Source organism: Dicentrarchus labrax, unplaced genomic scaffold (assembly GCF_905237075.1).
Source record: "Dicentrarchus labrax unplaced genomic scaffold, dlabrax2021, whole genome shotgun sequence".
NCBI classification, from domain to species: domain Eukaryota; kingdom Metazoa; phylum Chordata; class Actinopteri; family Moronidae; genus Dicentrarchus; species Dicentrarchus labrax.
In genome coordinates, this window is record NW_026136712.1 from 7,139,485 (window position 1) to 7,283,663 (window position 144,179).

Here is a 144,179-nt window from a genome sequence, read left to right on the forward strand (position 1 = left end):
AAACGAGAGCCGATTGAGGAGAAAAAACTGAAGCACAAGGCAGTTTGTCTACCATACAAAAGTGGCTACGTATTTATGCCATTGCTTCATGGCAGTGAAAGGAACTAACCAGCCTAGGATAAGTGACAGAAGAAGAGAGTAAGTCCACTAATAGCTGTTAATCTTTTAATGTTAGAAGTTATAATGTAATGATGGTTATTCACTTTAACTGTTGGATATCATTGTTCTGAGTTTTCTCTTTTGTTTTTTCTATAGACCAGAACAATGTGGACCAGAGCGGTGTGGAGAGAGGAGACCATGAACATGGAGGAAGTGATACCATCATGTTGGGTTAAGAATGGTGGTGTACTGTGGCCTACACAAGGAGCTGCGAGAGCGCTGAATGCCTGCAAAGAACTAGAAGAGTCATGGACGAAATTCCTGTTAATAAAAATGAAGATTCAGTCAGGTATGTGTTTTGTAAGGCAAAGACTTATGTCATATATGAACGTAAGGCAAATTTCAAATCGTCAACACATACATATGGACATTTCTTAATTTTTCTCTTTTACATGAACTTTTAAGTATCTTTATCTGTCTCCTATGTATGTTTGGTAATTTCTAGCCTGCTATAATGTCAGTTTTGCTTGTGTGTGTGTTATGGGGAGACTGTTTTATTGTTTGGTTTTATCTCAAACAAGAACAATGACAAATAACCATAAAATTAAAAGTAACTAAATGTCAGAAGCACAACACAAATAAACAGTCTCATCCAGAGGAAACAGGAAGAAGCGAAAAGCTTATTTAGTCCTGCCCCTTCCTCACAAAATCATATCATATGCAATAAAAAGAACAATATTGTCATTCAATAGCCTCAGTTTATTGTTGACTGTTGGCATGCAAGATGATATCTGCTTATATAAAAAATGAAACAAGTATTTTATAATAGCCAAACCTGCATTTTTACCCAGTTGCTGTAGTATATTAAGACTTACTCATTTGTATGCATTTTACCAGATGACAAGAATGAATGCGATAAATATGATTTTACTACAAGTGCTGACTTGAGTGGCTCAGAAGAGGAGTTACCGACGAAGAGGAGGCCAAACATTTTTTTTTTATCCCAACTACCAAATGGGTATGTAGTGCACTTTTATTACTTTGATAATTTGTAAGACTTTTTTTCAATGTTGTAGAATATTACATTTGTAATTGTCTATCAAAGATTTATTGACTTTTTCCTTCTTTTTAGATGAACCATCTGTCAATGAAGACAGTCAAAAAGAATCTTCTCAAGGTCTTATGATGAAGAGTACAGGTATGTAATAAATTAAATTTTTTGGTTTTCACATTTATTTTCATACCTCTGTCATAACACTGAAGTTGGAATAGGGATTTCTAACCTTTTTTGTCAATTCAAACTAAGACAGTCAACACAGGTATGCCTAATTGTTTGAAAGATGACTACTGTCTTACAGAATGCTTATTACTAATTTTAGGTAAAAAGGCCAAGAAGATTTGAAAATGTATTCCTTGTAAAGGTATGTGTTCATTTACAGGAACCAATGCACTGAAGGCAATGTCTACATGGCCCCAAGGCCTACATCATTGTAACATTGTATTTTTAGAGTAAACCAACAAAAGGATCTCCTTGTGCACAGCCAGTGTGATCGTCAGGTGCAGGTTGTTAGCAGGAACATTTAAAGTAAAACAGTGAAATAGACCACGCATGCTGAAAAACTTTACAGAATCTTTGTGAGCAAGCAACACGTTTCGCTTGTAGCTCCCTCTGATTGTTGCTCACTCAGAACAAAGATTCATTAAAGTTTTTCAGTGTGTGGTGGTCAAATTTACCTGTTTTGCTTTCATTGTATTTTTTAGAGTTTGTAATAACATAATAGTCTTTGTTGGAGCCACAATGGGTGCTTTTTGTTTTTGAACACTGGTTCATTTTGGGGTATGCCACACCAAAAGGGGGCAGTGACACCTTGGTGGTGCGTCATGTCACACAATCATGTCATATGAAGACACGGGTGGGCTCAGTATGTTTGAATCATAGGAGAGATGTAATGGTTCTTACTGCAAACTCACAACTAAGTCACACTTTTCGGTAAATATTGCACAACTACTAACACAATAAAAAGAAGCCACATCCTGCAAATACAAGTAATGAGAATCAAGCCAAGAAAAGAATAACAAAAGTTAAGAACACATCATTGTAGCATTTCAATCACCACCGTGGCTATGTCAGTATCGGGCCAATTAGTCACTACAGTTTTGAAAGTACTTTTTTTTTATGACTGTTGACTATTTATTACAGATGACTTTGTTCTTCCAACTCCTCCCAAAATGACAGATGCACAGTTTGGTAGGTGGTTGTGTAAAACCAGTTTTGTCTTTGATTGGGTATCAAAGATCCAGATGTAAGAAAATGTTTGTTGTACTGACCTCAGCAAATGTCACATGTTCATAATATTACTATAAAATAAATTGCAACACAAAATGATCTTTCCCACTACTTAGAATTACACTGCATTTGTAATACCTGCTGTAGCAATTTCCCTTCTTTATTTAATTTTTTAAACCAGATCATTCAGCCCTGGCCAAGAGAGTCTGTCCAGATCCCTTTCTCAGAGACAGCTTGGGGGTTCCTCAGGGTCTTCCACTCATGGACAAAGGTATTTAGGTTAAATATGATCAAAAGTACAATATTGTCAGTATAAATGAAGCACGGTAAAGCTGCAGTCTGAACTACACATCTTCCAGATGTAAGAAAATGTTTGTTGTACTGACCTCAGCAAATGTCACATGTTCATAATATTACTTTTTTTCCAGTAAAGATAGAAATTGCAACACAAAATGATCTTTCCCACTACTTAGAATTACACTGCATTTGCAATACCTGCTGTAGCAATTTCCCTTCTTTATTTTATTTTTTTAAACCAGATCATTCAGCCCTGGCCAAGAGAGTCTATCCAGATCCCTTTCTCAGAGACAGCTTGGGGGTTCCTCAGGGTCTTCCACTCATGGACAGAGGTATTTAGGTTAAATATGATCAAAAGTACAATATTGTCAGTATAAATGAAGCACGGTAAAGCTGCAGTCTGAACTACACATCTTCCAGATGTATAAAATGTTTGTTGTACTGACCTCAACAAATGTCACCTGAGATATATAGGAGCAGTAAGAGGTAAGGGTGTTGTTAGGAACATATTCTGGCATATGGGAAAAAATTCTGGAGCTCTTTAAGATACTTCCCAGCTGGCAGTTTAACGCCGAGTCACTGTTGAATCAAGAAAAAAAAACAGCAGATCAGTATTCGCAAACGCTAACCTTTTGTTAGGCTTGTTTGGCTGACCTTTTGTGGCATTGCCAATGTTTCAAGTATATAAATTAGTATTTATCAGCGTGCAAGGTCATTGATCATCATGTGCTTGTGCGACCAACAAAAGGCAGTTGGTAGTACCAGTGCTGCCGGTAGAGAAGTTAGTCTAGAGCCCAGAATGGAATATTATATATAATAGAGCATGCTCTGTAGAGTCCTCCAACTAAAATGATTTTGCTTATGAATTATTATTCTGCTTGCTATATTCAATTATTTAAAACATTGTTACTAAACTACTATGTTAAAGCAAACTCACCACAGATTATCTTGTATGTTGGGTGGGAAATTAAATCTTTCTAGTAACATCTCCCAGCAACCAGTTTAAAAATGAATAACAACTCCAGTCCAGACTGACAGAGGGAAAAGCACGTTGCACGCATGTAATATTATTCCCATTGAAATGCATTTGTTTGATACGACTGAGTATTAGGGCCATACTAAGAGAAAAAAATATTTTTTGTTTGTGGAATTTACGAGAATAAAGTCATAATATTGGGTCTACGAGAATAAAGTCGTAACATTACGAGAATAAAGTCGTAATTTTATGAGAACTTTTTTCTTAATCTGGCCCTAATACTCCATCGTAGTTTGGAACTTGTGCTGGGCAGCACGAAAAAGTGGAAAGTTCATGTCCTCATGCGCAAATCAGTATATTAAATTTCGTGACTCCTGACATGAACTGCCATGAGACTGTGTTGGCCACATCCACTTGTATCCGTCTGTGTGCGCTCAGAGCTCTGTGATATTAATTCATATTTATACAGAGACATGACAAAAAAGGAGAGAAGGAAGAGAGGATGTTGGAAAATATGTGTCTGTTACTTGATCTGACTGAGAATCCAGACAATCATCTTAACCAGCAACCTGGTCTGGTGAACTTGCAACATCACTCCAAACAGAGGTAAACTCTACAGCTAGCAAATATTGACGTACATGTGTCCTGAGTCGGACACTTCAGCCCTATTCGCACGGGACCTGGGGACCTCATGTGATTTAGTAATTACCCCACCACGTCTGTGTTTCGTGTGGCGCATTCGCACGGGATAAGGGAAGTCTGTGTTTTAACTTGAATTTACTGACATTATCCCCCAGATATGATGTCAAGGTAACCTATGCGTAACAGTCTGTTACTGATCTGATGTTACCTTTGCTGGTACCGTCGGGCCCGCGGAGCGCCGTGCACTCCTCTATGCTGCCGAACGGCTCGAACATCTTTCTCACATCAGTGTCCGTCTGCTGTTTTCCCAGCATGCCCACAAACATCAAAATGCTGTCAAAACTTTCATTTATAATGACCAACGCAGCCTCCATAATAGTGGAGGAAACAGAGACGCTCTGCATTTTCACCTGTCAGCCTGTTCCTCTTTTTGTCATATATCTGGCTGACCTCGCTGAATACTCTCTCACTGGGAACAGAGGAGGGGGGTGGACTGAGAAATTTTCTGGCGAGTGGTGCCAGAAGGTGCAAGCGGAATGCATTTTGTTTCCACCATTCAAGTGGTTGGCCCGTCTGTCAATCAACCGGTCCCGTAGGTATTGATCCAGCTGCTGAGTGAACTGTTGCTTCTCCTCATCATCAGTCTCCTCAGAGGTTGGTCCGTGTGCCCCCAGTAGGTTGGCATACATCTGTTCAAGCATGTCAGATGGACTAGCGTCTTCCTCCTCTTCTTTCTCCACCCTTATCCGTTTTGGATCTGGGCTTTGATCTTCTGAGGAAGCCCTTTTCTGTTTCTCAGCCTCAGACAGAGTGGCATGCTCTTCCTTTATCCAGTCTTTTGCATTGTTCAGTGCCTCTGGTGACAAGGCATGACGCCCGTAACAAGGATCTAGCAGTGTTGCAAGGACCAAGCATTTGGTCTGGTCTGCTTTTTCAAACCTTGCCTTTAAACTGTCTAGCATAGTGTCGCGGAGTGTTTTGATGCCCCTTGCTTTTGCACCCTCGACTTCAAGTATTATTTTTAGGACGGTGATGCTGGGAATTATGCATGATATTGATGAGTCTGATCTGCTCATTTCCAGTGTTACCTGTTCAAGCGGACTCAGTGTGTCAATCAAATTGCCCACAAGAGTCCACTGATCTGCTGTTAAGATTGGTATCTTTCCATGTTCCCCTGCATATACAGTAAGTGCCCGCTTCTGCTCCAGCATGCTTTCCAACATGTGAAGAGTGGAGTTCCAGCGTGTTGGCACCGACTGGATTATTGTGTGCTGGGGGAGGTCAAGATCATTTTGAATGTCCTTCAAACGCTGTTTGGCCAGTATCGAATGGTTAAAATGGGTAGCAGAAGACTTTAATTTTGCAACAATGTCCATCACTGCTTGCTGGCTGTTGATCCCATCATTCACCACAAGCTGAAGTGTGTGAGCACTGCAGCTGAGATCTGGTACCTCAGTGAGCCTCATCCCTTTAACCATATTGGCGCCACTGGTGCGAAGCACAAGCACGACTCTCTCTGTGTCGATGTCCCAATGCCTCAGCAGACTGAGGAACACCTCGCTGATGTATTCACCTGTGTGAGAGCCATACATGGCTTTGACATTGAGGTCAGCTTGTTTCCTTTCCCAGTCACTGTTAATGAAATGACAGGTCAGGCTCATTAGGGATTCTGTGTCCCCAGACCAACAATCTGTTGTGAATGACAAATAGGGGCCTGCATTTTCTAACGTGACCATCTCCTTGATTTTGTTTGCTACATTTGTGTGACCACCATCAAAGAGGTCAGTGTGATAGTACTTTTCTGTTTTGAGGGAGTATCTTGGTTCCAGCAATGCCACCAACCTTTTAAAACCAACACCAGAGACAACTGTAAATGGCTGATTGTCTGTGGCAATCATCTCAATTATGGCAAGATCAGCTTTTTTGGACCTGGTGTCAGAATTACTCCATTTCCTTTGGGCATTGAACATCTGCACAAGATTAGGCTGTGTTGAACTTGCACAACGTTCATTGTGTGTTCTTGACACTGACTGACACAGACACACACACACACACTCACAGGCTATAAAACCTATAAGATATAGTACACAAACTTCAATTGAAGAATAATAAAAAAAAGGTTTAAAAAAGATAAGGTATGCAAATTAAATTGATGAAAGGTTATTCACATTATGTTCTAATAGTGAGTGGGAAAATCTGATGATTTGAGATTGTAAATAATAATTAATGGGGCTATCGATCTATTATAGGTCAGGAACAATCAGAAGATTCTCCAGTTGAGGCAGCTGTAAGTGCAGATGAAGTGCTGAGGGATGTGCCAATGTCCAGTGAGGTGGTAGTAACTGGGGAGGAAGCCAGAGAGGAGCTAGAAGCTGGGGATGGTGTTGAGCAGCAATGAGGGAGAAAGAGGAAAAGGGAACCTGACAGTTGGCAAAGGAATCAGCGGAAATGCTTAAGAAATGCTGGCCTGAGCTACATAGACAGAAACGATAAGTCAGTGCCAGCCAGGGCACTAAAATCCAAGGATTGCAGGACATGCAGATATAAGTGCAATGCAAAAGTTGGAGAACCGGAGAGGCAGGATATTTTTAAACATTTCTGGGAAATGGGGGACAAAAATAGGCAGAAGGACTTTATCATCCATCACATAGCACCACAAGAAAAGAAAAGAGGAAAAAAGCAGGGTTCCCGCAAGCAGAATACCTTAATTTACAGCCTAACTGTATCTGATGCAAAAGTTAGAGTCTGTAAAGATTTTTTCTTGAAGACACTTGACATCTCAGAAAAGATGAACAGATCTTCACTTTCAAACACTACAGGAGATGGCATGTATGAAAGTCCTAAAGGTAAAAAAAACCACCCAAAAACAAGATTTCAGACGCTGACAAAAATAAAGTTAAGGAGCACATCAAGTCCTTTCAGACAATGGAAAGTCACTAGTGTCGCAAAGACACTACTAAGGCCTATCTTGAGGGGATGCCTAATCTAAGAAAAATGTATGAGCTTTACACACAGAAGTGCATTGAGTGGAAAACAACACCAGTGAAAGAAAGCATGTACAGGAACATCTTCACCAGTGAATTCAACATAGCATTTTACACCCCAAGAAGGATGCCTACAGACAATGTGAAGCATTCCAAAATCTCCCAGAGCATGAGAAGACCCACCAGATTGAAGAATATTTGGCTCATCAGTCAAGAAAAGAACAGGCAAGGGAGCATAAAAATAAAGACAAGGAGGCAGCCCAAACTACACAGTCACTAAAAGCCATTACATTTGACCTTGAACAGGGGCTCACCTCACCCTGGTGCAATGTGAGTAGTTTATATTACTCCCACAAACTCAGCATGTACAACTTCACTTTGTATGAACTGGACACGAAGGATGCACGCTGCTTCATGTGGCATGAGGGAGAGGGGGGAAGAGGGTCATCTGAGATCAGATACTCAATATTAAATGACTCTGATTGGATTGGGGGCTAAAAAACTTTGATCGGGGCATCTTTAGTGTTCGTAGATAATTTCTTGCTGTTCCTGTTCATTTAATTGTTGATTATTAGCATTAAAAATACATTGGAATGATTCTTCATCTTTGAGAAATAAAGTTATGTTACTGCTGCTGGAAACCACGGCATGTCAGTCCAAACAATGCTACAGAAGTGCGTAATAGACTTTTTGTTTCTGATAAGCTGATGTAATATTGTATTTTCAGATAACTGAAATCATGTTGTAAGACAATACATTTATCAATTAAAAAAGTTTTTCCCATACAAAGTCTGGATCATTGTGGACAGCTACTTCTGGTGCAGGGCTGGTCTTAGTTGGAAGAACCTTTTCCCCTTCTTCTACCAGTCCATACAAGGAAGAGCAGAACCAGGTGTCCTCCTCATCTACTGTGGTGGGAATGATCTGTTTTCTTATTAAATAGATGTTGCCATAACACTGTTCAACCAGGTCTGCTCTTCCTCGTTCCTCATACACTGCCCATTTCCCTCTGTCCCTTTACCACCCCAGTCCTACCAACCCATTGTCTTTGTCACTCTCTGCCCCCATGTCAGACATAGCTGAACAAAGTTAGTAGTTCATATTTTTCAGTTACTGCAATTAACGCCAGACTGCTGTTCCAAGAGAATGGTTTATTTTGAGAGAGGTTGTTGCTGGTGCAAATTATTTTTCAGATAGCCTTTTTTTGTCCATTTCATATTGACCTTAGTTTACCAAGAAACTGTTAACATTAATAGACTTCAGAACTGCTTCTTCCTCCAAGCTGTGAGCCTGCTACAAAAAAACTCTCATACAAGGACTCCTAATGAATAATGGCTCATGGACTTGCCTCCATTACTTGTGGCCTGCTTTTTCAAATATTTATTACAGCCAACCTACAGACTGTTGCACTATGATCACTGTAATTGTAAATGCAGATTTGATTCTGTGGAGGTGGGTGTGGTTTACACTCAGCTACAGGAGACAGAGAGGTGTGGGGACAGCTTGTGAGACCAGCGCCAGGTGAGCTGATTGTCTCAGCTGGTACTCATGGAGTAATCTCACTCTCCTCTCTTAATGCAGTAGTGTGCTGGGCCTGAGTTGGCTGCCACACACAAACCAGAAATGATGTCTGGAGTGAACTGTCACAGACTTTGGAAGAGGGCTTTAGAAAGCTCAGAATTGCTGTAAAGCTGAGTATTTTGTATTGATGGTGTGTGCGGCTGAGGAGGCAATATATTTATGTTGATCACCTGACCTGTAGTGCTGGACTGTGTGCTGGGTGAACCCACAGTTGTAAAGAGACTTGCTACAGATTCTTTTACCCTGGCCTCGGCCTAAATGTTAAGTATTATTAATTTTATATTGTGTTCTCGTATGTCAACTGTAACATATACTAAAGAGGATGTTGCACTGGAGATTCCTCTTCACTATGCAAACTTGTCTTGTGACAGTTAAGTTCACCTTTATCTTGGTCCACAGCACACACTACATCAGGGTTGCTCAAGTTTTTTTCACTTGGAGGGCCATAACTCAAATGGTGGGACATGAGCCAAAAGCAAACATGTATTGTTACAATTAAAAATGATACTAGATCCTAATATCCCTTACATGACTGATTTTCTGAGTGTCAGTCTGACCACTGTGCTCAGATCATAAAAAAATAATTATGGACCCAAGATATTTAAAGAACATTTTTAGATCACAAATAAGCATAAACACCAATTTCAAACATATATATCTTATTGTTTTTATATTTTTCGTTATAAACACCTGGAAGGCCGAATTTAGATTAGATTAGATTATTCATCCCACAACGGGGAAATTCACCTGTCACAGCAGACAGAAGCAAAAGATCTATAATATACACTACATCTGGGAGGTCAGTGATGGGGTCTTGAGGCAAAAGCACTTCTACAGGCTCCACATCCATCCTTTATGCAATGTTGACATTTGCTGGTGTTGAATCCAGGATTTCTGTGTTGTCACAAAACAGCAGATGACTTCTTTTCCATTTTCTATTTCCTCTTTAAGCAAGTGCCTGGCTTTCTCAAAGCAAGCCTTTGACTGCTCGACCATTATGTCACAGCACTCTGCGGCTACTGGCGCATTATCATAGCGCCGCATCCTGTGCGGTGTTGCAGCGGCTGCAGCTGTGTCCGCATCTGGATGTGGCTGATTGTCATCTGCGGTCAGGGTTATCCTGATGTCTGTTTCATTCCTTCACTGTGAAGTTATACTGCGGTCCACTCTGTGTGTTAATAATGACGTGTATGGCTGCAGTGGTGGTCAAACACTTAGAAATCTTATGTGTATTATTTTCATACCTTCTAGGCTTCAGAAAACATCATAAACACATATTTGGGAAATGTCCTGGGCTTAAAAGCTTAGTAGTAGTTATTTGCATTAAAAACAACCAAATAGAAAGACCAATTACCGTTGGCTGCAGGCAGGGTACATCTTTATTGTTGACCACATATTGTTACAGCTTTATTAGGATAATTAGTGTTACACTGGGTTTCATGTGTTAATTTACACATAGTTATAAGCTGTCATTAGTTGAAGACTAATGTAATTATACAATACAGTTGTACTGTTATTCAGAGATAGGTTAGAGGTTAGGTTTTGCATGCCAAATAATGTTAGTAATATCTTCCTGTTACCTGGAGTAATTAGTCTGTATTCATTTGAATTGTTATTTTGAATTGCACTAGCATTTAAAGTAATCAAACTAATGATCAATGCTGATACTGTATGCTAATAGATAAAGTCAAAGTCAGCTTTAATGTCAATTACTTCACATGCACCAGACATACAAAGGAATCGAGAGAACGTTTCTCACTCTCCCACGGTGAAACAGATAAAGTGCACAGGCGCAACAGATAAGACAAGACATTTCCTAATACTAAAAGTAAACAAACATAAAGGAGTTATGATAGTACAGTACATGCCTAGAGTTCCTTATGAATTGTTTTAAGCATACCAGATGCGCAGCAAATGATAAAACACAAGTCCAAGTCAACGAGACTTGAGTCAGACTTGCAAGAAATGACTTGTGAGGATCTCTGCTGACTACTCACCAAGACAATAAGTGCTTACAGGTAGGAGTGCTAGTCGTTGATGTCCACTGGTGGTTGGGAGCATTAATAACTAGTAGAGTTGAGCGGTATCCAAATTTTTATACCGTCAAACCTCCTCCCTATTTTACCGTGGTATACGGCATTACCGCGACTAATTAAAAATGATGACGTAAGGCTCAGACGGCTTCACCAAACTGTTGGTTTGTGCCTACACCGTTCAGAAACTGAATACAAAACACTAATACTGAAACAATAACAACATAACATGCACAATATTAACAACTTTTAGTAGCAACAAATTGCAGCTTATAAAAAAGTGCAAATACAACAGTCAACATAAACATCCAGAACAGTTTTCACGCACACAAATCAATTAAATTAAATCACAGCCTGAACAACTTTTAATAACAACAAAGAGCAGCTTATAAAAAAGTGCAAATAGACCCACAATGGTCAATCAGAGTTGAATTAACATAAACATCCATATTATAACAATTATTGCAAGTCAATAGGCCTAAATTAAAACACAGTCTCGTCTTCTTTCCAATATTGTTTTTAACGAAAACCAAATAAAAATACCTGAATCAATTAAATTAAAAAAATACACACACACACACTCACACACACACGAATAGGAACTGTGTGGCAAGTGGCAACAAATCTAGTAAAGATTTTTCGCCAGAAAAACCAGCATGTTTACTTTGTCCGGCTTTAACAGGGCACGTTGTGGACTGAAAACTTTACCTGCAGTGCTGAAAACCCACTCCGATGGTGAGCTTGTGGCACAGACGCACAGGTACTTTTGGGCCATTCGTGACATCTGGGGAAAACTACTGGCAGCACATTTCCACAAGAGAAGTGGGTCCTCGTCTCCTTGAATAACGGGCTCCAAACAGTAGGCTGTTATTTCAGCTCCGGCTCGGTCCTCTACGGTGCCAACGAGACCTGCCACTGCATCGGCTTGTTTTTGCAGGACACTTCCCAGACTCTTCTTTTTTTCGTGGGGGTTTCGGATTGCGCCTCTCCCTCTTCCACTCTGATGGCCACTGGACCTGCTGGTGCTTGCACCTCTAAGCTCACGATCTCAGCCTGTAATTCAGCCTTGGTCTCAGCCAATGCGTTGTCATCAGTCTCATATCCTCCATGGTAATGAGGGTCAAGGAAAGTGCATTTTCGCATTAATTTGTGCACTGAATCGGATTCAGCATTGTCAGTGGTTATGGCTGAAAGTTTTTTCTCGTCAAGTTGCCAGTCCTGAAGTGTAGCTCAGAGCGCAGCAGCAAGATTGTCCACCACTCTCAGGAAAATACGTTGTTTGGAGGCATTTGGATTCAAGTTTCCACTCAGGTTTAATGGTGTGGACAGTCAGGGACATATATGGTGTCATGTTAACTCACAACCACATGTCAGTTGTTAAGGAATAACTTTCTGCCTCTGACAGCAGCACTTGAACCTTGTATCTAACTTTATTATATGTGGGACGGCTCTTTGTGAGAAATGTTTCGGTCCAGGCAGCTCATACTGGGCATCTAGGACCTTTACCATGTCCTTAAAGGACTTTTTTTCCACCGTGTGGAAAGAGACCATTTCCTTCGCCAAGTATTTTGTCACTGCATCAGTACAGGTTTTCCAAAGGACACTGTCCCTTTTGTACTTTGTTGTTTTCCCGAAGGCCCCCATTATCGTGGGCTGCGTATAACAGGCGGTGGACCTAGTTGTTGTTGGTCCTGCATCGGTATCAGCGGGAGGTGTTAAAACTGCTGAGTGAACTCGTGGCCAAATGCATCCTCGCAGCAGTGAGTGGGTGGTTGTTTCGGAGATGCATCCTTAGGTTAGAGGTGTTTCCATCTCTTTTTTATTGCACAATTTACAAATTGCCTCGTCAGCATTTACCGCCTCTCCCTTCTCATTAGGTCGGAACCCGAAATACTGCCAAACTGCAGAAGTCGTGTTCTTCTTTGAGACCAGGTCACTCGGTGCACGACTTGCCATCTCCCCCCCCCCCCCCCCTCTTTCTCCTCCACACTGTCACGTGATGACAACCACACATAAGCATTTTTAGGCATTAAATAAATTATATTCAATATTTAATCCTTGTCTCCTATGTAAGTGCATTGCATTTTTTTTAATGACAGTATTGAAACTGATACTGTTGCTATTTTTAAGACCCTGTGGTATACCGTATTACCACCCAACCCTAATAACTAGACAGTTATACACTGTGCCACAGAAGCACTGAAATAATATACTAATTACTCTCTCATCCAGTAATTGTTGAAAAGATTATGGATTTTCAGTAACTTGCCCAACACTGGTCCACACAGGAATTTTTTTTTCCAGGATGGCAAAGTCATGACCCACCCTACTCTGTCTGTGATTGGCTTTTGGTCATATATGCCTCTTGCTGTTACACAAAACTGGTCAGACTCACGAGGCATCAGCAGCTTTTTGCGTACTTTAGAATGACAAATCGTACCAGTGTACGGATACAAAAACAGCTGCCTGTTGCTGCTTTAGGTGAGGTTGTTGAAAGCCCTGAGAGGGTGATAATTCTCTGTGGGTTTGTCTCTAGGAGTGACACATTTCATGTTACACAGTCATCTGATGCATCATTAATACCAAGTTATTGATTGGTTCAGCTTTACATGCTGAACCTGAGACCAACACTGAGGATATAGAAATACAAATTATTGTTGGTATTACTTAATAAAAGTAATGAGTCAGTTTTCTAAAATTAAATTTCATAGTTACAATGTTTATTGTTAATTATTTTTATCCTTGAACCAGATTGGTGGCAATTTAGAATGTCCAATTAACCTAAGCTGCATGTCTTTGGAGTGTGGGAGGAAACCAGAACACCTGGAGGAAACCCACACAGACACGGAGAGAACATACAAACTCCACACAGACAGAGGGCCAAGGTTCAAAGCCAGGACCTTCTGCTGTAAGGCTACAGTGCTAACCACTGAGCCACCGTGCTGCCCGATGTGTGTCGAACTGTGAGGGTTTTTATAGCACCACTCCTGAGAGGCTCAGAAATTATGCTAAAAAAACCTTCACAGAGCTTCACTTTTAGCTATCCTCATCCTCGTCAGCACCGGTCCAGCTGGAGCAGAAGGTCTTCTTCATCCAAGAGAAGATGCGTCGGAAGGCGTTCTTCTTCGTCATAGTCATCGTCAACTTCATCTCGGTGCTGATGTCGTCTGAAGATCAAAGGACATTTAATGTTATATATCAACCATCCTTCAAATGAGCAACAATTCAGACACAAGAGGAGGTGACAGATTCTTACCCAAAGTGGAGGAGTGCTTAGATGTCCAATCCGTTGTATCCATTCCAGGATCTGTCACTGAAGACTCTGACGTCTTGCTCAGCGCAGCCTGCAAAGTAAATACATATACACATTTAGAATATTGTTCCTGTTAACATTGTGACATCTTAAAAGAATCATATGAACTTCACAAAGAGGGAAACACACTCTCAAATCTGCTTACCACCACAGTAAGCAAAGTATGCAAGTCAGTCATGATAAAATCAAAAATCGTCACTAACTGGCCCACTGTTGTCTGACACAAACCAATTTAAAAAAGGACATCTTACCACACACACACACACACACACACACACACACACACAACTTACCGAGAACTATGGAGAACATCGACAATGAATGGATGAGTGAAGACTTCACTGGGTGGCAATTTAGAATGTCCAATTAACCTGAGTTGCATGTCTTTGGTGTGTGGGAGGAAACCAGAGCACCTGGAGGAAACCCACACAGACACGGGGAGAACATACAAACTCCACACAAACAGATGGCCAAGGTTCAAAGCTAGGACTTTCTGCTGTGAGGCTTCAGTGCTAACCACTGAGCCACCGTGCTGCCTGATTAGTGTTGATCTGTGAGGGTTTTTATAGCACAACTCCTGAGAGGCTCAGAAATCATGTTAAAAAATCCTTTACAGAGCTGAATTTTTAACCATCCTCATCCTTGTCGATCCTTGGAGCAGATAAATGGATTGGTGAGGACTTCACTAGGAGTGATCCTCTCATTTGTCGACAACACTGGTCAAGCAGGAGCCAAAAGTCTTCTTCGTCCAAGAGAAGATGCGTTGGAAGGCGCTCTTCTTCTTCGGCAGTGTCGTCTTCATCTCGATGCCAATGTCGTCTGAAAATGTAAAGGACATTAAATGTTATATGTCAACGGATCTTCAAATAAACAACAATTCAGACACAAGAGGAGGTGACAGATTTTTACCCAATGTGGAGGAGTCCTCAGATGTCCAATCCGTTGTATCCATTCCAGGGTCTGTCACTGAAGACTTTTGACGTGTTGCTCAGTGCAGCCTGCAAACTAAATACACACACATTTAGAATATTGTTCCTGTTAAAATTGTGACGTCTTAAAAGAATCGTATGAACTTCACACAGAGGGAAACACACTCTCAAATCTGCTTACCACCACAGTAAGCAAAGTATGCAAGTCAGTCATGATAAAATCATAAAATGTCACTAACTGGCCCACTGTTGTCTGACAACATGCACAAACCGATTAAAAAAAGGACATCTTACCACACACACACACACACACACACATACAACTTACCGAGAACTGTCGAAAACGTCGACAATGAATGGATGAGTGAAGACTTCACTGGGTGGCAATTTAGAATGTCCAATTAACCTGAGCTGCATGTCTTTGGAGTGTGGGAGGAAACCAGAGCACCTGGAGGAAACCCACACAGACACGGGGAGAACATACAAACTCCACACAGACAGAGGGCCAAGGTTCAAAGCCAGGACTTTCTGCTGTGAGGCTACAGTGCTAACCACTGAGCCACCGTGCTGCCTAATTAGTGTCAATCTGTGAGGGTTTTTATAGCACAAGTCCTGAGAGGCTCAGAAATCATGCTAAAAAAACCTTCACAGATCTTAATTTTTAACCATCCTCATCCTTGTCGATCCTTAGAGCAGATAAATGGATGGGTGAGGACTTCACTGGGAGTGATCCTCTCATTTGTCGACAACACTGGTCAAGCAGGAGCCGAAAGTCTTCTTCATCCAAGAGAAGATGCGTCGGAAGGCGTTCTTCTTCTTCGGCGGTGGCGTCTTCATCTCAACGCCAGTGTCGTCTGAAAATGTAAAGGATATAAAATGTTATATATCAATGGATCTACAAATAAACCGATCTACAAATAAACAACAATTCAGACACGAGAGGAGGTGACAAATTCTTACCCAATGTGGAGGAGTCCTCAGATGTCTTATCCGTTGTATCCATTCCAGGGTCTGTCACTGAAGACAGCTCAGTCTGCAAACTAAATACACACACACATTTAGAATATTGTTCCTGTTAACATCTTGACATCCTAAAAGAATCATGTAAACTTCACACAGAGGTAAACACACTCAAATCTGCCCCCATTTCAGCCAAACAACCATTTTCTCTCCTGTTGGAGAAATTAGGGGCATTACCAGAGGAGGTCATCTCACCTATCTAGACTCTTCTCATCCTCAAGCTCCAGTGTGTTCTCGGCTGTGGCAGGCTGAACCATGATCACACATGTTGGTGGGACTGCGGAAGATAGACTGAGGAGGTCTGGTTGGATGTCCGCAGTGTCATCATCCTTTGGAGTAGTGGCAGGAGGCTCACAGTCAGAGTCCTCACTTACAGAAAGTAAGGTTAAATGCCCTGATGTCTTTTTGACAAGAGCCTGCAAACTAAACACACACACACACAAAGAGTCAGGTTAATATTACTGTTTTTGTCATGACTTCTTAAATAAATAGTTCCCTTCTACCTTAGGGATGGGTTTTATGACCAGAAGCAACAAACTCACCTGGGACCACTCTCCACATCGCTGTCCATCTGCAGGTTGTTCCCTGGTGCTGCAGGACAAACCTTCCTCAGCCTGGATGGTGGCTGTGTGAATGTTGAACTGATTCTTTCAATTTCGGTTTTGTCGGTCTTCTTCGGTGAGATGTCCTTTTTGAACCAGGCCTTGTACTCTGGAAAGCATTTAGCAGTTGCAGGTGCAGGTTCATTGCTACCAAAAGACAAATTCTCGCTGTTAGATTGATGTCCAAGAAACAAGATTTAGCACCACAATTAAGCAAAGTATGCAAGTCTGTTAAAATTATACATTGTTACTGTGCCCACTGTTCTATGACAGCGTGCACAAAGCAGTAACAAACACATACATACACACATCTTACCACACGTACACACACACAACTTACCGAGAACTGTGGAGCCCATCGACAATGAATGGATGACTGCGGACTTCGCTGGGAGTTATCCTCTCATTCGCATCCACTTTCAACATGGCCTTCAGGAGATTGAACCACTGATCTAGCTCAGCATTGTCAGATCTCATCTTCTTACTCACTAATTGCTAGTTTAGGAAACAATGGTCAAATCCACCATCAGTCAAGTCATCCTTATGATTCATGAAAAGAAAATCGTTCATAGTGACAATGACGCGTAACACTTACTGGTTTCAGCTCATCTAGAGCTCGGAAGCTGTGGCCCATGTAGTGAGTAGTAGGTGGCTTTCCCCAAAACTCCAGAGGTGTCTAAATAAAAGAAGGTTTAATGTATTTTTGTGTATGTTTCTCTCAATAAATCTACCTGATTAACTGTTAAATGTTGGGAAATGTAAACATGTTATCTAATTAGAGGAGAGTCTGGGAAAGCTGAAAAAACTTCAGGAAAATTAAGTTACAGAAGGTTTATTGTGGTACCTTGAGCCTCCAGCTGTCGAACTTAGTCCTTTTGAAATAGAGCCCTGTGTTTTGGCCATTAATTAGAAGATGGTTCGCCGGCGGACCCAGAACTTCAATCATGCACTGCAGCTGTAGATAAAGCACAACATGAAATCAAGATATACAACGCATTGCTTTTTTGTCAAGATGCCAATAACTCCCGTAATAGCTAATGTACAAAGTTCTTTACACCACTAAACATCATATTGTTTCCTTCTGTGATCCTCAAGATAAATTAGGAACCTTTTCATCTGTCTGAACAAAGGACTTTTTTCCTCATTCATTTTAAAATGAAAATAAGCACCACTTTTCATTGGTAACCTAGCAAGGCAAGTGGACAGCATACAGAGATTCCGACTATTGTAGATGACTTACTGTTTCATATTTATTTTGTTCGCTGAAAATTAGAAATCCGGTCATCATGAGGAACATCACACAGCCCAGTGACCACATATCAATGGCCTCATTAAATGGTAGGCCCAAAATAATTTCTGGAGACCTGAATGTGAAAAATAAAGGATAACATGAGGAACAATGTTGTACTTTAAAGTTTTCTTGTTTACCATTTTGTAAAAAACGAGCCCCAAGTATCGACCGGAAGCACACACCTACTACTTTTTTATGATAAAACTGGTAAACTCTCCAGTATAATAATAATCAGTGTTTCTGTAGACCTTACTTGAAAAATAGTGTTTGCAGAGACATTCCCTGCCTGGCTTTGGACCTGGGAATGGCCAAGCCGAAGTCTATGAGCTTGACTCTGAAGGGTCGTGTCGCTTTTGCCAGCATGATGTTGTCCGGCTTTATATCAGTATGAATCACACCGATGCTCTTCAGGGCGTCGAATGCTATGGCCACCTGCAAGTACAAAGTTAGTCATACAATTCAGTCAATGTACCACGGTTTAAAACTGACAGTGTTGCTTTTTATCTGATGGTACTGTATTCATACCTGTTGGATGATGGTTCTGATGTCACTCATAAGCATAGGGGTATACCAGGTTTTTATAAGGTAGTCATCCAAACTGAGATCCAACATCTCAAACACCAGCGCCCTTCCACATGTCATGTGGAACCAACCGTGGAACTTGACAATATTACGTTTGTCGAAGTCCAAGCTCATGAACTTGTTCAGCATGGAAAGCTGGAGACACACAGAGAGTTTGACATGATTAGTTGTTGTGAAAGTCAGGGGAAACAAAATTGAAGTTGGACTTTTGGGCAATATTGAAAGGTCGACCATCATATTGTGGATTGTATTGAACAAATAATCACAATATCTTCACATCACAAACATTTGTCAATAGGTTTACTTATTAATGTATTATTTAGCACTAACTGAAGGAAATTGCCTGTTTGCATTCGTAATTGCTAAATATAACAAAAAAAATAACTAAATACTAACGTTAGGTACTTACTGTACCTCTGACTATACAATCTCTCTTACAGCTATGAACATCAAAATCAAAAAAGCATCCAACCTCCTCTGTGTCTTCGTAGTATTTGGGGATCTTTATTGCCACGGTTTGTGTTGTGTCCTTTTTCAGACATTTCACCACGGTTCCAAAGCCACCCTCTCCCATAACTTTCAGGAACTTAAACTGGCTAGGGAGATTGAAGGGGTCCTTTTTGCCAGCTAAGAATGAGTCTAATTTATTGGAAGCCATTTCTTTTCTCAGAAATCTGAAACTAAATGAAAGAAAAGAACAGTGTTTCAGATACTCCACAACAGATTCATAGATTACACAGAACCCCTCACATGTTCTGTGTAATCTTTACATAGATCATGTATTTAACACAAGTGTGTTGTTAAAAGAAACTGAGTGCATATCCTCTAGGTATGTTCAGTATCAAGTTATGTAGCAACTATAAGCTGAACTTTGGTTCACTTCACATAAACGTGTACATAAAGTGCATTGTCTCTCTGAGCTCTGACTGCAGTAAAATATAGAAGAAATAGTAGGTGGTTCCTGTAAATAACTAATCAGAACTTAATATTGTTAATTTCTTATTCTTTCCAACTTTGGTCAGAACTGGAGCTCATAAATGCTGCTACATCAAAGACAAAGAGTGACTTACCAGTATCACAATGGTTGAGGAACAGTCCACGTCTTAGGATCGTTTGGTCAGTATAGTTTGATAACTCAAGGGTTGTCTGTATCAAAACTGCTCACAGTAACAGATTCCACTCCGGAGTCCTTTTTGCTAGATATCAGTTCTATACCTCTTTAATGTGTCAGAAGGAACTGCTCAGTTAAATTCAGTTCTGAAGAGAACATTCTCTCACCAATATCAGTTTAAATGTAAACACAATACACTGAAGCATGTACTCTGACATACATTCAGCAATAACCAGTGTTCAGTTTGAAAAGGATTGTGATCTAATGCACAGATTAGTTGAGTGTTCATCGTGAGTCAGTGTGACACATAGAGACACTGTATGTTGTACAATATAAAGAAGGAGCCCAGTTTGGTGTGAAATGCTGTCAGATTTAACACATTAATTTAGATAAATTTTAAAAATAATGAGGAAATGAATTTAATTATCTGTTATGGACACATTTAAGATAATTGTATTAACATTTTAGAATAAAAGAAGACAATTACTAATGTGCTCAAATTCAAATAACTTCATTTTGGGGCTTTTCCAAGCAAATATTGATATATTGTTTGCTTTTAAATCTCCATATATTACATAAAATCTCTATGCCACCTCATGAATATTCCCCTAGATCCGTTCCTGTATCTATTAATATGTATCTTTAGATTCACCATCAGTCTGTGAGGCCCGACATTACGCTCTGATAGGGGCAACATATGAGGAAGTGAATAATAAGTTGAATGAGTGTGTTTGTGTATCTTAGTGCATTATGGGGTAAACCCCCCAACACTGCTCTAGAAAGGGGTGTTTGTGGTTTTTGCACGGCCCTTCTCCTTTGCGCTTGAAAAAGGTGAAGCGAGGGAGTTTCAGTCTGTAACACCACCGCTAAATCCTACACACTGGACTTTTACAACTCCACATATAGTGCTGCATGTCGTTGGATATGTAGCACACAGGAATCATTAGCTCAGGATCACATGTTAAAAGCCACAGGTGAACAGCATGTACTCTGCATCCAGACTACATGTATTATTTAAAAAAAAATGAATTAGTCATAATGCACAACACTTATGTGAAAAGACCTGCAGAGATTTTTGAATTTTTTGAATTCTTTCCTCTTCTCCAAGGTCTTCGTTCTATTGGCTTGTTTGGTACTATATGCTCTGTGACTATTATACACCCCCAGTGAATCTCTTTTATGATGCTAATAGTGGTGACTCTGAGTCATGGCGTTGTGTTTTGATGTTGGTGGTGGATTAACAGCTGACAGTTTGCTAGAGGCTCCAATGAAAAGACACAAACCGCTCTAATTCATTGATGATTTGTTTATTGCTTACAAGCACTTCAGGATTAAAATATTCAGTATAAAAGAAAATCATAATCAGAGGAAATGTATAATACTTATTAATGATTTTTGTGGCCAAGCTCAATAAGTCTACCCTTGACCAGAATCAGAAACATCTGTTTCAAATGGCATAACAGACACTACTGATACAGGTGAATCAGTGCACATAGATAATCACTGTGGATAGTCTCAGCTATACATTAATATTTACAGGTCTTCATTAAATAGCCACACACTCACCTTGGAGATACAAACCTGATCTGACTTGTTGGCCCTGGGATGGCCTTTATAGCTGCACCGTTACTATGGATACAGTGTTGTGTTGAGTGAAGTATAAACCAAAAATATATGTACACCTTACAACTATCAAATGAAGGTTAAATTACTGACTAAATTCTGTCCTATATTACAAGATTTTGATTACACATTACACATATTAACAATTTAAAGCTCTTTAAATTGTGTATTTAACATGCAAGAGGCATCATTACACTCACAGTCGCCTATTAACAGACTAGCTAGCTAAAGTTAATTTTGAGTAGCAAAATGTAAACAAAAATACTCCCTTTCACTAAACCATAAAAGTTGTGAAATAATGCCTTTGATGCGTGCTCAAACACCACGATCAAGTTCAGCACGTTTTTTGGCACTGATATGGGGTACAACCTGTTCACTGTCTGAATGATTTTTTGGGGGATTATTTTTTATCTCATGCACACACAATGGTAACTTTTGGAGCATAAGATATGTATTTTGTGAGAATAAGATAACTTGTGCAAACTAGGCTTAACTTTGAAGTAAGAAACACAAACACACACAAATACTCAACAACAGTGCTCCTAAGAGGGCCTTACTCCTTCACATCAAGCTGGAGAGAACAGTATAAAGATCAAGCAAGCTTTCAAATAGGCGTGGAAGCTTGTATATACCAGAGTCATGGTGCCAGTGAAGTGTACACAGACAGCAGCCCAGTGGTTATTGCTAAACAAAAACAGGAAAGATACTGGTTGAGCGTAGCTCCGGTGGTTTTTTTAGGTCTGTCACTTGTCTTGCTTTGTGGCTTGAAACCTCCACGGTCCCTCCTCTTCTCACCTTCTTGTCTCGTCCTCATTGTCCAACATCCCACTCATAACAGAACAAAACGAGGATGCTATTGAGCCACACCCAGCTTTCACCCAACCTCAGTCTCAGACCAAACACTGGCACTGAAGGCTTTTTATTGCTGTCTTATTTTGGCTTTTTGGTGTGTTTGTGTATGTCTGTCACTCCTCCCTCACTGTGCTTCATCTTGGTTACTTAGTGTGTGAGTGTGTAGGTGTGTGTGTGTGTGTGTGTGTGTGTGTGTGTTTGTGTGTGTGTGTGTGTGTGTGTCCTCTTTCTCTGTTTAATTTCAGCTTGTGTGACCCCTATCTCTGATTCTGTCAGCCTCATTTTGGCTCCATTTTAGTTTACTCCATGTGTGTATGTGTGCACGGTAAATCTATCTTTGCATTTGCTGCTTCATTTTAACTGCTTGTTGGCTTGTGTGTATATGTACATGTATGTTATGTGAACACACACTGTTCCACCCCCTCTGCGTCTCTCCCTTTTTGCTCTGTAATAAGAGCAGCTGTGGTTGACGTGAGGCCAGCTCTGATTCAATTGCAGTGCAGGACTTAAGGCTATTATCCTCTGTACACTGGAGGAGGAGGGAAGCCCGGCTGCTGGAGCACAGCTGCTAACAGCAATGACAGGTCTGATGCTGCTTTCCAGAGAAGACTAAGGGTAGGAAATTTCTAAATCCGACAGGAAACGAAACAGCCCTGGAAAATAGAATGAAGTTGAGCCTAAACCAACAAATATTCTTGTTGGTAACTTTCTCCCCCTGGGAAAAAAAGATTTTTATACAGCTTTTAAATTAAGTCTTAAAAGTTTTTCATCTCTGCTTATTGCGAAGTTAAAATTCCAACATGTTCCAACCAAAATATAACTAAATGCAGACATTTATATATTCCAGTATTTGCATATTGTTAATTTCCTCACCAAAAAACTGTGAGGAAAAATACGTGACAGCATACACTTATTACAGAGTTAGCTCTGAAAGCCCTATGACTAACTGTATTGAAGGTTTTCGGCAATGTATAAAAACAAAATGATAATGTAAAAGATGGACTAATGGACAGATGAACAAATTAATACGAAGTCTCATTAAATAACCACATTGTAGTGAGAAACAACTGAACTGTTAATTAATTGAATGGCTTTTTATAATTATTATTTAAAAAGAAGAACAGTCAGATGAAAAGCAATCCAAAGGACATTGAGCAAGGCTAGTTAGCTTTTAGCAGGACTGTGTTACTTATTTTCTCCATTAAGATTAGATTTATCGACTGGTTTACAGAGTCAATAAAACAAATTCAATTATTAAGATGATGGAGCATTTAAAATAGATTTTTCAATTGAAGGAAGCAGGTTGGAAAGAGTCAGTAAATTAGCTTTTAAGTAAACTAGCTTTGACAGCACCCTGACTAGCCTCAACTAGCTCAAGTACAGCTAGCTAGCCTCTTGCTCCTTCATAAATGTACATATGTCTTTAGCATAATAAATATGGCAAAACATTGGCTATATATCAATTTTGACTAAATATACAGTTACTGTTCTGACTTTGAAGGGTGATATGAACTAAATGAATCTACAGTCCCACTGAAAATGAGTAAGGTACCAGAACAGTAGGGACAAACCATGCAGCCAAAAATGCCAACATTTAAAAAAAAGGTCAGCTAATGCTAACATAATCAAAGGCTGTGGATGTAGCATTAACGCTAGCTGATATTGTAGCTGCTCGTAGCACACAGTGAACAGTGTTTTTGCAGTGGAGAGCACGTAGCTGCAGTAATGCTACAACCGTGAGTGGGTGGCTCTGTTCAAGCAGCCAAAGTTGGGAATGACAGCTGGATTTACTGAGCGCCTCGAGTCTGTTACCACAGAAAGTGACATGGGGCACTGTGTGTTTGCACTATTACAGACTGTTGTAAACAAGCAAACACGTCCTTTTCCGCTAGTGCACAACAAACATGGCGACAGCTGTAGCCTGGGAATTCTCAGAGGACATAAAAATGAAAAATCCACAACAAATATGAGGCAAATATTTGACTAAAACTAGCAAAAAGGAAATGACTCAAATGTGAGTAAAATAAATACACATTTTTGTTAAAAGACTAAAAATGCAACTACATCAAAATCAGGTGCCAAAATGAACCACTGGTGACATTTTTCCTCTTCGCCACACTCCTACACACTATTTGTGTCAGTTACAGGCCATTGTAGCTCGACATGACATTGTCTCATAGAAGGGGAACCGTGTTTTTTCTCCCCTGGTTTTTCTGAGTTGTGCCACTGGAATGCCTGGAGGATGTAATTACGACCTACTGTACGAGCTGGGAATTTCCCACGTCTGACTTTGAATTGAAGGCAGCATCGTTCTTAGACAGCTAAGAGTGGCAGAGACAAAAATGTCCAAGGAAGGCAATTAAGAGGAAAAGAAAAGGGAGTAGAGACAGATTTATAGTAGAATTAGAAGGGAACTGTGGCGAGAGAGGTGGAAGGAAGGAAAAGAAAAGATTTTAAAAAGGAGATCAAATAGCAAGAGAGACAGGGAGGGGGGGGATCAGAGGAAGGATGGGGGGAAAATGAGTGATTAAGGGAAGGAGGTGGAGACAAGCTGAGGACCTCTACAGCTTAATTAGATGCAGAAGGAGGAGACACCTGCCAAATGAACACCCCCTCCCCTTCTCCTTCCCTCCCCTCTACAAAACATGCAGATCTTTATGAAAAAGCGCTCATTGCAGAAATTAACAACACTTAAAACCAGGCATCTGTTAGCCGGTGAGGTCCGCGCTCTGCCGGTGGGAGACCCACCCCAAAAAACCTCCTCCTCCATCTACCCCAGGCGGATGTACCGCTATGAATAATGTAACAGGGAGGGGTGGAGGCCATTGGGTGTGTGCGCAAGGCAGAAAAAAAAGAGGGTAGTTCCTCCTCCTCCTTCTTCACCACCCCCTTCTCTTTCCATTCTCCTCCCCTCCACTGTTCACCCAACCCCCTAGCTGCCGGCCGCACTGCAGAAGGTCAGAGGGAGAAGAAGAGGAGAGAGGCAGAGACACAGAGAGGCAGAGGGAGAGACAGGGGTGGGGTGCGTGGATGTACATGAACATGCCGAGAGGAGAGTGTGTGGACCAGCGATGACAGCCATGCTGAGCCCAAAGATCAGACAGACCAGGAGAGGTAGGACACGGTTTGTTTGCTCTGCCTCCACATCTACAGTGCCTGCCAGCTGCATTAGCTGCTTATTCATCCATAAGTCTGTAGTGACAGATCATGTCATATCAGAGATATATCTGTCAAATTAGAGGATGTATATGTGTTTGATGCTGTGGCTTTATCTGGACATTGACTTGCACTTTTACAAACATATTGTATTTTAAAAAGTGCTTTTTCTCCTCTAATTCTGATTTTAAATGAGAATATGTCTGCCTAAACACTTTTTCTCTACTCCCATCCACTAGCGCAGTCACATATTTCTGAATGAAGCGGCAGGTCTGCCCACGCAGGAAAGCTCTTGCGTATATTAGCATTCTACTACAGCTGGCCGATGCTGCCAGTGTGAATTCTATTAAGAGGAGCGAGCAGCATCTCTAGTTTCATCACTGCAACGCTCAGCACTATCAGGCTGCTGTCAGCTGCTGCTGCCGCTGTATGTGTGTGTGTGTTGTGTGTGTGTGTGTGTGTGTGTGTGTGTGTGTGTGTGTGTGTGTGTGTTCTCACACTTGTACATGTACAGTATGTGTGTGTGTTTCTGTGTGGATGGATGTTTTAATATGTCCATGTGTGCCAGTGTGTGTGTGTCCTTCCTTCCTTCATGGGCACTAATCTCCATGACTGCAATTATACAGCTGGATCTGATTAAGATGAAATGAATAGTTCCCAAGAATGGGAGAGTGATGTGTAAATCCTCCGCTGGAGCGGCATGAAATTGGCAGCAAAGTGGATTAAATCTGTGTTTGCATATATTAAGAAGGCAGAACAGATTCAACTGGCTTGATGAGTAAGTGTGAGTACATTTTGTTAATCAGCACTTAATTGATTACAACATCACATTTAGGCACGTCAAATAATTTTAACGAACACGATGGTTCGTATTATGGTCAAATGTTGTGTTCATTAAGTGAGAAAGGAGGTTTTATGTGCATTAAGAGAAGGTCCAAATCAACTGTCTCGCTTCAAGTTGTTGGGATACCACTCACCCTCGCTGCGTTTCTCTTAAGACGGTGAAAATTGAAGAGATTAAAGCGACTCTATGATTCTGCATGAGAAGCATTCTCCACATACCGTCTGTAAATTGGCGCTTCACTGCTGACAGCGTCACATTTGTTGCATGAAGTCCATGAATAAACGGGTATGTGACAGATGTGGTTGTGTAGTACAGACTCGGCTGAGGTCAAAGGGGGTTAAGAAAAGGACACAACAGCAACCACTGAGCGTACGACATTTAAGATGACTGAAAAGTTTCTGACCGTCAAACTAGAATGTCAGAGAGGACACTGAAAATATGAATCAATAGTATAATGACTTTTTTTTTATTGATCATTCATGGCTGCGACATTCATGCTGGTAGAAGGTCAGCTGACAAACTAACTAGCTTAGATATGCTATATATTAGATTTGACTTGTTTGAATTTAGAAGGTCAAGGACAATCTAACTAGCTGCTAACCTTCCAAATTCAAAAAAGATATTTATGTTCTATAGGAACAATTTAAATGGCTACATTGTATTGTTTTTTCAGTTAGTTCATTGAACTGCCCCTAAAAGAATAGTTTGACATTTTGGGAAATGGGTTAGGTTTATTTTTTTTTACCCTTTGGACAGAACTAGACTAGCTGCTTCCCCCTGCCTCTTGTCTTTGTGCTAATCTGCTGGCTAGAGTCTCAGATTAAGCAAATAAACGAATATTCCCAAAAATTTTGAAATGACATTATTTACCGAACTGATTATTTGAATCTGCCCCTGAGGTTTAATTAAATCAGTGCGATTATGCCTTCCTTCTAGAGCAGCTCTTAATTGGAAATGCTTGTGTAAGTAAAAACCCAATTTGCTACCCATGTTGGATGCCAGTAGACAGATTTATCTAACTTGGAATCTGTTCATGAACAATATCTGCTGCATATAAGAAAGATCTGGCTGCTGTGCTTCAGTATCTGCTACAACCAAGAACATATTAAAGCTGAAATAGGGTTCTGGGTGCATTTTTCTTTGGCTGGCACCAGAAATCTGGTAGCAGCTTATAATTGCCCACATATCAGCTGCTTCATTCTCTTGCTGTGTCTTTTTGATCTGCGTTACCATGGTTTTATGATCAAAGTCCTGCAATGTAGCAACACTCTGACATCCTGCCTTTCCGAGGCGAATGAATGAACACCCTCACAGCTAGACACCGTGAGCAAGAGCATGGTGCACAGATAACAAATTCACACACTGACACACTGAGGTAATGAGGATGTGGAGATGATAACGTGCACAGAAATGCACAGATACGTGCACACCCGCTGCTGCAGATCAGTTCTGCTCCACTGCAGTGTTCACATATGGGCTGTATATTATTGGCCACACCTCCAGCCTGTCAAGGAAGGCTGCCACACACACACACACACACATAATGGTTAACACATTAATCAACAGTGATAGGCTAACTGGAAGTCACGCACTGATGCACCTGTAACTCTCTTTGCCATTTTCCACGAGCCATAAATCACTGCACAACAACCAGATTAATGAAATTGAATTCCTCCAACATCCCTGTGCACATGCTTGAGCGTACATGTGTGTCTATGTGATTTAGTCATCTGTGTGGTATTGTCTAGCTATTGTGGAGTGCCCGCCTTGCCACGCTAATGGATAGGCTCCTCTGTGATGTGCATAAGAGCCATACTTCCATTTCCTGTTGATGATAAATATACGACTCCAAGCTGCATTAAGTGACATCATGCTGCCTGGAGTGTGTGTGTGTGTGTTCGGGCATGTGTGTCTGTGTGTGTATGAGAATGTAACATCAAGTCTGCTATAGTGTACAGTAGCACTTGTGTTTTGATTTCTGTCTGCAGACCATTTGTTCACATTCTAACATTACTCGCATACTTAGACAATTGGGTAAATTGGCTGAATCTACAGCATCTCCGAGCCAACATTACAAAACATCACTGTTTACATCCAGTGTGAACATTCAGTGCCAATGCAGGAAGTATGCTCTTTATGTAGCAAGGATGACAGTAAGCTTAGGGTGGTGGAGGAACACCAGTAGCTCTGGTAGCAGCTAGCGCTAGTCAGTCACAATGGCTCTCAAAGCTTATTTCTATTTATTCTCTACCCTCGACATTTCACAACACATGTTCACAAGATTGTACAACAACTTGTCCCGGACAAACTGGCTAAATGACAATTAAGCTAGCTTGTCCGGGAAACCTTTAGCTCATTCTCTTATGGGACAATAATCATGCCGATAATCCCCCCCCCCCAAACAAAACTGCCATTTTAAATACTCTGACCGGGCTTTAAATCTGTCAGGATTTTTGCGTATTTCTCAATTCAAGTCTGTTTTCCATTTTGCAGTAAATTGTAGCTGACGTTTTATACTGTAGTCTGATCAGCATACACACCTCCCCGTGTTCATGATATCATGTATGAGCTCATGACTGAATGAGTCGCCAGTCCATCTGGTATTCCTGGATATTCTGCTCCATACGCAGAATTATTCATCCATGATCCTGAAATGACATGACACACGCACCAATTTACATAAATTATCATTGGGGTATGTCATGATAAAAAAAAAATGTGGGCACAGACAACATCTGCACACAGTCATGATGTTGAGCCCCTATTATTTGACTCAGCCCCTCCCTAACTACTATCTACTGTAAATGAATGAGCCACAATTACGCTCTCTGTTTCAGTGAATTGCAGTGATTATGCATAGAGTGCATTTTTACGGAAAAACAGCCTCTTTTTCAGCATTGTAGTTGATATTTGTAGAAGTGACCACAGAGCGGCTCCACCCAACCAAAGGAAGGTCTGAATCACTGAGCAGAAGGTCCAAATTGGCACAGTGGGTAGTCGTGCTTGGCACATACACACAAACACACTCAAAAATCAGTTGTTGTGACTCAGGCGTGAATCATCAGCCAATGTATGTTCCACTCAGTCTGCGATCCAGACAGCTGATGTGTTGAACAGTGGTGCTCTTTTATGCAAACACTGGCAGAGTGGGGAAGGATGGAAAGACAAGAAGGACGTTATGTGAGGAAAAACAGAGGGGTGAAGGAGGACAGGGAAGGTGAGTGCCACTTTTAGCTGGTAATATAAGACAGCTAGGGTTCATTTCACACTGTTGTTGATCATGCATGAGATACTTTGCATTCATGATGTTTACACTACCAAGAAGCCATTGGAACAAGTAAGAATACATCAGACTGGGGGGGTTTAACCCGAGCAGTCATGATACCTTAATAAATAAGGTTGATCAGCTGTCATGCTCCATCAGTCTTCCTCCATCTAAGTGGATCAATGAACCAACACAGTGGCTAGATAATGCTTATCCAGACATCTATACATATTTAAATGAGCAGGTAGCATTAGGTACTGCTGCTGTGTTACTCTTAGTAACTGTCAAGCTAATTTTAACTACGCATCTGTAACTGTCGCAAGTATCATTTAGCCATTTACCACACACAGAGTGAAAATACGTAATCTGTGAATATTTGGAAGTGCTACTGTTTCCCCCAAAAGGGGCGTGGCCTTGGGGATATATTGTTTGGGAGTCAAAAAACTCTAAATGTTAAAAAGACATGGCAGCAGCACATGTTTTCTTGTGAAAAACATTAGTGAGCCTGATACAGTTTATTATTATAGAGTATCAATATGTACGATTGGAGTGTGATTGTTAATAAAACGCATAGCTCATATGGTCAGTATAGGTTGGTTGGAGGCAAGGGAGCTTCAGGGGTAAAAGAAAAAACACCATGAGGGATTTGCTGTCCTTGAAAATGTAACATGTAGAGCTTTGATGGTGTTTTTATTTGAACATCCTGTAGTAGCCTAACAGGCAGAAATAACACCACTGCGTTGTAAACATTACCCAATTGCAGAAAGCAATTAAGACTGATGTGCAATGCTTAGAAATGTACATTGTTCTCAAAAACAATGGAAACAATTATATTTTGAAAATAGCTAATTAAAATGTGTCTCAAATCCAAGAACTCATTTATCAGACAAAAACTGCTTAAATTAGGTGCCAGTGGTTAGAAAAACCAGCGGTGCTAAACGTAAGGAGGGAGAGACGAATTAGAGCGAGTCAGAGTAAAAGAAATGGAGGGAGACGGAGCAGGGGGGTGAAAATAGAGAGCAGGAAAACACTGGAATTAACACAAGATGGATAATGAGAACAGCCAAGGTAGAGCACACAGGGAGAAAGAGAGCAGGAGAGGGGAATGAAGTAAAAAGGGAAGAATGTCTGGCTATTAAAACCATATTGTTCCATCAGACGTTTTGAGCTTATAAAGGGGTATATTGCTATTTGGTTGCTTGACGGATCTGTAGTATATCACCCACTTAATTTCCACCATGTTAAAACCAAAAACCGAAATATCTTAAAGGACTAAATACATTTAGTCAACAAGCAATGAAAGTCTGGATTAAACCACTTTGTTCAATATATATAAATTAGATATTAGAAATATGAAATGGAAAAAAAAAAATCTCCTAGAATCACAGTGACTGCACATTAATGCAAAATAGAACATATATTGGTATTATTAAGTCACATTATAACTTCTTTATAAATTTATAATTGTATAGATTCCTCAGTAAACATGTTAGAGACTACTGGATCTGTGGAGACTTAATGACACTTTAAAGGACCAGTGTGTAGGATTTAGTGGCATTTAGTTTCAGATTGCACCTCACTGAACACCGCTGGCGTCTGTATTTGACAACCTGGAAATAAGAACAGGCTTTAAGGTGTGCAGGAGGAACCACGGTGGCTGCGAAAGGGCCAGCTACTATTTGGTTTGACCTTTGTGGGCTACTGTAGAAATATGTCAGTTCAAAATGTTGGACTCCGTAAAAGAGGACCTGCAGTGTCTGTAGATAAAAATGTCTCATTCTAAGGTAACAAAAACACAACGATTCCTATATTCAGTTAATTTACACTAATGAAAACATATCTATGAATATTATATTCCATTTCTGCCAATAGAGCCTCCTAAACTTTACACACTGGACCCTTTAAAGCTGCACAAAAATCCTCACCCAACTTTGCACTTCCTGTCAGCTCTACAGAGCATTTAAGCCTTGTTTTTATAACCCGCAACTTTACTGTGACCAATGAATAAAATACAGGTGTGAAAAGGCACTTTTTGAGTATGTGTTATTTTTCTTTTTATCCTGAAATGCCCATGATATTTGTTGTCAAAAGGCAATCCACAGTAAAATAAATGTTTCACATATGAAAATCTGACGCGAGAAAATGCTTTAAATTAACATGTAGGTGATGAATATTAAAACTTTTGAAAACATGGTGAAAAATTGTTCTCTTTTTCTAGAAATAATCAGTCTGTCCATCATTCAACACATTTCTGACTATCAACAGGCTGCCATGAAAGGCTGTGACATGACATTAAACCAACCTCCTTTAAGCCATATGTATGCTGGAGAGAGAGATGAGACAATAAAAAAGAATAAACATTGATTTTCTTCCCCATCCCCATTCATCCATCCCCTTCTTCCCTCTGCGCCATCTGAACATTGATCATCTGTGTGCGTGTGTGGCGCAAAACACACACCAGCAGGGAGGATGTCTGCACAATTGATTTCTATAAATTATACATGAGCATTGCCTGGTTTGCCTAGAATATAGACTTATCTTAGCTCTGTGGAATTTCCTCATATGTGTAAAAGACTTAAATCTTAAGCCGGTTTTCTAAGTGTGTAATTTATTCTCAGCTGAGGACACTTGCTTAAAATGGACACGTTTTACATTAATGCATCCTGCTTCACTCTAGAATCACAGGTAATAATTGAAAAAAATAGAAAACACCACACTGAAACTAACAGGTTACTTGACAGTGGTCTTTTTACACAAGACATGTTTACATGTCAGCTGATGTAACTTTTTTATTTTAAAAGATTATAAAAATTTGACTCCTTAATCATTTTTTTCTATAGCTGCTGTCATACAAGGACAATCTGAACGGCACAGTGGGGACAAACCGGATGTCACATAACGCTATAAAGCTGCCTTCCCCTCTCTTTTAAACCTGTCCTTGACTGAGCTCAGGTTACACACGTTTGTTGAGAATGATTCAGTCAGCCAACCAGTCGCTCAGCCAGCCAGTCAGTCCCATGTGGTCCTATTATCTCGGCTAAAAAGCCTCTGCTATTCTACTGGGCTGCGGCAACACACAATATGTCTCTTCCAAAGACCTCTGAAATGGAAGGGGGGATCCCTGTCACCTGAGGCTATCTATCTATCTATGTAGGTGTGTGTGTGTGTGTGTGTGTGTGTGTGCGTGCGTGTGCGTGCGTGCGTGCGTGTGTGTGTGTGTGTGTGTTCCCCCTTCGCAGTCTCTATTCTATCTATTTTCTGTTATTATTTGTGCCTGCTGCCTCTCTGCAGTCCCACTTCCCCTTCATCTATAGGGGTTGCAGCCTGGGGCAGAAGGTTGTGCGTGTTCATGACTGAAGAGCTTGCCAGAGCGTGTGTGTGCATGCAGCATACAGAATGAGGGGATAACACAAGCTTCTATTAGGGAGAAAATGAGAAGGAATATAGCAAATCAAGCAGAACCAGCAGTTCAATCCCCTTTAACCCACCCAGCCCCTCACTTTCTGCCTGCTTGTGTTAACACACCTAACACTGCATAAAACTGTTTTATGTGTGTGTGTGTTTGCAGCCAGGTCCAAGAGCATGGTGATGGGTGAGGTGTCGCGGGGGTCATGCCGGCCGGCTTCCCCCAGCCTCCAGGAGGGGGCTCTGAAGGCCGGCTGGCTGAAGAAGCAGCGCAGCATCATGAAGAACTGGCAGCTCCGCTGGTTTGTGCTGCGCTCAGACCAGCTCTTCTTCTACAAAGACGAGGAGGAAACCAAACCACAGGTAACACCTGAGCCATGTTTGCACACAGTCGAATACACAGACAGGACAGTGAAGCTCAGTCACTGTTCTTCGGCTTGTGTGATAACGTTAATTAATGAGAGAATTTGACTTAAGGCTGTTCTAGGTAATTAAAACTAAACTAGGTGTGAAAAAACATTTAAGTCAACTGAAATAAAAATAAAAGTGTCACAATTTAATTAAAATAATGCGTCTATTTAATATAAATAATGAAAACTAACTGAATTGAAATATTTTGTACTGTGACTGTGAGTCGATTGCCTTTATAAAGGGTTGTGTTTGTATTGTAAAACCTATTCTGAACGTCTTAAATCTTGCCCCTGACAAATAGCCCCCATATTATTATATAAATATATACAATAAATAAAAACTAAGGAAAAATACAAAACTATAAAAGCTCTGTGTCCGACCAACTGTGAAATATTTACACACTGAGTGTGCCTGTTTTTCTCTGTCAGTGGTCTGTGGGACAACCTGAAGTAAAGCATGGTGGTACATAAGACACTTCTGGCATAACCTACCCGAATCTCCAAACGAACTGTCGGTGTTTGAGTTGCATTGTAGGTGATGTAGGCTTTGACAAGGAAATAGAATGCATGTAATTTAAAAGGCAATATCTCCATCATGAATGTTATAAATGTGACTCTTTTAAGAAAACATTTTAAGGTCAGCAGCAGAGACTGTAACAATTTCAATTTGCCCTCAACTGCTTGTGCAATATACATGTCTGACTTAGTATATAGATAATATGTTTTACAAAAAATGTCTCATAAATAACAGGTTAAAGTATCTTTACTAAATTCCTGCTTTTTATTATTCAGAAACAGTGTTGCACACTTTAAATGCCACTGCATTCTTAATGTCAGTTTTGCTAAGATTGAAAAGACTTGGTGAGAAATGTCAGCAGGATTCCAGTTATAGGCTTTTTTCACAGCAGACTTTTTGACTTCAGAGCAGGAAAAGCGTTACTAATAACATTAATGGTGGCTCTGTTGTATTCAAGTGTCCCAATGAGCCGTGACAGCGTGACAGTGAGTATTATTCACAGTGAGAGGGAATAAAACCTGAAGCTGGAGCAGCAAAATGGGATTCAGCCATTATCAACTTATTCACACCTTTGCGTTTCCAACTGTGACATGTCCAATCTGCATTAAAAACACCTATTAAGATTAAGAGAGTTCAGCTACTGCTAAAGGGCACAGACAGCACATGTAGCAAACTGGAGCAGGTAAAGTGACAGCAATCGCACAGTTTTAGCAGACTAAACATTGTTAGAGAGGGACAATATGGATTTATTTTCCAAATACATTGACCAATAATTACCTGCTTCACATGGCTGATACCAATAAAATAACTGATCATTTCACTTCTTTTAATTTTAAAATTAATTTCATAACCTGTAGTTCATACACACCTGGGGGTAAGAAAGGCTAGCGTGTAGTGAACAAAGACGGATGATTTAATATTTCACAGCTCTGAGCTAACTAAATCGAACTGACATCACTATTGTTAACACAAAACAACAGTTGTCCCTTCTAGTTTTTCTAGTAAAGTACATAAAAAAAACATTCTTTGGCTTTCATAGAGCATAAAGCTTTTCAGACATTTGCATAAGAATTCAAAATAAATTCCTATTATTATGAGCTGATAATTTATGGACCTGTAATTTAATTATTGGAATCATTTATAATAATATACATTTAATAATATATAATATAATAATATAAGATTGTAATTAACACTATGCCAGTTAATGGTGTAGTCCAAATTCTATATCCTCCATCTCCATTAGCTGAACACATCAGGGGCCTTCATTCATTCTCTCAGTATGAAGAGCATCAGAGCTAAATTAGCTGTGGTGTGCACTGCAACATGATCCTGGAGTAAACAGACTAACTACAAATAACACCACTGATGTTCTTAAAGTAAACGCTACCAACAGTACTACTGTGTGTGCTTTATTCGTGACAACCGATGGAAATACAGCGTGGTAATGATGACTCACTGCACTCACAGGACATTTCAGTGCATTAGTACAAACACAGTGCAGAGCGGGACGCCTGGTTTCCTCCTCCATTAGCGCACCGTCATAAAAATATTTACAGAATAAAGCCCTAATCGATCCCATCGCTTCTTTGATGAGCGGCAAGGTGCTGACTCACATTTTCCCTTTATGATCCTTACTGAAGAGACAGGCAGTACGGTAGCTGCCCTGGACTGACCTCACACACACACACACACACACACACACACACACACACACACAGTCACACAGTCACATAAACAATGCTGGGATGGACAGTCAACAGCTGACAGGCTTACATAGTCGTAACATGAGGCGATGATGTAATCCAAACAACAAAAGACAGCAGGGGCAGGTCTGTGACACACACACACACACACACACACACACACACACACACACACACACACACGGCCTTTAGAGCGTAATAATCATCTCTTTACATTCCTGGCTGAAATCTGGACACTTTTATTGATTTCTTCTGTCTTCTCTCTGCGTGACTGCTGTTCATTTAATGTAGGCAGCAGCCGTCTGCCATCGCTGTCTTTCAGTCCCTGTCAGCGCACACACACACACACACACACACACACACACACACACACACTATATACACACACAGAATGACGTGTTCTCCTCCTTGCAGTCTCCACAACTGACTGCAAGCTTTGACTGACTGTCTTTAATCAGAGCTAGCCAATAACCATCCAGCCTGTATTGATTAGCAACTCCCAGTGGATTCAAGTCACACACATGGTTGAATGCACACACACACACAGATCCTCCCCCGCAGAGAACAGGATGTGTGAGAAAGTGTCACTCCGCTTTTTTTTTTTCTCCCTCTCATCTTCTAATCGATAGGAAATTTGAGGCCGGGAGTGGTTTTTGGGTGGGTGGGAGGGGGGAGTGGGTGTGTAGGCAAATTGCTGCAACAGAACAAGACCATCCCCCCCTACTCAGATATAAAGATGTGATAATTGGTTGAAGGGAAGGCAACACTGACACAGGATCTATACAGGGATTCTTTTCTTTTCATCATGTGAGGATAAATCCACTACAACACAAATGGACTTCAGTTATCGGACAATAGATTTCTGATGCATGGGGGAGGTGGAGGGGGAGGAGGGGATCATTAGTGAGTCTTCAGCTGCAGTTAATTGTGCACAAACCAACCACAGAATGTCATTTTTTTAAAGTGGCGAGACATGATATGCTTGTTCCAGATTAGATGTAGAGACCACCTGTCCCTCAAGCAGTGTGGGCAGGGCTTTGATGTCTTCAGTTATCCCTCTAATGGTCGAGCTTTAGTTCGTTGGTGAACTCTTCTTGTTCAGCAATGGTGGCTAACGCTGTTCATGTGAACTACTCAGTGCAAAGGAAGCTAGAGACATAAAAGACATCACTTCCTGTATACCACAGGACCAGAATTTTATTTTGGAAAGGACCTGGGCGACATGTGGAACCTACATGTGTCTGATTATAAGAATTTAAAGGAAAATAATTGTTTTGTGTGTTTTGAACGGTCTCTGTTAAAGTCTGTTTTTACTATTGTAAATAGATAACAACAAGTTAACACTGAAATGACACCACAAAAGAAACAGGTAATCTTAAAGCAGAACAACACTGACACTATCATCTGATAAACTTAAAACAAACAGTTGCATATTTACACCTCCAGCAGATACTCAGATAGCATTCCTTTGGAGTTGAGTTTGTGGATGTATTCCTTTATATTCACTCTCTTTAAGCTCTGTTTTGGTGTTCATCGGCTCCTGGGAAGTTTGCCATGTTGAACGTTTCTCGCACATTTTGCATGGTTTCTCCTTCACGCTTGGAAAGTGAGAGAGAATCAACAAATATGTGACCTGCAGCTACACACTGGCCCTTTAATACTCCATTTAAACTGTTGGTATCTGAACGTGAAACCCAAATGGAAATTTTTAGTCTTTTCTATTTAATGTGACGCATTAAAAGTATTAGGGTGGGAGTTAGCTTTCTCATAGGATGGTGCTTCTGAGCGTGGAGCCTGATGTGGTCAGCTTTTGTCAGTGGTTTACTGCTGCAGCTTTGACTGGGATCCAGCATCAGCACAGCTTTATATGTGAGGAACAGCTGGCGAAAGAATTGGTCAGAGCTTTATGGCACGAGTTAAACAAGAGGAGTCTGAGGTGTTTATGTGCCTCAATTTAAGGCCGAGGCACATGGTACCAATCAATTGCAGTATGTGATATTTGTGGCACCGGTGGAGGACGTTGCCAAAGTGAGAAGGGAGTCTTCAGGGGGCAGGGCTGGTGTTCTGGTCCAGGATGATGATTGGCATTTATGTGCAAACCAGGTTAAAACTGGGCGTGTCCACATCTGTTGAAGGCTCATGTATGCAAGCCCAGTTTCATACTGATTACAGCAGAATGTGAGCTCCACTTCAAAGTCACTCTGTCACCAAGCTGAGACCTAGAAAAGGGCAAACTGTGCTGTCTATCCTACATTTTCAGCTTACACTACTTGACCCTGTGATTTGTGTTCTTGGGTGACATGGTGCCTTTTCTTATTCATTCATGCCCTGCCAGCTACTCGCGTTATTCCGAGCACATAGCACCCTTGGGAGCGCCCCCCCTCCCCCCCCGCCCCCGGTTCCTGCCCTGCCCCTGCGCTCCAACCATCCAAAGCTCCCACCTCTTCCATTTGTTGCCATGGTGACTAATGTTGGCGACAGCCCGGCCCTCTGGTTGAAGTGTTTTGGCAGACTCCTCTCCCCGTTTGATGGAGGATGCCAGTCTGCAGATTAACGTGGGCCGACCCACAGATGCTGGCATCTCTTCACAGCTCACTTGGCCTCAGTTCTCTGGGTTAAATGGGTATTGATCTGGATAATGTATTCTGATAATCTGTGTGGTTCCCTGTTCAATCACAGGAGTAGCTGCTTAAAATTCTAGAGGGGTTAAGAGTGGAGCGATAGGGAACGAGGAAAGGCCAGAAGGCATGTAGCAAGGATGCTATGTCGTTTTTTTTAATATATTTTTATTTTGGTACTGCTGTGTTATTACTTTCTTTGTTTATTAGAGATTATCAGTGTTTTGTCCTGTTTTTGTGCTATTGGAGACATTGTTTGTTGTTGTCATTTGTACTGGTAAAATAAAGCTAATAAAATGTTTACGAAAAGTAAAAAAACAGATTGTTCAAATAAAAAGTAATAACGTAAAAAGAATAGAAAGAAAAGACTGAGGACAAACAGGATGCTGTGATGAAAGGACGGAAGCTAAAACAGAGTAAGGAGTGGAGATATGTAAGGACTATGGCGTCTATTCCAGCCCAGTATTTGAATGCCTCTCTCTGTCTTTCAGGGCTGTATACCTCTGCAGGGATGCCAGGTCAACGAGCTCACAGCCAATCCAGACGAGCCAGGAAGACACCTTTTTGAAATTGTGCCAGGTGAGATCTCCACCAGCTCCTCCCCTACCTCTTCCTCCTCCTCCTCTGCCTTTACCTCTCACCCCTGGTTCACCTCACATCTCTCCCAAAACACCCACAAATCCCATGAATGAGTTAAGATCACTGTGCATCCACATGTGCCCTGTAAATGACTTTTATGCTCCTGCAGTTGCTGTGGTATGCGCTGCATTTGTCCTGCTCCTCCTCTTTTAACGGAGCTTGTATTCCTACTGTGTACACGTTTGCTTAGATTATGAATATTCCAAACACAATGTAACTGTGATAACGTGTGGATAAAATAGTTAAATTAAATGTATCCTGGTATGGTTTGAGATCAGCGGTCATCATTTTTTGTTAGTAGAAGTTAAAACATATATAAAATACAAGCATCATATTGGTTTGGTAAATGGTTGTGTGGTTTCAGGTCAATCACAATCATAATCTAATCTGATAGAGAGACATATTGTGACACTATATTTGGTCCAAAAACAGGAGAAGTGCATCAATGGGGGAGCTACCATGAGGCATACCAGAAAAACACTGTACACATAGCAATATTTACTCATTGAAAGCACATGAAAGCTGAGATAAAAATGACAAACATTATAAGAGATACATTATGTATGTATGTTGTGTGATTTGTGATCTTCATTCTGTGGCTGCTATTCTGTATCCAGACAGCAGAGAGCACTATTAGCCAAGCATTAGTAGCCGAAGTGCTCAATCTCACATTGTATGACCTTAGAGCTGCTGACATGACAGGTATTACATTTCTAGCTCCATAAAAAAAAAAAAAAAAGTACCATAAAATAAATAGGAAAAAAAACGGCCTCTCCATCATCTCAAGCTGCTCTGTGCCTGCAGATCTCGGTGAGCCATACAGAGGGTTCGCCTGCGGCTGAAAGTCTGCTCTGATTGACCTCACATAGCCTTTCAATTTTTTACTCAATCCATACATCACTTACTTAAAACGTGTCAAGAAGTGTGTTTTCATGTGTGTAGATGTGGTTTTTTCAAGTATTAGCGCCACAGAACGACAGGTTTGACCTCAAAATGAAGTCCTACAATCAAAACTGCAAGACAGCAGCTGAGCTCGGCAGTATTACAGTCCATCCCTCTGGCTCCCTATATCACTCTGTCATTCTGGGGAGTGTTTGCTCGGAGGTCCCTCCTAGTGTTTAGAATGGCTGACAGGCTTGTGAGTCTATGTGTGTTTTGTTTATGGCCAGTCAACATAGCAGAGGGGTGAGAAACCCCAGTGAGTTTCTACGGACGGGACTGCAGGCCGGCTCCCTGAGAGACAAGACTGGAGGGGAGGGAAAGGGGGATAAAACTGCAGACAGTGGGGGAAAGTGGTCAGGTGGATGAGGCAAAGATACAGGTAGAGACAGAGGAAGGTCAGCAGAAATGCCTGACATAGATAAATATAGTTTAATGTGAGTCTGAGGAGGATCCTGATGAAGACTTTGGATTGAGATCAACAGTAGGAGTCTGATTGTACCAAATCAATCTGTTGGAGTCATGTTCTTCCCCTTTTCCATCCCAGTGCTGACTATATCTTGTGTTTATTAGATTTGTTGGCTCCTTGGGGAGAAACACAGGAGTTGCTCGGCTCTTTGTCCACTCTGTAATCGGCTTAGAGTGATGAAGCCTTCATTCACTCCTGCTGTATGAAATGAATAGACGTCACATTGTGTTAAAAGCAATGCTTCACGGCCCGACAGTGCTTTCTCCCATTTTTAAAACAGTCATTATGGCGTCCAGTCATGTCTGCAGGTTTTTCCTCAAGACAGCAGTCGTTACTGAACAGGAGAGAGAGCAGCTTTTTGGTTAAAAAAAAAAAATCACCTGATGAAGCATGAAAACTCTCAGCCTGCTCTGGCAAAACACTAATCAGCAATGAGCTCAGTAAGCACTGATGCTCTTTTACACAGTCTCTTATGCGTATTCACTCCTTAAAGGAAAGCAAAGTAAAGACTATAGTGAGTGTTTACTGTTATTTGCTGAAAGAAGTGCTGCTCAAAGACATCTCAGCCATCAATAGCCACATTTTGAAGTGTTGCATCACAAAAGGTTGATTGAAATGGCAAAAATCTGAAAACGAAAAAACAAAAAACAATTTTGCAAAAAAGATTGTTGCCTGCTTAAGGTGGACTTAATGCGCCTAATGGCAGATGGAAAGACTTTTTCCAAATAGGTTCTTATGTAGCGAACATTTAATTTGGCCGATCAGCTGATCATGCCCTCTCATGCATCCTGCTGTATACATATGTCTGAATTTTCTATAGAATTATACATTACTTTTCTTTGTTTTGATATCGGCATTATTTATCGGCCATTGAAAAACACATATCTGTCGACCACTACTCCACACAGATCTGATATAACGTTCCTCCCATTAATATGTGAAACAAACAAAAATGTCATTTTATCCTGTTTTCTGTTTTTCAGTTTGAGCACTTTTTTTAATTGCGTCATCTTGTTGCACCTTCATCTTTAGCGCCACCTACCCCTTATCTCGATGATCGACCAACTATACTAATACACTAAACACTAATAATAATAATAATAATATGACGATAGTAGATTGAAACAAGCATTCATTTTCATTTTTTGGAAATTAAAATTTGCACTATATTTGGATGGAAACAGGACTACTGATAAGAGAAGAGAGAGTTTCTTAAAGGTTCTTTGATGAGAGCTTGTAGGACTCACGTTAAGGACTTAACAGGATCTTACAGGGTTGACAATGTGATCCCAATTTTGACCGTCATATCAGGTCAAATCTTCATTTCTTGCCAGATGGTCTAATGAACAAATTTCTCCACTAGAAAGGCTTATCGTTATCTGTTTATATGACTGCAACAGGGGATCATGAACAGAAGTACCTTTACCTTTGCTACCATACAAATAGTAGAAAAACCACACATCTATGAGGCAATACTGATAACATACTAGGACTCCCAGACTGATAAACCCTCAATTTGAGGTCAGACCAGCCCAGAAATGAAGCCGCTGGGTTTCTCTCACTTTCAGCACTCCTTTGTCTACTGTAATAGTAGCCTTGCCCTTCAAAGGAGCCCAGGGACCTTGGCTGTTAATCTGGGTCATGTCATTGACTGATGGACTTTGTTTTTCCTAGACAGTGTGTGTGTGTGTGTGTGTGTGTGTGTGTGTGTGTGTGTGTGCGTGTGTGTGCGTATGCGTGTCCAGCCACAGGGTAAATCCATTGGTCATGTTTATCGTGGAGATATGGAGTATCCAGCCCGGTTACAAAAGGTAGATACAAGACAGATAGCAGCTGCGAGATGCTGAACCCCTGATACACACACACACACACACAGGTAATATTTAATACCATGAGTGTGCTGTGTACTTCTTTATCCACGGCTTTACACACAGGCCATGTCTATGTTACAGAAGCAGATTGACGACACTTTCTCATACATTTCCTCATGGGGAAGAAGGCATCCTATCTCAGTGTCACAGCCAGTATAAGAATCTCCATGTGTACATCTGTCCTGCATCAACACATGCATCATACAGCTGTCCCGGCGGTCAGCTCTTTCTTGAATGTTGCTCAGTGGAGGCACAAAACTCAATCCGCTACTGCTTGTAATTTCCTCTTGGCATTTGAGTGAAATAACAGCAGTAGTCTAGCATGCAAGCAATTAAAAATTGGACTCCCACCATTTTTTTTATCTGTATGTGCTCCAGACAGAGCGAGCAGTGCACCCAAACAAAGCTGATTCAACAGTCATGTGCCTGAGTCTGAATTGGGCTCATCTCAAAGCCTGTAGGCATGAAGGAAATGGGCAAATAACTGGATATTTTTAAATATTCTTTGTATTTAACGGGTGACTCAAGGCTGTAAGCCCTCTGTTGTGGTAGTGTGAAGCAATTAAGCCATCTGGAAAACTGCACACACACACACACACACACACACATACTTGTGCCCGTGCAAACGTGACAGCTTCTGCTAATTCTTTATTGTGAACTAACCGTTTAGGCAGCTCCACACACTTGCGTCCCATCGATGCATGCACACACACACACACAGGAGTTTTTGGTGTCTAAGAAATGCCATTTTACCAAGAAGTGACAAACCAGTCAGTCCACACAGTTACCTTTAACCTTTGACCTCTGTAAAATTACCACAACTATATATGTTATGGTAATCCTAATAGGCTCAGATTTTTAGCCTGCTTTTCCAGGGCCTTCAAAAAGCATAGTTCAAGATCTATAGAGACAACTAGGGAAGGTTTAGAGGAAAATGTCACATTGTTACACATTTTCTTGTTGGGTATCTTGAATTTCAGATGTTTTTAAAGGACATGGTTCAAGATTTTGAAAAAGCACTTGCTGTCTTGCCTAGAATTAGCTACATGGGAAGATTGATACCACTCTTGTCTGTACCCTTAGCTTAGCCTAGCATAAAGACAGGAAACAGGAACAGCCTGCAGCAGCTTATATTTCAGTTTGGGTATAAATGAAACAAACAAGATGTACTGTAAAATGTTAATGTTCTTTGGACAGGGCCAGGCTAGCTGTTTCGAACTGCTTCCAGTCTTTGTGCTAAACTAAGCTAATAGCATGCTGGCTAGCTCTAGCTTCATATTGACTGCGCAGACATTAGAGTGGCGTCAACCGTCTCATCTAACTCTCAGCAGGAAAGCAATTATACTATACAAAAGGATCAATTACTTTGACAAATATTCTTGATGTAACCTCAGTTTGGTTAACCAGCGACTTTCACCTAAAGGCCTTTCTGGATCACACAGTGTGGTGTGGGTGGGTGTGAAATTGTTACTTTGAGCTGAGGATTATGTGTCTGTGGTAAGAGTTGTCTTGTCTTGAAGCTGCTCTACTTTCTGCTCTGTGACTGTGTGTGAGGAAAGATCAGATTAGATTAGACTAAATGACTTGTTAAGATATTTTTGCAGTGTATACACAAACACGGACACCCTTCCTATGGGCTTTAACCACCCATAGGTACCAACTTTACACTCTAAATATGGGTAAGTGGGATAATAAACATACAGTACTGTAAATACAGCAAATTCCAAGGCTGTTATGTTCACTGTATAATGTATACACTGAGGATGCTAGAGAACACACAACCAAAAATCACATCTGTACATCTTGGGATTTACAGCATGAAGAATAATGCAGATAACTAAATAAGAGATGTATAATCACTGTCTTTGTTGCTAAGTGATCATCAGTCTTCCCTCAGATTACCTGTCAATCAAACAGACCGTAGTGGCTTTTCTTGAACCTTTGATTGATACAAGTTTTATAGGAGGAAGATGCAGTATTTCTTTGTCTTTTCAAGGATGGTAGCCAGAAAATAATATATGTTGTATTATTAAATTTGTAGGAATAACTAGGTCTATAGTATTATTATTCAGCAAGAAGCAGGTTCATATTTAAAAAGTTATTATGCCTGTGTTTGTTAATCAGTTTAGATGAAGCTATGGAGCCTGGACCCTGTAAGCTCTTTACTCTCTACCTGTACTCTGTTAGATACAGAGCCAGACTCACTCTTCTCACTCTACTGTATTTAGAGCTGCAAATTGAACATTTTTCGCAAACTGAATAACCTTTGGGTTATCACAGTCACGGATAGAAAGTGGCCAAACAGATTTTGCACAGATATTACATTCACAGTGCGATCCTGGAACAAGTCTGATTTAAGGCAGAATCCAAAGTCTGTACGGCCTGTATCTCACAGAGATTGATCGGCATTGTCTGCTTTCCCTCTGTGTGTGTATACAAGTTTGTTTGGCAAAGACTGGAGGACAGCCCATCTCCCTGCTCCTGCACACACACACACTCAGAGTTAGAGAGAGCGAGGGAAGGACAGAGAGAGAGAGAGCCTTGTTACACTCCTCCTCAGGGATTTGCTTCTCCCCAGGGGAGCTGAGGGAACGGACCTGCTGCCCACGCTGCTGAATGAAAGAAACAGGAAGAAAAGAGAGAATGAATGGACAGAATAAATGAGTGAAGGGCAAGCAGTGGGACTCGTTTGACGGGTTTTGTTTCCGCTGGCATCGAGCATGCCTCACTGGCAGGTTCTGGCCGTCAGTTCTACCTGCGTACTGATCTGCTTCCAAGTGGACTCAGTGGTGACCGAGAAGCCGCTTCATGCTGCAGCTTTAGGCCAGAGCCAGTCCCAGCTCCAGCCTGCGCCGCTCACTCAGACATGGGGCCGGTCTGCTGTAAGCCGGACAGACTGAAGAAACAACATCTCCAAGGTAACGGGAAACAGATGCTGGAGATTTTTAACTAGTGTAGTGGGGCACTTGAGTGGCTTTGAGACAGATGGAGGCTCAGATTTACAGTATGCTTAGAACATCTTATTTATGGCTTCTTCTTTTTTCTTCATAGTATGAAAGATACTCCTGTTCCTGGCTGATAGTGCTAATGCTTTTTTGTAAGATACGTCAGATATTGTGATTACACGTTTAAAGAAAATCTACACATTTTCTATGAATCAACCAGACACAGAGAGACAGCACAGTCACTTTATGTCAGTAACCTACCTACTTCTGCTAAATGTTTGATTGTGAAAGTGGATGAATTGTTCAGTATATGGGTAAATAATTCCTATCTAACAACTTAGTTACATTAAGATTTATTCTTTTTTTTCAAGATGTATCACAACTTAGAAACTTCTTCTTTCGCTTTGATCTTAGTATTTAATTAGCCAGGTAGGAGGTGTCCTTATATGCAAATGTATATTATCCAGTGATTACAAAATAGTTTTAGAAGTATAACAATATTAATATTATTGTTATTAATTATTGTAGGTGCATGACTGACGGGTCAGCTGCAAACAGTTACTGACACAGAATGAGTACAGTGGGGGCTTGTTGTGTCCACAGCAGTGCATGCTGGATAAGGTGTTAGATCTGAGGAGTAAGGCCAGGTGATAATATGCCCTTAGTTGTCGTTTAGAGTGCCTGCACTCACAGGGAAGTTGGATGACCCATGGATCATGGGTGACTCTAGTATGGCCAGTACTGTATTGTCATGGTGTATCATCATTTTTATGATTTCATACTCCTTCTTATTGTTTCTTGCACAGCTTTTGGCACTATAATCACATTACCATCACCACCATCCCATTTAGACAATGCTGTAATTACACTTTGTTCTGAAAAACTTAATAGTGAGTTGTGAGCTGGAGTATCCAACTCTCTCTCTCTCTCTCTCTCTCTCTCTCTCTCTCTCTCTCTCATACATAATACTGATAATAAGCAGCACAGAGGTCGTATAAAGTTAATCCCCAACCCAGTTCATAGTGCCCAATCATCAGTCACATTATTAATAGAGGACCTGGCCTGAGGGACAACACACACCAAACAGTGTATGAACTGTATGACCCTTGCTAGGCCAGGAGAGTTGTAAGAGACACTGTATATTTCCTGGCTGTGCCACCAACATGAATACTAATGCACTTTCATAAAGATGCTAAATGCTAAAGTGTAAGAAAAAAAGAATCTGTCTCATACAACTTCAGCAAGTTCTTAAAGATTGTTTAGACCAACTTTAAAGCAATTGCTCTCTATGCCAAACTATTCCTTTCTGCAAGCTAGCTTAATGCCCAATTTGTTAATGTAAGTTTCCATTTATTATTTTTGAAAAGGTTTTTTCCCTCAGCTAACACATTGCTACCTAGGGGTTCGGCTAATTACGCAGTATCACAGTAACACCTGATACTTTAAGATTTCAGCTTGTTTTCTGTTTTTCAGGAGGGCTGAATTCTCTCTGTGTGTGTTAGCTTGGCGCTGGGGCTGGAGGCGTTGAGTGGCGGCTATCTTTTACCAAATATGAGGAATGAACACACCTCTGTGTAATGAGAAATGAGCCTCGCATCACTCCAAAGTTTGTTAATTCACTGTGCATGTTGTGTGTTTTTAGCTGGCTAGCTATCGTTAGCCATTGCTAAACGTACATTCAGGAAACATCTGATTTTGTTAACGCAGAAGGTACATGAGTGCAGTTAGCGCGTTCACTTCTTTAATGGGCTAATGAATTATTAATAATATTTCAAGAAGCCCAATGCAGGTAATAAGCAAGCATGATATCAAAACTTCCCGGCTGTTGAATGCTAATAATTGTTTCATCATAGTTAAAATAGCAAGGCTGAAATCACATCAGGAAAAAGTGGAGGCAACAATGGCTGACCTTGTTCATATTCAGAGGCGCATTAGATCACACTGTCTCTCATTCTGAGTACGGGTATATCTCTCTCCACAGTCGGAGAAACTCGCACCGGGACATCCAAAAGGATATCAGCGCTATAGAAAATGACTGGTTCTCTTATCTCCCTTTCAACAGCGTCTGCGAGCGGTCTGACATTTGAGAACTTAAGTTAAAGCTTCAGTTCTTAAATGTCAGACACTCAAAAGGCATACACTTTACGCGCACACGCTGTAAACATTCAACTGTCTTACAGACTCAAATGTCAACCTCTGCCTGATGATCGCCAAATGGAAATCAAATCGCTCTCTTAGACTTTGAGAGGAAAACTCAGTTTAACGTGTGTCTCTGTAAACCATGCAGTCAGTGTTATCCTAATTGGCTCCAAAAGGGATCTTTGTACTCTTCATCTATTCAGGCTCGGATGTTCCAATACTCTCGGTGTCTGTCGGCTATGTTGGGATTGATTTAAAGTGGTTGTGTGTGTGTTTGTGAGTGTGTGCGTCTTATCAGGGCATGATTCATTGAAGAGGAAGTATTGGATGCGGCAAGGCTCCTTAATGTCTACGTCTCCTCTCTATATTTTTAATCACAATTTTAATTGGCCTCATTTTCCCAGGGCAAATTGAAGCACTCGCTTATTATTATTATATTGCTCATTATTATTCATACGCACACTGTATATTTGCATTAATGAGGGCAAAATATGAAATAATGCTAAGTCCTCAGCTCACTATTTTCAAGACGCTGGAGCACGTCTGAAGACTGACCACAGTGTGTTGTTCATCATGACAGTGTGAGTTTGCAGAGCTGGGTGACAATGGCACTTTGCTTTATGGCACCACTGTTTATATTTGGATTCCCTTCTCACAGCTAAATGACTGTGACAACAATGACTGTGACTGTGGCAACAACACCATCCATCACTAATGGCTCAGACAAACGGGAAACAGATGACACATTCCCCGGATTATTTAAATGTGGAGCAGAAGAAAACAGTACATGCACAAAGATAATAACGTATCATTGCAGTCTGTGGTGTTAATGTGGTTTTTATACACCAGCTGATCATGTTTCACACTCTTCTGCAAAATATGTCCAGCATATCTCGACCTAACATCACTCATTATGCTTCATAATTCTAGTGTCGCTGAAATATTTTGCTTCATATGTCGACACGCAGCTGTGAGCAATTCACACCTCACTATTTTTTTTATTAAGTTAAAGAAATGTAGAACATGAGGCTTTTTCTACTTCTGCACTCACTAAAAGCTGCTGTGGCTCACAGTGCCAGCCAGTTAAATGCCTTAAATGAAATGTGAACTGGTTCCATTATTACAGGACAGAAGTACAAGTACAGAGAAGGAATAACAGGACAATTGTGACATCTAGTGGTGAGAAACCTTTATAGCACATTGGTTTTAACCTGGCGCCGACCCCAGACATAACTAACTGTGTGGGTAATTGATTTTTTTCTTAAAATTATTTATAATACATTCATAAAAAAGGAATTCAGCATTAATTTATCAACATTGTTGGAGGACTTGTACACCTGTTTGATATTTGATATATCCTGGGGGAAAAAACCCAAAACTTACAGATGGTTTTTTTGATGTTTTTATGATAGAGACAGCTGAAAACAGACAGGAAAGGGGGGCAGAGAGAGGGGATGACACACAGCAAAGGGCTGTAGGTCAGATTCGAACCCTGGCCCACTGCAGCAAGGACTCAGCCTCGGTACATGGGACGCCAGCTCTACCCACTGAGCTAACTGGGCGCCCAAAACTTACAGATGTTTATCATTATGTTGCACACTTAACAGATGCCATAAACAATAATAGCTGTCTTACCCTGAAATGTACACACAAAAGCATCCATGCCCGCTAAAATCACAGGCTCATAATTTTGGGATACTGTCTTTGTTATCTTAGTTCTGGGTTCATGTTTAATATGTCTCAAGCTGAAAATCAAGCTCTCACAAACTGAGAGACTATAGTGTGTTTTTATAGTGTGTTTTACTCTTTTCTACTGTCTTTTTGTGAAAAATACCTGCTGACTCAAGGCCTGTGTGCATCAGCCTGCACAGTCCAGTTTAATATTTTCATGCTGGCTCAAACACAAATTAGCTGCCACTGTGGAAACCTAGAATATGCAAATACTCCACCCTTCCAATGAGGTGAAAGCCTAAAGGAAACATAATCAATATAGCAACCTGACGCTGAAGCTTGTATAGTCTAGTAAAAAACTAAAGAATTGGGGGAATGGTTTCAAGAGATGGTTGGGACAAGATCTATGGAAAAAAAAGTACAATATATGTCTATTAATCAAGATGCCACTGGATTCTATGATGCCAATGTTCTCAATATTGTCAATTTCTGCTGTACTCACCCCTACTTTTTGTCTCCTTCTCCCCCCTACAGGTGGAACAGGAGAGAAGGACCGGGCACCGATCAGCCATGAATCCTTTCTGCTCATGGCAAACTCCCAGACAGACATGGATGACTGGGTCAAGGCCATACGGCGGGTCATCTGGGCGCCGTTTGGAGGAGGTAACGGCAGACTTTCAAACAGAAACACAGGAAACATTGTCACTTTTAAAAACACAGACAGATTTTCCCCCTTGACCACGTTTGACCTTATAGGAATGTGCGACGATTAAAATTCCAGTTCTTTCTAATGCAATGCTTTGGGCCGTACCAAGTAACAACATAGAAGTTCTGTCCATCACTATGGTTGAAAACACAGCAAGCAGCAGTTCTAACAATGTTTTATTCAGATTTCTCTGCCAATAATCATTATAAGGACTGAGGCCATTCATCCCAAACACTAGTCCAAACCAGGAAGTCCTCATTTCCTTTCTACCCTGTAGGCTCCAGAGATCTCGCAACAGTTCTCGAAACTAAATATTGCTGCTGACATTGGAAAAGACCACACTCCAGCTCTATATCATACTGTGTGAGTTACAAACTTGAGCCCAGTCATGAAAAGTATCACTGCTGTGTCTCATTTCTTTAGCCTGCAGTTAATTCTCACCCTGGTGTCTCTATTCCTGGTGCACACCTACTCTACCTGACTGGGGAAATGTGATCAGATTGGCATTCAAAAATAGGAGGACATGGTGCTTCTATAAGGTTTCTTACTGTGCTGTGTAATAAACTACAAGGATCAGCATAAAGGTACTGGATGCCATTTAGTCTCTTTTACTCCTAAGAGATCTGTTTTTCCTGTCCATGCAGCAGTGAGCCTGTGGTTAATTCTCACCCTGTCTGCTCTGGTCTGCCCGTCTAACTAGTGTACTTGACAGGAGGCCAGAAATATAAGCAGGCCTGTCTGGGTGTGAACTGGGACATAAGGAGCAGCTGAACAGCCTGGTGTTGGGTTACAAAGGACTGTTATATTAATAGGGGGATAAATGTACAGCAATGATACAGTGTATGACAACACTGCTCTCACTTTAAACTCATTTTTAATCAGCCAGGTATGAGCTCTGCTGTCAGAGGGGGAACGAGGGTACCAATTACTAGAGCTACTAACTAACGATTATTGGTAGTTCATCGTTAGTTTTAATCAATAAATGGTCCAAATTGCTTATTATATCTGACAATTACATAAAAGGCAGTAAATTCAACTGATTTTTGTGTGATCAACTAATCGATTTAGTAGAGAAACAGAATTCCAAGATGACAGCTGATCCCTCAATAGACAGGGATGAAATGCCAAGTCCACGTGTGTAATACTTACTTAATATGTTTTGTATTAAAGCTGAATCAAATGACCGTTATACTGCTGAACCCAATAATTGTCATCCAACTGTAGTGGTACTTGGATTTTAACTCCTTTTTAACTAACTGTTTTGGTATCATTACCATTACATTCACAGAGCTAAGTACCCAGCTGTCTTTCAAAAACATAGAAGGTTGCTTGACGATGCTTACTGCTGTTCGGAAGGCATTTCCTAAATTCTCAAAGACTCTTCTGACTATTTCGAAGAAAAAATATTCTGTCCTCTGCAAGATTAAAAAAAGATTTTTAACCCGTTTCCCAAGTTGCAACTATTTCCTGATCCAAACAAAGATGGCATGTTTGTATGACATGGACCAAAGTTGAAATTGTTATATTTTTCTATACTTTCATATTTTATCAAACACATATTTCATACAGACATGGAAAAAAAAAAAGGTTACCAATGACAAAATTTGGTTAATATTTTAACTGTAAATACTGGACAGTGTCATGACACTATATTCTTATTTTAAAACAGGGTTTGCTTAAAATCTAAAAAATAAAAAAAACAATGAACGAAGAAATAAACAACAATAACGAAAAAACTAAAGTGAGCTTATCTGTATATCTCTCTGCTAATTTGGAGGGGGGGTGGGGGACACGGCCGTGTGGTGCTCATAAAGTCTAGCTACACCCCTGTTCACAGACTCATACAGGTTAACGGTACAGTGTTATCCGCTCGCTGTACCTCATGCTGCCTGTGTCATGTGTCCCGCCTCCCTCTCAGATTCACAGGGTGACGGGGGTGGGTTTGTCGGGGGGCTGTCTCTCGGTTCTCGGTCCAGAATAGATCTGTCGCCAACTTACAGACCCGTCGTTAACCGCAGCACCGCGGTCACAGCACACTGACCCCCGTCAGCTGCCGTTTGTCTGAACCTCCGGCAGTTTCTCCAACGTTATACTGAGTGTGTGAATACACGATTAATCTACAGCGGAGTCAAATGCCTGAACCGGAATGGACGAACCTGGTGAAATGTGGGTTTGGGATGTATGAGAAACGCTCCTGTTCAGAGATTTACTACGATTACTGCTGCAGCCTATCAGCAGGTAACAGTCAACAGTCATTCATTAACCAATTAACCTCCGTAAACCGTTACATCATTTTTCCATACTAAAACTACTGTTTTACACCAGCAGGCAGTTCTGATTCAGTCACAGGTTTTCATGGTGTGATAATCTCCTCACCCCCTGAGGTTAGAGACATACATAATGTAACTGCAAAGATGTTTGTGGACTAAGTTACATCTAACAACAATAATAATAATATAATAAACTTTATTTCTGTAGCGCCTCTCAACCAACCAGAGTTACAAGGTGCTTTACAAAATACAATACCATACAATACAATCTGTGCAAAGATAAAACACAAAAATGGTGATGTTGTTGATGTTGTGACTGGGGGAAAATGGCACAGTACAGTAGGCTGTGTCACACTCAAGATTCAAGTTAACTAAAAGTTAAATAAACTATTAAAATGTTACCTCTAATGGCGACACTTCTTGCCATTATTGTTTGCTGGTAAAGTAAAGCCATCATTTTATATTTAGTGAAATTGGCTCAAATGTGCTATATACATTATATATACATGTTATACATATACAAAATGTCTAAAATATCATTTTAAGATACCTCTATTTGTTCCAGCAGCCCAGTATAACCCAGTGTATGTATGAATGAATTATCTGATAGACTAATAAGAGTGCAGGCAAGTAAGTATGTCTCCTCCATCTGTCCCCAGGGATATTTGGTCAGCGTTTAGAGGACACAGTGCAGTATGAGAAGAAGTTTGGACCCCGGCTGGCCCCACTGCTGGTGGAGCAGTGTGTTGACTTCATCAGAGAGAGGGGTTTGGACGAGGAGGGTCTTTTTCGGATGCCAGGACAGGCCAACCTTGTCAAAGAGCTGCAAGAGTCCTTCGACTGCGGCGACAAGCCTCTGTTTGACAGGTAGATGGAGGGGGGCGTTAGTAGAGTACGTCAGCTTTTCGAGAATTAAATGATAGAACATCCAGTTGACACCATTTTTCCTCTACTCCCTTGCAGTAATACAGACGTCCACACGGTGGCATCCTTGCTAAAGCTGTACCTGCGAGAGCTGCCTGAACCAGTCATTCCCTTCTCCAAATATGAAGACTTTCTAAACTGTGCACAGCTTTTGGCCAAAGATGAAGAGGAGGTATGTGCAGTATACCCTTTGTGTGTGTTCATATGCATGTGTGTGTGTGTCTAACAGTTGTTCAATCTGTCCTTTACCAGGGGGTCCAGGAGCTTGGAAGACAAGTTAGCACTCTACCTCTACCTAACTACAATCTCCTCAAGTACATATGCAAGTAAGTCCACTGCCATTTGTTTCCTCGTGGTATTTTATGTCATAATGTCATCAGTTTTTGTTTTTGTGTTTTTCCACTTTAGTTTTCCACTTTGTTATCTCTCCTCAGATTCCTTGATGAGGTCCAGTCCCACTGTAGTGAGAACAAGATGAGTGTCCAGAACCTCGCCACAGTATTTGGACCAAACATCCTTCGACCCAAGATGGAGGACCCAGTCACTATCATGGAAGGTATGGACGATGTGACGTAATGATTCATGGTAAAAGTCACTGCAAATTCCACACCGCAATGTTATTTCAACATCACATTATGCCTTGTAGTATTAGCAGTATACACATTAAACTTACTGAAAAGGATAAAAACGGAAATATTTCTACTGTACATTATTGATATCCTGCCTGACTGTGATCCATAGGCACCTCTCTGGTCCAGCACCTGATGACAATCCTCATTAGGGAACACATCCGTTTGTACTCAGGGAGGGACCAGGAGGGACCTATCGTACCCCAAACAGAGCTCCCTGTCCAGGGGCATCAGCTCCAGCATCGCAGCCTGGGAGCCTGGATCTCAGAGGAAGACCTCCAGAGCTGCCCAGTCTCCAACCCCGACCAAGAACTGCACAGCAGTGCCTCATCTCTGGATGCCAAACTGTGTGCAGCTGTCACTCCCACCCAGACCCCAAACCTGAACCCTGGACCAAAACTGGGGTCTCCATCAGGGAAAGGAGAGACGTTGGTCAGCCCGAGTAAACAGGCCAAGACCATACCTTCGTGGAAATACTCTTTCAAAAGCTCCTCGGCGCCTCGTTCCCAGACGCAAGCCAAGCAAAGCAGCAGCGGTAGTTCTGTGGCTGATGTCACTAGTGTATCTTCCTCCGGTGGGGGAGGAGGTGGAGGCGGAAGTGGAGGTGGAGGTAACTGGCTCATGAATGGTCTGTCCTCCTTGAGGGGACACCGGCGTACGTCATCAGGCGAGCGGTCTGCCCGTGATCGCGACTCCACCGGCTCCTCGCAGAGACTGTCCACCTACGACAACGTCACCTCTTCCTCCAGCATGGGGAGCGTTCCAAGTGTGGCCAGCACACCTTGGTCCACTTCCTCCTGCGAAATTTCCGTCCCTGACTCGGGAAGTGAGCCCTCAGCGAACCAGAACTGTGGAGTAGGGGTTGAGAGTGGGGAGAAAGGGGAGTGGATGGAGAGCCAGAGGGACATTGACAGAGGAAGGGATGGAGGGATGACGACAGACCCGAGCTCTGAGCAGGACAGTTGCGAGGCCATGGAGCTGTGCAGCAGCAGCGCAGCCTGCAGTGAGAATGGAAACATGGCTGTGGCAGCCGGGGTGCCGTCCATTATCATGTCCGAGGATGGAGATGGGACAAATCTAACACTGAGTGGTCTGGTGGAAGGACTGAAGGACGAGTTGAGGAAGCAGAAGACTTCATACGAGACCAGGATCCAAAAGTAAGTTTGTGTTCTGAGGGGTTTCTAAACTTTGTCATATGTGTGTAGATTTTCTTTTGGTGCTCATGGTCTAGTAGTAAAATTAAACTTTATCAATAGACTTCTGTACGAGGAATAGCTCTTTGTTTGCTCAGATATCCACCCTTTGTTAATGTACAAACCTCAGAATAATAAAGAGATTTTGTCAGTTTTTTTCTTTTTATATTTTGTGTGAACCAGCTGTTTGCATTTCTAAACCACCCCACCAAAACATTTCATGATGTAACCAAATGTTAAAGGTGAACGTCAATGACCTTTGCTTTCTGTCTGTGTTGTGCTGCCTCCACCCAGGCTGGAGGAGTCCAGTGCTGCTCTGTGTGCACAGATGGAACGTCTGGAACAAGAGATGGAGCAGGAAAGGAAGAAGCAACGAATGCTGGAGATCAAACTACGAAACTCAGAGCGGGCACGGGAGGATGCGGAGAACCGCAACCGGCTCCTGGAGAAAGAAATGGAGGATTTCTTTTCCACACTGGGAGATCTGGCCCTGGGTGCAAGGACTAGTGACATTTGATACAGCACTCATCTGTCTGTGGCCAAAACTGTCAGGGTTTGTATTTTGGGGTAGGGTGTTACAAGGGCTCATGTCCTCGTTGGTGCATCAGGGCGTTCCTTCAAAAAAAGAGTAAAACAAAAAAATAAGAGAACCGGCCATATTTGTGTACATTCGGGACGAAGGAAAATGAAATATGAGGAAGAATATTCTGAAGGATGAAAATATCAAATGGGGACAGACTGTGTCTCCGTCTACATTGAGCACTGAGCGGTTTTGACTTTCTTACGCATGCTTGAAATGGAACGTTACGATAAGATGGTGCTCTTGTGATTACACTCCTTGATGAGTCCAGGGTTTGTCTTGGGAAGGCAGTACTTTAACAGTTCAGGTGCCAGTATGTGACTGGTGGAACCTGATTCTCTGGCGTTCTCTATACTGGAGAGCGCTGACTTCTTCAACCACTATGTCAAAAGGATATTCAAGAATGGATTTCTTGCTGAAGCGGAAAGATTCGTTGGAGACATTAACGTTGAATGCAGACAGCTGACTGATATTCTCTCTATCTGATCTTTATCTTTAAGGAATAATGCTACATTTTTGGAAATACACTTATTTGATTTCTTTCCAAGAGTTAGATGACAAGTTTGATGTCACTCTGATGTCTGTAGGACATGAAGAAACGGGAAGATGCCGGTTAGTCTTTACATACTTAACATAAAGACAAAAAACGGGGGAAAGAGCTAGCATAGTTCTGTCCAAAATTAAAAATAAATCTCCTTATCAACACCTCTAAACCTAACTAATGCTAAATCTTGTTTGTGTAATTCTTATAAAAACAAATTGGAAAATCAACAAGCGAGTCTAAGCTAACCGGCTCCTGGCTCTAGCTCTTTATTTAGCAGGGCAGCACTAGGCTAACTCTTCCCACTGTTTCCTGTCTTTATGTTAAGCTAGGCTAACTGGCAGCTTCCTGTAGCTTTATATTTATCCGACATGAGAGTGGTGTCAATCTTCTCATCTAACTCTCAGGAAGAAAGCTAAAAACTATTTCCCAAAATGTCCAAATGTTCCTTTAACTGTAGGGCCAGTTCAATGAAATTAAACCAAACATATTTCCTCACTTGCCTGTAGTGGTAGCTAGCTATGCAAAGGCCAGGTTTTGAAGTTGCAAAGGAGTTCTGTAAATTATGCAGAGCAAGGTTTACTCTCTGAATAAAGTAAGTTTTTTTAAAATGTAGTTTTTAATGCTGTGAGCAATAGAAACAAAATTCATATCAGTTTGAAGGGCCAAAATCTCATAGACGGATATCTCAAAACCTGTGCAAATGAAACCAAAATGATTTGCATGTTAGACACCACTAGGGGGAGCTGAGAAAACACGTTTTTTATAATCTGATTGAACTGACCTTAAACTGTACAGTGGTAGCTTTAGCAGATGGTCCTCTAACTTGCATTTATCATCCTCTGTACTGCAGACATTTCTTTCTGGATATTTTACTGTAGAATCAAATTTGTAACACAAAAGCCGGTTTAGAAAACTAGATTTTCCAGTGATAGGTGGAACCTCTGCAGTAGCTGCCTCTGTACTTTCTTTGTCCTCAGGCCCTTCCAGTGCCTCTCACCATCTACATGGTTTCCATTTGATGGCAAAGCCTCAGTCTTCGGTTCAATCCGATCCTCACAGATGTCAGTATACCTTTAATGTACAGATACTTCAACAGGGACAATGAAAACAATAATTCAAGCATTTTCAATTTAGCGCATGCTGCCTTGGACACAGACCACATGGCTCAGTAGGTGAAGGCCATTTACAGTAAATACCAAAGCTGGACCGCCTCAGCTGTTCGCTCACTAAAGATCAGAATGGCCTGCCTGGAAGCCATGTTGATTTTGGCACATGAAGCTGAACACTGCCCTCAAAGAAACAATGGAATTTCCTGGTTGTGCCTTCAGGGAAGTGCTTTTGAATAGGAAAAATTTAGTGTTGCTTGCTTGTCCAGAGATGTAGTGCATATATTCGTGCATAGTACACACAGTGGCTGCAATGTATGTTTGTTTGTTTTTTGTTTTTTTATGGCAACAAACTGCTGAAGATGAGTAACTTGATCTCCCTAGAAGGTGCCAATTCTTGTGTAAGTGAATTGTGAACTGAATGGAAGTTTTGAATTAAGAATGTATCCTTGTAGTGAATGTAATGTGTAGTTGATGAAACCAGCCCGATGAAAAAACGACTACCAGAGGGGGGAAAAAAAAATCACTGATGATGTTCAGATCATCCAGTTCTGCAAGTCATTATCCTTACTTTGACTCCTGGTAATGCTGGACATGTGCTGTATTATGGGATGCAGACTTACATCACATCAGGAAGCTGTGATGTGCTTTATTGATCTGGTTCATTGAATTGTTAACACTAAATTTTATGTTTCCAAAATGAAGAGTTGCAGATGTCTCCTTTGTGAGAATTGCATGTGGTTACATTGTTGAATTTTATTTTTTTTTTTTTTCATCTTATCACCAATCAGAAGAAAGTCCATAAGTGGTTTAAATGACACTTGTTTCTTGAAGGGCCCGACAAACAGTATAATTACATGTGAATGTGCGCTTTGGGTTAGACAATGTGACTGTATTTTTCCTTTTTATATTTTATAAAGACAACATAAAGCCAATGTTATTACACACTCTTTAATTGCACAGGTTTACAAGGTAATTGTCCTTTAAAGCTTTTTTGACTTTACTCGTGAACTACCACTATCACAGTTAAATCTATTGCAGGTTCTTTGATTCCAACAGACACATTTATTTCCTTTTATGTGTGTCATGACTAAGGCTAAATGTTTCTTATTGCTCTGCTGATCATCTATGGTGCTTATTTATTATGGATTTCCACTAATGTAAATGAATGGACATGTATGGGAATAAAGGTGATAATCTGTGAGACATTAGTGATGAGTTCTTGGAGTAAGTAAATCTGATCCAAAGACACTGCCAATACAGCCCAAAATACCTCACAATACATTGTTAAATGGTTAGTGGTTTCATCTGGAAATGTGTACATTTGTATTTACCAAGTTATTTGCATTCAGGCCACCCGGCCACCAGTTTCCCTGCCTTGTCTCTGGCACTCAGCCCCCAAACACATTTGTTCTTTCTGAAGGCATAAATAATTAAAACCAGGTCATAAATATACCATTACATTTTTTTAAGAAAGACTGAGTGATTTCTTGATACAGCTGGGCACTGTTGGTTTTACTAAAGGTTACTCCAACAGGAGTAAATGCTTGTGTTAGGGACTATTTTCAGCTGCGGACTATTATACATTTGGTGCTAAACTACAATGCACATGCACAATTGTAATTAAGGAACATGTAACAAGTACAATATGTCCCATGTTTTTGAATAGAGCCTTTAAGTTAATGAATCAGCAACTTTACTGTATTACGTAGTATGCAAAGCAACAAATGTTTTGCGACTTAGTACGACAGGAAAAAAGACAGAAAACAATAGGTCAAAGTGTATTTCTTTTATTTGCAGTACATATTTTTTTTATTGTTTTTTTTAAAGAGGTGGCATCATCAGATCCCAGTGCATGTATTCTAGTAGTGCACTTCTTCGTTGGTTGCGGTTTTTGGGACGCGCAGATCCAGGAATTCTTAAAACTACTTGCATGGCTGGATTCACTAGCAAACATTACAAACCAGCACCATACATATAATGATTTCTTGTAGGTATTTACTTATCTTTTTTGTGTTTATTAACATTATTGTCCTTACCACATTCTAAATCAAAATCTGTTGGCCACGTTGTGACTCAAAGAACTTCCCGTCTCTGCATCAAACCTTGGCCGACAGATTTGTTTGGTGGGTAAGGCTGATTACGTAACATCATGACTATAAACAAGTCACAGAAATAAAAATTGATCTTATTCATAAAAAAGGAAAACATGGATTGACAGTACCAAACATTTTCTTTACCTTCAGGAGACAGCTAACAAGGGCTAGGCCCATCACATACTACTAGCACAGTTTGCTGAAGGTATTGCACATTTAGTTTAAAAACAAACAAACAAAAAAGAACAAAAAATACATATAACAATTCTCTTACTTCTAGGTGAAGTATACATAATGTACAAAACTAGAAGTCTGTTGAAACCAACAAATAGTACACTTTCAAATAAATAAATAATGGAATCTGTTATTCACACGTCTTCGATAGCTAATTCTGCAGGCGACTAAGTATATGCAAGAACTGGCAGAAATTCAGCGTGAGGTAGTTCATCAAAGCCGACTTAAATCAGAATGACATTGTTTGGAGAGATGCAGTAATTATATATAAAAAAAAAAGCAACAACAACCTAAGAAGAAGAAAAAAACAACAACAAAATACTCAAATTAAAGCCCCTAATGTTGGGTTAAGAAAATTAAGAGCACTTTAGACAACAATGTGTTTTTTTTCTGATGGATTATTTTAGCTAATACGACAAATGGGCTAATATGACAAATGGATACACACCACAAACTCCCTTCTTATAAATGTGACACTGCTTAAGTCCTAGTTTTTACTTGTTTGTCGAAATGCTACTGCACATTTACCACTGGACATTAATTTTGCTGTAGGAATCTAAAATAACTGACAGCAGACTGACTTTAGTCTTGTACTAATCTGGCTCTCCATTGCTGCCACTGCACCTCACAAACCAACTTGTTGCTCAATAATTCACAAATCTTTCCTTTAAATTGCCCAAAAAGAGAGCAGGAGCCAGTGGCACCAGCTGTTCGTAAGTTCAAACTTAGTTAGAACGGAAGTGTTTACGAAGTTGAGATTAACACATCACGAAATTAAAATGGGTTGCACCACATAAACCCGTTCGTACACAGATTAGCTAGTCCTAAATATTTACACCCAGTAAATGTTTAACTGCTGCATAGCTAACTGACAAAGCTAACATTAGCGTGCTAATATATTAAATGTCACCAGTTGTGCTGCTAACTAGCAAAGCTAACATTAACTTGCTAATACATCAAATGTTGACTGTCCTGTAACTCAATGACGCAGCTAACAATTTCTTGTTAATGTATTATACGTTAACCGTTAAGCTCGGTGACAAAGCTAAAGTCTGCTAATCTATTACCCGTTTAAAGTGTGGAGTAAAAGAGGTAATGTGTTATAGTTGATGCTCTGACATACGCTTCATAAAATGCTGTTTAGAAGAAGTTGATCATTTTAAAACAAATTCCACAGAAATAACAGAAAGTACAAAACGTTATGTCAATAATGTTAGAATAAAGTCCAAATAAAACTGAGTGTAATAGCGGAATGAGATATTTCTCACTTATTCTACACTATTTATACTACACTAACACACACTTCTCTATTTATGCATATATAAATAAACATAATCATATCTACATTCACAAGGACCGGATTTTAACTTCAATATATCGTTTGGCCGACTAAAGCGGTTACAGTGTTGCTACAGTAACGTCCATTTTACACAGTTTTGGAGATTTTGATCTTACAGTGCTACAGATTATTTCCAATTTAATAATAATAATTATAGTTTTTACTGGCTAAGTCATTCCTTGCATTTTAATGGTGCAACCCAATTTACTAAATCAATAGTTAGAAACTAGCTAGTTGTAACTGAGAACGTAGGCAGGACACACACACACTTAGTAATGGATTTACGAATAGCTGGTGCAAGTCCAGAACTTGCAAGGGAGGAGGCACAACCATTAAATAATCGGTTACGTCCATGTTTAGCCTTACATATTTGGCAGACAACGACAATTTGCTAAAGCAGAGCACAGCACAGAGCTACAGTAGCATACGATACAGTCTAAAGACAAACTTTCTTGCAACTTTTCTTTGAGCCTCCTAGAAAAATGTCTATATCGAAGACCAAGACAGGTTCTTAGACAGACAGTAATGTTTATGCCTCTGCTGTCAACATCCACAACACCTGCTCGTGATCCATGACAGCACAATACATCCCAACTCTGCCTCTTGCAGATAGGAAGTTTAGTTATGCAAACATTTCTAGCAGGCAGAATGGCTGCATGAAACCTCAACATCATTTTAACTGAAAATAGCACTTGTTTCATTGATTTAAGACAGATATTCATGATGTCAAGAAACCATTACACAACTTGCCTAAATAGCTTTAAGCTATTACGGCATGTTTAAACTTGAGTAACTATGATTAGAGTATTTTTCCAGTTAGTAGCACGAGTGTTGAATAATTTGGCTCTGCCTTACAGATATGTCTTCATAACTAAAACATCGATCTGTAAATATCCCAAACCACCACAAAATACTGACAATAATGCAGTCGCAGAGTTCGCTCATTTAGTTTGATCCAGTAGTTTAATTTTACAACATGTCTATCTTGTTCACTCTTAGAATCATCACATTAAATTAGTATTCAAAGAAAAGCCAAAAAACTGTTATTAACCTATATTTCGGTTGCTGTCACTGCAAAGAACGACTTCTTTTTTACTTTGATGAAAGACCTTGATAAACCTGCCTTTTCTTCTGAAATGACTCAAACACACGGTTAAGCATCTCAACGTATACGTCATCACCTTCTTACCCTGCAAGACACCACAGTCTCCCACTCAAGGGTCAAAATCAAAACAAGTAGAAAAATATACGACACATTTGTGAGAACTACAACCCCATCATACGTTATTGGTTTGATATGGAAACTACTGTTGTTATCCAGACGCCATAAAAACCTACACATAATGAACACACTTCCTCCCAGGAATGAATGACAAACAACAGGCACTTTTCCTTTCAAAGCAAAATCAAAAACACTCAAAAAAAGGGCACTATTATTGCATACCATAAGAATAATTTGTTTCTTTTGACTCTGGTTGTTTGTGCTGCGGTTTAACATGCTATGTTTTAGGTTCTTCTACTTTTATTCAAAATTGCAGGCAAGTCTGGTGCACAAAGTGTTTGGCCAACTTTTAGAAAAATCCCTTTCAAATGTCCAAATTGACAAAAGTACATTACTAATAACAGGATCTGGTTAGTAGGAAGCAAGACATCTTTTCACACTGTTCCATCAGGCTGCAGAATCACTATCCCCTCAAAACACCGAATATCAACACGTTCACATGCGTTCTCAATATCAAAATTCCCTACTTGACTGAAGCACATTCTACTGACACCGTCACCGTTTGTACAACCTCACACAACTACACATCTCCAAAAACCTCCCAAAGCACGGCAAAAAACCCCCAAAACAATCTCAAGTCCTGAACTGTCGAAGCAAGCCAGTGGAGAACGTGAAAGAGCTCCGTGCATCCAGTCCTCCAAAGCAAAACCACCACACGCCAGTTCCATAATGTCACACAGCCCGTTGCAGACAAGAGGAAGAGGTACTTTAAAGCACTTAAAAATACAGAAGACATCAAAAAAGCTCCAAGTTATCTTGCGGGACCAAACTGTGCCATTATCAATCCCATAACTTAAATGTATGACGGTAAATAGGATAACATGGTGAGTGACAATTGTTTTGAAATCCTATCGTGTCTGAACAGGAAGTGAAGAATGAGGAAATTATAAAGCTTTCATTAGAATTTTACAATGTAGGAAGTAGTGACTCACAAGAAAAAAAAATGTACAAGTAAATCTACATGATCTCAGTTCAAATAAATGGATATGTCATATGCATTTAAAACAGTATCCATATTATATGAGATAAAACAGATAAGAGGAGTACTAAGACCATACGTTTGTCAATTCAATTATGTTTCAATGGCTCACTGCAAACTTGTATTGAAGATAAAACTACATCTACAGTAAAATCTGTACAAACTCAATCTACATTTATATGGCAAGTTGTAAAAGCAGTAGCTTACAAGTGAAACAAATGACTTTCAACAGAAAAATAGATCACATTAAAACATTTTACAGATATTTCTTTAAATTCTCACTGTCGGTTAATACAAACCGCAACATAGTGAAATCATAAAAATTCTCTTATCATCATCTTAGGTTTCTGAAAAATTAACAAATGCCACAATAAATTACAGCTAGGACTCAAACAAAAAGAAATCCTAATTTAAAAAAAAAGACTATAACTGTAATAAAAAAGAAAAAAAAAGTTTTGTCCTTTCAGAAATCAAAATATTTTTCAAACAGCTAGCTGGCTAATCGCTACACTACTGAAGACAAGCACAGAGAGGAGGTGGGGGAGGAAAATGCAAGGGGTTGGGGCCAGGAGCCAGTGTCGGGCTAGTGGTCTTGGATGTGACCAGGGATGAGGCCCAGCCCAGGACCGGGAGGGGGTGTAGATGATAGTCATCTGCAGCAGCCCAGCGGAGCGTTGGCTGTAGCAGCGGCGGCGGCGGGGACAGCGGCGGCGCTGGCCGTCTCCAGGCTGCTGTCGGTGTCGGTCAGGGTCGGGTCAGTGGACATGGAGGAGACGTCGGCGGAGGAGGACGTGGAGGTGTGGTGCTGGTGGTGCTGCTGCGGGCTGCTGCTCACTGCTGCACCTGTGCTATGAGGAACAGGAACAGGCCTGTGGTCAGCCATCAATAGTGAACATGCAGCAGCTGCTGCTGAAGCACTTTTGTGTAACTGTGGTTAAGTTAATCAAGTCTCTTTCACTTTCTATTTAAGCCAACTCAAGTGCTAAATTATCATATATACCATCACAGTAACATTAAAACATAATAAGTTGCAAAGTAAGACTTATAGGTGTTTAAAAACAAAGACAAATGTTACACACTGGACCTTTAAGTTGCTTATTCATGAATACAGGAGGAACTGTATTAAATATCGATACTCTTTCATGTTTAAATATGGATGTCTTTCTTAAAATAAAACCTTATAATAAATTTGCTAACAGCTTCTGGAAATGTTTTTACACAACAGAAAAAAAGTAATAAATTCAGAACAATGAAAAAGGTCAGAGGCACAGAGGACTGGTTTGGCTGTCGCATTGATCAGAGAAATATATATTATGTATAACATTTAAAAAGAGCAGTACTAATGCCATATTACATGCTGGATAAATGCACTGCAGTGGACAGTCACCACTACTACTACTTTACTACAATTATTATTCTGCTTAATAATCCTGTGCCACTTAAGCCAAATCTAAGCAGGGTCATAACACAATATGTAGTAAGCGTCTAACTAGACAAATTAGTGTGATAATTCTGTCACCCACCTACAGATGCTTCCATTAGAGGAATTACAGAAATTAAGTACAAGATGAAGCTCAAGAATGGAAAACACTTTTGTCCGTTACAGAAACAACTACGTCAAATGCAGAATTGTAGCAGTTCACTTTAGACAGTTTGTGGGCACAGGTGTGCTGTACAGTAATCACAATTTGGATTATTTAGACGGTTAAGAGGTACCAAACATTTTAAGAGGTACAAGCTCTCTTAAACATGCAATCTCTCTCACGCACACTCAGACACACAAGTAACTCCACTAACCTATGGACGCTGGCTGTCCCCTGATGACGCCATTCTTTGTCCTTTCTTCCCAGTCCAACACTTCTTTATATATCAACTCTGCAACAAAAAAGAAGCCATCATTTAATACAGAAAAAGCAGAGAGGGAGGCAAAAGCATCCCACAGTGACCATTTAGCTAAACATTAGCAAGCTGTATGCAGTTCACTAATGTCACCATGTAGGTTTTCGGAATTTTTAACTCATTGCCATTTTATTCTTCAGTCATTTTCCATAACTGTGTGATCTGGAGCCACTAGTGAAATAAATGAATGTAATGTAATTAAAGGTACATGGGATTTTTTTTCTAAGGGGAGAAAGATGTAATGAAATATCCTCCGGCAGTGTTTGTGTGTGTGTAATCAGGGAACACCAAGAAGTCACACTCTAGGTGAAAATCTCCTGCTGTCATTATCACTCTGTCAGCACTGAGGAGGAGGAAGATGTTTAAATGGAGCAACACCTTACAGGAAGGCACCTCTTCTTCTTTGCCCCCTCACAATCCTCTGGCGTTTCCAAGGGGTCAATCACTGCCCACTTCCATTTACATGTTGCATTTAAGTAATTTGTAAACAAAACATACATTTCTCGGCTATGCAGTTCTATGCTGATGATACTCTGCTCAATGTTCCAATGAAACCATGTAACAGTCAATAGTAGTCTTAAGTCTGTTTATGTCAGAGATGTCAAGTGTTAAAGTCAAAGTCAAAACTTCCTGCAGCTTAAAAAGAAATGTTTATTTGGACCCAAAATTCCATTAATTATCCTTGTCCATGTACACCATCGGCAATTTGTCTATAATGATCTACAATTCTGACCTTTCCTTTAATTGACGTATGACTTTGTGATTAAATAGAGGCATTAGATTTTCAGAGTAACAATCTATTGTAATTATATGAAAATACCACAGAATGATACAGATTTTACGTTTAGGCAGTGAAAATAGGAAACCAAGAGGACATGTAATTAACATGCATCAGTTATTTCCAAAATAAAATAACAAAATGGGAAAACATTAGTGCATTCACGAATTCAGACTATGCAGAGGAAAACATGTATATCAGTTTGAGAATGAAGATGAAAATGTCCCACAGGCTGCAAAGCACGAACACAGACCAACCTTATGCAACACACTGCAAAAAGCTAAGTACTTATGTCAGCTTATCAAAGAGGAGAGAGAGAAGAGGAGAAAAAAGAGGATCTTTCCTACCTTTCCACTCTTCCACTGTGTGCTCTCTCTCATCCAGCTGCTTGTCTGTGATCACGGGTGGTGGCTGAAAACAGACAGACACGTTTTCTATATTTCACTAAACACAGAGCAAAGTCGACACACATCACACGTAAATGATTTGTAGACTTAAACAGCACAGTGAACATCCAAAACCATTAGAAAAAGGACTATACAGCATTCTTCCAGAGAATAGATTTTACTTGTATGTTATACACTGACCTATACTTTTACAAGCAAGCAAAGGTTAGTTGTCGTAAGACTGTTTGTTTATGGACCATTAATGGGGATCAAACTCATGAGATTAAAGCTGTAGGACACTAACCACTAGGCCAACCTACTGTCTCACAAACTTACTGATATGGCTGACAATTTAGTCTGTCTAACTAGCAGACCTGAGGTTTTCATTCCAACTACAACAGCAGGTGAAGGATGAGCAAAACTCAAACTAGAGGGGGGTAAAACTCAGCTGCAGTAGCTCCCAGCTCAAACTGAAAACCTATAGACTCAGCTAATTGACAGCACAAGATAGAAAAATGCTGCATTTAACCTTCCTCACATTAAACCCACTTAATGCAGGTTTTTTTCTGCTTTGGCACGCACAAACGTCCAGAAAATACCACAAACTTCTGAAATCTAATTTATAGCACAAATGCTGGAATAAACTACCTCAGAGCCAGTCAAACAGAGATCTGATGCGTTTATGAAGTGTCAGAGCAAAATCTGTGTACAAATCTGCACTCCTCAAGGCTGTGCTGTTCTGAAGAGTGATTTCATTCCAGAGGAGAGGGGAGAAAGCAATAACTCACCTCATCTCCCAATTCGCCTGATCACAGGCAAAATCAATTTGCACTGGATGAGTCATTCTGTCTCCAAGGAGAGTAACGTTGTGTCACCACACACAGACTTTTACATGCAGAGCACAAACATTTTCAGAGAGAAGGGGAGATTGAGTTCTATAGTTTGTAGACCTGTTACCGAGACAGGAGGTTTTCTTTCTAATAAGTGGATTCTTTTAATATCTTAAAAGGAGATTTAGCAGCTGTGCACAATTATCTTTGTACTGATTTTACTTGTGTGCATGTGCTTAGAAATCATAGAATACATGTGAATATTATTTGTGTGTTTTTCTTAAATTTACCCAATTTTCAAGAGAATGCTCCTTTACCACAGCACAGCCCAACAAAAAAAGGATGTTTTGTATTTTTCAAGCGTTAGTGTTGCTTATTATAGAAGAATATTTTAAAACCAAGTATTCAGGGGCATTAAACAGAGCTATTAATTAGCTTTAGAATGTAATTAATTATAGAGTACTTACTGCCTCCACTTCAGTAGGGTCGTACCACACGTTGATGTAAGGGTGCTGGAGAGCCTCGTCCACTGAGATCCGCTTTGACGCGTCTATTACCAGCATCTTAGATAGTAGGTCTCGGGCTTGGCTCGCTGAAAAGAAATTGTAGAAAATTAGAAAATAAATAGTAAAACAATAATTCAACTTGTTGTGTTGGAGCAGGACAATGTGGGGAGGGACCATCCAAGTGTTAAGTTCCCCCTCCATTCAAAAAGGTTTTGATTATTGTTACTATAATGTTTGAGCTTTACTCGTGCGCAGAGTTTGACACTAGAAGGATGTTTTAACGTTTCTCTGCGTTCACTTTAAGTGCTTTTACCAGCAGGATTTTGTGACTTCAAGAATATTTCCAATCATGGTCCGGCGTGTAACTTAGTAGGGCTGCAGCTAACAATTATTTTCTTTATCTGTCAATCAGATTCTCAATTAATCAATTATTTATTTAGGTCTACAAAATGTTCTCAAATCTCTTGTTTTGTTCACAACCCGAAGATATTCAGTTTACTGTCACAGAGGACAAAAGAAACCAGAAAATATTCACATGTGATAAGCTGAAATCAGAAAATGTGGACATGTTTTATTTTAAAAAAATTACACAAAACAGTTAGTTTTTCAATTAATTGTTGCAGCTCTACAGCTTAGTTTATTGTGAAAACTTGAAACCCCCACTGCACATGCTCATAGATTTTTGATTTTTTTTTTAAATGGAGGGACAAGGAGCAGATGTCATTTTAAGGATTTTAGGTTAAAAAACAAACATCACAAACAAATATTTATTCTAGAGTATTTTTATATGTCAGGAAACATATCTGGAGGAGCAATAATGAATGCTGTCACAGGATGATGTCATTCAGAAGATGCAGTTTTCTGGAAATTAACATGAGCTTATTTAAAAGTGCTCTGTGGAATCTTGCAGTATAACAGGAGTTCTTCAGGGGACTACACTGTTGTCACATATTTCTGCTTCTGTAAATTAATGAGGACAGAAAAAGATGAGCTCCTTTTTTTCTCGCGACATGTTGCAACAGCTCTACAGCGCTAGCTGTGAGTGTTCCTGTCATCCTCTCTACATTTACACATGAGTGCGCTTGAGGTAAATTCCCCTTCACAGTAAACAACTTGGTCCTGAACTGTCAGCTTCCGTAATAAGTGCTTAATCTAAAGCAGCCACTGAAAAGTGATTTGCCACTTGGGCTTTGCTGTCAGCAAATGTTTGTAAGGCTGCAAAAACAGAATGCAACAAAAACTGATGCTATATGGAGGGAAAAATTCTGCTTGGCAAGTGCTTGGACACATACTCTCCAAGCCACCATGGACATTTAATTAGAAATAATCCTTCAATTACAATCATAGACATTTAAAAAGTCACCCGTGATAAAGACTACAAAAAAAGAACCAGCTTTAAAAAGTCTTTTGTTCAAATTTCAAGCAATAAATCTGAAGCATTGTGGCATAAAATTCATCATTGCCTCATTATTCCTTGCAATGTCTGGCCTGTGATTAAAATCAGCCATTTAAATTTTAAAAATGGTTCCCCTTCAGGCTGGACGATTGCTGCACCTGTAATAGAGGAACTGTACACCAAAACGGTTTTAACTCTTTGCACTAGATTTGCAACCTCACACCAGTGCTACACATGATGGGGGTATAAGAGAGACCACAGCATCTTTACCTTTCAGTTTGTTGTGTTCAGAGTCTGCAGGAAACAGGACGTCAGGGAAGAGCTTCTCGAAGCTGTAGCCAGCATACCGTGGCCTGTTCTCCACGTAGGTCCTCACCGACTGGTTGAGCTTCATCAGGAACTCCTGAGACGGCGTGCCCAGCTGTTCGATCACCTTATTCCACTGGTCGATATCTTAAGGTTACAGTATTAAGAAAAGCACTAGGCTGGGTTTGGACAAAAGGAGCGGCCATTCCAGAGCCGGACTGGAGCATTTTGGATAATATTTTGAACTGAGAGCCATCTGGAGTTTCAGTGTCTTGTACTGCATTGTGCTGCTTTGGATTTGTTCCTAAAATACTTGTGTAACTGCAATTGTGCTGAAAAAGAAAATGTTGTTACTGGACGAGGGTTGTAGAAAAAAGGCACACCATATATTGGTAGTTTACCTCTGAGGAAAAGGTCATAACAGATTTAAATCATTTAGGATGGACTGAATCAGGTACATACACCTTGAACTATGTGGCAAAGATAATTTCATTTCAAACATCTGGAAGTTTGGAAACACTGCATGTCAGGTGAGTCAGGTGACGCTCACCTTAAGTGGTCCAGATGCTGGAAATATGTTTGCAACTCTTTTTCTTGAGGACAAAAACAAACACACATATACATACAGATGTAATATGTATAGAGCTATCTGGAGGACACATACAGAAACACCTTGTTCACATCTTTGTTCATCCTTAAAACTGAATGAACAACAAGGAGGGGAAGTCTAGCCAGTCATACCAAAACCTGGATAAAGATAAGTTTGACAAATGCACAAACTATAGATCAATAAGTGTACAAAATCTAAATTCCAAACGGTTTACTTCCATCCTGGCACAAAGAATATAAAAGGTTCTGACTAACATTATCGACCAAACTCATTCAAACGCAAGTCAATTCCTCCCAAAAAACAGACAAACAATGGAGCAAATCATAGCTCTGAAGAAGGGATTATCTTTTGTGCCAGAGCCAGGCTTACATCAACGCTGCTATATAATTTGTAGTGAGTCGACCGACACAAACTGGCTGAAAAACATTAAATGCTCCTAACAATTGCTACCTCACTTTCAATTTAATATTACATTAGTGAGACTGATGCGTCACACGCTACTGTGGCAGGTTAGGTTAAAATAACCCTCCTCATACATATATACATATATACATGGACCCGACTCAATACTGAAGTGAAACTAAATTGCGATTCACTCTGATTATCAGGCTAGGAGAGGTCAGATAAGTCCTACTTCCAAAGACAAGTTGATTAGTATTAGTATTATTACATGGTAACATACAGGTTAACAATTAAATATAGAATTTAACTATGACTATATCCATTAGCTAAATCATTTGGTCTCTGCTTCCTTAGCTTCAATCAGACAAGATATAATCCGACTGAGAGCTATTTTCAATTTAAAATTATTTAAATTTAGCTAACCACAGTCAACCATTAGCATATTACAGTTTTAAACAACCATTAGCTTCATGTAGCTTCTTAATGTAAATATATAAATCAGTAATAGGGCACCAAAAATGTTCCCAAATACTGATACACCTTCACACTCACAATAAACCCAAATATAGCCTCTATGCAGAACGCTGGTTTCAAGAAAACATGCAAACCAGCTCCAACTGCTAAATAAAGCACCTGCACAGTGTTTATCACATTGTGTTCACTCGTGTACAAGGACAAGGTTAAAAAATACTGAACCGACCGTTTTTACTTGTCATAGCGGGAAAACCACAGGTGTACTTAATTAACTCTGGCATTGTTCTCGTTAGCGCACTAGTATTGCTCACTGGGTCAGCCATTAGCGTTATTAATTACACCTGTGCTTTACCTGCTATGGAGGAGGAACTGTCATCCCTCTTCGCTGAAAGAAATGAATGGCAACACTGAATACGATGACGTCACCACTCATTTAAGAGGCGCAGTAGCTCTGCAGGTTTCCCCCACTGTGTGCGCAGATATGAACAAGATGTCAGACAAAGGATGAGACAGGACGACATTTTGGGTGGTTTGGATGGAGGTTTAACTTAAGGATACGATCAGTGCCTGGAAACAACACACTACCCCGGACCATTTCAGCCATGATGCAGCCAACAGACCAGACATCAACTGAAAAATGAAATGACAACCACCAAATTAGCATGCAGGACTGAAAAACAAACAGAAAAACAACCCCAACAACAACAAAAAACCCTCAAAAGAACAAAAGGGAAAAAACACGATGTGGTGCCAAGGTGATGTGTGTGATACATGACAAACATGAATTGCATGCAGTTGAGTGCAAACCTGGGTCAGCGTCCCACAGGGTTAAGGGAAATGATTATTGTTTGTTTTTGGGCTAGCACAAACTACATATGGTGCAAATTTCTGACAGAACAGCAATGTCACTAATCATAGACTCATTTCTGCTCCAGGAACACTGAATAGTGAATTATAAGCTTGAAAAAGAGAGACACTGACTTTCAAGGTCTTCTGAAAATGTTTTGTGCAAAGATGCATGTTAACACCCTCAGCATCCTCACTACAGTTCATGTTGTTTGCGTTCAACTGGAATATTCTGATCTGTGAGGCCAGAAATGATCATTTTGGAGCTTTTCTCTGTCACACATGTGCGACATTGCAGATTCAGAGTCTCACAAATATTTCTGTAGCGGAGCATCAATTTATTCAGTATTATATTGTGGAGCTAAACCTAACAATTCATCTTTTTTGTCTGGATGTTTTTCTGCTCCGGCGTCTACAAAAACACATGGGAAGCTGAGTGAGGATGGACGAGGGATTTTTTTTGCAGTTTAATTCTGAGCTATGGAAGAGCAAACCATTAAATTCTATTTCAGGTTTTTCGTCTGACTGCCGTGCTTGAAGTAACAGCTTTGCTGCTTAGGTGAGTGAGGAGGGAGTCATGTCAGTTTGTGAATCTGTAGGAAGAGCAGGTGGGTGGTTGCAAGTGGAGGGTGTCAGGCAAATCAGAGAAATAGAATTTTTGTAGGTGCTCACAGGATATGATCTCCGTGCGATCCATTTGATGAAACTAATGGTTTGAAGAGACAAAAGACGTTTGTGTGCTGTGTTTTGTTTCACAAGGAGTGCCAGACACTGCTGCAAGCAGCTCAAGGATACAATCCCTTCCTGGAAAAAGGATTTTGTGGCGAACCATTTCTGCCATAATGCAGCCCACAGCCCAAATATCCACTATATATGCGCAGCATAAAAGGAGGGAGAAGAGAATAAGCAAAAAAAATGCAACAAGTCAGCAGGAAAAAATTAGGGTCAGAGTTTTTGTTCCAGAGGATTAAGGATGGAGTATTAGTAGATTCTGCTCTAACGGGAGCATTATTGCTATGTATCCACCTCATGATGCTTGCACAGATTTTATATCCCAAAATATATAGATTTGTAATATAGATTTGTTTTCTCGCCATTATGCATCTGACTTTATACATAAAAGTACTATCTGCTAGGCCAATGGAGCCCCAGTCACGTATCTATCAATGTTTTAACATTTTGAGAAATGTGCTTGTTTCTAGCAGAGTAATAGACTGATACCACTCTCATGTCTGTATGCTAAATATGAAGCCAAACAGGTAGCTTAGCTTAGCATAGCCTGGAAACACAGGGAAACAGCTAGCTTGGCTCTGTCCAGTTGTATTAAGATCTGCCTACCAGCACCGCCAAAGCTCACCAATTAACCCATCATATTTCCTGGAGCCACACACCAAGAAATAGTCCAGCAAATACCCCCTGTAAAACCTCAACTTTTTTACACTTTAGATGTTGTACATTCTCGAATTAAACAAATGAGATATAATCTGATAATATTTAACAGAGTTGGTCTAGCTGTTTCTCCCTGCTACCCATCTATATGCTAAGCTAAGCTAAGCATCTCCTGGCGCTAGCTTCATATCAAACAGACAGGTATGAGAGTCGTATCAATCTTCCCATACAACACATGGCAAATTAGCATATTTCCCAAAATGTTGAACTATTGCTTTAAGACCGTCTTGCAGAAACTGTGGTACGTTCCAAGCAGGAGCACCAAGTGAAACTGCTGAAGCATGCACAAGTGCCTGTATTCATACTGGCGTTTTTAGCCAGGCTGTAAGGAGCTCAGGACAGGCAACCTCTTAATAAAACATCAAACGCATGCTAAAGCACTGCTGGGAACTGGAGTCCCCAGACAGGAAGTTTCCCACAAAGCACCAATGCCCAACATGCCAACTTCCCCCCTGAGTGCGACCTTTACAGGAACAGGGAGCGTGTGTGTGGGAGAGTGTGTGTGCGGGAGGTGCTGTCGAAAAACATCCCGGGGAGGGGGCGGGGGGGGGGGTTGGGCCATGCAGCAGGCCAGGCAGCAGCTTAAGAGCTCCTCATTGGCCGGTCGCCGTCTAGAAGCTGCTTTTCCTCCACTCACCATTGGCCTGGTATCCCATGCCCAGGATGACTTCAGGGGCGCGGTAGTAGCGTGTGACCACGTAGGGCGTCATGAGGAGGCCGGTGGCTGCTGTCCTGGCCAGGCCAAAGTCCAGGATCTTCAGTGTGCAGTCAGACTTCACCACAATGTTGCTGGGCTTCAGGTCCTGTCCACAATACACAACACTGAGAGGGTTACGAGCTTGACTTAGACTGAGGTGGTACCGCTGTGCTATGGTATGCTGGTATTCTGCTCTGAAAGGTAAAAGGAAGAGTTTGACACAGGAAAAACACTTTTGGGTGGGGATGTCCAATAAGTTGTTGATGTGGTGCAGATTGGATACTTGTTTTCCTCTAGAAGAAACCATCATTCATTCTCGTGTAGTATGAAAAACAATTACCCACAGAGATGATGCATCACAGAGAGCACTGTGTTTGTTTTGTTTGGTCCAATTTTTTTTATCCTTTTTAACTGTTCTCCGACTTCAATGTTTTCATGTCAGACCTTTACAGCATTATGTTCTTTATGCCAATCAGCTGACACCTACAGGAAGAAAATTGAGCTATAACTGTCACACGGACCTTTGAAATGGTTTAACCTGCAGAAAGCTTTTTTCCCCCCTTTTCTGAAGCTATTCCTGACAAACTAAACTGACATTAGGGCTTGTGTCGCTCCTTTAATTAATCATATGTTAAATGGGGGAGTCGTCTCCTTACGATAATCAATAAAATGGAGGAGAAGCTTGTTCTGATCGTGTGTGTCTGTCCTGTATGATATGTCAGACAGCTTTAGAGGTGCTGGTTGGCAGGTTCTGTTACCCTCAGACAGAACCAGGCAAGCTTTTCTCCCCCTTACTGCTGTCTTTATACCATACTAAGCTAACCAGCTGCTGATGGTAGCTTCATATTTACCGTACAGACACATGGGTATTATCAGTCTTCTCATCTAACTCTCTGAAAGATGGAGAACTATTCCTTTCAAATTTGGGAGTTGGCAGAATCTCATTTCAGTTCCATTTATTGACACTTTAGTAATATATGAAAACACCAGATAACACAGCTGAAACAGAAACTACAGAAACGGAAAAGAAAAAGAAAAGAGTTCTCTACCACGTTTTTGCTCTCATTTATGGTCGTGCTAGTTTCTCTGTCTTTCTCCTCGCCTGTTTGCCGCGGGTGTACCTGAGCTCCTACAAACACACGTACACAGTGGACCCAAACCTCTGAGAAGGGAGTTGACGCGGCTAGTGTAAAAGGTAGAAAAGCGGTATTTCCACCTGCTTTGTCCACAGTTGTTGTCACAACCACAGCATGCTTATTTTCACTCAAAGCGAATAGCTAGATCTTGTTGCCATGGAAGGGTTTTTCTCTCATTGTAAAAGCACCTGATCAAAGCTCCCTGACAGTGTTTTCATGCCAGAAAACATCGCTGTGTACACAAGAACTTATTATCTCCCAACTTTCCATCCAGTGATGTGACATGTCATAAACAAGACTCATCGCCTCTGGCTACAATTTACTGATGGCCATATGCCAATTAATTTGTACCAAAAACTAATTTGTCAGCCCTGACAAGTTGACTAGTTGGCATTCGGCGTAATTTACATAAAAAATTGGCTACTACTACTTGGGGTGGCTGTGGCTCAGAGGCAGAGCGGGTCGTGCCACATGTCGAAGTATCCTTGAGCAAGATACCGAACCCCAAATTGCTCCCGATGCCATGCATCAGTGTGTGAATGTGTATGAAAGGGTGAATGTCTCACGTAGTGTAAAAGCGCTTTGAGTGGTCGGGAGACCAGAAAGGCACTATACAAGTACAGGTCCATTTACTTCATCTGTCATTTCATACCAATCATCATCGTCTGTCATAACCACCTCCTAGTTTGGAGACTTCTACTGCCATCAAGGGTGCTGCTCACTAGTCAACAAGACAACACTAATTAACTAACATCAACATCTTAAATGCATTGCAGGTAACAAATCTTCATGATCATAATCACTATCACTGCTTCTTAACAATGGGGCCATTGGACTGTAGGGCTAAAGCACAATTCATTGTGCTCAACTGCCCTGAGAGGTAGGACAGTGTATTGTAGAGAGAGTGCTCAGCGGCTCTGAGCATCTTAAAAAGGACTAGAGAGCTCTCATCACAGAGACAGAGCCCACGAGAACAAGAGAATCTTTGGCGATCCATGACTCATATTGCATCTGTTCACCTTATGAAAGCTTTGCGTGCCGAGACGTGCTGATGCGAGCGGGGCTGGTTAGCTCCGCCTGTGGCTCAATTAGTTCTGGCTGGCAGAGCAAGAGGGGCTCCGCTCATCTACTGCTGCGTCTTTCACTGAGGGTGATTGACAGAGTGCCGTCACTCTCTGTGTGTGTGTGCGGATACATGAGGGATCCTTTGTATACCGCTGCTATATCCTGTGTCTGTTGTTTCAACGTGAACAAGCACCTGAGTGTGTATGTGTGCGTTTACCGCAACCTGTACATCATCTATGCTGCATAATGCCCTGTTTATGTTCGGCTGTGTTATCTGGCAATTTCATACATAAAGTGTCAGTGAATGGAAATGAAATGAGAGTCTGCCAACTCCCGAATTTGAAAGGAATAGTTCTCCATCATTCTGAGAGGTAGACTGATCCTACACTCATGTCTATACTGTAAATATGAAGCTACCACCAGCAGCCGGTTAGCTTGGTTTAGTATGCAGACGACACTAAGTGGGGGAGGGGGTGTCCTGTCTTGAGAGTAACCAACCAGCAACCAGCACCTCTAAAGCTCACCAATTAATATGTTATGGGCCATATTTTGTGGCAGATCAACAGCAAGAGCAGGCAGCACTTTTCCTGACCTTGAAACTGGCTCTGCCCTTGGTATTCTGGTGCTCGGGGTGCACAGGTGAGAGGAGAGGTGCAAAAATGAGTCAGCAGGAAGAGAGCTGTTGGTATTTTGGTGTGTCTTAGATGTGCCGTGGATAGACATCTCATCTGCAGCCACTTTGCCACAAATCTCGGACAGTGCGCAGCAATAACGGAATAATGTTTAAAGCCTCAATAAACAGATCTAAGGACAAGCTCCAGCTAGTTAGCTAGTTAGCATTTAATGTGGGAGGAATGTCAATAAACCAGTCTGCCTTCTACTATCAATGGCTATGAGTGGCTCTTACAGCTGCTTCATACTGTATGAAAAGCTTCTCCTTCAGTCCATTAAGTCCCAGCAGCCATCTAAAGGTAGCAGGACAGATATGTTGATGAATTTGCAGCCTCTGATTGGAGAAGAGCGCAGCATCATTATGCCCGACCTTCAACTATGTTTACCTTCATTAAATCACCTGAAAATGACACCAGGCTGCTACAAACAACCACACATACACTTTTACACACATCACACTGTCCGGTTCTAACTCGGCATCCTGCCTGTTCATGAGGGAGACATCAGATTACCGGAGCTCGTTAACCCTGTGCATCACAGCCTCCTTTCCATTTTATTCTTAAAATGCATTACAAAGCAAACGCTGCTGTATCACATTTCAAGATATAACCATTTACAGAGTTAAAAAAGTAGATTCTAAAAGTAGAATTACGACAAATAGAGTCACATTTGTGCACTCGGAGATACCTATACAATCTGTTCGCCCAAGACCTACCGCTCAGTACTTGTGTTGTACAAAAAAATGACAGATTATAGGGTTTTGGACCACCGCGCAATTTTCTCCTCTTACTCTCAGCAAGTAAGTGTATTTCCCAAAATGTTGTACTATTCTGTACTCCAAACTTCAAACTTTTAAAAGCTGGAAACATTATACATGATCCGTTTGCTGCTGCTCACTTGGCTTACACAGGTTTTTCAATGCCATATTTTTCTGGCTAATGGCTGCCAACCACGTTAGAACATTTTGCTGAATCTCATTAACATAATCAATGTTGGCAGCCTTGTCATTGCTGATTCCTCTGAACTTCTGATGCTGAGAGATGCGGGGCTGCTGAGTCATAAAATGTTAATTTACAGCTCTATTTCACTTTGTTCATGTGTGACTACAATTTACAATGTGTGCCTTTTTATCTTGAGCTGATGCAAACTGTTTTGCGGGTATGTCGGCCTCACCCTGTGTATGATGCCAGCAGAGTGCAGGTGTTTGATTCCACACAGCATCTGGTAGAGCAGGTAGGAGAGTCTCTCATGGTCCAGCTCCATCTGAATCACCTGGCAGAGGTTGGCATCCATCAGCTCCATCACTAGATACCTGCAGGGAAACCACAGAGGGGAAAATGATCACGCAGGGACGCACGCAGACAGGCGGACATACAGAGTTTTCATAAGTTGGTACTTTACATGAACCTGCCCACATGTTGCTGTGGGTTGGCTTAACTTTCTTGGTTACTCAAGAAAGAAAACTATGACCTATATCATCAAGCTATTAACTACAAGTAACAATAAATGTAAAACTACATCTTGAGCTCCCATTTCCTCACCCACGCAGCACTTGCTTTCCGTGGCATTTAGGGAGTGACAGTAAGGGTTCTACTTCACAAAATAGTGATGATGTTATGCTATCTGGCAGCTGTTACATCATCAGTCCCTACAATCCTCCTACATGGAGTACGGATGTTCTGACAGATTTTTATACCAAAAAGAAACATCTTGGTGACAGAGCAGGCAGCTTTAAAAGTCATTTTAAAAGTAGGACTGGGTGATATTTTTTTTACACTCCATGTTTTAATACAATGTATACTAAAACTGAAAATAGGTATAATTCATTGTCACTGAATGTTTTTGTGCAAGGTTGACATTTGTTTACACTGAAATCCATATTTTTTAGAAATGTTTTAATGCACTGTAATACAAGTATGCATTCAGGTACACAAACAGGCAAATGGAGTGTTCATCCTCCATCCTCTAACTGTGTGTTCGCCCCGCAACCCTCTGGCTATGATTTGTCCAGTTTCCTTTTTAGCTCCAATCAGGCAGACACAGCACTGCAGACACACACACACACACACACACACACACACACACACACACACACAGAGCTTCTAGAGGATGGCATTAATCATGTTTGTTCCCGTCGTACTCTGCGAAACCATCACTTCCCCCACATCTCAGTCTAGTATTCCACTCCCTGCGATTCCACAGCCAGTTTCCACTCGCATGGGCGTCTTGTCGGCTTCGAAACACATCCTGCCGAATATGCCCCAGTGTTGATCCTATTAAAAGCCAGAGTCCACCCAAACGCAGAATTTATAAAAGCCGGAGCAGAACCACCAGGGAGTGATTTGGTAGTTTGTATGCTGAAGACATGTGTGTTTTACCTGACCCATGATGTCAAATTTGAATCTCACTATGACTTTAGTCAGTGTTCATAGTTATTTTCAGATGAAACACTTCCACCTGATAATCCACTGACTGAAGCTAGTGTCTTAAACATTAAACATGTCCACTTACATTACAGGCATCATCATGATAGGTATTCCTTGAAATACATCTCCTCGTACTATGTACTTGTAATGACACAGGATAACACACTAACCACAAGCCCCTTTAAAATAAGAAAAGATAATCCAAGCCCCCAGCATGCTACATCCCTATATTGATCTGACAAACACACAGTGAGCAGATGTTATTCGGCTCCGTATTACTCACACATCTTGGAATTCTTCCAGTGTCTTCTGTGGTGTGAATACATTTAATAGGCCGATAATCTGCCGAAAAATAAAAACACACAGTTATTACTCTGCGAGTCCGGAGGGGAAATTAAGCGTTGGGTTATTTCTATGAAAATGTCACAAGTTATTACTTTACATTATTCTGAACCACATCAATATTTCATCATTTGCAATACAGCCTGATGCAGCACAATTACAGTGGAGGTGCAAGGGCAAGAATGATGTTCAAGCCAATTTAGAGACTAAACATTGTGTCTACTGAGAACTCACTGCTCCCACATGCTTGTTACTTCTTCACTGATTTCAACTCTGAAACAACCTTTTTGTTTAAACACGGGCGTAAACCTGTATCCACAGGAAGCACACAGAAAGACACTAAGTGTGTCACAGCTCAAAATCTACCGTCCCTGATGGTAAAATATGATCTACAGAAACATAACAAACACGCTAAGAAAACAGAAAGCTCTTACGTTCTTGTGGTTGACACATTTCATGAGCACCAGTTCTCTGTAGGCGCGTTTTGCGTGAGTTTGATTCTGAAAGGGCCGGCTCAGCTTCTTGATGGCGACGTTCCTCTCCAAGTTGTGGTCATACGCTGAACTGTGGTAGTGAAAGCAAAAACGTATATATACACACTATATACAACAATAGTATGAGTCAAGAAGCCTGAGGGTACTGATATTTTAAACCTTTGCACTCTCTTCCAGTGGGTGTTTGCAATGTTGAAGATGAAATCACAAGTTGTACTCTCATCGAACATGTTTGGGCCAATTCAGTCAAAGAGGCGGCACCACAGTGTCTTTTTTATTCTTGCACTAAGAGTTCACAAAGTCAGAAATGTTTCATTCCTACATGCAAGGGCTTTAAAATGGTGAATTTTTAGGTAGAGCTGGCGACCCATGTACCGAGGCTGAGTCCTTGCTGCAGCGGCCCAGGGTTCGAATCTGACCTGTGGCCCTTTGCTGCGTGTCATCCCCCCTCTCTCTCTGCCCCCCTTTCCTGTCTGTCTTCAGCTGACCTATCAAATAAAGGCAATAAAAAGACCCCAAAAAATACTTTTTAGGGTACTACTTACAGTCCAACTGAATTTGTTAACAGTTTGCAATCTAAAATCATGTAAAAATGATGTTAAAATGCATTTTTCATATTTTCCTTGTTGAAAGGGAGAAAAAGTATATTTAGAGTTATATCCAAAAATGTTAACCAATGTAAACAAACGTATGCTTACAAGTTAAGGACAGGTAGTTGTTTTTCTGCAGCCGTATTGGAGAATAAGCACCACATCATTGAGGAACTAATACAGCTTGAGACTTGCAGGTTTTTAATCTGTTCAACGTGCTACAGTTAGTTATTTAAGCTGACAACATGTCCATGGTTCTGAATAGGAAGTTATCATTAGCTAGAAAACTACTGTGTGTGGTTATTTAAAGTATGTGTGTTTCTTTGCATTTGGTCTCAGGTCTGTTGGTCAGAGTCACCATCGGCCTATAGTTAGTGCTTTATATGTTTAATATGTGGCTCTTTAGCTGCTCAATACTCCACTATGTTCAACAGTCTGTCTGTTGTTGGGTGCTGAGCAGGTAGAGCATTATAACTGTAAAAAACATTTTAGTTATGAGCCGTAGATGGTTCATCAGTAAAAGTGACCTCTCTCACATACATGCAACATTTGGGCAATTGTTCATATAAATATATGGGTTATAGTAGCTTTAAGTTTGTTGTCTGTTGACTCAATTCCATGGCACGTTCTGAGGCTGTACTTTATGGTGTTGTTGTATTGGACTCAATTATAAGGGTGTTTATAATATTTCGTCCGCCTCATTCACCTAAATGGACAAACTAGAGTTGGTCACTCAGCACATGCTCCTGTTTAAAAACACTGTTACAACAGACGTCTGGACAGACAGCTCTCTGATGTGATGAAACTCAGACTAATTTGGGGTTAAAAAGGATTTTACAAAAATCTTGCGGATCCCTCAGAGGTAAAGCCAGTGTAAGAGAAGCACGACAGCTGTTGATATTTGAGCAATAGCACCAGCAATTCCTCACATAACAAAATGAAGCCTTGACTGATGCCCATGCGCATCAGTTTCTTGCCTTTCCTACCTGGTATGAGGACCACAGAAGATTAATGACAGCAAAGAACTTAGATGAGTTCATCATGCTTAGCTTGTGTTACAAGAACTGGAACTGGATTACTTTGGACTCCACCTTTTGGCCATTGATTAAAAATGTGATGGTCCAATCCATCAACCACTGGAATGATGGATATGTAAACAAGGCCATCCTGGCACAAACTGTTGATATGATAGAGTATCGTTTTTACGGGAACTAACCACGACATGGACCTGAGTGATGCTGGGTTTCGGATTCAAACGTATTTCAGCACTCACCCTCCCTCTAATCCTCTCGTGTCTACAGAAATCCTCAGGGAACAAAAAACCATACTGTACTGTCAACAAACACTACGGTTATGAGTCAGTTTCTGTGTATGCAACTTATGCTGATGTTACAACATCTGAGCCGACAGCTGGCAAAAGCTGAGCGCCAAAGTTCAATTCTGCAGTTTCTGACTGAGAAATTGATGAACACTTCAGACACATGATCCACAAGGCTCAGAACACACTGCTGTACATAAGGATGTGGAATTACCCATTTCATTTATCACTGATCACTCATTTCTAATCATGTTTTGAGCATTCAAACTTAAAAAAAATAAGATGTGAAAAGGGCAATTCATTGATTAAAGATGAAACATGAGTAATATTTGTTATATGTAAATTTTTCTTTAAATAGTGTGACTATGACCTATCATGAAAACAATGTAAAAACACTGGTTTGTGTGACACACATAAGTACGTCGAAGTGATAAGCAAACACCATCCACACACAAAGACCATGAGCTACAGTTGAAAACTTCACAAAAGGCTGATCGAATGGACCTTCAGTTGAGTTTATCTTGTCAAATTTTTTACATTTTTGAAATATTCCATTTTTTATTTTCCTCTGACTCACCAGACGATTCCCTGTGCTCCGGATCCGATGGGTCTGAGGTTCTGGTAGCGCTTTAAAACCATAAAAGTTGAATCGCCCACATCTATACTGTAGTACTCCTTTTCACGCTTGTTCCGGTTCATGGTGAAGCCTTGGACAAACGCTGTGACTGGGCATCCAAGTGGAGCTCTCCTTTCAAGACCTGCAGTGCGTAAAGAGAAAGAAAGCTTGTCATTTTTTTCCCCCCATCCGTTTTCAACCTTTGATTTCACACGTTCTTCCTTCCAGCAGCCAAAACATTCACACTGAACCACTACTTGTCAATGTAGGATAATATCTTTCATTGTTTATTTCATCAAGCATTATATAAGATGATTATATAAGGTAACTTTTTTCAAATGAATCATTGAATTTTGGAACAAATGTTCAGTGTCGAACCCAATATTTAGCAGTGTCTACACCGCAGGAACTTTCCCTCTGGGACTAGGAACCTTTGGAGGAACTCTTTGTTTCCACCGCAGGGACCACGGTCTAAATTAGGGGACATAATTTTACCTCCAAAAAAGTCCCTGATCAGGGGGGTAGTACTTTATTACGTATTACTTTATTTCAGCCACCATTTTTAAAACCAGCCGCAAACCAGTTTGTTTTTTGTTAATTGTGACGTTAATTGACACATCAACATGGAGTTAAGGGAAAAAAAGGCATACAACCAATGAACCGACGACACTTGTTGTTCAACGTTTTTGTATAGTTGAGCACAAAGACGTTACTTTTTCACAAGTCAGTGAACTAATTTGCCAAATCTTTGCGGGTCCTAAGAATGCGATGGAAACACAGAGGCTGGGAAGAAAGGTTCCAGGTACTTTGGGTGGAACCATTTAACATGGTGGGCAAACCACCAGGTACCAGCATCAAAGCCACTGTTTAGGCCAACAGCCAATGAGACTTTGAGGAAGTGCTAATGAATTGCTCTTACTGTAGATCTGCCCCATCAGAAAACCCAACGCTGCAGGCCGCCTGGCTCAGAAACAGCCTATTGCCTCACCACTACACTCTGTTAATTTAATTAAGCACTACTAGGGTTGGGATTATGTGGGGACCTTGTGTAAAGTTTTATTTATTCTTTAAATAACTGTTGAGTCACCAGCAGTGATCGACCCCACTGACGTGCAGATATGTTCGTGTGTGCAGTGGGGCGGTATAAATCTTATCTTACTGCCCCGTCAGCCTAAGAAAAAAAAAAAAACCTTGATTCAACAGTGAAAATAATTCTTTGATATGAGAAGCTCAAAGCAGCCATGCTTCCAATCCTCAAGTGAGGTTCATCAATTATAATGACTCCTATATAAAACGTCAAAAGGTCTGGGCGATGGAGTGACGAGCCATGCAGAGAGAGACGGAGAGGAAGCAGGAAGCTGGGTTTCATGCTGGCTCTGAAGACGACGAATCATTAGTGGAATTTGGAGCATCGAGCTGAGGAGGTCGGCGTTGTGATGATAGCTGTACGTTTCACGGACCACGACCTGACCTCTGGATTTCTCAGACTACTGACACCACCCCCCACCTTCCTTTCTTTCTCCTTGCTCTCCTCTTCCTATTCTTGGGTACACGGTTCTTCAAACCTACTCTCTTTTCTTCCACTGTGCTTTCTTTTCTATTGGCAGGGCGGCAGTCGAGACCACCTGAGTTAAATACAGCCCAAAATCGGAGATGTGGTTCAGTCGGGTTCAGACCAGAAGACAGCAGAAACCAAGTCAGGACCAAGGCAATTCAAACCCTATTTAAAGATCAATTAGCAGATGGGGGTTGTTCAGACAGGCCTGCCCCCACTGCTAAAAAAAATCCAAGAGGAAACACTGGAGATACACAAATTAATGAGAAGACATATCTTAGAAGTTTTTGTAGATAGTCAGGAAGTCAAATCAAGTTCCCAAAGTGGCTGAAATCAGGATCAATACGCCACCAAAGTAATCTTTACATTGAAGACCGAGCTCGTCTTCCCTCTGTGTCTCCTCCTCTGTCCTGCTTGTTTAATCCTTTCTGCTTCTCCTCATCTCTGTCTCCTCTCCTCTCCTCCTTGCCTTGTTCTCCCTGACTCTGATCATAACATCATCTTCTCTCTACCGTCTGCAGCTGAGCCACACTCTGCAGAGGTACAGGGATGAATAGAAGGCTCACAGAAGAGTCTGAACTCATCTTAAAGCAAGAGACATAGTGGCAAAAAGGCTCGACTCCAGCAAACACACAGTGTATGACACAGTCAGTAAAATCAAAAGCTTCTTAAACAAACACATTCATTCACTCGGATCTGTCTTGTGATGATGACAGCCGTTGTCATATGGCACTATGAGATTCACCTTAACCTGCTGCTCCCAACTTCATCCTTAACCCAACCACTCGTCTTATGCAGATCTGAACGGATCAGTGTGTGTGAACAGAATACCACCCAGCATCTGAGGTAGTACAGACTAATGAAGACATATTTGACATAGCTCATCATGGCTGAATCCGAGCAGAACGGGTTCTGTTGTGTCTTTGCCAAGACGAGCTATAAGAATATTCCCACCTAGCCACCTCATATGTCACCTGCACTCCATTTAACCAGGTTTCACCAACCTAACCACTACATAACAAACATTACACTAGCACAACAGCATGGGTGGAACCGTGCCACGTCACTGTAGTAAACTGACTGGTTTAACATGTATCAAACATACATGCTTTCTTAAATCTGGAGAACAGCATTTGTAGGCCAGGGCATCTGTGTAGCACTACAGTATTTCATTATAATGCTGTTTCATTTTCATTTTACCTTTATCAAAAAATGATTCTACTACAATTTAAATAACATTGCGATTAAATGTGCAGCTCTAGGAAGTTCACTTTAATGTGCTGAATGCGGAGTGCAACAATGGATCTTTTTAGGCATAATTTAGACCAAACATGTCATAACTTCTTAACTATAGCAAAGACACAAGAATTATTTGCACATTATGATTGCTATAACAACCTTGTTATATAATGTTCTCATGTTCCTATATTCTAATATCATTCAGCTTGCTCTTACATAACAAAGTTATGGTGCTCTAATTAACTCTTCCTGCTTTATACGTACCCACACCTCACAGGACATGATTTCAACCCTTTTTTTGTTGATCAAGCCAGCAGTAAAAAAATGTCATCCTCATTTGCCAGAAGCATCTGGCTGCAAAGGGACCAGAAATAACATATAAGCCAGTTCTAACATGCTTTTCAGAAAATGTCATTCAGTAAAGCAAATATAGGACACATTAGAGAGAGAGCGTGTGTGCTCCTGCCATGTTCTACCAGCGGCAGGTAGGCCTATTAAATCGTTGCAGAATGCGTCTAAGCTGATGTTAGGCTCCATGATTTTCTCTCCCATTTGAAGACAGAACAGCACACATCAGGGTTACTGCGAGACTGGAGGATCTGTGGCTGCATGTGAAAATGGGGCTGAACGATATGACAGTGTGTGTCAGGCTGTCAACCCGATTCAACTGTTAGGAAGTGGAGGATTCTAAATGTGTGACCCCCCCCCCCAAATTACACAATGCTATACAGTCAGGGTTGCACACAGATAAATGATCAAGTGGGTTCTGTTTTATAAATGGATACAACAAAACAAAAGACAGGTCTACGACTACATTAACCTGACCACATGACGTCAACGTCAACCTTTATGGGTCAACACTCATTCAGATCTATTGATAATGATCTGATCTGATAATGATTCTATAATCTAAACGTATATGCACATCAAAGTTGCAGCTTTATTAGAGATTTCCCACCCAACACAGCAGCCACAGTTATTGCCAGGAAATAATGTCTCTGACAGTCGGACAGCAAACAACAGATAACTGTGTCAAAAAGTGTCAGATATGGCCTTTGTACAGGTGAACACGCGTTCGCCTCGGCAAGTCCTGTCCAGATTTGCCCTGGTCTCTCCCTCGAAGCTGTCCATCACACGTCTCACCTGGGAATTGATCTGTCTCTCATTGGCTGTTGCAGGTCTGTTCTTGTTCCCTTTACCGCTCAGATTCTTGCAAATATCAACATGGTTGGAGTTATCTAGGCGACCAAGATTGAGCCCGCCAGTAATTTGGGAGAGTTGGATTTTATCTCTGAGCTGCTCACATTCAGCCAAAGTAAGGGCTGCTGATAACAGCTCATACGGGCACATTCTGTGCCAAACATTGGTACCAGAAAAAAGCGAAAGCGCCACATTTCTCTCTGATTGTCTGGAGGGATGGTTTGCTGGTATTTAAACTTTGTATACTTTGTATAATCCAACCTTAGCTAATGTCTTAATCATGAAATGTAATATTTTCAGTCATCTAACAAACTGCCAACGTCTTACAAAAAAATATCAATGTTAGTAAAACGCAGAAGGAAGAAAACAAGAAATCCGCTGTTTATCCTGTGTTGCCACTAGAGACCTGTAGTGCATTTGACAATGTAGTAAGGAGCAATTCCTTCACAGAAACAAAGCTACACAAGGTACGAACACATTTGTGGCGGGGTAATACTTTGGCGACTTAAAGCCCCATTTGGCCACGCGGTGGATGAGACAGTCCCGAACGGGGTTAGGCTCCTTAAAGTCCGACAGCAGACACACGAGTGATGCAACTGTTACACTCTTCCTGTCTAAGCCAAAAATCCATGCCGACAAAGACGACACATACCGCAATCTAATTTTATCACCTTAATCAACATCATCCAATAAACCATGCAGAGTTAAAGCACACAGTCTCAAACTCCAGCAGATACACCCATCCTCTGGAGCGCGCTCTCAGAGAAACACCCCCACCCGTTGCCTTTCAGTTGGAATGGTGCCAATGCGCAAACACGAAATTTAACTGAAGCACATAACCGACACCAGCTGTGAATGTTATACATGGTGTTATCTATTATTTAATTTATTGATTCAATTTGTATATAAAACATCTTTCTCACTTTTCAGGTTCTGAATCTACTACGAGGGAATTTTAAATGGAAAGACCCAGTGTGTGGGATTCAGCGGCATCTAGCAGTGTAGTTAGATGGCAGATTACAACACCCTCGCCTCACCCTCCCGTTCCAAGCATGTAGGAGAAGCTACGGTGGCCGTGAAAGTCACAAAAAGGTGGGCTACTGTAGAAAACATGGCAGTTCAACATGGCGGCCTGTGCTCCCTCTGTAGATAAAAACGGCTCTTTCTACAGGTAACAAAAACACAACTATTCTTATTTTCAGGTGATCATATACTAATGAAAACACATCTAGGAATATTGTATTCAATTTCTGCCAATAGAGCCTCCTTAATGTTACCCACTGGAGCTTTAAGGCAATATTTAAGCTCAATAGGTACAGTGACTGAACTTATACTGTGATATGTATGAAAATGATGGACTGATATGAAAAAAAAACATCAGGATAAAACTAACATATTGCCCAGCAGTACACTTTAAGAAAATCATCATACATACTGTAATAGCCTATAAATAATCAACTGTAAACTGTAAAACTCTTCTTTGAACAGCTACTGTAGGTGAAAGAAACCACAAATGAAATGTAACATCTTGCAGAAAAGAATATGAACAAATGTGTGCAGAGACACGAGACAGTGGTGATGCTTTCTCAAGGAAACTGTCTTTGCCTTCAACCGTGACTGTTTGAACTGTGGCACGCTGTCGTTTCACTTGTGACGCAGCCGGTCCTGGCCGCAAGGTTACGGCAGAAGAAGCAGCATTCCACCTAACAAAGAAAACTATGGTATTCACCTGCGTGTCCTATAAACTGCCCCGTCAGTTGAGTTTGGATGCTGTCCATTCAGTTTGAGCAGCAACCATGATTGTGTTAGCACTGTGTCTAAACCACTGAGAACATTTAAATGATCTAATATTCACAACCAATGGCTCCTCCAGATATGAATGCAAGCTTATTGTGTGTTAGCCAGGACTCATAATCTAACCTCTGCAGGCTACATTTCACTTTTGGTGCAGGAATCAGATGTCTTGGTGCTTTTGGCCGACCACTGCTGTTCTCTTGGCAGGTTGTCTCGAAAACCTCGCTAGCAATGTGCAATGCAGTTTTGGGAGCTACATCACCCCAAACATGACTTCAGGAACAGGTTAGACAGACAGCATAAGCAGGGATGCACGCACAAGCCCTAACGCACCTTTGATCAGACACTTCTAGTAAAGCAGAACATTAATATCACTGATAATTTCACAGATTAGAAAACTTCACATTTGATGCACTGGCCTGATAAGCTATCTTTACTTTCTTGTAAAGATAGAAGCTGATGAATGTCCATTTAACTGCTCTAACAAAGATAAACCAAACTGCAACATTATGCAACTTGCCAGGGAATAATATTCACATTCACCTTTTACATTTAAGCCCACTTACACATCACCTAAATCACATAAAAACACATAACCAGCCAGACTGCAGCCTTGCATATAGCCAAATATTGATATCCCATCTGCTCCGTGTTGTTGTTGAATGCACAGACAAGCTGCTACAGTATAATACCCAGTGTAAACCCACCTATGCTCAGCTTACAGTGCAGGAATTTAGTTTGCCTAACAGAAATATGCATGAGATCATATCACAGCGGCGAATATCAGCGACCTGATGTTAGCTAAAACAGGGTGTATTCAACGGCGTCAAGTCATTTCTGTTTACATGGAAGACGTTAGCGTGTTCAGGTGACCACAGACTGGAGGTCACAGCGTTTTCTACTCCAACCTTTCACTTGTTCTATGACTGGCGACACCACCCGGTTCACAGTGTACAGTGTGAGCAGTGCTAATGTGTGTGTAGCACTGACAGGGATAGGTTACAGTAGTGTGCTTCCCAGTGTAGCCACTCAGTCTGGTTGCCTGTTACCAGTTAGGCCAGACCTGTCCTGCCTGCTGTGGTGCTCACTGTGTATATGGTAGTAACACCTATTTACAGTAACGTGTGGGTCCCAGCATTAGTCTGCCCACCGCCAATGGTTCACAATAACAAGTCATACATTTCTCATAGGTAGAAAAAAAACCCCATATGTCGAGCTCACCCTCTCCGGTTAACTCCAACAGTGTCGACCCGCAGTCGCCGTTTGCTGCCTGCTGGAGAGACACAACCCCGGACGGTTTTTTTTTTTTGTTGTTTTTTTTTTTTTTTTTCAGAGTAAAACAGCTCTTTAATCCCTTTTTCCCTTCGGATACGCTCCCGTTTCCCTCACACTAGCAGGCCAGGATCATTGCAGAAGACATGTGTAGCCTCAACGCAACCTAATCTTTGTGCTTCCGCGACACAAGCACTTTCTGCCATTTCATACCAACGTCGTCGAAACCTTGCGATGTTTCCTCGGCTGCACAATGAGGACCGGGGGCACGTTCAAGACCGCCTGCGCGTTCCCGGCAGCCGCTCCGGGAAAGCGGAAGCGACGGTTTCGCAACGTTTCGAAATGACGCTGCACACAACAGGAAAGTATACATATAGGTGTATTTTCAAAAAATTCTGATGTATATATACAATACACACATAATTACCATACATAAACGTTTTATAAACCATTTTTGCAACTGGGGTAGCATTAAAGGTGTAGCTTATTTGTTTCTATTTAGGCACTACCTAACACATTTTCACATTTTTATATTGATTTTTATAAGTTATTGGCTCATGTTGCCAACAACTTAGAAAAATAGAATACAAAATAGAAATATAAGTGAAAAATCAGAGTGCATGGACACTCACTTGCTAGATTTAAACATTACTGTTGGCAAAAATGCACTTTAGTACAACAATCGAGCGGTAAATTCTACCGCCATGAAGGTTTTAAACATTCAGTTTTGGTTGAAATGGTTTCGGAGAGGTGTTGATTTCAACTTTATGGACATTTTAGAGGCTCTTGTTTGAAATGCAGCTGAATTGTGTTGCATTATTCTGAGAGGTGTTTCTAATATTTGGTCTACCCTGATTGATATACATGGGGTGGACAACACGAGAAAACGTCTCGCAGTATAATGTGGCATAGTTCAACAGCACAATCATTTTAGTTGCCGAAATGACCATAAAATTGAATCAACACCTCACTAAAACAAAAACAGTACAACCCATGCGGGTATTTATTGCAGGGCTGTTGTATTAGACTGCAGTAGTTTTACCTTATAAACTGGAAACTGAGTGTAGATTAGCAACATTTTTGCACTGCAATGTCAGCTACAATAATCATCAAGGGTTGCCATATTTCAAACACAATGATCAGCACAGACACTGTTCTTAAAGGAGCACAAAACATAAGAACTGTTAGTGAAATCAGCCAACTTTATTCATGTCAGAAGACATAAATGTACACATAAATCAAAACAGTTGTGTCCGTGCTGGCCTTTATTCATGATTATCTTATCTAAAGCATCTGGACCACTTAAAATATATAAGACTTGTTAATATTGTGATTTAACTTTAAATGTAGGGCTCCTGAATTTTCACAGTGGTGGAGAGTAACTAGGCACATTCACTCATTACAATTAGGCAATAGAGGTACTTGAGGATTTCTATTTGATGGTACTTTATACTGTATTCTGGGGCACTACATTTATCTGACAGCTATAGTTTTCCTAGATTAAGATTTTACTTTAAAAAACATTTGAAAAGCTTATCAAATGGGTTGTTAAAGGACGCCGGACTTTTACTTTAGTCATGTAATCAACGCTGTCCTGCTGATAGTTTTGTGTTTTTGAGTATTCAGTAACCACAGAAGCATACCAGAGTTTGCTTGTTTAACTATTATCACAGGTGTCAAATTTGACACTTAAGAAAGCTTATGTCAGTGTCAGGCGGTCACACGAAGCCATCACCTTGACATATCTTCCCCAGGTCAGTGTGTTAATTATGGTGCTTCATTCCTTTGGCTGCAAAGGGCAGAGACATAGACCCTGACTCAGTTACAAGTCCTCTCTGATGATGTGGTGGCATGAATACACATTTAAATTGCAAATAATTAGCACATAGTTTACACACTAAACAGTAAAAAAAAAAAAAAGCAGGAACAGCACCCCTTAAGACTGTCATACGGTAATATTCGAGGACCCTCCATTACATTTCAAGGGTCAAAGGTCACTTTTTCATCTGACAATTGTACTTGTTTTTTTGTATATTTTTTCATATTTTACATAGATGTATGACCTAGTTGTACTCACCTATTTGACCTATATGTTATATGTTACATAACATCATACATTCTCCAGAATAGTACATTTACCATTAGTGCTTGATCACATGTCACATTTACATGGTTACATGGTTATTTTATTAGTCATTTTACAACACATTGTTGTATAATAAAATACAAGTTATAGTTGTCTTTATGCTACTAAAAACAAACAAATAAGTACACAAACTATATTCAGTAAATAGTGATAAATGAGTCCTAAAATATGTAATATATTTTAATTTAATATGGTATTTTTTAATTTTACTTTGATCAATTATTTTTGTATTTCTCATCATGTTCTTTCTCACCTTAATGAAGTAACATTCTGAATGCTTTTTCAAGCAGCAGGCCAAGTGGAAGGATGTATAACCTAATAAAAACCTGTATGTTCCATGACATCTGGTTACTCACCAAGGCCATGTGCACTGGCCAATCAACTGTGTGTCAGTCTATGTAATCTCGTAAACTAATAGAAAGTGGGACAATTAATGTGTCACTTGTGGTTGAAACATCAGATTAACACAGTGCCGCCTGCAATGGATTGGTCCTTTGCTGCCCCATCTGCCGTTAGCTTGCCCTGCAAATCCAATTATGTTCTTATGCTACCTAGTCTAAAAATAGTTGAAAATGAGGGAAAACGCAGAAACAAGACGTCATTAGTTGTGAGCGCAGAGCAAATTATGTTATGGAGTTGATGTGTCCTTTCTGTGGAGACAATTGAGTTGTCAAGAGGAGATGAGGGTGTGCAGCGCTCGGACGAGGGAGAGGTGGGTGGAATGGCAGCAGGGGATGCATAAGAGGAAGGAGGATTAGGTTCAGAGTGGTGGATGTCTGAAGGAACTTAAGAAGAATCTCTTCAGATACTGGATGAAATAAGGTAGGCCACATAATGTGTCAAAACCAGGTTATAATGGTTTTAGTCTCAATGTTAGTCAGAAACCACCTGTAGGCCTGTGTGTCGCTGTCTGGATCATGAGCGACAGGATTCTTTATATATGCTGCTGCTGTAACAACACCATTTCTACCTGGGCTCGACAATGTAAAAGTGAACGAGACTAAAGGTGCCCCTGTGCAAAGCGACAAACCGTTTACTCCAACTCACACGGAGGAAGTTGGAAGTAGGATGTTGCTGAAAAGGAGCCTGTGTGCTCGAGCAGGTTCCTCTGGATAAATCAGTTTTTATAATGTGAAAGGCTGTTTCATTATTATCAAATTAACTGTTATACTTTGGTATAATTACTAGTATTTCCATGAACATATGTGATTTTGAAAAAAAGCATAAAAATAATGATAATGATGTCCCTGTAGAAAAAATACAGTTGTAAATTATTAAATGAATGGCCAAATTCCATTTAGCTGCTTCAGTCTCAGGGTCCTGGTATTGCACATGCTGGCTCACTGCACTGCACTGACTTACTGGGACGTTAAACAGAACAAAGCAACCTGAGCTTTTCCTGCTATGACAACTCAAAATGTCCGCTGTGAAAAAAGGCCTGTACTGATTGTTGCGGCCACCGTGCAACACCTCTGCTCAGGTTACCTTGGTTGAATTGAATCAGAGTACACATAACCTGATTAACAGACCTGCGTAACGTGGAAATCTATCATGTCACCTGACATGTAAGCATGTCTGCTTTCTGTCACTGTTTTAATTCTGTTTGTGTGTCAGAAAGGTCACAGAGTGAAATGGATGCAAAGTGCTGCACAAATGCCTCCAGCAGCAGTTAGAATAGTACATCAAGGTGGAAAACAATAAACAACGATCTCTGTTTTCCTCCTCGTATGATCTAATATGAGACGGAATAAGATGATTATGGTAAAATGCTTCCTGGAAGCTACCACACCAACATCCGGTCGTTAATCTCATTGTCAAACAAATAATGAAAAACTCAAGTTACTGGGAACCATGTTAATACCCCAGAGTGTTATGTTAATCTGGTTATTCACTGTAGCCATTATCTCATGCCAGTGGCGTTGTTAGTCGTAACTAATTAATACCACAATGGCAAAAATATCTCCAGACAAAAGTTTTCTCTCTGTCATTCCTGGAGAGAAAAGATGTGTCGGGTCTACATTTTGTCCACCATCTTCCATCCACCTTTATGGAAGAGTTAGCTCAGTTTGCTCTTTTTCCTGTTTTGTGCAATAGCGCGATCCTACACATAATGTCACCATTACTGCGGTACAGCCTGCAGACTCTACGTGCTCCTGACCTGCCAAGTTAAGGTGCAATCTAGCTATTAAAAATGTCCTCTATTTTAATGAGTACTTGCAGAGAATTACAAGGATCAGCGAGGTGCTACAATGTCCTCACAGCATTCATTTATGTGCACCCTCCCCAAATGCCCTGGATCAGCTGTAATGGATATGGCAATGGGCTCAAGAGTTCTTCTTAAGAGCTTCTCTTAATAAATCCTACATAAGATTCATAACAACCTTATGTTGTTTCCTTGTTAAATGACTGATGTCACAGTGCTCTTCAAACTGATTTATGTAGTATCTAAGAGTACAAATAAAAAAATACTATAGTAAGATATTCAATGGTAACTATAAGAACATGTTTTTCTCCTCAGTTGTTCTCTTCTAATTCATAAGATGAAATGTATAATGCGTATGCTTTGTGCTTGGTCTCCCCTTAGCAATGTGTTGTCATAAGTATACCGGATATTTTCAATTACCAGAAGCTTCTCAAGGTAATTTACCATTTCAGAAATCCTTCGACGTAAGCACATAAGTGCTTTAAAACTGCTCAACACCAGGCTCAAATGTACAGACTGAATTGGTACAAGATAATACAGTATATTGAAAAAATCAAATTTAACAAACAAAAACATACAAATGTATTTTGTTTAATATTTCTCAAGCTTTGGAAAACTAAAACTGCAGCTTTGGCGGTTTGTCATTAAGCTGTTGCGACATACTGCACGTTTTTATGTGATGTGGTCAGTGGAAACCACTTTATTTTGATAGGAAAAGTATGAAAGCAATAAACAGACGTGTTGGATTTGTGTTTTCAATTAGATCTAATTCCACTTAACCCTGAGCTTGTCCGTCTCAAACTCCGACCTCTGACCCCTCAACGTTCATTGTTTGTGACGTACTTCTAGGTGGGATTCTAGTCCACGAGGTCTTTCATCCTGTTTGTTTCCACTTGCCACAACTCCTGTACTTTACCACATTGTCGTAGATTTTTGTGTCAAAAATTGTGCCTCAAATTCTAAGATGGGGGGGGGGTTGTTCTGGAGCTGCCATTATGTAGTATTTTCTCTCCTCATGCCTTTCTAATTTATTATCTCTATGCCACAAAAAAAGTTAGATTACATATGTCTTCCAACTAGTGTCTTTTTTCTAGAACACCTTGCCTAAAAGCAAATATTTATTCTAACATTCTACATGTTAAGACATATATACAAATAGTCTGCTTGGGACCATAATGTGTGTCAGATTTTTTCCACAAAAAAGTATAATTTCCACATTAAAATCTACCTCATTAATAATTACATAATCTATGAATATGCAAAATGTGTTCATTTCTTAAGATGTCTCCTACTTCACTGTAAAGTCCGTTCTCAGTGTTTGGGCACTTGTGGCTTCAGGTTTTTATATCACACTTGTATAAGTTGCATACTAAACCAGATTTGACTTCTAGACTATTTATGATGTCACAAATCATGCTCGTAGGCCCCGCCCCTTAAAATCTGATTTTCAGTGAGCTCAGAGAAACTTTCCACTTTCAGCAGATGAATGTGAAAACATCCTTCTAGTGTCAAACTCCGCACATACATCATTCTGCACAGCGACGCTCAAACATCCAACTGTACGAACAAGAAAAAAACATATTTCTGAGGAGACTTTAAATGTTTATTGACTCAAAACCTCTCAGATGCTTAATGCTTCCATTTAAATATCGACTTCTGACACTGCAACAAATGTACAGTACAGGAGCACATAACCGTTTTCTCATGCATAATTCAGCAGTACACTCTTTCAGTCTGTGGCTTGAGTGTGTGTGTATGTTGTGTGTGTGTATCCCAGCAGGATGGGTACATTTGTGACCCTGGCAGAGGTGCTGGAAGCCCGGGGTTCACCACTGGATGAGGATGAGGTCTGGTGTCTGCTGCTTGCCACCACTGAGGCCTTACTGGACATTTCCAGAAAAGGTAACCACTTCAGCTCCAATATCCTCCATATTCCACCTGTTATCTGGGTGCAGGGCTCTTTCCTCAGGCAGAGTTTCCTCATTTTGAAACAATAAATAACACAAGAGAACGTGATCAAACCCTTCGAGTTGGTAAATGTCACCAGTTTCAGTTCCCGCTCTCTGTTTAGGTTCAGGCAACATGTGCAGTGTGCTGAGCCCAGGCTCGGTGCTACTGTCAGCCAATGGGAGTCTGGCCTTTAAAAGCTGTGCCAGATACGAAGACGTGGCCTCCTTCACAGCTCCTGAGGTCCAGCAGGGTCACGCTGCCTCCACCAGGACAGCCGCTGAAAAGGTTGTACAAGTAGACGAGTGGTTTTAAACCCGGGGGTCATAATATAAGGGCTTACATGGAGAAATTGCTTTGTTTTAAGAGCACACAAGTGAGAGAAAGTGTTTTAAAAGGGCAGAAATGAATGTCTGAATCATTTCCTCGTTCTTGTGTCCTCAGATGGTTGTGTACTCACTGGGGATGACTCTTTATTGGTGCGTTGATTATCATCTACCTCAAAACCAGGTACTTCCCTCCTCTTCTAGCTCTTGCCGAAACGCAATCTTCCATATTCTTAGTACTTGAGCATCATCCACTTTGTGTAACACCTGTTTCCTCCCAGCCGGTCCAGCTGAGTGCAGAGCTGGAGGGTTTGCTGCTGAGCATGTGCGAGGACATGGTGGTTAGACGAACCAATCTGCTGCCGGTGCTGGAGTCCTGCGAGCTTCACCACAAGGCCTCGATGATGCCTCCTGCCGAACAGCTCGTCAGGCAGCTGGTGGAAGATGTCTACAGAAACTCAGTGAGTGTTTGACTGGTTTGGTTTTTAGCTTGTCAGGTGAGGTCATGGTTTGGTTGTGAATAGTTTTAGTTGAGTTCCTTTTGTTGTTGTGCTTACTGATAGCACCAACTCTCTGACTGTTTCCTTGAGCTGGACAGTGATGTCTTTGCAGGTTGATCATGTGTCCATGGCTGAAAATGGATCCCAGCTAACAGACCGCAGTCAAATGGTCAGGGATAGATTACACAGTAAGTAAAATGATCCCTTTTGACAGATTTAAAGTCCAATTGAAAGGGAATTGCATGTTTTGTCTGCTGCAGCATACACATCAACACATAAAAAATTTGACAATGATTTCAGTTGGACTTTAAAACAGTAGTTTGTCATTTAGGAAAATGTCATTCACTTTCTTGCTGAGGGTTCGACGAGGAGATCGATACAACTCTCATGTCTCGTCTGTATGCTAAATTTGAAGCTACCACAAGCAACTCATTAGCTTAGCTTAACATAAAGACAGGAAAAAGGCTGTGTTCAATATTTGATAAAATATTGTAGTTATATTGTAAATTATAGTAGCTTCAGATGTTCTTATAGGCAGATCTAACCTGTCTTCCCCTGGTTTCAGTCTTTGTGCTAAGCTAACCACCTACTGGCTGTATGGCATAAACCAAGACTTGAAGGCAGGGAAACAGCTAGCCCGGCTCTGTCTATAGCTTACAAAAGCCAACTACCAGCTCCTGTAAAGCTCACTAATTTACACGTTTAAATGTTTGTACTGATTTTAAAAATTGTATAATATTTTGTGAGCCATAATTTCTTCACCTTTGAACGGAGCCATCTGTTTCCCCGTTTGCAGTCATTGTGCTGAGCTAAGCTAACGGCTGCTGGCAGTATCTTCCTATTTGATGAACAGACATGAGAGTGGTATCAATACATCTTCTCATCTAACTCTCAGCAAGAAAGAGAATAAATGTATTTTCCAAAATGTCAAACCACTGCTTTTAGACAGTTTCACCTTGCCAAATGTGAGAGCTGAATATTAGCATGTGAACATGAAATCATACCAATTTGTTTTTCAGGAGGCTCTTTTAGCAACTCAACATGGGCGCTGAAGAAGAAGATTTCTAGAACGTTCTCTGGAGCATCTAATCCATGCGAGCCTACAGGGTATGAAGTTTATTTTACCACACCTTACAATATACATGGTCATAAACCAAACCAAGTAAAGTTTGATAAGTTACTAAAAAAAACAACGACAAAAGCAGACATAAAAAGACAGTGCTCTGAAGACAAAAGCCCTAGAGGAAACATCCGGCATGAAACGTGTGATGTGTTTCTTTAAGCCGGTGTGTCACTAGTGATAGATCTTGCTTCCTGTCACACTGAGAATGGAAAACTAATTTTTTCTAGGATTCCCTCAGGAGGTCGACACAGGGAGAGTTACGGCAGCTGGCAGCAGCTGAACCGCAACCCCTGCAGTCCGTACATAGATGGCAATCGAAACGCCAACTCAAGATCCATCCCACAGTTCGAGTCCGCAATGAGTCTGAGTGACAAGAAAATGAAGGTGAGCTAAATTATTATATCTTGTTATTTAAAATGATAATATAATATCAACTTATATGACGTTTCATTAAAAACTTCGTAAGGGGAAGGCAAGAATGGCTGTGTACGTGTATCGTTTTTTGTTTTATTTTGAAAACTGATTTTATCACAAGCAAACACCTTTTGTTTTCTTGTCATGGTGGGTTGATCATCATTATCTTAAGATAAAAAAATAAAATAATTAACTTGTTTTCTCGAAATAACGGCATTAAAAAAAATCAGTGCAAGCATGGCCGGTCTCAGCTTCCATAAATGGGGTAGTTGATATTTATTTTGCCTCATCCTCTGTTGCAGGATATGGGTCCTGAGTTTATTAGGATGTTAGATGAGCCGCTGGTTGTCTTGGAGCTGCCTGGATCCATTGTGGTGAGTAGAAGAAGTTTAGTCATTGTTCTCTGACTCTTGAAGGTCTTGAACTTTATAACCATTTACACTGTCTGCACACCCTACACCCTTTGTCTCACCCTAAACACATTCAGAAACCAATTTCTAAGCCAGAACAGCTAGTTATTTATTTTCCTTTTTTTTTTTGTTAATTTAATTCTGTTCCTAAATCTTCTCCCTCTCACAGTCAAAGAAAGGGAAATCTCCAACCACTCAGAGAGAGCTGAGTGTAGTAATGCCAAACGGTCAGAGCATCATGGTCAAGTGTGAGTTGAAATCCAGAGGAGGAGACGTCTTTGATATGATCGTGGCTCACTCCAACCTGATGGAACATTTCTACTTTGGCCTTGCCTATATTGACGGTAAAGAGGTTGAAAAAATAGCGAGCGAGTGAGTGATTGATGTGTAACCAGTGAGAATGAAGATGAGGTTAAAACTGTCAGTAATTATAATAGGGATGAGTAAATAATAATAATTGACCAAGAGAGGTAATTTATTCAGGAGATATATACATAGACACCAAAAGCCTGACAATGCAACGTTCACTCCTTTTCCTAGAGAACTGATTGGATTTTCTTATGGGTGAGAATATAAAAAGTATAAAACTCAAGTTTCATACATAAGGTATCATATATGAGGTAATGGGTGCCTTCAGTTCCACATGTTTACAGTACATTTCTGAGAAAAACTACCAGAAAAAAACACCAAAAATGGTTAAACGACCACAAAGGAAGGTCAACAACTTGTTGGTGTAGGTAGATTATAATTCATACGTTATTAAGGTATACTCACGGTTTCTCTCTGTTCTTCGCTTTGGTCAGATAATGAATTCTTCTTTGTGGACAACGATACCAAGATTTCCAAAGTTGCTCCAGATAGCTGGAAGAAAGTGCCTACAACCACCTTTGTCCTTTTCTTCAGGGTCAAATTCTTTGTCACTGACATTTCTCTTCTTTTGTAAGTACTTGAGTTAACACCAACAACACAAAATGTGTCTTGTAAAGTTGGGTAGAATCATTTAATTGTGTACCACCTTCTCTATCAGGCACAAACAGACCCGCCACCAGTATTACCTCCAGCTCAGGAGAGACCTTTTGGAGGACAGGCTGTCCTGCCATGAGGAGACGGCTCTGTACCTGGGAGGTCTGGCCCTACAGACGGAGTGTGGAGACTGCATGCCTGAGGTTGTACACAATGAATTTTAAAACATGTAAACTCAAAGAAGCTCTCTCAGAAATGACTTGTTCTAATAACTTTGTCAAAATCAGTGTCTACAGTCAACTTAATTCAACTAAAAACTGATTTAAATGTACCAAATACAGCATTTTAAACACTGATATATTATTTACAGTCAGTTTAAGTGTCATAGCATTGGTATATGGTATAAAATAATCACTGGAAAGCAATGAGACCAAAAGGGACACAAGTGCTGGCCTCTATCTGATCCCGCAGTTTCACCAAAATGCATCAGGCATGGACCATAGTCATTTGATGCGTGTCAATCGATCGGCCGTTGTATATTCCGAGCACATCATAAGTACAGTAGCCAGGAAGTGCCAATCTACAGAGTGTATATGATAAAAGAGTTGCCACATGTTTATACTGGGGAATAGGACAGTGGTTAGGGTTAGGGTTGCACATTTACACAGATGGTTGCTGAGGTTTTGATGCACGTTTTTCCCATAAGGCTAAAGTTCCCATAAAACCAGTTGCTTTGTCCTTTTCTGCATTTGTTTTCTTTCTTAAGACTAAAATTAATCTCCTTTAAAATGATACATTTTGCGCCTTAAAAAAATACTCCAGTATGTATAATTGAGTTTCTGGGGAAAATCTAAAGTTTTGCTGTTTTGTGTTTAGGTGTATGGTAGGAACTACTACCGCCCTGACCAGTACGTCTCCAAGAGTGTGATGGAGAAACGTGCCTTGCCTTACATTCAGGGGGAGCTGCTGCGACTTCACACCAACAACGCTCAGATGCTTGCTGACGAATCAGAGCTTGAGTTCCTCAAGGTAGCAAAAGTAAAAATGTTATCATAAAAAATAATAGCTAGTGGTGTGCATTAGGCTTTTATTTGAAGATTCAAGTCAACACCTGTAGCACTTTTTACTTCTGTCAGAATCTTATGAAGAAATCACTCTCTGTGCCTTTAGGTGTGTCAGCAGTTGCCTGAATACGGCGTGCTGTTCCACCGTGTGATGCGTGAGAAAAAGCCTCTAGAAGGAGAGATCATCCTCGGGGTTTGTGCCAAAGGAGTCATCGTCTACGAGATTAAAGACGGCGGCAGATCTACCAGTCAGAATTTTTACTGGAGGGAGACAGCAACAATCTCCTCTACTGTGAGCGGAGTGATGGTTTTATCATTTAAATCCTTTTGCTATGTGAAATTCAAATTGGTTGGTAGTGACAACTCTTGTGTATCTGTGTGTGCTGTGCCCTAATAAACATTTGCCTTGTGTTCCTGCAGAGGCGTAAATTTGTAGTCGAGAGCCGGGGCAGCAAGAAGAAGTACACCTTCATCACAGAGAGATCCAAGATTGCCAAATATCTGTGTAACCTCTGCTCGGCCCAGCACAAGTTCAACAATGAGATGACCTCTCGCCAGCTCACCCACAGCCTGGTCTCAGGTCAGTTACCGCTACAGAGTTGCCATTTTTCTGTGGACCTCAGAAGAAGACATAAGTGAAAAGACAAAACTAAAACCCATACCGCTGTTTGGTGACTCCTCTGTGTTTCTTTGTGTTTACCTCCAGAGGAGAACATCGTGCAGTATGCTGCAGTGTGTCGGGCTCAGAGCAGCCGCCACAAGTCCTACTCCTGTTCAGAGACGCCACAGGATGACAGCGGTCTGACAACGCCTCAGGATGAGTCCCTGAACAAGCTCTGCGATGATGTCGCAGCCAGGATCGAGACCCGTATTAAACTGCAGCGCCAGAGCCTCAATGAGCAGAGGTACAATCATCATTAGGCTTCCACCTTAAGTACCTGGACGTTTTTGTCTCAGGAACAACCTTTCAAGGAAATAAAAGGGTCCTTCAGCTCCCATCTAAAGACCGGCAAAGATTAGGCAAATCAGTCCAGTGATTGTATTTAAAAGTGACGCCTGTTTTTACATGTAATTTTTGCAACAGAATACATTGTTGGTTCATCTGTTGTATGCTTTCTTCTGTATCTGTTGATGTGTACAGTGAACAAAAAACTAACAGCGAGTGCTCGACCAATCAGAAATATTTATGAAAGCCCCAACCCCAAAGTTTCTGTACTTGTGGAAAGTACTTCCCTCCAAACAGGGACTTTTTTAGGGGTAAAACAATGTCCCCGGAATGTAATTTAGACCTTGGTCCTCCAAATGTTCCTAGTCCCTGAGGTGGTTGAAACGCAGCTGTATAGCCATATTTCCACTTTAAACATTCAAATCTCATTCAACAAATCTCTAGTTTGCACATCAGAGAACAGCAACATCTGGTGTTGCATTTGTTCTATTTGTGAATTGTTCTTGAACTCTTTAAGAAACAATGTGGCCTAAACTTGAGGTGAGATAAAGTCTGTCCTTTGGCTCATGCTAATTTCAACCACTCCTTCTTCTGCTTTTTCCAAAAAGCACTTCCTGTTCTCAGAGGACACGATTGTGCAATATGAGTCAGTCACTCTATCACTATTATCACATTGGTTTTCTGTGATTATTCTGCAGTACCTGCTCCAGCAGTCAGCGCAGCAGCACTGGAATGCATTCCCCATCCTGCTCTCAGAGGAGCGGATCCGAAGCTCCTTCTGGCTCCCCGGCAGCCAGAGGTAGGACCAAGTTTACTGCTCATTTGCCTACCTGACGGCCAGCCCGTGACAGATGTTGTACCTCAAGATCACCACTCAGCAAGCTGCTCCATGATAAAGTAGCTAAACAGAGATGGTGTTAGCGCTATGTGCTTTTGCAACAGGCCTCTTTGCAATTCAGTGAAAAGTTGCCAACTGCAGAACCTTTTCTTCCCATCATACTTCCTTATTTCTTAACAGATGTGATGAATTATTCAGTGTTGACAGTTGTGGCATAACGCATGACAAATGATGCATCTTCTCAGTGATGGCTGCATCAGACCAGTTCACTTTTAAGGTTTATGTGTTAATCTTTGTGCCTTACAGAAACCCCAACAAAACTAGGGCCGCCATCAGAGAGAGAAGTCATATGTGTGTCTTTAAAGAAAGATCCAAAGCTTGGCCTGGGTAAGCTGATCACACTTAAATACACAGCATCAACAGAGAGTTTGAAGAAGAATTGTTTAGATTTTCAGTTAACTGGATGCTCTTTTCCTTCAATGCACAATAGACGTGCAGTAAACTACCATTACAGTGTGTCATCCTTACGTGCTAGTGCACTCTTGCTACTACATGGTCACTTTGAGTGAATGGAGTAAACTTTCCAAGCAAAATGATGAACATGAACAAACCTGATAGGGACAAATGTTTCAGATCATGTAAGCACCCTGACAGCAGTTCTGTGACGTGATTAATAAATCATAATCTTAAGTCCTTTGAAAGCCACAAAGGAATATGACAAATATGTCTCTTCTTCTTATATCTGTGGTTTGTGTTTGTATAGGTATAGTGATAGTGGGAGAGGACACTGTGGGACATTATGACTTGGGCATCTTTGTTGCTTCCATTGTGCCTAATGGACCTGCTGATAAAGATGGACGCATCCGACCAGGTAGAGAATCTTGTGGTCATTTGTACTTTATGCTTAGGAACAGGAGTTTGCTTTGCTTTTCCATTTAGAATTCAACAATTTAAGTTCAATTCAAATTTTTCCAATTTGAATTCCTAAACACACCACTAATGAGTTCTGTTCTGTCAAATGGTGGATACCTCATTTTGGTACAGACTTTTGACCCTTGTATATGTTCATTCAATCTGGCTATAGGTGTTTTTCTTTTGAAGTCATCCAACATTTTCCTCTGTTTTAAGAGAATGGGTGCAGAGAATGTGTGGCAGGACAGTGCAAAGGAGGACAAAGAGGGTGTGGGAGGTGTCTGGGGTTCAATTATAGGCATTAGGGGTCACACATGGCTTCAGAGGTGGTGGTGAAGTCCACTGTTATAGGACACCAGCACCATTTCACTGTGACCTTTGCCTGCAGGCGGTCGTCTGATCTCTCTGAACCACATCAGCCTGGAGGGCGTCACCTTCAGCGAGGCAGCGGAGGTCATGCAGAGCAGCCCTGAGGAGGTGCAGCTCATTATCTCACAGCCAAAAGGTGCTCTGTGTGTGTGTGTGGGTGTGTGTATATATGTATGTTTGTTTAATGATAATGTGGCCTTGACCCTTGCCCTCTTTTGTTTGCGTGTAATGTTGGTGATTTCGTAATAAGCCTTTTCTATTGATGCACCTGCTCTGAACTACTAACATGTAAAAGATTTGCGTCTTTCCTTTCTTTCCTTTGTTGTCTATCCTGTGGTTTTAGCACATGTCCCTGAGTGTATTGTTTTGCGCTCTATTGTTATATGTAATAATATGTCAAAAATATTAGTGTATTTTTATATCCCCATCCGACTAGTTTGTCTTCGGGCAAAATGTCAGTTTACGTTGACTCATTCTGCTCTCAAGGGCGTAAACACATTCTAGCCTCCACCTCTCATCACACAGTATAAAGCCTAAAAATTTTACGTTAAACACATTATAGTCTAACTGAGAAAAGTCCAAGCCTTAGGAGAGTAAGAGTGTTCTCTCATGTGCCATTTCTTTACATTTTAAACTCTAAAACAACATATATCACAATGATTTTCATTATATCTCAGTCAATATAATGTACTGTAGCTATCAGGACAAAAATAACATTTGTATTCTTCAGGTCTTTCAGATACATTTAAATACCCTTATTTGTATTCATGCTAAGGAATAGATGAGAAGATTGATGCCCCTGCTACAGCCAGCAGCAGTTAGCTTTGCTTAGCACAAAGACTGGAAACAGGGGGAAAACATCTATCAAATAAATAAAAGAAATAAACATGTACATAACATGTTTTATCTTATTTTCTATATCAGTACAAAAATCTAATTGTATAAATGAGTGCTTTACAAGTGCTGGTCAGGGGATTTTGTATTTGGACAGAGCCAGGCTACCTATTTATATGCGAAGCTAACTGGCTGCTGCTTTGTATTTATTGTACAGAATGAGAGTGGCATATGACACCCTTAGTGAGTGTCCTTTAAACACGTAGTTAACATTGTGAAACAGTAGCAGTTTGGTTAGGTTTAGGAAAACATCATGATTTGGTTTTAAATAGTACGTTACATGCGTATGTTACGCAACAGAAATCATGTTTATAACGGTGTGAAACAAAACTTTTTTGGTTTCAGATGGGAAATCACATTTTTTTCCCAGGGTAGCAATGTCATGACCTGCCCTACTCTTCCTCTGACTGGGTAATATTTGATGCCTTTGTTGGTTTGTTGGTTGTGGGTTGGTTAGGTTTAGGCATGAGGAGTGAGTGGTTAGGGTAAAAATGTCCTGGCTGGGTATTTTATAGCTGGGAGCAGGGTTAGTCATGTTTTATCTCTTTTTTTATTCGAACAAAAACTTGGTGTAACAACTAGCTGGTTCCCCCCACATTCAGTCTTTGTGCTAATCTAAGCTCACCGGTTGCTGGCTCTACCTTGTTAAGGGGCCAGTAGACTCCGTGAGAAGTGCTTGTTGGATGGTTTAATATCTTCGGAAAGACCCTTCCCCTACATCTTTTCAAGTGTCCATTTCTGTACCTTTCTGAAAGTGAGGATCCAACATTCACACCCACCTCACATGGTGATTTTGTCAGCTATATAGAGGAAAGAAGAGAGTCAGAGTTTGAACCTCTATCTCTCTCCCCAAAATGTTGAACTATTCGTTTAAAACCTTGGTTACTCTTACCATGTATGAACATTTCCAACAATTAAATATAACATTAACTGACCCTGTTGATATCATCCACAGTCCTCGTCAGTCCCAACACCGTACGCTCTCCTGTGATGAGGAATTACGAGTCCCAGACCACGCTAATGACAGACGGCCGATCAGGAGATCAGGAGAGCTTGGATGAGACTGTGTCAGTCATGATGACACCGAAGACTGGCAACAGGCTTCACGTCCCCCGAGAAGTACGAGTCCTCAGTGCACAGGTAGAATCATGGTGATGGTTTAGGTCTTATTGAGGCCATATTGTTATGTAACTGCACATATCTGATCTGTTGTCTTTTTTACACTGTCAATAATCTGTCTGGATGCAAGGATCAGTGGGTAGGTGCAGTCAGACACACAGAGAGACATGACTGCAGTTGTTGCTGTGTGTGTTGCTTTCAGGACAGCTGCTCTCCGTCTCCCCCCCTAAACTGTGTGAGGCCGCAGGAGATCACCGTGGAGCTCAGAAAGATATCAGGAAGTCTGGGCCTCAGCATCTCTGTGAGTGAAATCTCAAATATTTTGAAAAAGATGAGGTCACCCCAGGCTTAGATATTATGTGACTGTACTTTCAATGACTGATGTTGACAGTGTGTAAAATATTGTTTTCTTCCAGTTATTTTGTTTACAATGTCAGAATTTGACATTAGGAATGAACAGTCAAGGAGGATAATTTATACAGCAGCTCCAGCAGTGGGCCTCAAAGTCTGCTCTGCCCAATCTGATTAACATCTGACAAGATTAGAGAGAGAGATGTTGGTCAATTTTACCTCACTCACACTGATCGCTGCTGCACAATAAACTGCGCTGCTACAAGCAATGAAACAGCAACCTAAAATGAAACAGTTTCTTTGCCCACTGTTTTCCCTCCTACCATTCAATATATCACAAATGTGTTCTGAATCCGAGTTTTTGTCATGAATCATTCAGGCTGGCAACACAAACCTCCCTAATGGAGGAATCTACATAAGAAGCCTTGTTCCAGGAGGGGCTGCTGAGAGAGATGGACATCTACATGCAGGTATTACAGCTAAATATCAAATCCAACAATGCTAAGGCCTTATGTACTTGCGGAGAACAATGTTTCCTAACTGGTTTAGTAATGGTATGTTTGATCTGTTTACAGTCATTCAAAATTGATTTCTCACAAGTATGAATTATGGGTAGCTCCTTCTTACAAACGTGCAGATTTTCTGCAGACTCACCACCTTTAGCACTTTCTGAGTCTTATAGTGAAATAGCCCTGAGCATGAGCTCACTGCAGGATTATTGACTATCCACCATCTAAAATTAAAAGGGTATATATGTTATTAAAATCCTTCAAGGAAAACAGTCGAAACTAACAAGCATACAGTTGCAATAATGACTTGCACATTACACCTTGTTTTCAGATGAAATTGTTAATAGGAAAACAGGAAGAAAAACAATCTAGGGTACAAGTTATGCTATGTTATCTTATTGCTGCAAATAAGCAAATAATTAAATTTAACACTTTAGATTTATTTTTGAGCATCTTCCCCCAAGCCATAACAGCTCCACAAGTGGACAAACAACACTCTATTTATCACTGTGTCACTGACATTCAACACTTATTAAGATGGGAAAATTGGGTGTGTATATTAAGTCATTCAGCTTATGCTTTCAGGAGAGAAACAATGATATTACAAGCAGCTAGAAACAGAAACCAACATAAGTTAAATATTATTTAATCTCTCTCTATTACAGGTGATAGAGTGTTGGAGGTGGACGGGATAAGCTTCCAAGGGTTTACTTACCAGCAGGCTGTGGGATGCCTGAGTAAAACTGGGGAGGTAAAGGACGACATGTGACTGATGGTTGTATTATGTCAGAGTGAGAAGTCTATTAGAGACCAATGATACCTATATATGCTGATGATGCCATGTTTTAACCATGCTAGAAACATTGCTATAGGGATGACAATATCAGTCTGTTGTTCTGTTGGTACCATTGACTGTATATGAAGATGGATTTCGTGCAAATATTAATGGTCCCCAGAGGATGAATCCTAATTCCCAAATGGTCCCCTGCAACTATCTATTTCCATTCTTCACACCCTTCTCTTCTTCCACTCTCGGCTTCCTCTCCTCTTTTATCCCATTTTCTGGTCCCCTCTTCTACCTAAAACTGTAAAGAGGGGCACAACACTTGAACATATGACATGTCATTTCATGGGTTAAAAATGGCTCAACAGGACATCTACCGTTTTAAATCACCCTGAACCTTGCAAGGCCAATGCTGACATAGAGTCGACTGTTTGGGACTACTTTACGTTACAACATTTGTATAGAAAAAGAATGTTAATAGCCTCTAATCCGGCCCACCTCCCCCAGTGTTTTTGTATTTTGCTGCAATGGTTCGGACTTGTACTTTTGATGTCTGTAAAAGCCCCACAGACTGCAGTCTTTACTTTGATGATGATCCCACACACTGACAGTCCACCCCCAGACACATACCAGAGAGTTAGCCTCTGTGAGCCGTTAGCTTAGCTACAACACAGGTACCACACAGAAACTGTTGCAAAGGGCTGTGAATGTGCTTCAAGTGACTGTAAAAGATCCAATGGACACAAATTGTTTCCAGCATGGACACACAGAGTCTGACAGCGACTGCTAATGGCTGGTTAGCTCGGTTAGCTTTGACTACCAGCTACACTGCTGTGACTGACTCCTTTGCAGGTCTCTGATGCATTTTTTAAATTTGCTGAGAAGAAGGGAGCAAGCAGAATTGAGGGGTGCAGTTACACTTTAAACTCCTATTTGTATTCCTCCTTATCACATTCTGGTCTTTTCCTTCCCTTCCTTCCTCTAGGTGGTAACCATGGTTGTGGAGAGGGAGCTGATGAACCGAGCCAGGGTTTCTCTCAGTGCAGACACCAGCAGCAGTGTATCCAATCAGAGCATCAGTCCAGCTAACAGCCCACAAAAGATCAACAGCTGTTCATCCATCAGTACTCCTCCAAACACGATCTCTGACCGGCCCAGGGACTACAGCTTTGTCACTGATGGTAGGAGAACTTAGTTTAGCTTTAGACCAATTAACACAAAATACATATAAGTGCCCCAACAAACTAAGAAAGCACAGGATCTCTTTCTGGGAACTGCTCAGAAATATCTGCAGAGACCATTTGTGCTCTTGCAAACTTCTATAATGAAACAAATTTTGCCAATAGATCGATCTGCAGTTCCCTCAGAGAGACAGAACGTTATGTCACAACACCTCACACTACTGAGGAAGAACCTGCGTGAGAGAACCTGACAACTCTAAGCTGTTGTGTGCTTTAATAGCCCACCAGGCTAGTCTGGCTGCTTCAAGGTGAACTTTGACACACTCCCTTCTCCTCATCCTGATCTTCCTTGCTGACCCTGACCTTCATCTTCTTATACCCCTGGCCTCCCTTATCCTTCGGTCTGTCCTTCTATATCTGTCATCCCACATCTCCTCTCCTTCCTCTCGCACAGGCAGGCAGATCACATGTTTTAACACAATGCAGTTTCATCCCTTTTAGAGGTTATCATTTTGACAACCGTTCACACAAGACATGTGAGGCCAAAATAGCCAATGTCGATTGATATATAAACCTTCAAAATGTCCCTCCCACCCATTTCACCGACCTGTTTTTTTTGCTCGTTCTGTGCCTTGTTGTTTGTATTCGTCACTGATTCATATAACTGAATGCAACCTTTGTCTATCAAAATGGTGTTATAATTGCTTTTACTGTTGCTTTCATCATGTCTACAGAAGGCTGGAGAGGACATGCAAGTAATGATTTCTTTATCTTGACCATGAAATATATATAACAAGCCTTGATTTCCTGTGATGATAAAATAATTATTCTGTGATCAAGAGAATCTGTTCTGACCATAATATGAGTTGACAAATTGTTGTTGTAAGAAGAACAACAAAACTTTATAAAACAATCTTTTGTGTTTTTAAATTTAATTTTAATGACTGCAAAAAATAATAATAATTAGGCTAACTGTAGCAAAAAATATTGTTTACTTGAAGGAATAGTCTGAGAATCATTTTGGGAAGTATGTTTATTTGTTTTCATATCTGTCTGCGAAATATATGGCTACAACCAGCAGCCTGTTAGCTTAGTGTAGCACAAAGACGGAAAACAGGGGGAAACAGCTAGCACGGCTCTGTACAACAAAATCTACTAACACCTCTAAAGCTAACTTATTAACACATAATATCATTTGTTTAATCCATACAAAAACTAAGTGTAAAAATGACAGGTTGCAGTCTTTTGGAGAAGGCTAGCTGTTTCCCCATTTCCTCTGCCAGCTGTGGCCTTGTATTTATCAGAGAGATATGTGAGATGTATTGATTTTCTAACTTTCAGCAAGAAACCATATAAGTGTATTTCCCTAAATGTCTAACTATTGCTTTTAAGGTATACAAAAAAATCACTAAATGTATTGGCCTTTTCAAGCTTCCTACACCTCGAGTCTTCTGCTCACATAACATTTTCTTCTTACTGAAACATACTGCATGTCCGACACACCTTTTACTACCCTCGATGGCACCCTTTAGCCATGCTTGTTGGTGGATTGCTTGATCCTGAAAATAATGCTTAAACTGCTGCAGTCACTTGCAACCACTGCTGCCGTTTATGAACACCCATCTACCACCATAGCATCCACTTTTAGGCTCTGAGTTTCATTTTCCCTGTTATTGTCGCTCCCCAGTCCCGTTGCATCCTTGTGGGGAGTGATGAGGTCCGAGACTAGACACCAAATATCTAATTATGCTTTTTTATTTGCATTTTATTCATTTTTCAGTTTAAGTTTCAATCTGAACAAGACACAACTGATTAAAATAAACATCTTCTAATGCATTTTCTCAAACAAAAAAGATAATCAGCTTTATGTTTTCTCTTCCCTTCTTTCTTCCTCTCCCTACCACCTCCTTTTTTCCAATTTCCTCCGAACTCCTAACCTCCATACATCTGCACTGTGTTTCACCTCATCATTATCCCATTACTGCCTCCATCCTCCTACCTCCAAACCCTCAGACAACACCCAGGAAGTGACTCTGACCAGAAGTGCCAACGGCCTTGGCTTCAGCTTCCTAATGTGCGAGCTGGATCCGCCCACTCAGGACTTTGGCAGCCTTGTCCGGATAAAGCAGCTTTTCCCCGGCCAGCCAGCCGAGCAGAGCGGCCGGATCCAGGAGGGAGACATTCTGCTGGCCATCAATGGCCAGCCACTCAAGGAGCTGTCATATCCAGTATGTGCAGACTTCAAGTTTATGATTTGTTTATATGTGATGGACTTTTCTTAAGTTTACTTGTGAACTTAAATTCACTATGGAAAATTATTTCTCATTTGCATAATGATATATTAGTTTGACACGTGACTGTAAATGAGTTAAAGTGAACATGCTGTTGTTGATATAATATATTAAAATAAGTTATTGTCGTTGATTACTAATATGATGGATATGATGCAGTTGTATGATTCTAATTATTGCATAATAGATCAATACTGCACTGATTCTCTATGCCAGGCCTTTAACGTAAACTGGTTTAATATTCTGACCAAACTGCATTTATATATGCATGGAAACTTTTATTTTTAACAATGGTGGGTTGTTTTTCTCTCATGTGATGGTCTAAATGTTGATTTTTTTTGTGAGTTTTAAAGATCTGCTACAGAACACCAACTATAGGTAGAATGTAACTAACAGTATTTACAATTTATGCAAGTTTTCTTCAGAGGTTCCACTGCATTTGTCTTACAGCTTTTCATATTATTAATATTTCATACCCTTCCTGTCCATTGAAAACCATGTGAAATTAATTGTGAAGGGAAGGATTAAGTGTTAAGGTAAATAAACGATTTAAAAACCCTCTTGGATTAGCTAGAAAAAACACTGTCACAAAGCTGAAAAAAGGGCAGTTTTTTTGAGCTTGTGAAAACTTTTTAAAGATACATGGTGCTCACAGGATACCAACATTATATAAAGTAGTTAAATGTAGCTCAACCATATACATCTACATAAACATAGACATTAATAATCCAAAAACATCATATATAATAGTAAAACACTGACAGGGAACATTTTTTATGCAGAATGAGTACTTTAACTTTTGATACTTTAAACACATTTTGCTGATAATACTCACAAATTTAAAGACCCTACAAGGAACTTTAATTATATATTGATTATAGCGCCCCCTGTGGACAAAAGCAGCCTGTTTCAATGATTTCAGAAGGAATTCAACCAAATCCGACCCGGTTGCAGGCATCAAAAAAACTTGAATTACTTTAAGTACTTTTAATTTAGTAAAGGGTCTGAATACTTCTTCCACCACTGATATCAGCTATCTGAAGCTTCATTACTTGTATATAGCGCTGTAAAACATTCTCTCTTCTTTCTGTAGAAGGTGCTAAAGCTGTTTAAGACTTCACCACCTGAGGTTCGACTGACTCTCTGTCGGCCTGCACCAGGTATCAACACACACACACACACACACACACACACACACACACACACACACACACACACACACACACACACATTTGCAGTCATCTGATTTCCTCACCTGTTTGTTGCCTGCAGGGGTCCTTCCTTCCGTTGATCAGTTTATCGGCACATGAGTGACAGCACAGTGTCATACAGTGGAAGAATCAATGGATCCTGATCAATCAGGACGTGGTGATGGAGACCGAGGACAGAATGAACGATATCGGTGTTCTGATCGGTGCATTAAGCTGATCTTATCAATGAACTCAGACCCTGCCGAAAGGTCAGAGATGTTCCACAGTGTGACGTGACGTGATGTGATTTGACACAGTATGTTCTGACCTTCTTGATCACCAGCCAGTGGGAGTTTTATTTACTGTCACAGTCCAGAGGGATAAACTGATGTTTTCAATCACTTCGAACACTGCAGGCAGGCACTAATATTACATAAAGAAAACATGAAACAACGTAGCATCATCTGACATTGTGTAACACCCTGATCTCTTACACAACATGTTGTGACAAAACATAATGTAACTCAGTGTGACATGACAGAACATGATAAGAGTACAGTCTTTTGGATCGGAATCAGTGCTCGCTGAGTTTTAACATAATGTTTCAAGTCAATTTTGCAGCTTCTAACTAGCAGTAAAGTTTTGTCTCTGTATTCCAGGCATAACGACGAAACAGTGAGAGAATGCGGGAGCCAAGAGGTTGGAGGCTGAACATGCAAGGATTTGAGGAAGCATTCATTAAATAAAAATGTGAGTAACTGGATAATGAGGTGACAGTCGGGTGTGTAGGAGGCAGCAAGAAAAAGACCCAAATGCTGACAGGAACAGTTCAGTGATTAATTGGTGAAATGATGACACATGCTTACAAGCAAAGGCAGCAAGTCTGAACAGAAGTAGCCTAGAATCTGCAGGTAAACAGGAATGGAGCAGGAAAAGGGGGCAGGCAGGCACAGATTTTGGTTCAGGTTTAGGTGGCTTGAAAAAAAAAAGACATGAAGCAATATTCACAGTCCAGCCTGGACAATGAGAAGGTGGTTTAAATACAGTTGGGGGTGGTTTAATTAGGGAATGAGTAACAGGTGAGCAAGTAGATATAGGAGTCATGTGACTGGGACTGGTGGTAAAGTTTGAGGGCATCTGGAGGATGGATGGAGAATGGCAAGTCTGAAGAGTGCTACGAGACGAAGAGGGAACAAACTGGCAAATTAAATGTGTTTTTTTTGGTTTGATTATGTTGATTTTTCTGGATATTTTCTTGCATCTCTGACACCTGAATGAAGACTTAACAGTATTTCATTTTAAAACACACACTTTAGTGGATGGAAACTGTTGTCCTAAACCAAATATCTCATGTGCCATCAAGAGGTTATGCCTTGTAGGTGCATGACAACAAATCACACAATCAGAGAAAATAGACCGTCTATATATATTCTTACTATAACCACACCAAACTTTTACATGATCTCAACAAACTCTCATCTAAACCTAAATCTAACCATATTCTAAATAACATAAAACTCTCTCAAGGCTTCTATCCAAACATAAGCATATTAATGTTATGCCAATGCAAAATGTCAGGTAAAAGAACCTCTATTTATAACAATGGTTCGATTTCATGTAAACCACCTGTTCATCTCTTGGCCACAAGATGGCAGCACAGCACTACAAGTGACAGCACTCACCCTCTTTGTAGAGCAAGCTCTGTCAGTGCTGCTGAGTCTCACTTCTCAATTAACAGCATTTAATGGGAACGAGGGGGAGGCTAATAGTCTGATTTTCTTTGTCCTCCACAGGAAATCCAAGAGACATTTTGTTGGCGCCAAAAGAAGAAGGCGACTTAAATAAACTGTAAAAGAATTACTGGTGTCGATTTCGATGAGGACAGAAAAACTCCACACGTGCTGAAGTTGTTCCATCTTGAAATGACAAAGCAAACTGTGAATGCCATTTATCTATCATTAAATGGAATTTAGTCTTCATCAAGCTTTCTGTGTGTTGGTAACATTCTGCTTTTGACTCCCCCCCCCATCACGTGTTCAGAAATACACTGAAACCCTCATATTCTCACAAAAACAATAGACATTAAACTGAGTCTGACCTGAATATGGATGAACCACCCCCAAACACTCATTTAGTATCTGGACAAACTGGGCAGTACACACACACATTCACACACACACACACACACACACACACACACACACACCTCCCTGGGTGAGGAGCCAGTAATGGCCCCTCGTAAATAAGTGTTCCTGTATTTTGGTGAAACCCAGTAGTGCATCTGGATCCCATCAGAGCTCGTGTTCCCTTTGCAAATGATCCCAAATGTTTCTAATTATGCCAGTGGAGTCGGCACGAGGCTGTGTGTGAGCGTTTGTGTGTGTGTGTTTTTGTGTGCGTGTAATCGCCCTGACGGACACGCACACCCATACACTGGCCTCTGTTTATTCATGAACAGAGTAACAGAGACGGACAGCGTGGTCTTGACCTGTGCAGCCTCTGCTTAGGTCATTGCACGTGGTGATGGCTGATGAGTGAAAGATGGGGTGGAGATGGATTTTCTGCACCAGTCTTGTCTGCTGACATTGCTGTCTTCCTGCTGTTCTCAAGTGATTTCCAAAGCTGGGGGGGTTAAGGGTGGCTGAGGTTGCAAGAGGTGCAACAAAAATCAAAATGTGGAATCATACAAACATATGTGGAGTATCTACAGTGAGAGCATTGGTTCTGAGAGAAAGTTATTGGTTTAAGTCACAGTGAAAGACCTTCCTTACATTTGGATGCATGCAATTTACAAATAAAGCAAGCATTCAGTATGCAAGACCTGCATCATGTTTAATATATGTAAATTGTTTGAATCTAATCTGATTTACCATACAAAGCGTGCAAATGTGATTGTTTGCACTTGCATAGTGTTGTTACAACCTTGTAGGTGCGTGACTGCACACACCGGGGAACATTTCATTAAGTGCTAACAGAGTATTATGGTGGACTTTTTCTCTGGTACCTTACCATAGATTAATATGCTGGAAACGAGCCACTGTTATAGCTATGCCAAGTGTTGTGTGAGACTGGAACCATCCATTTGCCGTCTTTCGTTGTTATATTAGTGAAAACCTTACCAGGGTTGCTGTTTCTGGTGGCAGGCGTTCCAGGCCAGTGAAGTGGCTCCTTTTAAGATCAGTCATTTTATCACAGTTTTCTGGGACAATTTCGCTGAATTTCCATGAATGTAATAAAACAGAGCTCTGGCTACCTCTGACCGCTTCAGACACCAACAGTATTAATGTTTATACTGCATTTATTGCACCAATTGAGTTATATAAAAATGGACATGACAACTCCCCAAAAGTGAAGCCTGCAGTGTAGGTCATAAACCCCGCCCCCTCTATATATTTTTCCCAAAGATGGTTGATGTCATTCAAGTCAAGTAGTTCCTATCACAATGATCTATGCTTAATTTTTTATTTATCTCAAAAGTTTTAATTAGTTAATTGATGCTATAAAAACACGATCACATCACAATTGACAGCTGAGCCTTGCTCTCAATTGGGTCGGGCGGGACCTCGATACCGTAGCTCAAAATCTGATTTCCACTGCGCACACCGTGGCTATAAATGATGCCACCAGTGCAAGATGGCAGCTTGGCTCTACAGAGCGTTTTAGCCTCTTTTAGCTCATTGTTTTGGGCTTATGGCCCATAACTGTAGTGTTTTGGTTTCATTGCTCTCATCAACTTGCTTCCTTAGCAGCAGGCACTGGTTTTTACCACTGTACACTACCAGCCCAAACAACAGACAGACAACGTTAGCTACTAGCTGTTGAAAGTAGACAGGCCTAGCGTAAAGAACATTTCAATTATTACACCATTCAAAGGAAGAAGAATTACCACAGCTTGTTGAAACAGATTCATCTTTATTATACCAAAGTGTATGGGTATAAAGCTAACCACAGCACACATGTAAGACATAGGTAGCTATATCCCCTTCTGGCACTTCAACAAGGAAAATGCACTTCATATGAAAATCACATTACACCGCAAATACAGCCGTGTTGTGCACATGGGCGGCATATGAGGATCTGACAATCCCACCACTCCGGTAATTAGGTGGCCGAACTGCTGCACTAAAACTAACATTAATAACAATTAACACAGACAAACTAACGCAGACGGGGACAAGCGATTAATAATGAAGAAAGTCTTTTAAAAACACTTAGCCTTTCCCCAGGGGCTGGGCTTTGGCGCTGGTCGGGCTCCAGTCAGATTCTGTGGTGGGGTAAAGTGGAGCATTAGCAGCTTAAGAGCAAGATAGTTTTCTCAGAAGTTGGTGGAGAGCAAAACAAAACTACAAGGAGAGTGAATATTGAACTAGCCGGAAACATGACTGCAAATAAATACGACTGTGTGTCTGCAGGATGTTTAAATAGAAAACAGCTTGTCATATGGATAACATGTAGCCATATGACCTTTATAAGGTGATAATGTGCCAGATGTGGCCCAAAAAAATCTATTAATACTGCTATAAGGTTAAACCTAACTATTATTTCTAACTCAAGATCAGCTCTGCTTTCAGAAAAATGTAAAAAGCTTTGACTCTAGTCTGCACTTAAATTTCACAAATTTTGAACGCACATGCAGGGTGTGACAATTTCCCACCCACATACTGTGTTACATGGCAGTGTGTATTGTACACATTTACAAAGAACAGCATTATACAGTAAGTGGAACTCAAACAAGTAGTCTGGTCTGACCTTGCCTTTACCTTGATGTAAGCAAGGAGAATGTGACATACGAGAATCTGGCTTCTGAAACCATAAAAGTTGCTGATTGTTTCGTACTGTGTCTCCAGCACATGGACATGGATAAATATCTCTGCTGCTGCTGCTGCTGTGGAGTCACATGCCAGAGCTCCATGACCCCCAAAGTAACATGAAAAACACCACCCAGACAAATGGGCACAGTGATGCAGTCTGGCAGGCCACAAAGACCTCTCTCTGCATTACAAGGCATTGTGGACGATTCACATTTTCCACTTCAGCCACCGTGACGCACGGCCCTGTCCAGAGGCAGCAATGGATGCTGGGTGATTGCATGCGCTGGGCCGTTTGCCTCCGTCTTTGATGTCACCTCTCGCTCAGCTATTTCCCCAATTAAACTGATTGTGCTAATGTGTAAAGTGGACTGCCACGATTAAAGGTAAGCCGTGTTATTTTTGAGAATGGCCTCATATCCATCACCATGGCTGCAACGCCAAGCATCCAGCGACACAAACTCCGGGCTCGGAAAAAGCCCTCCAGTTTGAAACGTTGAGGGGAAATTATCAAACGTGACTTATTACTGGCGAGTGGAAAAGGATATCCTAATTACAATTATATCCTGAGCGAGATGGTCGATATTTAAAAAGGAAAACAATGGTAATTGCACATTTTCAGGGAGCAGCCGGCTGAAGAATTCCACTTTTCTGGGGGAGTCAAAAAGGCAAAGGAGATTGAAAAGGTAATAGAGGGGTTGTCAGTGAAAAGGAAGCAGTGAAAAGAGAATAAAAGTTCAATACATTGAATAGATGAATGGAGGGTGAAGGAGTAAGTGGGTGTGTATTCGTGTACGCGCGCATACACTCTTAGGGAAAGTGAGAGAATCAAAGGAAATGGGAGTTATACAGCTAGCTCATAGTGTGTCAACATTGTTCAGTGTGGGAGGTCGCCCCAGGGGAAGGCTGCCGAACACACAAGGGAAAAATTCAACAGCTCTTTCAACGGAAATCCTCATCATACATCTCCGATGATTTAGGAAAGCTAAACAACCTGACGAGAGGACCATGAAGCCCTGAGCTGGAGCCTGGCCTATGGTTGTCTCAGTCCATGAGGCGGAAAGGATCGTGAAAGATTTACTCATTTTGATGACAGGAATCCGATACTTCATGTGTCAAAGCTTCCCCACAGCACAAATTCACCAGAATATTTCTGCCGGGGGCTGATAAGGTTTCTGATTGATGCCAAAAGTTCAGCAATTACTTCATTAGATGAGATTTACAGCTATCCTGGTCTCTTTGAAATACTCAGTTCCACCCAGTTGAGTTTTGAGACATATTGACAGGATCCACCTATCCTGGGAAAGGTGACTGTAATGTGTCCTCATGCATATGCTCTTTCTCAGCAACGCCCTTTTTCACACTCGGTTACACCCATTTACATCTGGGAGCCACACACTACATTAACACCGTTCTACTGATAGATCCACCAACAAATCTTTGTCCTCAGAAACTCTGGCCGCAGACAAGCTGACCATAATCAACAATTACAATTTCTGTTGCAAATATAAGAAATAGTTACACAGAATGAGCTTGTCACACACTTATTCCACCATGCATTACTGTGGTAATCCATGAATTCCCTTGAACAGACATATTTTACTTCCCTATTTTCTATGTAGTGCACTATATTTACTCTGCCCCATTTTATTTGTGTGCGTACAAATGTATCCAATATATAGTGTAGCTAGCTACTGTAGATTTCTTTAAAGGGAACAGGTGCCTCTCCGTTCTTGTCCTGGTAGAATGGCTTCAGGGTCATCTGCACTCAGTGAGCCAATGGAGGGAAGGCCTCAGTGGAGTGTGGACAGGTTGAATATGACATTGGCTGCTGCCTTCTTGATCAATTGCACAGACAGGGCTGGGTGCCATAACGACCACCAGTGTCTGCTAACATCTGATCTGAGGGTGATCAGTCATAACTGCACCGATATTTCTTGTAGTTCGGGATTGCATGACATCCTCCACTGAGATGGAGAGCTCAGTGAACTGTACAGTCTTTTAAATTATAGGATGAAGCGTGCTTCTTGACTGCATTGAGCTTCAAGTGCTGAGCTGTCATTTAGCTCATCAGTGCCAGGCATGCAGTCCAGATGCGAGTTTTGGAGGAAGGAAAATAATAGCTGAGTGCCGTCACGATGTGAGCATTATGGCTTCTTTCCACATCACTTGGTATACATAATTGACTGATGAGGTTTGGATTGAAGCCACTCCTACACTAAACTAGTGATTCATTGAGGGTCGACTGCAGATCTAGTGGTTCAGTATGTGAAATACAACAAAGAAATGAATGTATCACTACCTACAAAAGAGCATTGTGACTTAAAGACCCACCCCGAAGTGCCCTGTCTTAAGTGCTGTTTGATTTGGATCCTCATGACTGTGCTAACTTTACAAGTCCAAACCCATAGTCACCAATAGCTATCTACGTAAGCTGGTTAGCTTGTCTGTTGACCAGCCAGTATATAATATTCATGTTGTTTTCATTGGTGTATAACCACCTAAATATAGTTGTTACGTTTTTGTTAGCTTAGAATGAGCTGTGGGTTCATCTTCCAAGGCGTCCACCATGTTGAACTGCCATGTTTCTACAGTAGCCCAGAACAGACAAAGCAAACACTGGCTGTACATAGGGGCTCTGGAGTTTTTTTTATGGTTGTTGTGATCTGCAACTACACTAATAGATGCTACTAAATCCTATTCACTGGACCTTTAAATGTTGTTAATGTATCAACAACAACAATTTTAAATGGGCATTTTGACACGTACCATTAGGATTTCAGAAAATGTCAAGCTTCTGAATCGCACAAAAATCAATTGATATGCGATAATAGCTCAGGTCTCTCAATAAAAACAAATATTATCCTTCCTACCTTCAGTTCAGTCAGAGCCTTTTGGTTTGCTCATTCCCCTGTTAGCCCGAGCCATTCTTGGCAGGGCAGCATTAAAGGTCAGTATTCTTGGGTTCTTTTGATACCATAAACCTGTTTTTTCAGCTCACACTCAGCACCTTCTCCTGAAGAAAACCATCTGTGTAAAGGATCAAACAGCCAAAAGGGAAGAGGCTCAGTCTCCCTGCAGTAGAGGTAAGGCCAGGCCCCGATGTTCTGGATAGTTCAAGGCCAAGAATTCTGGTTATGGACTTACAATGAGGGAGCAAAGGTACTTGTAACAGACAGAGGAGTGATGGGACTTTAATTTCCCTGAATCCCTTTACAGTGATGATAAGACCAGAAGGATGAGGTATTGTGCGACAAATTAATTCATTTTTCCAGCTTTAATGAGGTTTACATAAGGGAAAGAGCTAGATATTGGCAAAAACTAGAGTCGCACAGGAACCTGCCACTCTTTTAGATACAGAAATATGTAATAAATACTATTAATACTAATGTCACTTTAATAATGTGCTGCATTTTCAGACGGATAAATTATAGTTTTTCTTATTTCTATTGCCAACTGCTGTCATACAGTGGTTCCTGTAGCTTCTACTGTTTCATTCAAAATCATTTAATTTTGGGGAACTTCTACTTGAAATGAATCAGGCAAAAACATAGTTTTGTCCGATCAATAAATGTAATGACTGTTTGTCAAACTGTCCCCCGTACACTGTCTGAAATAAAGGACCTATTGGTTCGAAAATACTAAGAATGTGTCCCTGTTATCACTTCTTTGATAAGTAAATTTCTTTTGACTACCTTACTCCGCCACTAATTTGCTTAACTTCCCGTGCCACACAACCTAATGCCAAACACCATGACTGACTTCAATGAGTCAATAAGTGGTGCTCCCCCATTTCACTTCAAGAGTCCTTGAGCAAGGCATCTCCCAAGTACCTCACTGAAGCTGGTCTGAAAGGAACAATCAACTCTCCGTGGACACTTACGTTAATAAATCACACACCACTCAGCCTCTCATGGCTAACGCGACCCTTGGTAAAGCATTTCAGTCAAGGGTGAGATTAGAGAGTTGATTCTCCCCAGGAAACCTGCACACAGACCGGCCCTGCGTGGGGACATTGAACCGGGCGTGTTAATGGACCAAATGTTCTGTGCTGTTGAATGAAGCACGCTCCATTGCAACTTTATGGTTTGAATCCTGATGTAGTGCACCACCCAGATATGCATGAGAAAATAAGTGAGCGAAATAAATCAAGTAGAAGATTGTTGTTTTACAGTAGGAGGCATACTGTATGTGCTGCACTTATCCTGCACAGTGTAAGAATTCATACAAAGATGCCAGAAAGGTACTGAAGAGAGTTCTTCTAATAGCGTCCCTGCACATGTTCAGACTTATGTTGATGGGGCTGAGCTTCAGGTCTGCACCCAGCTGAGATGGATGAAGAATATGTGTTTATGTGCAATGCAAAACCCATTGTAAATGATGGATTTTACAGTGCAGGAGTTGAATTACATCCTATGTGAAAGAGGCTTATGAATGTGCAAGGACATCGTGAAGGCAATAATCATTCAGTCAGTTGGGTGGCATGAGCATCCACCACATGAGCGCCTGCGGTCAAACCTGTGCAGTGCAACTCTCACACGTACTGTAAAGCCCACCCATCTGCAGTCAGAGCCTGGATCATCCAGAGTCATATCTCTCTGTGTGCACCCAGCTACCTTCCTGTCCAGGATAAACAGCCGGGGCTCAGACCCTCCACCTCGCTGCAGCAGTTAACATCAGCCTCCGTGAAACGCAGCGAGACCGCATCAGCCCCAGAAAAGTTTTACAAGCCCCGCGCTCTCTGTCCTACCCTCCATCAACCCGCCCCCTTTTCCCCCAAAGGCCCCGTTCCCTATCCCAGACCACTCCCCTAGGCCCCATTAGCACTCTCAGGTTGAGGTTTTACTTTGAGAAAAAGTTCTCTGAGGCGCAGCTGCTCCAGAGACAGACATCATTTCAAAGGGCAGCAGCCAAAGATCAGCAATGTTTTGAAGTTAGCAAGCTCGAAATCTTAACCAACAAAGAAGGAACTCCAGTCAAGTGGTGACCACATCATAAATTCGAGGCTTCGTTCTCTGATTTATATACCCTATAATATTCAAGCTGCTAAAAAGCTTTTCATTTCTGTCTCCATTAAATTATGTGCCTCTTCCTATCCTGCTCAAACATAGATGAGGAGGGAGAGAAACCAATTTTTTTATCATAAAATTGATCTTTCTTCAGATTTTACTCAAAAGAAAGATTACTTATAACTTCTATTTCTCTTTGTGGCCATCTCTGATTTATTCTTCAATGCAACAGGGACTGATAATGTTGGACATTTAGCAGCAAACTTACTTCGTCTGGAATTCCTCATTCAATTAATAGCCTCCCTGAAGACTGTAGTTCTTTTGTTTCAGCCATTAATTGTTCGCCCACTGAGCTTTAACCAGACCAGGAAGATCATCTCTTAGAGCAGCTCTGCTCAAGACATATGTTTGCATAAGACTGTAAAAATCCAGTGTGCTTCCCACTTCCCACAAAACGAGTAGACATCCACATTCCTCGCGATCATCTGCAGACATGTGCAATAGAACAAGGGTCCAATAATTTCGATCTGCAGAATGTGGAAATGTAATATGTGGGATGTGTTTCAATGCACGCTGTAATAGCGGCACCAATGTAAAGCGTTCCAGGGCAAATTGAAGATCTTTTTTTTTTGCCCAACCTGCAGAGGAATGTGCTGTGACCACTCCTCACTGCTCTTTTATTTGACTTTAAGATAATGGCAGTGAATGAGGAGAATTCAAGTATCCCCACAGCACTCCCTTTTTCTCTTTTGTCTCTCTTCTATGTCCTCCAGTTTATTTCTCTTGTGCGCTCTCTTTCCCCTCTTCCTCCACTTCACCCCCCTACTCTTCCTCCTCATCTATCTCTCCCTCCCTTCTTTTCCCTTAATGTATCCCCACGGACGAGCAGGCCATGCCAGAGCCATAAATCTCAGCTCTGTATCTGTCCATCACATCTCATAAAAGTCTTATTCGTCCCAGTAAAAACTCAAGCTTCTCTCCCTGTAAATGTTTTTTGGGTGGCAAGGATCCCTGTAAATAATTTGTTGCCATGTATTTTACAAATCATCCTCCCAGTGCGATGTCCATCTTGTTTCAATCACCGCTCGGAATGGATGATTTGATGCACAGCATGCACAGATTGTTACAAGGTGGACTGGAGCTTGAATCAAGGATGGATGCACGCACATAAGAATAGAAGAAGACTGTGTGTGCATAATGCATCTTGACCTATAGGTCAAATTGTCTCCACCTGTTATTTTGTCTCCTGTTGCTTTTGATTTTGGCAAGTTTAAGGCTACAAAAGAATCTTTTCAGCATGTTGTGAATCATTTATGAATCTTGACCTCAGACCCTTTAAATGCAACCATGGAAGAGAACTTTTGCTGTATAAAAAGCTGCTGAAAGATCAGCAAAGTTGTGTGTCTTTAATGTTTATTGGCTGAAATGTGGATCTATCTGCAGTGCATTTAGAGGACACAGTGAACAACCACATGCTGCCACGAGATGATGATATGAAAGTTGGTTTAAATCCAAGACTCCAAATTAGTAGATGCTCTTAATTTCTTTGACAAGTGACACTGTCTCCCAGGCTTTACTTTGAAGTATAAATTCACTCATTTGTTTTATACATTTTTAAATGGAACTAAAATGCAATTGCTGTCTGGATCTGTGGCACTGTTAGGTTTTTTTTTTATTTAACAAATGTAGAAATGTAGAAAATGTTTCGGCAGCAAAGACATTTTGGCTAAGATTAGGTCAGAGAAAGATTGAGATTTTAGTTATAGCTTTAATATATATATTTATTATAACAATGCATCGAATGACGAAGTGACTGTGAAAGGGGTCACTTGTAGTGTAGTGTAGCAGCTTTATGGAGTCTGGCCCACAACTTCACTGTATTTGTTCACTCTTACTGTTCTCGTAGCGTTCTCGTAGCTTCGTTTTCAGTTACAGCAGGCAGCTGTTTTCAGCAAGGACGCTCTAAGAACCCAGTGTACAATACCGTCTTAGCACCAAACAGAAGACAGACACAGTTAGCGACTAGCTGGTGAACGTAGAGGATAGGGTTGGGTCCCAAAGTGCTACCAAGTGCAGATTCATGTTATATCAATCGGTGTCAAATTGAGGTACCTGAGAGCACATCTGGGTTAGGGGGTATACAGAGTATAGAGAGAAAGAGAAAGAGGGAGACTAACGCCAGCAGTGCCAACAGCAAAGAAGTGGAACCCTCCATGTATGATGAAACTTCAAGTGAGGCATCGACAGGTAGTTGGCTAAGTTGTTGTTGGGGATGACTGGGCTTTTTTTTTTACTGTATTGGTGGACATCAGCTTAATATTTTTACTAGAGTTAGACAACACTAACACACCAATGCTATGCAGACAGACTGGAGGTTGTAGGGACGGGTTGAGGAAGGGAGAGAGAGGTAGGGAGGGGGATTTATTTTGTGTGATATGTAAAATGTTCTTTAACAAAATGTCCTAAATTAATGAAATTGATACATTTTGAGTCTTTTTTTTTTACAATGGAAGTTCAATTATTGTTACTACAGAGAAAGCTAAGTATGGAAAATAGCGGTTTCAGTTCAAATATGAACGGTACCCAGCCCTAATAGTAGAGCATTTAGCACCTAAAGGTCCAGATATTTAAGATAGATATTTAGATATCTGGAACAGGAGGAGACAAAAAAACAAGAAGAGAATAAAAGAGATACTAATATAGAAAGTATATTAATCAAGAGGCACATGTTCTGTTCTGTCTGAATATTGTGCAAAATCATTGATACTTTTATGATCACTTCCATTGTAATTTGGTTATGTACGTCTCTCTCAAATGTCTTTGATGTTGCAAATCAGTGGTATATAAAAGTGATTTCTAGGAAATAGGGTTGCTATGAGTGATCAGCTTCCTAAGTGAACCTTCCTTTGATAAATGATTCAGATTATGATTCAGATTCAGATAATACAGGAAAATTCAACACAGTTGTTGCAGCCTCTTAACTTTGATTTAACTTGTGTTTTTTATTTTATTTTCGCTTAATAGAAATGGTTTCAGTTTATTTGGATAGCTTACAGAATATGAGTATTCGTAACATTTCTGTGTTGCTTCCCATTACATTTTTTAACAGATTATGTATAGAGTATATGTGACTATTCATGAACATACCCCAACCAAGATGTAATTTGTGCTGGACGAACTATCTGAATAAAGTGAAATGTTTTTTAGATTTTGGCTGGAAAGGAGCTCATAGTACATGGTCTATATGCATGCTTGAAAATACACTATAGACATGGGATTCAATCATTGATGCATGATAATGTTTATCTACTATTGCTGTTCTTTAAAAAATAAAATGTTCCATCATCTGCTCTTTGTCCATTTGCAAGTTGTCTGTAATGCTAGTGATGACATATAATCCAAATGAATATTTCTTATCACAGTATGTGCAAAGCCAGAAGATGGCAGTGCAGAGCTTCAGTTGGTGTCATTCTGCTCCATGTCCCACAGCTCAAAGTGTGACTCATTGTAGCCTTTGTGCTAACTGCACATGAACCTGACGAAAAATGTAAATATCCAGTATATGAAGGCTTGTGAAGGTACGAGCATTACAATTATTCCCAGACCGAATCTTCAGCTGCTTTTCTTCCTAACAGTCATTTAACATCTAAATAGCACAAGGGACTGTTGTTGTCTGTTCACTAACAGGTTTCTTCAATTTATTATCAGTTCTTTAAGTTCAGCACACTTTATGCATCTTATTGTGTGTGAGTCCATCATTAAAGATGAATCAGTATAGTTCTGTCTATGTTTTCTTGGCTATTAACGGAGCAGACAGACCATCAGATGGGGAAGATGTATCCTGTTAGTGTGTGTGTGTGTGTTCCTGTCTGTATGTCTGCATATGAATGTATGGATGTGCCTGCGTACTGTGATTGCGTATGTGTGCCTGTATGTTTGCCATTATTAGACCTCTGTCCTCGGTAATTGTGCACCCACAGATTGAACCAGAGCTGAATGAGTTATTCTGGATCACTGACTGGAACCAATGCAACATCACTTCACAAACTGTGAAAGAACATTACATGATTATAAAGAGGGAATCCAACCCGGTCAGGAATCTATATGATCACTTTTGTTGGTTCAAAGGTACATTGTTATTATGATTATTATTTTTCTATTCTTGTAAAAGATTGTGGAAAAGGAGATAAATGCATTCTTTTTTGTCCAAAATCAGAGTGGTGGAGGTCGAATTCACCTTGGTAGTCAAAACAGAAACTGGCAGATTGAAGTTTTATATTAACATTTGCCAGGGAAAATGCTGCCCTTAGTGTCTTGAAAGCTACAGTGTAAATTGCTGTGCCCAAATTTCATTTTAATTTAAGTTGTATTAACAGTAAATGACCAGTATGTAGGATCAGTGCCATCTAGGGGTGAAGTTGCACATTGCAACTAACTACGCTGGCCAGGGAATTTGCGAAAAAGCACAAGATCTATCTAGAGTTGGTTGGTCACCATGTGAATTACAAAATCATCCTAAACCAGTGGTTACCAACCTTGGGGTCAGGACCCCCACTAGGGGTCACCAAAGCTTCATGAGGGGTCGAGAGGCCTTCTTGATTTTAAGAGGTGTAAGAAAACTTGCACAGTAGACCTACATCTCAGCATTCCGGCGAATTCTGGAAAGAAAACTAAATTAATTTGTTTGCTTGATTGTTAAATATACAGTTCAGATAAATAGAACTATCCTAAAACTATCAGAAAATTCACCTATGATATAATAATTACAGAAACCAATCTGCTCAAAATGTATCCAAACCGCTGGTTTTACACAGACTTCCTGCAGTTATTGTGTTCACTGGATAGTTTATCAGTTGTTCTGTACTGTTAATATCCATAAATATGTCACTTAGTAAGGGGTCATCAGTTTATTCAATAATAGAAAGGGGTCCCTTAAAGAAAAAGGTTGGGAACCAGTACCTGTTGGAGTTTGATCTTCAATTCAATTCAATTCAATTCAATTTTATTTGTATAGCGCCAATTCAAAAAAAAAAATTTCACAAAACATTTTTAAAAAAAAAAGAGTAAAAAAAAAAAAATTAAAAAAAAAAAAAAAAAAAAATCTTCAGCTGATAAAATCTCCTATAAATCATAAACTCCATCTCATCAGTCATTTGTACCCTGATTGAACATGTGGCACATCAGCACGGCCAACCAGAGAGCAGGCTGTGGTTCTGAGGCTCCACTCACTGAGGTTTAGCTCAACCAATGTGATTATCTGTGGCTTTAGAGAGTTTTTTTAAGCTTTAAATTCATCCAATATCAACAGCAATAATGTCTACAGCACTGACAGAGCGGTGAGAGGAACTCAGTGTCTGTCACATTTACACTCAATTCTGCTTCCTGCAGGGGAGCCCAGCACACTCCAAAACCCTCACACTGAAGACCAGCAGCGTGTGGTTGTGAGCGCGCTCAGTTGCTCGCTGTTGCTCTGTTCTCTGGACGTCGTGTGAAGTGGCAGTAAAAAGTTATATTTCCATTACAGCGTCTGTGTGTGTGTGTTTTTCTATGCATGTGTGTGTAGACATAGGTGTACAGATGGTCTCCATGTCTATGTGGACAGGTGTTTAGTGGCTTAGAGTGTGTACTGTGTGTGTATGTGGGAATGTGTGTTTATGGATGTGTGTGTGTTGTGTGTGTGTGTGTGTGTGTGTGTGTGTGTGTGTGTGTGTGACATTGGCTCCTCCATCTGCCATTACCTCACTGTAATAATAACACCATTATTCTCACTAACTAAGATTCCATCCTCAACTTTTGATGACAGTTGAAGCTCCTCCAGCTCCTGTGTGTGTGTGTGTGTGTGTGTGTGTGTGTGTGTGTGTGTGTGTGTGTGTGTGTGTGTGTGTGTGTGTGTGTTTCCCTGCCAAAGACAAATGCCCCAGGATACACAGCGGAGCCGGCTGGTGGGGGCTAACGTTTCACTGCAGAAAATGTGTCATCTTTTCTCACTGTGATGGATATTATATCCATGCCTCCTCCAGGTGCCCGGGCTCTGTTTGACTGCGTGCGAGAGTGTGTGTGAGCATGTTTCTTGACTTACTGCACCCTCGCCATAATTTCATTAATCACAACCCTCAGACATTCTTTTTCCTGTCAAAAGAGAAAGGACGAGAGACAGATGATCTTTGTTTCCACAAAGACACTTCTTTGATTTCCGCCAGCGTCTTTCCTCTCCCAAACCGCTAAATGGGATACAAAACATGATCTCTTTTGACTGCCATTCAAAAGCCCTATTGGCGCTCCAGTCGGAAGGCGAGTCTGTATTGTCTTTAGATATGGGCTAGATCGTATAGACTGTGCATGTGGTTTTCCTGGCTTGGTAAAAATGCAGGAGGGAGAGGAAGAGAAATGTTGAATAGACATTACCAGAGCCATTTATTTTACATTGCTGAAGGGTATCAGTGTCAGGGAGGGATACAGCCCATTTACTGAACTTCTGCTTTTCTAAGTTAGATTCTCCGATTTTGCAATGTGCACAGGTTTTTATTAATTCACTTTTCATTTAATTTTTTATCATCTTGAAATTTAAACTTTACAGACTCTGGATTATATTGCTGACCAAAGACACATTATGATACACAGGATGAATGAATAAACAAATGTGGATAAAACTTCAGAATTTTGGCCTATAATTTGATGGGTATATGAATTGTTCATTATGGCTCAGTCAGTATTCAGTGTATGCTTTATTAATACTTTACCTTTCCATAATAATTCATGATATTGCAGTAATAAAAATAAATGTAAAGTTGGAAATTGTTGTCAAGTATTATATTATTGATTAACCTCTTGTCAACTTAACTTTTTAGCCATGCCAACGAGCAGACATCAGATTGCTTTGAGTGTTTTCCAGTATAAATGTCTTAACCTGCCCCGGGTGACATGTCGCCAGTGCCACTCCAAATTTGCAAGGGCCCCCTCATGTCAAACGGGTGTAAATATTTACAACTTTGATGACCATCACACAATAAAAGACAAAACAAAGTGAATTGTGGGAACAAGAATCAGGTAAACTCATGTTCTCTACAAATTGGATGTCAGTAAATAACAGTAAGGTGAAGTTGATGTGCAGCCTGCCTCTACTCTGCAGCTCTCTGTCTGCCTATTTCTTCCAGGGCTGTTCTGTGACTTTATTCTTGACAAAAGTGTGAAAAAGAAGAAGTGAAATACAACTATTTATTATGTTTGATAAACGCCAGCAGGCAGCAACTGCAAGATAACAGTGTTGTACATGCTGTGTTCATATGGGCGTGCACGAAATGAAACTAAAGCCTCTGGGCACCAGTCCGGACAAAATATGGGCGTGATGGCACTCCTAACAGACACACATCATTTTAAACAAGACGATCTAGTCTCTCAGCCAAGGTTTAGTTACAGCTCTGTAATACGAGATGTAAAGCAATGAATTGACATTGACTGTTGACTAAATATTGAATTTAAATGTTGATTAGCTGGGCATACTGTGCAATATGGGTGCACATCTCTCAGTAAATAATAACCATCAAGTATTCAGTCAAGCCATAGTATAAATAGTATTTTATATTTGAAAATGTATAAAAGGAAATCTGGAGGAGCCAGTTTGAATGCAGACATTTTGAGACTCAACAGTCAGAGCCTATAGGTTTATGTGTTTTCATTGTAATGTTGTGAAGAACTGCTTTCCAGGCAGCAGAGCCAAATCTCAGGTTTTAGTTTGAATTATTTTCGACATGCTATATTTTTAATATCCACTTAATATTCCATAGAAAATTGAATAGATCTTTGTACCTCTTCCTGTCCTGTATTGATCTACTAATTCCTGGACCAACAGATGGAGCAAACTGTTTCAAAGAAGGAAGAATTGTAATGGGAGCACTGGGATGTCAGGTGTGACTGTGTGATGGTAAATAGTTTACAGGGTTTATGGGTCAGGTTAAAGGGGCCCCTAGCAGAATTTTGCTTAGGGCATGTCACTTTATTTTTGCCAAGTTTGGCCCACTTGCTCCACCTCCAACCTGCTTAAGTGTAGACATAGGTCTGGCTATGCAACTGCAATGCAGCATGAAAAAAACACACAATGAAAGCTTTCCTTAATAGTGTATTTTGCCTTAACATGAACATACAGCTACAGTATACACCAAATACTGCCTAAATAAATTGGTATAGACTTATGTTACTCAGGGTAACAGGAACATATTGGTAACATCATTAGACATCCAATAATAACTATAACTTATTTTTCAGTAACAGATTACAACTGTTATACATAAGTACACTGAGTCTCCAACTAATGACGGCTTAATCTATTGTAAATTGTCATCCTAGCCTCTCAAACCCAGTTTAATAGTAACCTAAGAAACCTGTAGCTTTATGTGGTCAACAGTAAACCTGTAACCTGCCTGCAGCCGATGTTAATAATTAACATGGTCTTTCTCCTGGTTTAACATTATCCAGCAGATGGACCTTTAAAGGACCAGTGTGTAGGATTTAGTGGCATCTAGCGGTGTAGTTGCAGATAGCAGATCCCTCGCTTCACCCTCCCCTTCCAAGATTGAAGCAGAAACTATAGTGGCTGAGAAATGGTTAAAAACACAAACAGCCCTATCTAGAGCCAGTGTCTTGTTTGTCTGTTCTGGGCTACTGTAGAAACTTGGTGGTTCAACATGGCAGCTTCCATGGAAGGCTGTTGTCTGTAGAAAAATTGGCTCATTCTAAGATAACGAAAAACCACCGATTCTTATTGTCAAGTGATTATACAAGAATGAAAACATACCTATGAATATTATCTTCTATTTCTGCCAATGGATCCTCCAAAATGTTACACTTGGGACCTTTAAGCCCTTGCGTCAAGTATAAAACCAGCTTTAGTCTTTTTGTCCAGTCATCACTAAGAACCTCTCCATTGGACTATTTCGTCTCAACAGCATCCGGGCCAATACCAATTTGATGACTTGATAACATTTGCAGGCTTACTTTAAAAAAGAAAAAATCACGCTTTTGGATCCTCGATGTGCCAAAGTCCATAAAGTTACACGTTCTTTGAAGGATCATTTCCTGCAGACCTTCTGTTTCTTCCTGTGGGCATCGAGCGGTTGGCAGGAAGCGGAGCTTAACGTCATGCAGCACTGATATGAAAACATAACTCAGCACTGCGATGTGAGGATAAACAAGCCCTCTTTATGGTTATTGTGATGGATTACGTCCATCACAAAAAGTTAGTTTTCATGGCGGCAAGACTGAGCAACAAAATGCTTTTTCTGGAGGAGGAAAGCAAACTGATATATTCGACTATTAGCAGAAACATACAGGAATAATATTAGGATTATGCAGAAATGTATTATTCCTCTTGTTCAAAAAGCTACAAGGCTGCACCCTCAAAAACGAGGCATTCCAAGTGTTTTGGGGTGTGTCTTCCTGTCAGTATTTATGGTCAGCATTGTTGCGTATCTGGCTGGACTCCCGAGGTTTTCGATTCATGCTTTTCGTGGCTTGGAGCGAGCTCGACCTTGGGCCATGGGTTTGGACACATCCAATAATCAAACAAACACACATAAATACGCACAAACTCACACACTCATATAGATAATACACAATCAGAGGTTACTCAGGTCCGGTGGGAAGTGAAAAAGAGCTTTCCTGTAAAAGGTCTGAACTTATTGACTGGGAAAACAAATTTTCGATAGGCGGTTATTTATTTCCCCGCTTCAGAAACAGAGTGGTGGTTAGTGAGAGTGCTGGGCCAGCTTCCCAGACAAAACGGACTGCCCCGGATCACTTCCAAACGAAGATGTACGAGTAGAAGTCATTTCTCGGCCAGAGTCAGGCCTTATCAGGGTGCAGTTGATGGTTTGGACAACACAGAACAGCCTCGGTGGACGAAGCCAAGTGTTATCCACATCCATTCCTGGGTTGGTGTATCTAATCATGCTAAATACTGTTTATATGTTCAGTGTGGAACTGATTTAAATGCATATTTTCTCTAAGCTCCTGGCTACAGTAGTGGTGTAACTGTTGTTGAAATGCTAGTTTGAATTCAAGTTTATTTATTTCTACAGGCCGTCATCACAAGCCTGCCTCAAATCAAACTAATCAACAATCAATTACGGAACAAAATGCAGCTATACAATATGAAAAAACCACAAGTATAACTATGGAAGACATAACAAGCCTTCCTAATCTACAGAAGCCAGCCCAGGCTACCTGGCACCACTAACTTCATACCCTTAAATGTGTTTAAGGAAAAACAGCCATGAAAACCGTCATACATTTATTTATCCTACATCTTTCATAAGCACTGGAACAAAAAAATGCAGTCCCCTACAAACCTCTCTGCCAAAAAGCCCTGCTCTTATGTAGTAATTGCAGTGGTCGAGTATAATTTTAATCCAGTGCAAATCTGCCTTATTTATTATTTGTTCAGTAAAGATTTGAGTGCAAATGACTTTCCACATGTCGTTAAAGACAGATGTCCCTTGTTAAAAGTAATCCCACACAAATCAAAAACACAATTTTTTTTTTTTTAGCTCTCTTCAAGACAGAGTTTCTATTTTTCTGGACGTCTTCAAGTCCATAGCACATTTGCTATGTATAAAATAAATGAGTGATATAATTATCGTTTCACAAAATGCCAAGGTTGGAGTCCCAGGTGGAGGTGTAAATGACAGCTACGTACAACAAATAAAGTGAAATACAATAACTGTCTAATACAATAAAAGCTAATAAATTAGCTCTTGTGACACTTTTCCATGATGATGCTGTGATATTTGCTTAAGATACAGATTGCAGTTTCGAGCCACATTTCCTGGTGTTTATGTTACAGCCCCGGATTTCTAGAAATGACGTCCATATTGGACAATTCTGCACCTCACTATTTTCATTCAGCGCCAACGTTCAGAGGCTAGACAGTCCAGGATGCACATTCAACAAAGTTATTACAGTTTTGTATCAATTTATATTTGTATTTAATTATTTTAACTTTTTGTTAGTGGGTTTGCTTGTTTCAGTTTAGTTTTTATTATTTAAAAATGTTTAAGTTTTAGTTTTTTTAATTATAATATGGAGTATATGTATGGGCTGATATATGTGTCAGGAGCAAATTTGAAGAAGTGTAGTTTTTATTTTAATTTCAGTTCCAGTTATTTCCCACCTAGTTTAAGTTTTTAGTTTAGTTTTAGTTAACTATAATATTCTCGACATGCAGCAGGGGGTAGAAAACACATACATATGCTACAGTGCCATGATAGCTTAACATAAACCATTCAAAATACTGTACATTTTTATGTGGCGCCACATGGAAGTGAACAACTTCTGAAAGTGGACGTTTCAACACTCGCAAGCTAAAGAGTAGCTTACTAATTAGCAAACACTGGGTAAATAAGCATCCTGAACATTCTCCCATAATTCATGTGACATTGTGCCTAGCATAATTTTTTTTCCCTTCCCTCCAGTAAACACGGTGATGGATATAAATTATAGGTCAGGACTCAGTGTCAGAAGTTAGTCACATCAGGGTCAGTTTTCCCACAAAGAACATTTATTCGATGGTCCTCCATGCATAACTACTCAAATTAATAACATTCTTATGAATTGAAGACAGAAGCAACAAAGCAGGAGAGATGCAAGGCAAACACAATGGTTGCTACTGTGTGTTGAACCATACGTTTGTGTGCTGTTTGTATTTTCAGGACGGGGCCATTAACTGGCCTCTTACAGAGAAACTCAGCAGGGTCCAAATGTGTTTTGTCTTGCTGTTGGTTCAAGCTGTGTTACTCTGAGGCTCCACAACCATCATGGGTGGCCACACCGGGCCCTTGCCACAGCACGCACACATAAATGCTAACTTACCCTGTAATATACAGTACAATCTCTCTCCCTCTCTCCCTCTCTCTCTCTCTTACACACACACGCTATCATGCAAAGAGAGAAGTGTATGCATTTATAATAACTCTCTTGAAGTGCACACACATACACACTGCTCTGAAAGAACAAACTCAAATATGTATGTGCACGTACATGCAGTAAACGCACAAAAACAATGTGAAGAAAAGTCAAGAAAAATGTGCTTAATGCATGTTTATATAACCTCAGCACAAATTCAAAGGGATATACACACTCACACCCCCCCGCTGGGCCGTAAAAACAAACTGCTCAAAATATGGCATTTGTCTCCTGATTAAACACTCACATTCCAGCAAACTGTGTTTGGCCTGCCAGGCAACAGCCGTCATATTGACAGTCGGACGTGCGGTTTGTCCGGGCGATCTCTCATGAAGGGAAGCTTTATGGCACAGCCAGCTCCATATAATCAGCTTTAAATGGCCAAAATGCTAACGAGAACGGCGGCACCCTCCCTCCCTTCATACCAGCCGGGCGGCCCCAGGAGTCAGGAAAGACAGAGACAACAGCTACAGAGGCCATGAAGGAATGAGGAATGTTAAGCGTGGTTCAAAGCTCTCCAAAAGTCAAACTTATTGACCTTTAACTGTGATGATGTTTTAGTAAAATCCGTAACCATCTATCTGGAAATTGTTAAGCTGGAATGATGATTGGTTCTTGCATGCTGCAGTTGCTCTGCATATGGGATGGGATAGTAAAATTAGCAGCCAAAATTTTTGAGGTAACTTCGATTTAGCTTTACCAAAAAAATTTAAAAACAGATCAGCCATCTTAATTTATAGGCTGACAGTGATGGGTCATTTATGTCAGGAAATGGTTATTCTGCTGTAATAAATCTCTTCTTCGTTTCCATAAAGTTCAACTAGGAACAAAATATTACCATGAACTGAAAGATTTTGGGGTTGAACATTTCCGTGATTGTGATTGTATCTCATATTATTTTTGCATGGTTTCATATGTTGGCAGCTTTTTGCATCCCCATCAATCCTCGCATCATTTGTTTCTCATTGACGATAAGTGATGCTTTGTCGAATTACAGTGAAGTTGTTCAGTGCTACGGTCAACGTTACAATGACCGGGGTTGGCAAGTTACTCATTGAAAAAGTAATTATATTACTTCACTAAGAGTAGGCCAACGGTGCCTTTAGATGTCTCCAAAGCTTCCATATTAACACGTCACACACTTGTATTTAACGTGTACAGCTAGAAAATGAGACATTGTGGTCAAACAAGCAGCTAAATCTGTTTTTAGCCATGTTGAAAGGTAGATTTAAAACAAAAGGCAACATATTGTTTTGAAATTAATGTTTATCACTATTATGCGGACATACAGGCTTTCATTTATGTGACATTTATGTGTAACACATGGGCAACATATATGCACATACCATGCTATATTCGGAAGTATTCAAATGTCCATATACAGTATACGGCACAATCTGACTGGTAATGGGGCATGTATGTTTATATATTATTTTCCCAGATGAGGTTAGCGTACACTGTTATTACTGTATGGAGGCTCCACTGTCTGACTAAAAACCTTTTATATCCTTGAGCGACACATTTTATCTATCAGATGATGCAGACAGGATGTCTTTATGGTTATGTAGCGGCTCCGTCTCAACAATGTCTGGGATGGAGGATAAAGAAAAAATAAACAGCTCTGTGAACGTCAGAGGTCTGCTGCACTTTGTTCATTAGTATGAGATAACATGGAGAGAAAACGGTATAAATTAGAAAAATATACAAAAGAATTATATTTAACATGACAGCTACGGAGATAGAGCTATATAAATATGTAAGAACCACCTTTTTCTTTAAATAATCACAATTTGAACCACAAGTTCAATATTAGCCTATATTAAAAGTGAAAACTGAAATGTGAATTATAAAAACGGTTTATTCTAAGGTAACAAAACAAAAACAAAAAAACATACATACACAGTTTTGGATTGCTTTCGAAATGTGGAAAAGTCATTTTGATAAAACCGGACAGGAAACATTTTCAGTCCATATAGAAGAGGAAGACATGGGTGTAGGAGCTGTGGTAGGGTAAAGGTCTGCAGTGTATTGGACTAACCACACATCGTTGCGGGTAGCTTCTTGAATTGTTGACTTCATGTTCAGCCATGCAGATCTTATTAAATGAGCTGAGCTACAATGGGACAAATGGGCTGAAATTTACAAGGCAGAGAGCATCTGGTAAAAGTAAATCTTTACAAGACCCAGACACACAGACAGAGCTACACAGTGAAAAAGACGCATTATACAGAGATAGGAAGAGGATGGCTTTATGGGACAGCTGTGTAACCCAAGAGAGCAGAAGGAAGTGTTAAAGGATGCTACTGAGGCATGCTGACATCAACCATTTCTCCTTTTGTCGCATTTTGAAGAGGATTAGTAAGCGACTTGTTTACTGTCAGAAAGTTTCAATACTTTTCTGTATTACTGTAATTAAAACAGTCAACAGTAAATCAGTCTGAACAGTATTCATAATTGTACACATATTGCCTTTATAGATTATGTATCAAAATTCATAAAAGAAACTGAAAAATGTTCAAGTAGATAGTAGATAACCAGAGAAAACTTTAAAGAAACTTGAAAAAAATGTATCCATGTAAACAAAGCCTTTTGTGTCTAAATTTTGACTTCAGGAGATGAATTAAAAGTCATTTTAAACTCATTTTAAAAAGAAATCTATTGGGATCTTTCTGAGTCAAACTTCTGCTTCCACAGCTTTCATAGCTAAGATATTTGTCATCATTGCTCAATAGAGGTAAATGATCTGAAGCAAGCATTTCTCCCTGTGTGTGCAGCTTGTAAAAATATCACTGCTGCTTTGTGACTGTTGAGTTAAATGGCTGTAAAAGCTGTATGTGTCTGTCTCAGTGTGTGTGAATGTATTTGTGTTAAAGCCAGCATGGGTTGCTGCCTGCCTGCATGAGCACTTAACCTCAAAAAATACCACAAATCTACAGGATACCTATTTGCATAGCAGACATAATTGAACCCATAAAAATGTTTGTCATCCTCAAGGAGGGAAAGTCACTAATTTGAAGTATTCTAATTACTGTAATTACGAATAGGCTTTTTCATGTACTGAGAACATAAAAACTGAGTGAAATTCTGTTTAAACTTCCCCACATCTTTTCAAAAGTAAGAAAATATTTCACATTTCTGTGCTGTTGCTACTACAAACATCTGAATTGTATTTAAAGGACCATGCCCCTGTTCTGCATGTTTTAAATCAGTTTTACTTGACATTACTGCTGATCATTTTCCAAAGAAAACCTTAGTGTTTTAGGTTTTTTAATGTTTCCATTCATTCATGTACACAATGAAAGTTAAGTTGCTTGGACTTGACATTATGCCATTGTATTGTGTAAATGGAGTGCAGACTTTTCAAATCAATCTGCTGCTTTACTGCACGAAAATAATGTAACTTTGACAGTGATAAAATACATGTTGTTCATTGTTACCTGAGTCAAACAGGCTTTGTGTATTGATTTTTATCAATAATGGAAACTGGAAACATGTAAAGACTAAATGTATTTAAAGTTCTCTTATTTTAGCAACAACAACATAAAAGAAAAACCCAAGAAATTACAACATCATTTAAAGGTGCTCTATGGAGTTTTTGGCCAATAGTAGTGCTATGGAGCAATATATTTATGAGTGGTTCTTCATTTTGTTTGTATGTCATACACAGCAGTTAAGGCTGCTGTCATTGGCAGTGTAGTTTTGGTCACGGCACCGGATTACTGTCAGTGGTTCTGCAGTCTGATTTGCCACATAGCTGTTGTATGTTACATGTTGTAGTCTTGAGACTGCTGTGTTGCAAAACTGACCTTTGCTGCTAAACAGACGGACATATTGTCTGCATCTTCAGCCATCTCCAGTTACATTTTTCTTAAGCTACAGCCATGTTATTCGAATAAACTTTATTGGAAGTTACTATTTGGTCGTATTTGTCAATGGAAAAATTAGACCAGGGTTTCCTTGCCCATGTTCAGTGTGAGCTCAACGTCATGGCTGGTCAGTTAATCTGTACGGTCTGAGCTCAAGAGTCACAGGTTCTGACAGTACAAGATTGATAAAAGTAGTTCGTACTGAGAAATACTCTTTAAATTTGTGGTCATACTGCCCAACCTTTACAGTCTATCCAGGCATGTCTTTGCTGATGTCTCTGAACGAGCACACGATACAGTACGTTGACGCTTTATGACTATCTGGCGACTTCTGGTGACTTTTTAAGGAGCCAATGGTTCTTTGGCGTGATTCTAACTCAAATTCTAATGTGTCCAATGTTCCCTTGTGTTCAGTTGAGTGCTATGGAAAAGTTTGCAGGTCTCAGCAGCTGTAGTGTTTAGTTGGAAGAAAACCTCCAGCACCGAACAGCGCTGGCTCACAGGGAACACTGGGTGCAACTCACCTCTGCGAGTGTTTTCTCAACTGGACTCCAGTATGGGAGACTCAGCACTAAAGCACTATCCCAGATGTATGCTATGCATCAAGCTTTTTGATTGCTGTCCATAGGACACGGCGCCCAAATGGCCGTGGATCCGATGGCTTTCCAGTGGCTTTATGACTTGAGATCTTAATAAAGTGTCTGAATGACTTTCCAGTGCTTTCATTCGCTCTTATTCTCTTTACTGGGGGAAAGCGAGCCCTCTCTGAGTGCTGTGAGGATCTGCCTTGAAGAGCTTTGCAGGTTTTTGCCTTTGAAGGATCCATACAGCAGGGATTTTCCCACTACAATTCATCACTGTCTGTCTTTTTTTTTGTGTGTGTGTGTGTGTGTGTGTGTGTGTGTGTGTGTGTGTGTGTGTGTGTGTTGGTATGGGTCTGCCACAGGCTTTTACTGCTATTAGTGGGGATTTTGCCCTCTCTTTGAGGTGGTGATCTGTTTCATTTGAATAGGTGAGAACTTGGATTAGTTCTGAATCTCCTCCACACATTGTCGGATTCACTTTCCCACAGGGTGCTACAGTTCATCATGCAGTGGACCACCATTTCTCTGGATGTGTGGTCGGTCTACGTGTGCGCTTTTAAAGAACTCCCAAGATGAGATCATGCTGGGAACGTGGACAGCATTGTGACCAATAAGTTACACAGACTGTCATGTAAGCAGAAAGGTCAGAGTTTGATTAGCTGGTGAATGTAGTGGTAGATTTACTAGTTGAAGAGCCAGATCTTTCCCTCAGGAGTTGGTGGAGACCAAAACTGAGCTAAAATGAGATTGAACGTTGCTAGGTGGTGAGAACAGATTGTTAGGTTTCTCCATGTCTGCTGGATGCATAAATAGGCAGTTGTTACGCTACTACTTAGGAGCAATAAATCAATGTATGCTGCTTTAAAGTAAGTGTGACTTTTGACAGAAGAAATAACATATCCCTCTTCCTCTGTGACTTAAAAGCAGTAAAACACACCTTTACTCAATACAGTACATTCTGCAGTTTTACCTACTTACTTAGCTAATGTTAGCTAATGGTATTGTACTTTGTGAAGGTAGAAATTGCTGTGGATTTGACATTACTGAGTCAGTTCGCTGACTTTTGGGATTTTTCTTGTGATACTGTTAAACCATGTTTTAGCACACTGGTTCTCAAACAATGCTTCCCCTAGTGGTGCACAAAGGAATGAAATCAATAAATCTGCATTTCAATATTTCAGATTAAAGCGCTTAAACTATGATTGCTGAAATGTAATTTAAAATACTTAATTTCCTGAATTTTGTTTTAGTATATGCCTGCTATGTACTCACATTCATGAACGTAGTGCACGCATACATTTATAATTAGTTATGAGCTAAAATGTGATAGTGAGATAATAACCAGAGTTAAAAGGAATTGTTCAAAAACACTGCAATTGTGACTCCAAACTACTGGGAAAAGAAGTTTGGACTAGGAGTACCCTTTTCCCACCAAAGTAGCTCTGGTTCTTGAACTGGTTCCTTCAGGATTCAGGGTTGGTGTATGGTATGGTGATACTTGGAGATCCTATTATTTTCTGAGGTGGTACGCGGTGTAAACAGTTTGAGAAACACTGTTTTATCATATACTATTATCCCACAATGGCTTGTCTTAATGTGCAACAAAAGGATTGGCTGAAAATGCTGCTGCTGAAAGTAAAAGCCAGCAACCACGAAAACTTAATTGGTTTGTGGCGAGGTACAAAGAAAAACAAGGAAGGTAAAGAGATAATGAATAAAATGAAAAAAAAGTCAAATGAATAAACATGTCTGTGTGTATCAGGCAAGCAGAGTTTGACATTCCACAAATACGGAGTCTCGTGTCTTTATTTCAAAGGGAGGCTTTTCTCCAGACATCGTTGACAATTTACAACCTTGGGGCTTGCTTCAGGTCCTGTATGTCCCATCCTACACACGTTCATGCACACACAAACCTGTTAGGAGTACCTCTCCACCGAAGTATTTTGCCAGGGAACCTCAGACGCTTTCATGTGCTTAAGTCATGTCTATCACATTAACGTTAATTGGTGCGCGCCAGTGCAAGAAACAACAAACACACCCTGAGTGCTGCAGAGACAGCTCAGGCCCAAGGGGGAAGCAAATACACATCAAATAACTGACAGGACAAGAAGCGAGCGAACGCTTCGGGACAGACGAAACCGGCCTCTCTTCTGCAGAACCAGTTGTTGTGAAGAGCTGACCACAGAGCTCTGCAGAGCTGCTACTGTGTGGAGGGTGATAGCGAGGAAGTGAGGTGCACTCTGGGATTACACAAACACATGAATACCAAAACCTGAACTCATTTGCTGTTTTGTATTTACAACCTTAGCGCACAACATAATAATTTTTGCGCGCACGTGAACTTGTGGGAACAAGAATAAAAAAAAGGGGACTTTCAAGACTTAAGGGGCTTTCTACTTTCCACCCTCTGCTGTTCGCAAAAACGCAAAATCTTTTTTGTTTCATCTGGTCTGGAAGAATGGCATCCTCTTCCTGTTTTATGATTATCACAGACCGCAACGGATTGTAGATGCTGGCAGGCTTCAATCTAAATTTGTTACAGTATTTCGATTCCAGTGAACGTTTAATTATGTGCTAATGTTCGACCTTTGAAATAATGAAGTCACAAGTCACCGCAGTGTATACCAAACAGGCAAAGACCAATCAAGACCAGAGAGGGTGTTAAAAGGTTGCAAACAAACAAAAAGAAAAATGAGCAAAATCTCCACCTCCATATGTTTTTTTTTCCCACCACATTTTTTTCTTTTCTCCTCTTTTCTCACAAAAACAACTCTTTGTGTCCCTAGAAAAGAAACAGCAGCTTTCAACTTCAGTGTTTTTCATTTGTTTGAGGACAAAGAAAACTGAACTGATAGATTGTTGCATCATAAGTTGATCTTGTTTAAAGACTTTTATGCATTTTTATGTTCTTTTGTGTGGCTCTATATGGCAATATATCTGTTCATCGGCCCACCGCTTTGGTCCAGAAATATCTCGACCAATATGAGGTGGGTTTGCCATGAAACTTTGTACAGACATTCATGGTCTCCAGACAATTAATCCAAAGACTATTCCTCTAGCGCCACCAGCTGGTTTACATCTTAATCTTTGATGGTCCACTGACATCTGGCTTCATCATCAGGTGAAATCTTAAATTTGACCAATACAGTGGCTTTTAACTAAATACTTTCAAATACTTTTTTTAATGACATTCCCAGCAGCCTCAACTGTACTGTGTTTCGTACTCATTAGCAAATGTTAGCATGCTGACATGTGAAAGTGATAGGGTGAACATATAACTGCTAACATCAACATGTTAGCATTGTTATTGTGAGTATGTTAGCATGACATCTGTTAGCATTAAGCTCAAAGCTGAGCCTAAATAGCTTCACAGAGCCGCTAGCATGACTACAGACATCTTGTTTAAAAAACTGTAATTGTTTTTTTGGAGTTCTTTTTGAGTAAGTTCTCTTTCAGCAAAGTTGTATCTGTGCAGATCTTCTAATCTATAACAGATTACAAAGAATATCTCTGTTTGTGTACACCTACTGCAGCGTTTAGTCAGTATGTATGTAAATATGACAGGCAGCTTAATGTGCTTGTATAAGTCTTGGGAAAGCATGAGTGGAACAGCTTAGTTAAGTGTTTGATTCACAACTTCAAACACCCCCACCACACTATATAGTATATATATATACATACACACACACACACACACACACACACACACACCTTTCCCTCTCCGACCATGCCTGGCGTCAGTTGAAGCACTACATGTGAGACACCCCTCATTAAGTTTTTGTGTGTGTGTGAATTTTGACTGCCCCCTCTCCTCGCTTATTAAACATTCATAGGAGGGTGACTACTCTGATGTATAAGTTCCCCTAGTTTGTGTTGTGTGTGTGTGTGTGTGTGTGTGTGTGTATTTCTATGAGGCCTGCATCCTGCGGTGATCGCACAGGGAGAGTGTTTCGGTCTACTAACAAAGAACCACTGTTCAATGCGTTGACACACCAAACTGTGCAGAAAAGCAGTTGTCTCTGCGACCTGCTGCAGAACATGCATTTTCTTATGAGTTTATTGGACAGCTGCGTATCTATGTTTTCTACTAAACAGCTTTGAATGAGGTGTGTTATGACAAAGACTTTTATTGCTACAAATGGGCAACTATGGCACAATTTTCAGTGCAGCGCAGTAAAAATAACTTAACTTAACAAATAACAGTATGCTGTATGTCAGTAATGATGACCTGCAGCTGTATTCAGGGTCGAAGCCAGAATGTATTTAATTTATAAATACATGTATAATGTATTTTATGTAACTTTTTTTCTCTGGTTTGAGGTTTGGTTTGAAAAAATAACAATATGAAAACAATAGTCTTATTTTTAATGTAAATAATGTTGATGCCTTGTGTATTATACAATACACAAGGCATCTGACCACCAACCACACAGAAAAAAACTGATTCAATTGATGAAGATTAAATCATATTCACATTCAGACCTGATGAGAATAGACCCCATCCATTTTTCCTGTAATGATTCTGACACACCATGTGAGTCCCACTTTTGTATTAGACATATTGCCACACAGACATGAGACCCGCAGCAGTACTATTAGGGCCTCCAACTCAGTGTCCTCTTCAGCCCTGCTGGTATTCCATGTGTGGCATGTGTTTGCGGTCACCAGCTGTTTCCTGCATTGCTTTCTGAAAATTTGCACCGAAATATCTCTGTTTGTATAATCACAACTGGCCAAGGCTGAACTTCGCCTCCTTCTCTCCTTCGCTCGCTCTTGTCGGCCCTTGAGAAAAACAAAAGGCCTGTGAAGCAACTTAAAGAGGTGGGAAACTCTTAAAACTGTTGGCGCACATACCCGCAGCTTGTTTACCCTCTCCCTTTAATTTATTCATCCAAATAATAAAAATGGTTAAAATCTAGAGAAAGAGCCTTTTCTTACATCTCGTCTGCCTCAGCAGTCGTCGTCAAGCCAGCAGGGTTAGAGAGGTTGGATCTTTTAAATCCTCTCTCTGGGGAGCTAATCTTCCATTCCATGCTTGAAGCCAAAAAAACATTTTAGGCGGTGTAATTATTCAGCCTTCACAATGCCTGCAGCCTCGCCTAGCCTGCGTACCTGGCTGGATCCCCGTGTAGGGTTATTTGCTCAGCTACCAATTGCTTGTAAAAATAAAAAATAAAAGAGCAGCTTCTGAAACAGAACAACTCATTACTTCTCCTAATCAAGTTCAGATTTGGTTTATTCATGGAGCGTTATGAAAACCAGGCCATTTCATTTTCCTCTGATTTAGATGCTGATGGTGCTGACTGTCAGAAATATTATGGTGTGAGTAATAGCGCAGGGACACATAAATATGTTTATTTAATTTCAGACAATAAAATATAGCTCCATGCCTTAGCTGCACATTCAGAAATCTTGGCAAATAGATAGATGTTACAAATAAATGTACAACTCAAATTTTACATTTACTTTAGTACAGATCTACTCCTGTATACAATTATACCCAGGTGAATTTGCAGGCAAAGAGAGACACAGTGGCTTTTCTGTGTTCCATCTCTGTTGAAGCCTGAGCGACACAGCCAATTATTTCATTACTGCGTCTACAAAATTGTGTCACAGAGTCCCTGTGAACTTATAAAACAGATCTGAGACTCCAAACGCTGATGCTGACCAGACTGGACAGCTTTCATTTCAAAACAAAACATGACATTTAATAGAATAATAATGTAGTTTCCTGTAGAAAAAAACAAGGTTGAAGGTTGAACTTGAATCATCTTTGAGTAAAAAAAACAGTGGTGTGTTGACTGTGGTCAGTTTGAGTTAGATTCTCATTCCTCTTTGTGTTATACACAAGGTGATAATATGTTACACAGTCAACTACAAGGGTTGAAGTTTGAGATTTTCACCATGTGGACTGTACAGAAACTGCCATTACCAGTCAGGTTAAACCTACATTACATTGATTGACACTATCACCTCGTAAAGATTATATAGGCTATATATAGATGCAAACACTTGCTTATTAATACATCCAAAAGAAACATTAGCATTCAATTCCAGTTGTGCTTCTGGCCACCTCGCAAATATAAATCCAGATCTAAGCTAGCCAAGCTTCTATGCTATGTTCACCAGCTAGTCGCTAACTTTATCTGTTGGTTGGTACGGGTAACTCTCGTTTTAGTTCTGTTTCAGTCTTCACCAACTACTGAAAATATCTGTTCCTGTAGTTAGTCCAGCTATTCTAGAAAAGCAATTTCTAGTAAGCTAGTAAATGCTTCACATGTTCACTAGCTAGTTGCAAATGTTTTTCTTTTTTAACATATTTTTGAGGGCCTTTTTTGCCTTTAATTGTTAGAGACAGCTAAATATTGAAAGGAAACATGTGAGAGAGAGAAGGGACGACATCAGACGGCAACCTCCAGTTAAAAACGTCTCGTTCTAAGGTAACAAAAACACAACAATTCCTATATTCAGGTGATTATAC

General features: G+C 40.5%; 3 protein-coding genes across 13 annotated transcripts; 2 read left to right on the forward strand and 1 right to left on the reverse strand.

Moving 5' to 3' along the window:
* The first annotated feature begins 25,127 nt into the window (after positions 1–25,127).
* Positions 25,128–57,972, forward strand: si:dkey-191m6.4 (rho GTPase-activating protein 22). 4 transcript variants are annotated; one of them, XM_051418303.1, is made up of 10 exons: positions 25,128–25,336; positions 33,056–33,255; positions 38,635–38,722; positions 49,351–49,479; positions 52,452–52,659; positions 52,756–52,888; positions 52,969–53,042; positions 53,151–53,272; positions 53,458–54,502; positions 54,833–57,972. In XM_051418303.1, exons 1-10 carry the CDS (start codon positions 25,294–25,296, stop codon positions 55,053–55,055), a joined length of 2,265 nt encoding a protein of 754 aa, XP_051274263.1. In that variant the 5' UTR covers positions 25,128–25,293; the 3' UTR covers positions 55,056–57,972. The 4 variants fall into 4 exon arrangements, with proteins under 4 accessions (XP_051274263.1, XP_051274262.1, XP_051274264.1 ...); XM_051418302.1 differs by lacking the exon at positions 25,128–25,336 and adding an exon at positions 29,369–29,439; XM_051418304.1 differs by lacking the exons at positions 25,128–25,336; positions 33,056–33,255; positions 38,635–38,722 and adding an exon at positions 44,598–44,979.
* A 570-nt stretch (positions 57,973–58,542) lies between these two features.
* Positions 58,543–89,262, reverse strand: mapk8b (mitogen-activated protein kinase 8b). Of its 3 annotated transcripts, none has more exons than XM_051417450.1 (12): positions 88,946–89,262; positions 81,898–82,078; positions 79,353–79,482; positions 78,860–78,918; positions 77,324–77,462; positions 73,218–73,383; positions 70,844–70,915; positions 68,764–68,946; positions 67,059–67,183; positions 65,723–65,786; positions 64,496–64,573; positions 58,543–63,541 (listed from the first exon to the last, which is right to left on the reverse strand). In XM_051417450.1, exons 2-12 carry the CDS (start codon positions 82,017–82,019, stop codon positions 63,348–63,350), a joined length of 1,332 nt encoding a protein of 443 aa, XP_051273410.1. In that variant the 5' UTR covers positions 82,020–82,078; positions 88,946–89,262; the 3' UTR covers positions 58,543–63,347. The 3 variants fall into 3 exon arrangements, with proteins under 3 accessions (XP_051273410.1, XP_051273408.1, XP_051273409.1); XM_051417448.1 differs by having other exon boundaries at positions 58,543–63,546; XM_051417449.1 differs by lacking the exon at positions 70,844–70,915 and adding an exon at positions 71,927–71,998 and having other exon boundaries at positions 58,543–63,546.
* A 1,701-nt stretch (positions 89,263–90,963) lies between these two features.
* frmpd2 (FERM and PDZ domain containing 2) lies at positions 90,964–113,455 on the forward strand. Of its 6 annotated transcripts, none has more exons than XM_051418483.1 (31): positions 90,969–91,964; positions 95,123–95,247; positions 95,417–95,580; positions 95,737–95,802; positions 95,900–96,079; positions 96,231–96,306; positions 97,138–97,225; positions 97,469–97,625; positions 97,958–98,029; positions 98,235–98,409; positions 98,869–99,004; positions 99,093–99,231; positions 99,905–100,057; positions 100,199–100,384; positions 100,513–100,672; positions 100,799–100,997; positions 101,737–101,837; positions 102,183–102,263; positions 102,640–102,747; positions 103,177–103,293; positions 105,007–105,191; positions 105,373–105,471; positions 105,901–105,991; positions 106,696–106,781; positions 107,800–107,995; positions 108,730–108,750; positions 110,009–110,223; positions 111,380–111,446; positions 111,559–111,745; positions 112,136–112,226; positions 113,270–113,455. In XM_051418483.1, the coding sequence occupies exons 2-29, from the start codon at positions 95,127–95,129 to the stop codon at positions 111,594–111,596; spliced, it is 3,477 nt and encodes a 1,158-aa protein (XP_051274443.1). In that variant the 5' UTR covers positions 90,969–91,964; positions 95,123–95,126; the 3' UTR covers positions 111,597–111,745; positions 112,136–112,226; positions 113,270–113,455. The 6 variants fall into 6 exon arrangements, with proteins under 6 accessions (XP_051274448.1, XP_051274446.1, XP_051274447.1 ...); XM_051418484.1 differs by having other exon boundaries at positions 95,126–95,247; XM_051418485.1 differs by lacking the exon at positions 108,730–108,750.
* Positions 113,456–144,179: the final 30,724 nt, after the last annotated feature.

Excerpts from the sequence above, each read along its gene's own strand:
- si:dkey-191m6.4 (XM_051418302.1), top strand. The coding sequence starts at position 29,379 with ATGGAAAGACAAGAAGGACGTTATGTGAGGAAAAACAGAGGGGTGAAG. Across the intron at positions 29,440-33,055 it reads GGTGAAGGAGGACAGGGAAG|CCAGGTCCAAGAGCATGGTG; the intron begins GTGAGTGCCACT and ends GTGTGTTTGCAG. Across the intron at positions 38,723-49,350 it reads CCTTTTTGAAATTGTGCCAG|GTGGAACAGGAGAGAAGGAC; the intron begins GTGAGATCTCCA and ends TCCCCCCTACAG.
- mapk8b (XM_051417450.1), bottom strand. The coding sequence starts at position 82,019 with ATGAACCGGAACAAGCGTGAAAAGGAGTACTACAGTATAGATGTGGGC. Across the intron at positions 67,184-68,763 it reads TGAACACAACAAACTGAAAG|CGAGCCAAGCCCGAGACCTA; the intron begins GTAAAGATGCTG and ends ATTTCTTTTCAG. Across the intron at positions 63,542-64,495 it reads GGGACAGCCAGCGTCCATAG|GTGCAGCAGTGAGCAGCAGC; the intron begins GTTAGTGGAGTT and ends CTCATAGCACAG.
- frmpd2 (XM_051418483.1), top strand. The coding sequence starts at position 95,127 with ATGGGTACATTTGTGACCCTGGCAGAGGTGCTGGAAGCCCGGGGTTCA. Across the intron at positions 100,058-100,198 it reads CAGAGCTTGAGTTCCTCAAG|GTGTGTCAGCAGTTGCCTGA; the intron begins GTAGCAAAAGTA and ends CTGTGCCTTTAG. Across the intron at positions 108,751-110,008 it reads AGGCTGGAGAGGACATGCAA|ACAACACCCAGGAAGTGACT; the intron begins GTAATGATTTCT and ends CCAAACCCTCAG.